Consider the following 137567-nt stretch of genomic DNA (forward strand, 5'->3'; position numbering starts at 1 on the left):
TCTCGTGCATATCTGGTTCATATGTGTGCTTCATATCAGGTACATGTGGTGCTGTTAGAAGATTCATGTGTTGTCAATGTAAAATGTTTGGTATGTAATGTCCCCCTGCTTTCTCACCAACTCAACATTCTGTTTCTGAGTGGTACAATTGAAAAAATAAGCGTCCAATATGTGCACATTGTTCTTTTATTTATATTTTTAATTGCTTGGGTGGGTGTAAGCTAGAGAACAAATGTTGTCACTGGTTTCAGTTGACTGTCAGTAATGAATTTGTGTAAAGTAATGCAGTATTTCTATATGTTTATCCGTCCCTTGGAAACAATATCATAAGTCCTGAATATGGACCATCTTGAAGACACCTTTGATTATATCATTGAATGTATGTGGTGGAAGTCAAATGAGTTTCTAGTGAAGTGTTGGTTGTGAATCTACAGTTGTATCATCAATGTGAAAGTACAGTTATACACCAAGAGACTTGACTCATGTCTTTGCCTGGTTATTCAGTTTCTTGTTGAAATAATAGCACTATCCTTTTCTCTTTCACTGTATCTCTCCTTTTCTGCCTTGCAACTTATCTCCCTTTCTTCTTCCATCTCTCTTTGTCCCCCAATTGTTGAGCCATGCAGAGGGATGCCTGCATTTCTGTGGGCCCTGTCACACGGCTGTGTGAGATGCCTGTCACTATCAGTTGACCCTGTCTCAGTATAGCACCTGCCCCCAACACTCACATAAGAAGATATATCCTAATTTCTTTGCATGAACCAACATTTGTATGTTGGATTTATTTGACTTTCGACAGTTAGTCTCAGTATACCACTGAATTGATTTGACGTTGTACACAACAGCAGTATGGTATTTCTATTTACATACTGCCACAAGGCCTTCAGAAGAAATCTGCAAACGCAAACAAACAAACTATTTATAAGACTTGAAGCCAGCAGTTGGATTTCCCTGTGCATACAGTTTAGGGGGTGTCATGTTGTAAGTCTCTAATCTGGATAGGTTACAATTATATGATTCAAGCATATGTTTTAGTACAGTCTAGATAACTGCTACCGCAACTCTCGTAGCATCAAATTCAGTATTTCTCATTGTGCACTTACCACAGATTCTGGCTTGCTTGACAGGATATTAATATTACCTAAGCTACATCTATATCAATTTTAGGGTGTCAATGCAATGTAATATATTGATATGGTACAAAACACTTTTATTGATTATGCAGTGTGAATTGCTTTAATATAGTCTTGGTAATGACTCACAAAACAGTAGGCTACTGTATTTATGTTTAGTTTTTACCACTCAGTGGGCAAGCATGACTGTTCTACATGACTGGAAAAAATATGTTTGTTAGAAGTGAGTAAGATGGCTGCCTCTTAGAACATTTTGAAGAGTCAGCGCCTCTAAATAAGGAAGTAGGGACTGTCTTTTTCAACTAAGGTTATATGGGACAACAACATATATTCTCAGCTTTTCCTTTTTAATAGATGACCTGCCAACAAAACCTCTTACTCTGAAAGCATTCTATTTCAACACATTCAATCAACGAGATCGTAGTCCCATTTATTAATGGCTTCTCATTTATTAGCTCAAAGACATCGACGGGCGATCAGGCAGTTAAGTGGTACAGAATAATTCCTTCTCTACGTGACATGGACTTGGCTCTGTTTACCAGGCTTCTTTTGCTCCATGCTGTTCATTCAGGATTCTCACCCTGCTAATCGCACATGCACAACTATTAATAGCCCATCCTTTGGATGCTGGTTGGGTGCAGCCCCTGAAAAAAACACACAATTTCCAGCCTTAACCACTAAGATGCTTATGTGTTTAACCCTATACTGCAGGCCATCTCATAGCCCTGCCCCCCTCCCTAGGTCCAGACAAGGCTGTTGGATTAACACGTCCTGGGGGGGGGGGGGGGGGGGGGGGGGGGGGGGGTCTGCCCCTGCTTTGCCACAATTTAAATGTGTAATGTAAATATCCTTGACTATCGAAAATACCAATTATTAGGTATACATGTGTAAATAAAATATCCCCTTGCCAAAAACGCTCTTGTACATTGCTTGCAGGATGAAACTTATCATTTGAGCTGGAGGAACCTTTTGCTTGGTGTTACTCTTAAAATTAATTCCTTTGCCCTGTAGAACCAACGACAACCATGAAAAGTTTAACTTGTTTGTTTCCTTTACCTACAGATCCTTGACAAACCAGAAACCTTTTCATAAGGAGCCAGTGTGGACAGTGTCAAGTATAGGCCTCTACATATTTAATACAAGCTGAACAATCGGAGTGTACAATAGGATTTTAAATGACATGGTATATGTTTATAATTAGGGATGTTTGAATCTGACAAAACAAGAACAAACTGCTTCTAATCATTCCATTGTGAGGATTGTTCATACAATTTCCCCTTTAAGGACACTTTTCATTGACACAGACAAGGAGTGAACTACATTCCATTTGACTGTGGGGAAGTACTATGTTGCTAGTCTTACTTACAACAGCTTCTCTGTACCACACAATAACATGTAATCTCCCCAGACAGGTTTCTGTTGTATGGTGAATGCACTTGCCTGTCTTCTTCTGAGGTCATCGAATGAGTGTTTGTCAAAGGAGGATGTGTCTTGGCTGATGATTGTGCAGAGCATGTACTGTACAGGACTGCAGGTAAACTGTTATAACCAACCAGCCATGGTTTAGAGGGGTTCCTGCCTCGACAGAAAGCTCTGACATCACAAGACTCTCGAATCATTTACAGATCAGTCACAAGGATGAAAAGGGTGAAAATGAAAGTTTAAATCATCCTTGTTCAACTGGGTCCTATGTGCCCTTGCTACATCCTCCCTGTTTCATAACGACCTACAGTGTTTCTGCTACGCAATATGTCTATTATGCGCTAGATTTATTTCATTGGCAGACACTGGTCATTGAGAAGGTATAGGCTGCAGCCTGTGATGCTGGTGTGGAAATGACATCACGGGTGATGGGACTTTACTGTGGAGGGGTGGGGGGAGGGGCGCTTTCCGGTTCTGACTGCCTGCCTGGTTATAGGGAGATGCTGTGGGGCGGATGGATGGATGAAGGGAGGAGGAGGTGGAGGAAAGGGGACTGCACAATCTCTCTGACTCACGCAATCGTCACTCCTATGCTCACTCCCTCTTGCTCTATGGCTCTGAGCTGGGAGCCATGCAGTGGGGATTCTCATCTCCCTCCCCCACCGCCACTACAAAACCTCCCAATCTCTCACACTAACCCTCCACATCACAGCTTATTGTTAACTACCCTCGACTGCATGGTAGTGCCCAGGTGTAAAATGGTGCAGAAATTAATTTAAATTAATTTCAAGAAATTCTGAAATCTGAAAATGTTGTGTGTATATATATTTAAAGCTATATACATTAAATTCACATAAATCCAAATGCAAATTAATAATTTTGAATTATAATAATGAAACACTCATAAAAGGATGCTAATGTAATTAACAATGTAATTGTGAACATTTTTAACTTTACCAATAGTCTTACTTTCCTTATTTTCAGAGATAGAGATAGGTGATCCACACCCTTCTCCTCGTGCCATCATTTCATCCTTATTCTGAAGGAAGAAGAATGCATAGATATCAAAAGGAAGCCTGCAGCGGAGCACACCAAATACACTGTGATAGGGGATGACCTTCAAAAAATAAAAGAAGGGATCCTACGATATACCATTTTTTTATTATCTGTATCGTATTCAGCATAAATACTATTTTCTATTTTCTATTTGCTTTCTGTTTCTATGTGCCGTAGTAAATCGTTTATTTAGTTACTTGAGGCCCTGCCCCCCTACACACGGTCGAGGATGGGTTTTATCCATATGGGTAGTCAGGTGATATTTTCCGCTTCGCCATTTTGTGCTGCTACGCCGGGTATTTATCTGAAGATTCGTGACTAGTCCATTTACACTGCTAGTTAGGTGGTCTCAAACGTGTCTCAGTTTACGGATTAAGAACTAAAGACTGCTGCCTTTGAACCAATTCACGCCAGCCCAAAAAGGGAATCATAGCAATAGTTGTTTTGTACATTTAGTAGTTTTTTTATTGTGTGAGAAAGAATGTCGTCCGAAAGCCCTGAATACTCTCCGTTCTTCGCAGTGATGGGTGCCTCTGCGGCTATGGTTTTCAGCGGTAATTATTCCTCTTAAGAATTTTGACTTTCTACTTATGAATTACATGTCATTAAAAATTGCATTCGAAATACATGGTGTTTTCATCAGGGTAATGAATGTTACCAACCTTGAGGTACCTACCGCTGCTAGGCTAGCTGTGCCAGGTAGCCAGTTCGAACTGTCACTGTCAGTGTCAATGCTGTCCGCAGCAGGAGTAAGCGTGTTATGTAGCACTTGAGTCTAGACAGTTGGCCAGCTACATACTGTGTAACTACATACTACGCAGCTGAAAATATATTTTTTTTTGCACTCAAACTAATGTACCATTATGTTCTCTTTAACTTGCATGATTACGGATAGTGAGTGACTCGAGCTTGCTAGCTAGCTAGCTAGGTAGCAAGCTGTGAGCTCTCCAATCTTAATGTGCGACTAGCTAACGTACAGTCACTAAACGCATACAGTAACCGAAACAGTAGTCTAGCTAGTTTACTACCAAGCTCAATCGAGTCTAATCGACGAGTTGGCGACGTAGATTGACAATTAATACTAGATTACATGCAAAGCACCACTTGAATTAATTAATCAGGCAGCTATGCAATATTATATTATACGAGTCAACGATACGTCTTTCATAATGGCCCATCAAGCGTCGTTGAGTACAATTTAGAAAGCTATTGTACTACATTTAGCAATGTGCGCCACCGAACGCGTCAGCGTAGAGGCTGGTTAATGTGGCCTTGCTTTTCTATCTGGTCATCAACCATCGGTATATTTTGAAATATTTAGCGTTAACTGGTCTGCTCCAGCTAGAAACGCCAGCCGCGCATTGACGATGATCAATAGCACTTCAACCCAGTTGTTCAAGTAATTAAATGACAATTCAGGTGACACAAATGTCTATGTAGACATTATAATTGTAGGAATTTTTCCATAAATGTGTTTTATACAATGTGTTTTGGAGCAATATAAACTCCACTTCCTTGTCTCACCAAGAGAATGACATTTGCACGTGAGATCATATGACAACCACATGATAGGACTTATGATTAGTCACATCCCTTGAACATTCCTAGTCATTACAAGAACTTCACTCACAACGGGACTTGTTACATATCGTTGTTACTTATTTGTACCTTTTTTAAAGGGAAATGTCATACCCTCTCAAGTGAATCTATTTGTGCTTATGAAATCTATTCAATTAAGTCTTTTTTTTTACAATCCTTGAAAGTCAAGGGGAAATGATTTGTCATTCACCCTTTCCTTTGAAAACTTCTCAGGAGAACAATAATCTAGGCCTTTGCTCTTGTAACTATATATTGTGTTTGAGTGTAAATGTTTCAATTGTATGCTATGTGCATGCATTCCCAGTGTTAGCGTTATGAAAAGGGCTAACGGACGCAGATGTATCTGGTAATGGTTGATCAACAATCTGCAAATTGTCACGTTATAAAGGACCTGACCCGTTAGGTGGTATTGAATATGGGCTGCTTATAGCTGGAGGGTCCATGTATAGGGGTGGATACTGTGGCTGTCTTACTGTTGAGGCACAGCAGCAGCCATTGGTCAATGGCTGTATAAACGGTCACATGATGCAGGATGTTGGTTAACTTTCGTGCTCTTATAGATGTGAAGATGTGAGTACTAAGTTAAGACGAGCTTCTAGAGGAACAATATGTCGGGTTTTTCCTATGTGATGAAATTGAGGAATAGGACACATTTGTCAGATGATGGTTGACATTACGGCTGAGACGAAAAGGGATGCGTGGCTGAATTAAAAATGAATTGTGACATTGTGTTTCCCAACCTTGTTAGGCCTTATACATGGAATTAACTGGCTCACAAAGGCGTAAACTAGAGCTTTATTATGATTATTGGGAAGAAAAAAAAAAGAATATATATACATATACAATTTGAAATGCATTTCTGGGATCACGTCATCATTCAAACCAGTAGGACTTTGCACACCTTCCTTGCCTGTGAAGACTCCATCTATAGCATTGGGTGGGGGAAACAAAAAACACTTAACTGCTCTTGTGTTCCCATTATGCCTCAACTACAAAAGCAACCAACCCTAGCACCTGCTCAAAGCCAGCAGATCTCCATCCCACACATAGTTGATTCTGAGCCGTGCTCTAGGTAGTGATGCCGGCGTGCATGCTGCAGAGGCAGTGTGGCGGCCAGGAGGAGAGATCTGTGATGGGAGGAGGAGGGGGGGGGGGCTGTGACAGATGGGGAATTAGCCAGCTGGTAGAGATGCTGGTTGTGTGGTGGCACACAGGGAGGGGGGGGGGGGGTGTGGAGGGGTGTGGACGACCAGGGACGCTGTCGATGATTCAGATCCAGGCATTAAGCATATTACAAGGTTTTCTGCTTCAGACTAGCGGCTGCCATCTTGTGATGTCACTGGAGGCACCCACCCTTGTACTGAAAATGTGGGCCGTAACTATCAGTCCTTAAGGGATATGTACTTATTATCATCATCATAAGTGGACCTAACCTAGCTTTGTTATAAATAAAATAAATGTTACCTACACTTGAGCAAAGCATTCATTGGAACTAGAACAGCCTCAAACAAATAAATCTCACTCTTTAAAGCAACCAGTTGTAACGGTTCTGTTATGCTCTAGCATTCTAATTACGTGTGAATTTTTTTCCCGTCATCTCAAAGCTGGAGTTGTCGTAAAGACTTCAAAGCTATAACCTGTCAAACGCGTGCCACAATATTGCTTAACCTGCCACTCTCTATCATGCCTTTGCCTGCGTACGAATGAAATGCAATGAAAGCACTCCAACATCTATCAATAGCGTATATCACTTGATAACGGCCTATTGCTAAAAATTAATGGTGTCCACTTGTGATAGTTGGTGCCATCGTCTAATCATCAATATGCCCGTCATCGTATTGACAGGCCAGGGTAATGCTGCTTTAGTTGCCATCACTGCCCATGGCTCCAATCCTGTGCTTTGCCTGTGACTCGTACGATCATGGCAATGCTGGCAGATCCTTAATGGGTCTCTGGTTCGGGCAGCAGACTGGGTCAGTCTGGTGCTGGCTGTACTGTACATGATGTAGTCTAGTGTCTGCCAGTCTGCACCTCTCCCAGTAAGCAACATTGTGGTCTGTTCGAGTGTGTTCATGTAACTGACTCTCTCTGAAGAACTGTGACTGGCAGCCCTGAGCTGGGTCGTGGTACACATTTAATATCTGAATAGAGTAACTACTCACCTGTGGTTTAATAGATCAGTGCACTAAAAGCTTGCTGTGGTGCTGTGGAGAAGGACTTCCCTCCAGTGTTACAGATGGTCTCTTATCCCTTCCTATGCAATCACAGAATCTAGGGCTGTTGATGCTGTCGCTTGCGTTGCGGTCGGTTTAAATCCCTCCAGTTCTAGGTTATGTTTTATTGCCGATGCCTGCTGGAAACGAGGGTAGCAGCATCGTTTTTCTTTCATCAAAATGTAAGAGAAATTTTGTCTTGTGAGTGAGATTGATGTGGATTGTATCGGCCAGTTGTAAAGAACTAGGAATGTCGACGGTTAACCATTAATCGGGTAATCAGAGAATTGTATTGACTGCAGTCAGAGGTAAACGTTTTTTATAAAAATGAAGCAAGCTAAACATAGCTCAGGAATGAATTATACTCCGATGACTCCCTGAGAATGGATGACTCCCTGAGAATGGATGACTCCCTGAGAATGGATGCCAGTCTATTGAAAGCAACCTCAAGACAAAATTGACATCCCTAGATGGAACACAAGCAACTTTATGAATCTGACCCTACAACCCTTTTCCTCATAACATCCGATCTGTTTAAAGGCATGCTGGTGAAGATTCCCCCAAGGGAACCTTTTACTGTGACAGAAACATGCAAGCCTGTGTGTTCTCACACCCAGCAAACCACTGTGAGCTGCTGTATGAAACAGATGGACTCGCTGGCTCTGTCACCTTGGTCAACGTCTCTACCGTTTCCACAATAATATCCACTGCCTGTTCTGTCAGGGTAGTGTACTGTCGATGCTTGGTGTCATTCTCGTAGCCTCTACTTACATTTACATTTAGTCATTTAGCAGACGCTCTCACCAGAGCGACTTGCAGTAAGTACAGGGACATCCTCCCCGAGGCAAGTAGGGTGAAGTGCCTTGCCCAAGGACACATCATCATTTTGCACAGCCGAGAATCGAACCAACAACCTTCTGATTGATAGTCCGACTCCCTAACCGCTCAGCCATCTGATCCCCTATTTTTGTCAGTCACGAAGACTTTGTCATGTAGGTTTGAGCATTTTGGCTGCAGGCTGGCTCCCCTAATCCTACATCCTGTGGTGAGTCTCCTGGATGCTGCTCCCCTAAACTTGTCACCGCCAACATCCTGTTTTACGTCACACACACACCAGGCATCCCTTAACATTAATGAATATTCTGGGGGAATAAAAGCTCTTTACCTCAGCGGCAGGGGATTAGGATTACAGCGCACGGCTTGTGTCACGGCAGTGGTCCTCAAAACACACCCACGTATTAATCTTTATCAGAATGAAGATATCGTGAGGGTAAAACCTGTCTGTTGTCTGACCAGCAGGTTAGCCGATCCCCCCCCCCCCCCCCCCCCCCTGGTCTGAACGTTAAGGGCTGGGATCGAGGGTGGAGGCACAGGAGGGTTTCAGGGTGCAGCTGCTGCTTGAAGAGAGGCGAGAGGCCCCTGGTGACACGCTGGAAAGATGTCGACTCTTTCCTCCTAGCTGGAGGTCATTACAAGAATAAAGGGGCTTCAACGTAGTAGCCATTGTTCTGCTTTATGGCTGTGCGTGAATGATTCAGATGACTGCTCTGCCTTTCAGGAAGCATCGTGAAAATGTCCAGTATTTTCCTCACGTTAGATGAAAGAAAATCACTGGATATTCTGTCCCAGAGAGTGTGAAGATGCTGCTTTTTAAGGTTATTTTATATAAGCCGGGCATCTTTATTCAGTGTGACCATCCGAGTCTGCCACTGGGTTGATAAACCAGAGGTTGCAGAAGCACAGTCAAGTGATGCACTGATCCATTTTTATGTCACCTTATTTCAGAAATTCCCCAAGCGAGACCCTTTTTAAGTATCCTGAACAGTTCAGTGGTTCCACTAGGTCATGGAACAGCCTGGCTCTCAGATACGTTTCCTCAGCAAGGTCTTTGATTGGCTGCTTGCTACTGGAGTCTTGAGTTCTCGTACTTTGGAGGACAAAACCACTCTGTCCATAAGACTGTCATGCTGAACAAGTGTAAGTCTGGAGGGGAGGGTGGGGCAGAGGGCGGAGAAGGTTACGTCTTACGGATGGACGGGGTCATGTTGGGTGCCGGTGGATGGCTGCCATGTGCACATTTAAATATTGGCCTGTCACTTCAGTCGTGGCTGTACAGCCATCTGTCACCAAGTTCAGCAGACATCACCTCCAGGCCTGCTGGGGGAAGACCATCCAGGGAGGTCTCTCCTTGGGCTTTGTGCAAAGTGGGGGGGGGGGGGAATCTTCCAGGACAGGAGCCTGTGAGTCGACAGAACAAATGCATATCAAAATAGCTACATGTTCCAGTCAGTTGTTGGGTTAGGAAAAGGGGCAGACTAGGTCACTGGATAGGGCAGGGTATTCCTTCAAAATGGCGGATGTGACATGGATGCTAGTTCTTGTTTGCTTAAGGGTGAAGGTTTTCAGACTGTGAACCATGGTGGTACACAACCCTGATGCTGAAGTTGTCTAGACAACCAGGGAGCTGGTCAGACATGACGACAGTTCCTGCTGGGCAGTGGCAGTACACAGAACTGAGATTGAAGGGTTAGGGTTAGGGTTAGGATCTCAGGAAGATGGAGATGCAACCCCTCTTAATTCGATTTCCTAATGTTACCATAATGAGCAATGCATCACACCTAGATTCTCTAGGAAGACAAGAGACTAGACTGATACCAGGCCACAAATCCTCCACAATCTCAGTACCTGACCTTGTCCAGCGTCCACTGCTTAGAGCAGGGATGAGGAGCGTGGTGGCTGGGCTATAGGCAGTCACCCAGGCAGCAGCAACACAACAGCCTGGGTGCTGCTCCCTGGCCAGTGCTGTCTCAGTGCTGTCAGCTCTTGCTTCAGGCACGGGAGCAAGCGCCACACACACAGTCACACACACACACACAGTCTCACACACACACAGGCTCAGGCGGATACACACACTCGGCTGACGTGGAGGAACTCTAGTCAAACCCGCCTGCCTCTGATTCACAGCCAGCCTGCCCTGCTGCGACAGGCCTGCGCTCTACACAGGGACTGTGTAGTCCTGTCTGAGCCGTTACCAAGGAGAACATTTCATGCATCCAATCATGTTCTACCTTCTTGGGGAAAATATAAGGGGGGTTGTGTGTAACTCCAGTCACCTTTTAAACATTAATTCATTTGAGAGATTCCCATCCCTCCTACTCAATCTTCAGTCTTTAAATGGATCAGTATTTTTAGCAGCACCATTGTGTACAGAATCCGCCGCCATCAGCTCAACATCTCAGAGCCCCCAGTATTGATTTGATTAATCTTTCATGGCTTGGCTGCCTGGGATGTCTCTTCCAGCGCCAGGCCAGCCCCCCCCCCCCCCCCCCCCCCCCCCCCCCCTCTCCTACCAACGTCACGCACCACCCGCTCGGCTGCAGAGTCGGCACTCCGCTGCTCTTTCATCTTGTTAGCTGCGGGTGCTAACGCTGTTAGCTGCGGATGCTAACACTGTAGCGGTATGCCCTTGGTAGCAGCTGAGCAGCAATTGTGCTGGCTAGCTGCTGACCCTCCTCCTGCCTCTGGCTCCCGAGGCCTGCTGCTGCTCCCGTTCTGTGACGTCTCACGCTTCCTGTGTGGAGGGAGTAGTCTGTCAGGGAGGAGGGGCTGGAGGAGGAGGGGATGGAGTGATTTAGAACACTGCAGTTCTGGCACTGTCAGTGCGTCCGGGGTCGGTAACACTTAGTGTGATTAGAAATGAAAGGGTTAATTTAGCCCCGGCCCCTCTCCTCGTGGGAAAGACGAGGTTGCGACGAGAAGACCTGAGCTGTGAAGGCAAAGGAGAAGAGGATTCTCCATGGGCAGCCTGGGAGGCCCCATGACTGGGGCTGTAAGAGTTTATGGGAAGTGGAATGTGACTTATGTCTTTCGTACTTCTGAAATTTCCCAGATGCTGCCATTTTGTTGCCCGGTTATAAGGAACAGGAACTGTGATGTTTTTTGTTGACTTGGCTCTTATCCATTCCTCCATTTTAGTTCCTTCTTGGTTACCCAACCCTGTCCTACACACACTCACATTTTCACATTTCACATTTAGCAGACACTCTTATCCAGAGCGACTTACAGTAAGTACAGGGACATTACCCCCGAGGCAAGTAGGGTGAAGTGCCTTGCCCAAGGACACAACGTCATTTGGCACTGCCTGGAATCGAACTGACGACCTTCAGATTACTAGCCCGATTCCCTAACCGTTCAGCCTTACACTGCCTGCTTGTCTCACGTGTACCACCGTCTATTCTGTCTCTCTATTCTAACCCCTCTCCCCCCCCCCCCCCCCCCCCCCCCCCCAGCCTTGGGAGCGGCCTATGGCACGGCCAAGAGCGGCACAGGCATCGCTGCCATGTCGGTGATGAGGCCAGAGCTCATCATGAAGTCCATCATCCCCGTGGTCATGGCGGGTATCATAGCCATCTACGGCCTGGTAGTAGCGGTGCTGATCGCCAACAACATCTCAAACACGATCACCCTCTACAAGTGAGTCTGGTTACCTTCCCAATACACACTTCAGACTGGTTCTCTCTCCCTTCAGTCACTGCTCACTGTAGAGTGACGCGGAACACTTTCATTTCCTTTGGGCGGTACATCTGTGCATGACTTCACGTAACAATAGACCATTCACAGCGAAAGGTTGCATTTCCTGCTATTCAAATTGTGCTCTTGTTGGATGTTAATTTCTTTGTATTGATTCAAGGCCTGTTTGTCATGTTTCTTCTTCTCCCCCCCCGCCCCGTCTCCCTCCATGTCTCTGCCCCCTGCAGGAGCTTCCTCCACCTGGGTGCTGGTCTGAGCGTGGGGCTGAGCGGGCTGGCAGCAGGCTTTGCCATCGGCATCGTTGGAGACGCGGGAGTAAGGGGCACCGCCCAGCAGCCCCGGCTCTTCGTGGGCATGATCCTCATCTTGATCTTCGCTGAGGTCCTGGGGCTGTACGGCCTCATCGTCGCCCTCATCCTGTCTACGAAATAATCGCCTCTCCGCTCCGATATCTCCTCCTTTATGTTGCTGCTGGAGAGAAAAAATAATAATAAAGCAAAACAGGAAAAACCATAAAAAATTAAGTAAAAAAATTTCTGACACAAAAAAGTGACAAACGTGGAAATATAATTATATATGATTAAAAATGGCTCCGTAAATATGGTCTTATCTCAAATGTGTACAGTCGTCCCGATTTGATAGTCAACTTCTTGTAAATGCGCAATGTAGTGATTTGTCTGTTTTGTGTGTGTGTGCGTGTGTGTGTTAAGAAAACAATTGTATGAAGATTCCTTTCTCTTACCACACTGGTTTCTGGTCAGCCAGGTCGCTTGTTGGCCCCTGGTCGGCCCCTGGTTTGAGAGAGCGGACCAAAGGCCCTATGTTTCTCCTCCTCCTGCATTGAATCTGGGAGTTTACACAATTCTGCTTTGATGTTGAGGATCTATTTGTAAAGGAAAAAAAGATGTGTATGGATTAGCTTTGTTTTTGTTTTTCTGTTTTCCACTGATTTTATTTATAAAGAATTGTTCATGAAACTGTTTAAATGGAGCAAAAATCTTTAATTCCCCATGATATATATATACAGACATAACATACATATTATAAATATCTATATATAGATAGATTTACTGCACTGTGGGTTAATTGTGATAAGTGGTTGGAATTCCTCTGGATGTTATACTTGGTTAAAAAAAATGTAGGATTGCCTTCAGTGTGTGGACGGCGGAGTGGCGGTTTCGTGTGTAACTGTATTTTAATCATTACGCAAACATTCTCGAAACACTTCAATGTTTTCCTGTAGTACAGCTGTTTGATTGCATTAAAATGCGTGTGCCCAGTGTTGGGTCTCACAGGTGTAATTTCCCAAAACTCATCTTCTCTCTCCAACTTTTTCATCCCCCAGTCACGTGTACTCATTCTCACCACATTACTCCCATTAAACGTGCATGGAGTTTAAGTGTTTGGTCGGTCGTGAGGAAAAATATCAAGGTAAATCTTCCAGGGCAGTTTTCAGAACATTTAATCCAGGTCAAAATGAGCTTGTGGTATTTACATGCCAAAATTCTGTTTGCTTTTCTTATGGAACTAAGTCACATGATCGTACAAACATTACCTTGGCTGTAGCAATATCATGGTAACAAAGGCGCAGCTTGGTTGAGTGGCGAATATTCACCACGACTCGCAACACAGCTGAATTGATCTGGAACAAGTTTTCTGAACCACTGTTCTCAGTTGACTCATTTAACAAGCACTAATCTTAAAGCCTGTATGACCACTCGTACTCACAGTAGTCTGCTGTAGTGTTGATGAACGTGTTCCCTATCAATTAAAGGAGATTCTCAATTAGATTTGAGCTACTTTCCTAGACCAAGTTGATTTCTATGTAATGTCTGCTAAAGAGAATAATACATTATATTACTAAACACAAGCAAATCAAAGGTTGGCCACTTACAAAATGTTTATTACACATTGTACTGTACAAATAATTACAGCCCACAGAGGGGAATCATTATACATACCTCAGAAATCTCTTTTTCAATTCAAAAATAATTATTTAAGAGTATTGTATCACAAACAGCAAAGCTTCCTGTATGAGAAAACTCCTTCATTCTTCACACCTTCACACATTGGCCAACACCTTGTCTGCAATCTACATCAATCTCTACAATCTAGACTCTTATCTAGAGTGAGTGGAATAATATATAGCAAGGAGGCCTCATTATGAATATGAGCTTTGAATAATGCCATATTTTTAGATAGCCAGCTGTTGGGAACTACACAGTATAATCGTCAGGTTAAAATATGTCAAACCGAATTGTTTGAAATTGGCTTTGTCTACATTCAGATACATTTAGCTGTCTGTTCATGCGTGGTACAAGTCAGCATTTTAGGTTTGTTAGCAAAAGTGTGTTGAATTCAGAATTACTCAACAAAGAAGTATGAAGAAAAACAACAGCTGGTCGCCTAGAAAATGTCCTGGCAGTTCAACCTGTTCATGTCCAGAACATGCTCAAGCTTTCTGAAGGCTGGACAAGAGGGTCTGTGCTATGCTGTTGATTGCACTGAAGGTGGCACTGTCAGGGAAGGCTTGGATGAAGTCCTTGCCTTCCTCTATACTTCTGCTTAAAAGAGGATCCAGGGGTACAGAACCTGTCATGGCAACACACAGAAATACACTGTTATCAAACCTCATAGTTTTATCTATCTTACACACTCATACACAACGCTAACCCCTTTCCTACATATGACACACAGACACTGACTCATCTTATTGGCCTGCGCCTCACAAAGATCAAGTGTCCATCAGACATGGATACTGTGGTCTAGAGAACAGTAGGTCATGTTGCTGGTGTACAGTTCCTCACAGAATCAAACACACCGACCATCTTCTCCCTAGTCGTTCCAAGACAACCTTGCATCAGCAGACCTAGCTCGTCATGGCAGGGGGCATTTCAACATCAGTCGCTTCATTTGCAACCGATTGGCATTGGGTCATTTTCAAAGCTGATGATTATTGAGTGGTAACAGAAGCAGACTGATCAACCCCACACACACACACACACAAACACTCCAGTGAAATTCAGACCGACCATTTTACCAGCACTGCTCTGACGTAAAATGCCTGCTGAGGGCAGTGTTTGAAGCTGGCAGACAAGATGAATAGACTGCAGTGACATCTAGTGGTTGTATGTGTAAAAACAACCAGCATTCTTAAAGAAACGGGGCTTGATTCTCATTCCTACCTAGATATACTGATTCAGTCAGTTTTGCCAGCTCTTCTCCTCCACCTTTGGAAAAGATGTTGCTGCATTCCTGAAAGTAAGAGCAGAACACCAGATCAGATGTGTTTCATACATGGTCAGATTGTCACACTTATGTGTCAGATATCAGCACAACAAAGCACTCATGAGCTATTTTCACAGTTAAGAGCATGCTCCTTGCAGTAGAATTGGGGGGGAAAAATACCAGAGATCAGGTGAACTGTCTGTATGGGATGTGTGTGTGTGTGTGTGTATTGGTGTGTTTTAATGAGTTTCACTCACTGAACAATGCGGACACACAAATCCACTCATGTTCTCCACTATGCCCAGGATCCGCAGGCCTGTCTTCTTACAGAAGGTGATCTCTCTCCTCACATCCCCCATGGAGACAGCCTGCAGAGGCACCGCGTCACACGTTCACTGGATGGGCCCTGGGCTACACTGCTACAAGGCTAGTCATCTACAGATGACTTTACAGATGTCCATAGATGTGTCAACTCACAAGGCACCAGATAGAGATAGTACATATTTTAAAAAAGATTACATGGCACTACTAGATGTACTAGTGTCCTGTTTGCCGCAGTGAATGATGGGGGGGAGGGGGGGGGGGGTGCTGAAAGCATGTTTTGATAGGGGGGTTCAGATGGCTGAGCGGGTAGGGAATCGGGCTACCGGTAAGAAGGTTGCCGGTACGATTCCCGGCCGTGCAAAATGATGTTGTGTCCCTGGGCAAGGCACTTCACCCTACTTGCCTCGGGGGCATGTCCATGTACTTACTGTAAATCGCTCTGGATAAGAGCGTCTGCTAAATGACTAAATGTAAATATAGACCATCTGATTTCTTTTTGAGCTGATTTAAAACTATGTATTGTTTCTCTATTTCTATCAAAACATGCTATTTCTATTCCACCACAGGTATTAAGCTCCTCCCCTGTCAGACGCCCCCCTGCAGCACCTGAGGTGTGGTGACCAGAATGGCTCCATCCACTTTGTGTTTCTTCAAGTTCTCCAGAACCGCCAGGTGTTCGTCGGACGTCCCAGGGGGCGTGTCCACCAGGAGAATGTCCAATTCACCCCACGCCACATCAGATACAAACTGGCCAATCAGAGCTAGGGGAACATCAAATGATCGGGAAGTGAGACCACATTCACTCATGATATGAGGGGGGGGATATGCCCCAGCCACATCACTTTCACTTTGAATGCAGTTTGAAAAGTGACAATCACAAAGGCTTTTCAATGGTCTCAACTGAAGAAATCTTCCACAATCTTCCCCCCAAAAGGTCTGGACTCCAGACTCCAGGCCCCAGTCAGAAAACAGCCTACCTGTCTTCTTGGGGCCCCTCCAGATCACAGCCTCGTCCGGATCCTCCAATAGGAAGCCTATGGACATGAGCGCAAGGCTCTTCTGGGCATCAGTGTAGACGGGCACCCACCCCGAGTCACACTGGTGCACCTCTGGCCTGCCCACATTCAGCATGCGTGGAATACTGGGCCCACACAGGTCAACGTCTAGGATTCCCACCTGGCACAGGGGAGAGCAGCGACACACTTGTATCAGACCATCACATCTGGAATAAACTAATATACACACACACACAGTAGAGATGAGGCACTCTTGCTGTAGTCTGTTAATACCATGTCCTTTGTTGATGGCACCTGTATCTCACCTTTTTGCCAACGTGTCTTAGAGCCAGTGCCAGTTCTGTGGTAAGGGTACTCTTGCCCACACCCCCTTTACCCGACAGCACTAACACCACATGCTGGACCTGAGACAGGTTACCACCATCTAAGAGACAAAGAGATCCGTTTTGTGGGCTGTATAAACACGTGTGGAGGTATGGATAAGAGGATATGGAGATATGAATATGAAATATAATGTTCGGTTAAATTGTTAAACTTTGGCCCTCTCTTCTACTTTATTGCAGACGACTAAAGAATCAATGAAACATGAAGTAACCACAAAGACTAATGAGTCAAGACAGATTGTCATGACGTGTGCTGACCCCACATGGTAAGAAGAGTATTTATTCAGTGTATTTACAGTTAGTCTCCTTACACAGTCCCACAACGTCCAAGATGACTTAACTGTGCTAAGCTATTACGGGAGTTGCAACTACAGCTTAAGAGTTCAAACCCAAAGCAGCATTTTAAACATTATAGCTATTTAGATACATAGAACTGACCTTACATTTAGGGCTACTACTAGCCGGGACTAGTAGCCCTAATACAAACCGTATTGCCAAAACTGGGAATATAATACAAACCGTTGTTTTGTTCCATGATATTTTATTTTTTGGTCGCTCTCATGCAGTTGAAAAATCACTTCCGCAACACCTCCCATCACATGATCGTTAAATATCCAATAGAAGAGCAAGAATTGTGTTCAACACCCGCCTCTAAATATGAACCAATTGATTGCCAGTGCGTCGGTCAGGCAGTGCGCGTTTATCGCATGGTTTATCGAGGTAAAGATAGGAGTGCGCCACATGTGCCTCGTTAGACATTGGCCTACATCTGTGTACACATATTTACTCATATACATACCATTTTCATTTGAGCCAAGACAACATACTATATATTTTGTTTTACTATCCTTAAAAGAGTGCCTTACTTTGTTTTTGTCTTAGTTACAGTTTGGTTTCTTCCCATGTCTACACTGTCCATTTGGTCTATCTGTGTATGATAGGCTACTTTGTCATACGAACGATTCAACATCGATGGCCACTCCGACATTTTATGAAAACAGACCTAGGCAATAAACATTTCCAATTACTTTCATAAAGACATTGGAGTCAACCTCTCATTTTATCCGATCAGATTATACAGTCTGTCTGTCATACTACAAACTCCTCCCTGTGCTTCCCTTATACCCAATCACCGCTCGCTAAGGGCGTGCAAAAGTATTGTTTACGTCTGGCGTGCGGAAAAATAGGCCATAGCGACGAGCACCTGTCACTGGATACTTAGAAACGAGTGTTGGCATGCAAAATGAGTCACTGCAAGATCGTTCATAAGAAGACGACTATAAGGTAAGCAAAATCCAGAGGTGATCGTTTCACTCTAGATTATGAGTAACTACATACATACCTTGGAGGAAATTCTTTATTTGAGATTGACGCAAATCAAAAATCTTCATGTGAATATAATTATTGCATATGTCTTTTTGTTATAGTACGCCAGCTATATTGTTTTGCAATGTGTTAGTTGTTTAAAAGGTTTATATGTCTTAAATACACATGGGACATGTTTATAAAGTTTTGTATCAAGTTAATCGAAGTTAGTTTTCTTCAAAACGTTCAACACTAACATTTGGTTCTGTTTTATTAAAGTGGGAAAAATAAATGGAGGAATATATAAATGGTCTGGCCATCCTTTACATGGCCACCTACAGATGGAATGCGTCCTTCATGCCTACTAATGGACTTAATAAACCTACATAAGAACTTTGAGATTTAATACAATTATTATTATTTATTATTATTATTATTACATGACCATATGAACTGACAAACAATATTATTTTGGACAGCTAACGCGTAAACTGGTTTTATTTGAACTAAATTGCTTTGATGTGTGTATATTATTCTCAACATACAAAATTAAGCTTTCTGCAGATTTGATTATTTTAAGCTTAATGTGAAGAATCATCCTGCAGATAACGAAAGTAAAGTCAAGCTTTTTAGGGTATACTATACGCATGTAGGAAAGAGAGGGACCTATTTATTTCTGGGCACTGTGTGGCTGGAGCAGGTGAGCAGTATGTAGGCTAAGCTGAGTTAAAGTGAGCACACCATGCTGTATAATCTACATTATTGGCAATTATCTTGTGCACCTGTTTGGTCAGTACTCGCCACCTGTTCTGTTTGGTCTCACTGTTCACAAAGGCATGGGGTCAAGCTTAAGTTGCATTCCACCTCACAACCAGCTCTCGTAACAAGTATATCAGAAGTCTAAAGAAACTTTGCAATGTTATCATTTGAATAAGTCATGGCCACTTTTTCTGTGAGATCCATTTGAGTCACTCCCCAGGTGTGCTGAGTAATTGGTGTTGGAGTTGGCCTGCATTCAAAGTCCTTGTCGTTGAGGAGACGTCATTTCCCTGAGTGGGTCGAGGTTACATGGAGGAATAAAGGAATACTGTTCATCCTCGTTGCCACGGTGAAGTCAGTGGATCAGCTGAAACACTATCAGTGTTTATCTGGTGAACCTCCCAGACCGTGTTGCCAAAGTGGCACACCAGAAGGCGGGCAAAGTTTAAAGGTCAGACATACCTGTGGAAACAGTTTCTGGTGCCAACAGGGAGTGTATGGAGCCAAAGGCAGTGAGACAGAAGTAGACCAGCATGTCGGAGTTCAGTCTAGGTGCCCTGTGATGTACAGCTGGCTACCGAAGTGTTTCCCCAGCTCCTGGAAATCAGTAATGGGTTTTATTGCTTAAGAAAAGGTTGTAAGAAAGGTTTGACTGATATGAGTTGAGAAGCTACTGAAACAGCAGAGTTCAGGCCTGAACTCGCACTGAACTTAGGCATGTCACAATCCTGCGTTAAATTATATACTTGAAATAACCTTTTTCCTTTTTAATTTGTTACTTTTTCATCTGTTTTTCCTTCAAGAAAATTCGCATTGTTTTAGAATACTGTACTTTGTTGCTAGCGCAATCATTTGTGTGTATTACTGAAATATGTGGAGGTTTTTTTTTGGGGGGGGGGGGTCACATGTAATACTTATACTGCAGAGAGATGCTCATACCTCAACACTATTTCTGTCATGTGACTGATCCTACATATCTATATTCCGGTCCCTCAAGAGGACCTTTTCTTCTGTTGGCTGGGAAGTAGGTCATGTAAGAGTGTATAACGTGAGTGAGTGAGGGAGTGACTTAGGGAAAGATAAAAAAGAGACATACATAAAGAGACAGGAATAAGGTTTTTTATTAAACATAAAACAAATTATTAAAGTCAATGAACACTGAACGAAACGTTTTAAGTGAAGACTTTATGAAACCATAATGAACACCTTTCTATATTTCGGTACTGTGTTGAATTTCATTTGCTTTTACATTAACCTATGAATCTATCAGGTTGAATTCAGGAGCTTTTAAAATCTTTCAGGATGCCTAATGCAACATGTGGGATTGAAAAGTCTTCTCATGTGCTGGTGTTCCCTGTCTTTAGAGCGGCCATGTTGAGGAGAAGCCGGAACCTTTGCGCTCGTCACAACACATGGAGCTCCGTGCGACAAGAGGCCGACAGCATGGCCGTGGTCCTGGCCTTCAAGAGCGAGGACTGGAGTACGGGGAGGACACAGGTTAGCGGAGAGAGAGACAGAGACAGAGACAGAGAGAGAGAGAGAGAGAGAGAGAGAGAGAGAGAGAGAGAGAGAGAGAGAGAGAGAGAGAGAGAGAGAGAGAGAGAGAGAGAGAGAGAGAGGAGGGGGGGGGGGGGGGGGGGACAGTGAGAGAGAGAGAGATGGGGAGGGAGGGAGAAAAAGAGAGAGAAAGAAAAAGAGAGAGAAAGAAAAAGAGAGAGAGAGGTCAATTGCTGTGTGAGGTCTGAGGAGAGTCTGGTGGACCTCAACAGTGTTGGGCAGTAAGATGAAACATTAAAAGAGAGAAAACAGGATGAGATCTCAAGACACTGAGGGAATGGTGGAGTTGAGTGGGTTTTGTCATTGGTGATAACTGCAGAGCACTAGTCATCAAAAATCCAAACTGTAACAGAGAGATAAAAGAGGCATCCCCAATACAGCCTCGTGCTCACATCACCAGTAGTTTTCCACTGGGAGTTCAGCCATTTCCAATTGACTGTGGGGTCCCTCAAGGCTGGTATTTTTAACCAAGGACTATTTTTACAAGCTGGTAGAACGCTCTCGCTCACCAATGGGAGTGACCGACCACTCTTTAGGAGGGGAGACACCCAGAGAGTCTTTAAAGAAGTCGGGACAGTGGAAAGTTCTGGAAGCAGCTCCTTTGAATCTTGTGGGAACAGTCAGCTTTGCATTGTAGTGTTATCTAAACCGAGGTTATTTTACTCAAAGACCACAAAGACCAGCATCTAGGGATCTGACTGTTTCCTCACAATAAGCGTTATCTTCTGTGTGGTGCACTTGCCTGTTAGGCAGTTGTCTTTCTCCATGGCAACCTCTTTAACCTGCACTGTGTGTGCCGTGCATGCTACTCAGATCAGCGATTCCGACTCCGAAGTGGACTACCTTGCCCTCTCCCCAACGGTGGAGGATGTGGTTCCAGACACGGTCCCTGTGACAGGGGAGTCCTTCTGCCACTGTGACCCTCAGGAGGAGCCCAGACCTGGGGAGCTCCTGCAGCTCAGTGACTGCCTCTGTGGAGAGGAAGACCAGGGTGAGTGAGGGGGCATATATACGGACTGGGTCTGGACATGTGTGAAAGTGTGTGTAAGTGTGTTTTGTTGAGGTCCAGTACAATTGACATGACATTCCAATCCATATCACACATTTCTGCTACTATAAAAGACCACAGATTATATTATACGTTTTTAAAGAAGAAATACTTAAATCAGAGTCAATGATATATTGTAACAAAGCATTACGTCCTTTTCAGGGATAGTAGGCTACATGGCAGGGCATTACGCCTGAAATTATTTTACGAAAATTCTGAAATGACCTTGGTTGGAGTACCACAGTCCTTTTGGTGCCGAATTATAATTATAATATTCTCCAATTCAAAACATAAATGCGTTATAATGTTCAATGTTCATATAACTAATGTGAACAGAGACACGTTGTAAAATCTTTACAATTTGTCGTGACTCGTGACCTTTATTTTGAAAATCAGTTAAATAGTTTTGGTCCTGGTCTAGTAGAAGTAGACCACACATTATGCGTAAAGTGTGCAACTTTCTCAAACGGCACCTTAAAATTTACGTAATTTACTTTATTGTCCGTTTTGTTAGTTACTCCAGCAAGGCGAACCTACATTAGAAGAGAACCAGGAAGTAAAATGGCTGGTGTGTTAATTTAAACGTACTGTAGCTAATGAATGATTTCTGTCCAGATATCAGTTTACCAGTTATTAAACAAACCATCAGTTTACGTGATGCTTTATTTCAACAGGTTTTGATTGGGTGTGGGACGAGCGCAGTAAATCGAGCTCTGCGTTTCTGAGCTGTGACAACCGCAAAGTGAGCTTCCACTCCGAGTACAGCTGTGGGACTGCAGCTATCAGGGGCACCAAGGAGCTGTCGGACGGACAGCACTTCTGGGAGATAAAGATGACCTCGCCCGTCTATGGTACCGACATGGTAGGCACTTTAAATTAGCACTCCAATCAGGGGCGACTCTAGGTTCCCACTTTTCCGCCTTTGCTAATTATGCCCCAAAACTATGGAACAAATTACCCCAAAAAATTAGGGAAGCAAACACGCTAGACATTTTTAAAAGACAGCTTAAAACCTATCTTTTTACCGAAGCATTTAAGTAATTTTATCTCAGAAGGGTTTTACTACTTTTATCAGTTATATTATTGTTGCTATTTTTATTATAATTTGTATCACTTGTATTATTGTTTTTATTGATTTTATGTAAAGCACCTTGAGCTACAATTGTTGTATGAAATGTGCTATATAAATAAAGTCTTACTTACATACTTACTTTTGGGGGGGCTAGGCCCCTAGATAAAACCTATTCTTTTTCCTGTGACCCAGCAAAATTAGGGGGTTCTGGGGGTATGTTCCCCCAGAATGCATTTTTGAAAATATCCTTTTAAATAGTGTCCTGTAGTGGGTTTTACGAGAACAAAAAAACACTATTTTTTTATTGGGGGGGTTAATAAAACATTTTTTTTTTGGGGGGGGGGGGGGGGGGGGGGGGGGGGGGGGGGGGGGGGGGGGCTCCATCCCTCCAGTGTGACTTTAAGATAGAAGTACATATTTAATGACCTACATTCCATTGCGGATTGTCTTATCTGTTTAGATGGTAGGTATAGGGACGTCGGAGGTGAGCATGGAGAGGTACCGACACAGTTTCTGTAGTATGCTTGGCACAGACGAGGACAGCTGGGGCCTTTCCTACACAGGCGAGTAACGGCCAGAGCCACTCTCACATCATATAAACATCAACGTTGTTAGAAGTAACAGGGGTCCAATAGTATGCAGCCTACATTTGTAAAAAAAAAAACACTTGCTGCTTTGTTTTTGATCTGGGGGCCTGAAACCTCTGTTGGCCTTGTGTGTTGCTATGCAGTTGCTATGCAGTTCTCAGCTCATGTCTGTTGGTACCCTCCCCCACAGGGCTCTTACAGCATAAAGGTGACAAGGTGAACTTCTCCTCACGCTTTGGCCAGGGCTCCATCATCGGCCTACACCTGGACACCTGGCACGGCACTTTGACCTTCTACAAGAATCGACGCCGTATCGGTAAGTGCCACAGAGGAAGGCTGATTTGGGCGGAGAGAAGGTGGTCTGAATGTTATTCTGCGAAATTGCATTACTTTAATCAAGAACCACATTTATTCAAGTTTGGCACAGTGGTGAGAAAAGTTGTGAGCATTCTGAAGTTACATGACATATGTCTGTGTCCCCTCTCCTCCCCTCCCCGGACCTCAGGTGTGGCTGCCACCAGGCTGCAGAACAAGAAGTTCTACCCAATGGTATGTTCCACCGCAGCCAGGAGCAGCATGAAGGTGACCCGGGCCTGTTACACCCACACCTCCCTGCAGTACCTCTGCTGTGCCCGCCTGCGTCAGCAGCTCCCCGACTGCCCGGACACCCTGGGGGTCCTACCCCTGCCCCCAGGCCTGCGTCAACTCCTCCACACCCAGCTGGGCTGGGTCTTCAGCCTCAACAACCAGGCCACCGAAGGCCCCGAGCAGCCTGGGGACTTGCCTGAGGAAACTAGCTCCCCCCCAAGCCCCTGCACCAGCCCTATGCCCACCCTTAGTGCCTGTTCTTCCCCAAGCTCCACCCCCAGCCCTATTCGTCATCCATGTCTTCTCCATCACAGAGCACCAGCCTGCTCCTGCCCACCCACTCCTCCTGAGACAGAGTCTGACAGCTGTTTGTCAGAGCCAGAAGACTACCAGAGCAAAAGATGTCGCTGGACATGACTTGAATCTTCCCAACTCAACATGGGCACTTTACTATGCACCTTTTCCTGCATTGCCATGGCCATCTTTACGATGAAACAGTATGTAGAGGCTTCCTTAATTCCTGAGCTAATATTTTTGAGAGTGTTCTGAAAGGGGTGTCTTTTCACCCAACTGTATTTCTGAGCACTATGTGGATGAATCTGGGGTGGGAAAGAGTCAGGGGGGGGCTTTAGATTCACCCCACTGCTTGGGGGAGCAGAAACCACCAAGATCTGACCTACATCCAACATTCAAATAATCTTCTCCTCAGTAGCTACTGCCTGCAAATGTAGGCTCTGTCAATTGTAGCAATTTTAGAAGAAAGTGCGTTCCTCTTCAAGTTCATAACTTAGTGTTTGTACGGTGCATCTCCAAGGAAACCTGGTTGCCAGATCTGTGCGTGCTGTTTAGCCAACTCATCGTTGTTCATGTAACTCATGCCTTGACGAGAAAATTATTGGTTTATTCATAGGGCCAATAAACAAATTATGTAGCCAGGCAGTTACTTACTTTATGATACACAATGGGAAATTGGGAAAATAATTTGTTTTTCACACTGTTTGGACATTCTTGAAGTATATTTTATACTGTGCATTAGTATAAATGCAGTGGTGGGTGGTGTACCGTACGGGTTTGTTTGTCTTTTTTAAATAATCTGATGCTCGTGTCGTTGATTGTCATACCATGTATACAGCCTTTCTTACTAAAGCAATTCTAAAATAAAAAAAATAAAATAATGTATCTTGCTATATGTACTTATAGTGAAGGTTAACGTGTTTTCATTGAACATTGTAGACAGAAGAACAGGCAAACTATATGTTAACAAACATGACAAACATAAAATTCATTCAGTGTGTGTGCAAACTGCCTGTACAAATGAACATCTAACTAAGCACTGAAGTGCATTTGAGGACTTAGTTCATCTAGAGATGCCTGAGTCAGAGAGGTAATCTCAGTTCAGATTAGTCCTAGTCCATCTGGTCTGCTCTATATCAGTCCCATATGATCCAAACCAGACCCAAGTGGGCGTGTATTAGCCCAAACGAGTCTGTTCAAACGGCTCCATGTCTGTTTCAGTCCAGGACCAGCTGAGGGTTCTGTGCAGTGAGGGAACGGTAGACCCTCGTTGAGATCTCTGGCCCGATTCGTCTCTCTTTCCCCCCGCTTTTCACCAGGATCCCGGCCAGCAGCCCCCTCCTTTCCTCCTCAGTCGCCACACCTTCGTAGGCCTGGGGTGCGAAATACAAAATTACAGCCCAACATCAACAGGAAAACTTAACGTTTTCTAATCAAATAATTTCAAAAGGACAACAAAAACATTCCTGGTTTGAAAGATGGCACACAAACCGGACAAAAACCCTCGACTACATCCTTACTGACTGCATGTTATCCAGCACAACGGTCTTCTTCATGGCTGTCGTATTATCCGGACATGACTCTGTACCTGCAGCAGCAGCCAGGGTGAAGGGTACGCTTCGACCACAGCAGAGGCCAACGCTGGGCTGACCCGGTTCAGCTGCTGAACCTGTCTGCTCCACACCTGGTCCAGCCCGGAGCCGTCTCTTTCCACACGCGCTCCGCTGGCCCATGAGCCGTCCACACAGAACGGCAGCTCGACGCGCTCAGTCAGACGTCTGATGGGACGAGCCAATCAAATCGCAGTTTGAAGCCCAAGTGTGTTTGCCAGGACTCGCACGTTAACTCCCGAATGAACAACCCACAAACATTTTGTTCGATTATTCCTTTTTTTTTGTGTCCTGTTGTGTTATGTGTAAATATGACCAATCTTTTGACTGGGTCTACTAATGTTATGCTTGAAATTATTTGTGTGACGAACACATGTCAGAGAGTTCCTACTTGAAAGGTCGTTTGGACAAGGCCTTGGTGACTGAGCACACATGGTGTGTCACTTCCTGCCAACCGTCTAAGAACGCCACAGAGACGTTCCTGTAGAGCTGCAAGTACACCAGCACCTGTAAGAACAGAGAGAACACCGTTGGTCAAATAGAATATGAAAATATTGTAAAATATGAGAAGTACACTTGCTTTAGCCAAGGTTAGTGAAAAAACAGATACGTGCCATCAATCTGTGTTCGATGTAAAACATTCACACAACACTTATGTAAATGTATTTAAATCAATCAGCTTGCCTCTTCAATATCCAGAATCAGATCCTTCGTCCCCAACCGAGATAGTAGCGTTTGTCTTATTGCATGTCCCCTGGGAAAATAACAGTGAGCATTATGAAAATATATGAAAAATATAGTTAGTGTTCATCATAGTCAAGTCAAGACTTACCAGCTACCTGGAGAGGACCCCAGGACCAAGACAGTGACCACCATCTTGGCGTTACAGTTCAGACACTCAAGCAGAGGCCGGAGAAGAGATTTCATTTCCAACTCCTCCCCATCACTCTGAAGAGTCTGGGATGGCAACACAAGATGGCTACTCAACACCCAATGATGAAGCATATTGAAGACTATCCCTTCCCTCCCTGGGTGGGGTGGCTACCTGTTTTACACAGACCACCATGTCCATGAAGTCACTGAGACTCGACACCAGCAGTGTCTGTTCCTCCTCCACAGGTCCATCAGCTTCATCACACTGGCAACACAGATTCACACACACGAGGGTAAGAGTTTGTGAATACACAACACCTCTGGCAGTGGGATATAAGTACTATGCTATGCTTACATTACCTGGGGAAGATCTCTGGTCCAAGTGATGCTTTGTGGGAGCTTCTGAGACACAATGCTGAACCTCCACTCAAACGCAGACAAGGTCCCCAGCAAGATGTCTGATCCCTCCTCCTGCAAAAAGGCTAGAGGGGAAAACACAGACAGTCCCATCAATACACACGTGCAGTTTGTGTCTTAACGCAGAATACATGTGCAGCTGACCCCCTTGCCTCATTCGAGACACTTCTATCACCTTGGTCGATGAAGACAGTCAGGCACTTCAGACAGTTCTCTGGCCTGTAGCTCTTCAGACGTTCCGCTGCATCGTTCCTCGTTTGCTGTTCCAAACGTTTCTGCTCTTTCTCTTTGGTTTTGGCTACCCGAAGTTGTTCTCTGGCCTTCTTCTTTTCCTCGGCCTTCTCTCTATCAGCCTCCATCTCCTCTCTGCTCCGACGTTTTCTTCCAGGACTTGGGGTGCTTGACCGTGCAGGTGGTAGAGGAGGCGCCAAAGCATTTTGTCTATGTTCACCTTGGGTTGTTGAACTACATTGCTGGCCGTCTTCATTATGATCATTGTCTTTCTGTTTGACGACGGTATAGCTAGATGCTGTTATATTACTGTCATCTTGAAAATATGCAACTAAACACTTGGGTTGTGATTCAATGTCGCTATCATTCTCAGATTCTGATATCTCCCATGTTTTGGCTCTTTTCAAAACACGTGCCATTTCTCTCAAAAACAAAATATGCAAATGGCAAGACTCAATTCACTCCTGAAACGCCTTGCAAGATATTGGCACTGAGCACTGACTGAACTTCGTAATACCTGCATGTTCCCATCCGACGGTGTACAGTGAGGGACAAATACCACTCGGTAACCCTCCCCATTCTTGGAATTACAAATCATTAATTGGTAACTTGTCGGGCATTGACGCAGAAGCTGCACCACCCTTAATAGGCTATAGGTGTTCTCAAATTGGATTAAATAGCTCTACTCTGGTAAAGAATGTGGTAATGTTGCCCTTGCATGCACTCGTTTGAATACATCAACAAAATGTAATCCCAAGGTATTCTAGAGCGTTGCAGAATCAGGCAACGTTTTCAATTTTAATGCAAATTATGTAAAACGCAAATGACTGATTGCTGGCGAAGTACTACACATGTGTAATATAGATCGAATGAAGCTACAACCCATATATTCAACCAGTGCAGGTTTAATCCAACGCCGAGTTGTGCAACCGAGGATATGACGTCGCCGCACGAGGACAGTGGACGTTCTTCTCAACCCACTGTGCTCGACCAGCTATTTACAAAACATGTGTGCTGGCCACACTTCTTCTTTTACATAGTGATTTGGATCCTTATAGTTATGTGTATCCACGTGTACAGCCTGGGTAGGGCTGAATAAGCATCAGCGGTATTGACTCATGTAAACAAAACAACTAAATGAACATTTAACAAGCGGCTTTCGTGCTCTATTCGCCATGGCCCAGCCTGCTGAAAAAGGTAGCTTTGCTTCATATTTTTTGTATTTTATACGCAAACAAGGCATGTTGTCACCAAATTCAGATGCAGTCTGTTCCGTTTAAACTGCAAATTCATAAAAAAAAAAATGCGAGAGCAGGTTAAATGTGTAGCTATCCTACTACTTTTTTCAACGAAAGTTTCACATTTTCTGACTATACTATTGACGTTTTGACTAACCATTAATTAAACATATTTTGTAGTTGACCGTAGTAGAATGAATCACAACTGTCACAATGTGTTAACCATTCCTATGCGCCTTTATTTCCAGCGTACTATCGCTTTGTGGTTTTGTTTTTCAACTGTCTGCTCACGTTCGGGTCGTACTTTTGCTTCGACATCCCCAGTGTACTGCAGGACCAGTTCCAAGGGGTAAGAAACAATGAAATATTAAACCGCCCATTCAGGATATGTATTCATATAATATAAAGATGCACTTGCTTTCCTTCCATGACACGAACATTATTTTCTTATAGTAGACTATAAACCTTAATAACTAGCTATATTATGTTTAACCTCCGTAAACGTTGAGACACTGAGGTCACCTTGCTCGGTAAAGCTTGGGTTTATATTGCGAAAGTAAATGTATTTCCCTCTACCCAGAACTTGACGTGTAGTAATACCACAGTGATCAATGGCACAGTGGACTGTGTGGAAGGACTGGGGATGACCCCTCAGGAGTACAACCTGCTGTATGCTATCTATGCATGGACGTGAGTACCACACAGATGTCCAATAGACACATGAATTGCTTCCATTTGCACTGCTTCCTTCTGTTGTTTTGAATGTTGTTATATTTCAAATTTTTCTGCTGCTTTTAATGTTTCTGTATATACCTCTGTACCGTGTCTTTAAGTGCCCAGAAAGGCGCTTAGGAAATTTCAATTTATTATTATTATAATTATGAAGAGGCCTTTTGAATAGTACACTGAATGTGTAAAGACTTTTGTGGAAATGTGTTTGATTTTAACACAGGAAATACAAATTTCCCGCACATCACAGTCAGTTATACGTTTGTTAGGTGGCATGCTGTACTCTGTGTAGTTCTGTGTATCCTAGCCTTGTTGTTGTAATTTGGACAGGAATGCAGTGGTGGTGATAATGGCAGGGTTCCTGATTGACAAGCTGGGAAACCGCTGTGAGTCCATTTTCCTCCATAGAGATTTATCTACTAATCAAAACCACAAAGAACTTATCTTGCCTTTGTTTGCAGTGTATTGATGTAACCCCCCCCCCCCATCTCTCACACACAAACTATCTATCTACCTATCTCTCTTTCTCTCTCTCTCTCTCTCTCTCTCTCTCTCTCTCTCTCTGTCTCTCTCTCTCTCTGTCTCTCTCTTCATCCCTCTGCAGTTGGGGTCTTCCTGTTCTCCTTCCTGTGTGTGCTGGGCTCCGCCATCTTTGCTCTGGGCTCTCACTTCAAAGGGACAGAATACCTGCTGCCCCTCATGCTCACTGGACGACTGCTTTTCGGCTCAGGGAATGGATCACTCACCAGTAAGACCACATCGCTGTCTCTGCTACACTGCCAGCACTGCGCTGGAAGCTACTAGGAAACGTTGTCTCACAATCCATTGTGATATCAGAGTGTGAATGTGATGGATCGACCGTAGCGTTCATCATAAAAAGCTTGTCCTGTTGTCATGCATTGTCTCTTTTAATTGAGACCTTCATTTGAATGTGACCTCGCCTACTTACGTCTGTCTCTGCGTGCTCTGTGTCAGTTGTCCAGAACCGCATCACAGCCTTCTGGTTCCGGGGGAAGGAGTTGGCCCTGGCCTTCGGTCTGACGCTGGCCTTTTCACGACTGGGGTCCGTTCTTAACTTCTTCCTGACCCAGAAGTTTGAAGCTCAGTATGGCATGCAGTGGACCTTATGGGGAGGTAGGATATCCATAGATTCGGCTCTACAATTAACACATTTTTTTTATATTTCTCCATAGAAAGTGTGTCTTTTTTATTTGCAGTTAACCTGTGTCTGGCAATTAAAGATTGAGATAGGTAGTGTTGATAGGAGATGGGTGCTGTGTCGGTGTGAATTTGATCTGAAAGAGACAGTATTTATATGTTGTGTGATTACGGTTCGAAAGGTTTAATCTTATTCTGTGTGTGTTTGTGTCTAGGTGCTTTCTTGTGTGTCCTGGGTTTCCTTTCGGCCATCACAGTCAGCATCCTGGACAAGGTAGGCATGAAGCAGTTGGGACTGGACGGGGCCATCCAGGAAGAGTCACGCAAAGTGGTGAGTGGCAGACCCTTGCTCAATGGCCTGATTCCAATATGAATACATGTGCACTTCACTGGAGTCTTGTTTCTCTCGGTTTTGAGATGTTACTACGGTGATTGGCAGTTCTGTTGGACTTGTGTGTGTTCTCTGTAGAGGGTGCAGGATGTAAAGCTCCTGTCTCTCCGCTACTGGCTGCTGGTTCTTACCATCATGTTCTTCTACAATGGCATCTTCCCCTTCATCGCTGATGCCAGGTATGGAGACACACTCAGACATTGACAACATTTGTTTGTGTGAACATAGGATGGTGGCTCAACATTCTCACACACAGGTATGTGTGGAGTTAACTTTGAACTTGCTAATAGGCTTTTGTTGTTGTGTGTGTTCATGGAGACATACTCAGACATTGTTCACACAACCAAATGTTGTTTGTTGGCTCAACATTCTCACACACAGATACACGTGTGGAGTTAACTATAAACTTGCTAATAGGCTTCTGTTGTTGTGTATGTCCTCCTGACCTCCACAGTAAGTTCATTCAAGATAAATACAGTGGCTACAGTCAGAAGGAGGCTGCCTACATCGCGGGTGCCGTTTATGACAGCTCCCTAATCCTGTCAGCCAGCGTGGGCATTCTTATCGTAAGTCACCGCTATTCTGTCAAAACACAAGACCAGCTACAAATTCCTCAACCCATGTTTCCAACGCACAGGTTCCTTTGAATACAACTACATTTTATCCGCAAAGATCTAAACGTTGTCAAAGTTGCGTTACGATGCTGTTGTTCCGTTGTGTTGTGCACACAGGACTGCGTGGGCTTGCGTGGGGTCTTTGCTTTGTTGTGTGCTGTCATCACACTGCCTGTGTTCGGACTCCTGGCCTTCACCTTCGTCCCGCCCCTCGTCTCCACCATCTGGCTCGGAGTCACCTACTCCTTCGCTGCCGTGGGTCCATCTACCTACACAACACATCACCTGTGTCCTCTGATATGCACCACTGTACACATTGCGTGCATTTCTTTGTAATGCATTGACTAATTTTATGTATTAATTTTATTAAGTCCTTTCTTCCCCCACTAGGCAAGTATGTGGCCCTCTATTCCCCTGGTGGTCCCTCAGGCAACTCTAGGGACAGCTATGGGGCTTGCCACTTCAGTACAGATGATTGGTATTGGTGTGTCTAATCTTGTAGTCGGGCAGATTTTGGGCACCGAGTCTAGGTAAACATACAGTTAACCTTAGGACCTCTGTTAAAGTAATTTGAAGTTATATTACCTCCTAATGATAATTGTTAGCCTGCGGTATTATTGGTTGTGTGTTGACACTGTTTCCCTGTGTGTTCAGCGATGCTAAGATTCCTTTGTGGCGTTGGCAGAGGATGATGATCTTCATGCTGGCTAACACCATCGCCTGCATCATCACCTCTGTGCTTCTCAACATCGTGGACCACCGCCAGGTCAGAGAACAGAACTGTGTTTCCTTGAATTAAACTGACAGTTTACTATAATGTTCATAACCTAGGGCTGTAGGTCTGCTCCAGTAGTAAATGTCCCTGTCTTGTTTATCAAGGGTGGAACTCTGAATAAGACCACCAAGAGATCTGGGGCCCCAGCCCCACTCACCAGTGGACCCAGCGACCAAGAACCACTGGTACAGGGAGAAGAAGACCCCGACGATAGAGAGGAAGAGTCGGCTCGATCTCCCTCTGTCAACAGCTCCTAATGTTTATGGTAGTTGTCAGGATTTCGCCTCAAATGTTGTAAATGTTCTGAATTATTGTATCTGCCAGGGATATATTATTCCCATCTATGTGCCAGTATACCTTACCCTGTGTTTACGTTTTTTTCAATTTATTTTCTCATGGCATGCTAGTTTCAGATGGCTCCAAACAGGAATTACATGAGAAACACACACCTTAGAAATGTAATCCTTGCCTCAATTTTGTGCCTCTGGGAAGATGAATAATGTTTTCTTAACACTGCTTTCTAATACTGTAGATTATTATTCTTATATCAGACCTAAAAAAAGTTTTCTGAGTCATGCTTCAGCAGCTGTTAGTCAGCTGGTTTTACTTATCAAAGAGTTGGTCATGTTCTCATCTTGCACACTAAATGTCCTTTAATTGAAGTTGACATGATTTTTTAGGTCAACATTTCAGAACAGAAAGCATACCTTTCATTCAGAGTTAGTATCACAGACCTCGAAATTAGGATGGAATTCTAAAACAAACCAATGCAGGTTTTTGGTTCATACCTTTCCTTTAGGATGTGATAACTGGTTGGTTTTAATGCTGTCAAGCCTGTAGGCCTACCCAATTTGGTATTATTAACATTTTGTGAGATATTAACAAATACTTTAGCTTTAGACTAGTCAATGTGAAACAATCACTTTGGTGCCATGTGATGAGATTTCAGACGGTATTTCTATTATGCCGTGACTTACTGTTTTGTATGCCTGCTGCAGAATTAGCGAGATAAAACGCAAGTTACTGCTGTAGGCTAATGATGCTTTGATCTGTCTACAAGAAACTACAAAAAGGGATGTCGTTTTTTATACGTTCAAGCCGAATAAATGTTGATTCTTAAACGTTTGGTTTTATCCTGTATACCTTTGTTTTGAAATGTAATAATTGGTCAGATATTTACATTACGTAATCTTTCTGTTAAGAGAAGACCGGAGCCATTTAAAGACAAGACTCATTCAAACAAAAGTGTTGTTTACTAATGTTTCAATAATGAAGTCTAATAGAGCAAAGACCTCTCTTTCAGTGGCTAATAGAAAGAGCCACGAAATGAAAATAATGGCTTTCATTGGCTAACGTTCAAAGCCGGAAATGCAACTATCGGCCAATCACAATCACGTAGCGGACTTTTCAAACCTACCCCGCCATGTTTGTTTTTTTTGTTGCCTTTTAGTCATAGCTAGCGAGGGACTCTCAGTAAGATCTAAATCAGTCTGACCGTTGTAAATTAGTCGTTTTTTTTTTTAGCATATTCGTTTTTCTGTCATTTTAAAAGGTAGGCTGAGACCAAAACTTAAAAAACGTTTGCGGCGGCTAGACTCTGCTACATCTTGCTCGTCTCATAGAGAGCCTAGCTTGCTAGCCATATTGCCAAACGTTCATGCATCGATTAGGATTAGACATGTTGTTATGTTTTGTAATATTTCGTTTTCTGAATACTAATTACACACACGTTGTTTCATAGGATATGTCGTTGTTACCTAAGTAATTCCGTTGTTGTACTAAGAATATATATTAAATACAAAGAACCAGGAAACCACTTCATCAAGTTGGTGAACGTTAACGTACAGTATCTTCGTCTCGACTTGTGTTCAGCAGGATGGAGTCTCGATTTGCCAGGCTCCGTCAGCGGGATAACAGTGTTGACATGCTAAGGCTAAAGGTGTCCAGGAGACGGTCTCAGACCCAAAAGGAGAACCGCGACCGGGCCCTAAACACCAGGAGGCAGTTGGACAAGCTTCCCGAGCAGGACTGCTCTTCGTTGGAGACGTCTGTCATGGCGAACCAATCCACCGTTAAGGATAAAGCACCGAATGTAAAACAATTGAAAAGTGGGTAGAAAAGTGAAGGCATTGTCTATTGTAGTTTCAGTAACACATTCACCACAGTGGTGTTAGAACAGTCTTGTTTTTTATTTTTTATTCTCCGTCTTAGACTCGGCAGGTGAGGAACGTATGAAGATGCTTGCCCGCTACAAAGAGGCAAAAGAATTACAAAAGGAGAAGGAGAAAAGAGAGAGGGAGAGGAAGGGTGTGTTTAAGGTGGGCCTCTACCACCAGCAGGCCTCCCAGCTCTTCTGCCCTCTGCCCCCGGTTTCAGCAGCCACTAGCAGAACCAAGGTAAGAATGAGCATCGAAATCAAACATACATATATGATACAAATAAAAATAAATACGTATACATATATTTTTCATTTTATTTTGGCTTATTATAGATGTAATCTATGCTCCCCTAGTACTTATGTTATGCTAGGTTGCTTTGCGTTGTCCCAAGAATTTCAGTGCTCAGTCTGACCTTGTGTTGTTCTGTGCGCCTGTCAAATAAAATATGAAACTCTGCCTCACACACAGAAAAACACAGGCCCCACTGCTGCTACAAAGAAAGGTTGGTTTTCTGTCCTGCTCACAGGTCCCGCACCTGTGTAGCACCTGCCTGATTATGGATCAACTCTGGATAGCATCATTTAATCATTATTGTCTTCATAGTAAGACTTGTCTCTGTCGTACATCAGTCTGACCTTTGACCCCTGTCTTCCTGTAGTTGAGCCGGCTGGGAGGTTAACAAGGAGCAGAACAGCAGCTCTCAAACCCCCTCCAGCCCCTCCTGCCAGCAGGACCAGGGTTGCCATAGGTACCTCCGTCAAACACGTGCCCTCCAATCACAACTGCATACCTCACTCACCACAACTCACCGTCACCTCAAAGTCTCTATAATCTCATGTATGCTGTATGTCCACATATTTATCCATTTAATCCGTCTGTCCTCCAGTTGAACCGGTTCCAAGAGTCCCCATTACCAGGTCCTCTACCAGGCCTCAGGCTGAAAAGGAGCCGACTGCAGGTGCTAAGAATCTCTCCACAGTAGCCCCAACCCCTTCTGACAGAATTCTGCAGAACTTTGTTTTGAAAATGTTTGCAAGTAAGACATTCAGCCATTTGTAGTAAACCGTATCACCAAAACATATATCTTTTTTTTTTGTGAAGGTGCCAGAGCCCTCAGGAACAGATCAAACATACAGCTCTCTGCAGTGCCCCCTGCTAGCAGAGGGAGGAACACTCTGAAGGTGAGCCGTAACCACGTGACATATTCCTGACTGTAAATTCATAGGCTACTATTGTGGGTTTTGTTTTGGCCTTCTAGGCAAATAAATGTGATATTACAACAGTTTGATGAGCTTCGTATTTAACACATGTTTCTCCGACCGCCCAGTCTCGTGACGTGCCGGAGGCTGTTTGCCCCCCCAGCCTTAGAGCCAGTGCAGAGGAGGAGATGGAGCAGGACTCAGGAACAAGCGCCCCAGTCCCAAACCCTGCCCCTACCAAGGCCCAAACTCCTCCCCTGTCCTCCTTCGCCCCCCAGGACTTTGTGTTCCAGCCTCCAGTGGGCCTGTCCTCCTTCGCCCCCCAGGACTTTGTGTTCCAGCCTCCAGTGGGCCTGTCCTCCTTCCAGCCCATGCCTCTTACACCCCGCTCTGCTGAAGCCTTCCTGGCCCCCAGGTGGGTGTGTGTGTTGGACTAGCACGGTGGCCGTCTTCATTCACCTCTCACATTCCTCGTGACCTGACTTTTCTTTTCCTCCCTCCCCTCAGTTGCACCTTCTCTTACCCACCGGTTCCCCTCTTCTCTCTTGACAACCTGGATCCAGAGGCTGAGCTGAGCGCTCCTGCTGCCCCCAAGTCGCCTCTGCGCCCCCCGCCTCGTCCCTCTCCCTCCCTGGCCCCCCTGGCTCCAGCCAGCCCCCAGGAGCCCCAGCACAATGTGGCATACTTCAGGTGAGGGAGTGGGGAGGGTTGTCAGTGGGCCACAGAACCATGTGATGGTTCATCCTTTGTTACACAATGCTGGATGCAAGTTCAACTTGACAACTTTAAGTTTACACTGTAAAACTTAAAAACGATTGCACTTTGTGTGTGTGTGTGTTCCAGGTCAGCTATGGTCAGTGAGACAGACCGACTGTTTGGGCAGTGTCAACAGTGGGAACAGAGAGTGGACGACAACTCCATCCCCGAAGAGAGTGAGTCTCTCTCTGTCTCTCTCTTTCACTCTCCTTCTTACATTTACCAACTGGCACATGAAGCCCCTTTCTTCTCTCCCTCTGTGTGTGTGTGTGTGTGACCCTCTCTCCTCCCTCTCTCCAGTGCGGGATGGCATGCGTACGGTCATAGGCCAGGCTCGTCTCCTGATGAAGGAGAGGTTCGGGCAGTTCCGGGGCCTGGTGGATGACTGTGAGCTGAGCCGTGGGGAGAAGATCACCACCTGCACCGACCTGCAGGGCTTCTGGGACATGGTCTACTACCAGGTGGGCTCCTCATCTCTGTCACAGTCTCCTCTCCGGGTCCTGGAGGTGAAGGGAGATGAGCCGAAACTGATGAAATTTCATCTTTTTCTCTGTTCTCTTCCTCCTTCTGTCCTCTCTCCCAGGTGGAGGATGTAAACAGGAAGTTCGGTGCTCTGTCAGAGGCGGAGTCTCGAGGCTGGCTGGAGGAGCACAAGCCCCCGCCCAGACAGAAGAAGATGGTCAAGGTGAGACGAAGGCTAGCCGCTCTTCTAATAAGGAGCACTTATGTCTTCATGCTGCAAGACTTCAACTGCTGAGGTAAATGTCCGTTTCCTCCGCTCTCTCTTGCTCCCCCTCCTTCCCCCCCAATCAGAAGCCGCCTCCATCGGCGCCCTCTAAGCCCAACGCCGGCCCGGGGGCCAACGTGGCGGCCAAGTCTCGCCTGGCTGCCATCAAGGCTGCGATGAAGGCCAGACAGCAGGCCGCCGAGGCTGAGAAGGCAGACCAGGCCGAGGCCATAGGCAGCGCTGAGGACCAGCCGGCCCTGGAGCCTCCGCACCGGCAGGACCAGGCTCCTGAGACGCTGGTGTTCAATGGAGGCTTCTTCCAGGTGGAGAGCCCGGCCAAACTCACTGGTAAGAGATGATGGATGGCGGGAGGAGAATTTAGAGGGATGACTGTGAGGAGGAGGTGCTGGAGAAAGGAAGTTGTTATTCTGGGGCTTTACGCTATTTAAAAGTTCCTATCCAAGCTTGTCAAGAAGGAAGTTTGTTGACGTTTGCTTATTGACTCTGACCAGGTCCCGTGCGCAGGTCGTCACGTCTGATTGGTGCTGTGCTACCCCAGCCCTCCCCCTGCCAGGGCTCCAGCCTATCCACACCCGGCAGGACACGATCCTCCTGCACTGCCTCCCCTCTGGCCCTCCCTCCCCGCTGCACCCCAGCACGCACCCCTGCCTGCCTCAAACTCACCCTATCACACACCACCAGACCCCAGAGCCACACCCCCAGACCCCAGAGCCACACCCCCAGACCCCAGGCCTGCACCCCACAGTCCAGTGTCCATGATCCAGCCAGAGGATCTCTCTGCTTCTCACCTCTCATAGAGGCTCCTCCTTACAAGCAGGACGAGGTTGTTCCTGACCAACCAGAGTGTGGGCAGATGCAAGATCACATTGCTTGCAACCAATCCGAGGTGAATACCGAGGCGTCTGAGCACATCGGCCAACCACAGCTGGCCGTTGATGTTCCACCCCAAATCCTCAGCCAGTCAATGCAGGCCGTAGAGCCCCAGGAATTAGACGGCCTTGCTGTGTCAGAGGAGGTCAGCCCTGTCCCGTCCACCCCTGCACGCCAGGGAAGAGCAGCATCACCAGAGGCCTGTGATAGCAGCGTGCCCCTCATCACCAGCCTGTACCCCAGTCTGCCCCTCTCTCCCCCCAACCTCCCCCTCTCTCCCCCCAGCCACAGAGCCGACTCACCCCCCTCCTCCCCAACCAACAGCCCCGCTCTGAGCTTCAGCCTCTCCCCCTGCTCACTTCACACCCCAGCCAGGGTGGAGTCCAGCCTCCTCCCCCTCTCCTCCCCCAGCCCAATGTCCTCCTCCCCCCCTGCCATCCAGATCTCCTCTCCAGCCCTACTCAGCAGTCCTGGTGCCTGTGGCAGGTAGGGGACAGTACTTATTTCCAGATCAATCTCTCCATCTCATAGAACCACAACACCAAACGCCTAAAAATGATTTGAGTTTTGGAGAAGAGCTTTGACTGAACAGTTTGTTCTCTCCTTTCTTCCTCCCAGTCCCCTGCACAACGACTCCATCTCTGAGGTAGGTCTTTGACTAAGTCTAGTCTGTTCCAGTTGCGAGTACAGCACCACACTTGGTCTATAAAGATTCACTGGTCTAAAAGATGAACATTCGCATGCGTTTCTGACCGGTGGTCACTGCAGGATTGTGAATGAGGCCCCAAATCCATGGTATACACGACACAACACATCATTATGACAGCTTATTCAGTTATTTTTTGCAGCAGGGTGTTCCACAGTTGGACTTTGAGCGCTACCTCCAACCAGCTCCCAGGCCCAGCCTCTCACCCCAGGCAGCACCTGGCTCAGAGATGTCCTCTCCCACCGTGGACGTTGAGATGGACAGTCCAGGGGCACAGCCCGGAGATCACTCTCAGGATGGACTCACCCCCATAGGTGTGTGTGTGTGTGTGAGGCAGAGCTGGGCTTATTGTACTTATAAATTATGTGCCAGGCACAGTAGTGTGTTAAACCCACAACTATCTATGCAATAGGACTTTGGTGATGGTGAAACTAGGCATAATAGTTTCTTTTCATTGGGTGGTTTAGCTGGTTTGACGTGTTCACAGTGGTGTCTATATCTCTCTCACTCCAATCACAGCCTTCCCTCGCATCGCACAAACCTTCACTCCTCGGACACCACAGGTTAATTTCCCTGCTTTTCTTTTTCACCTCAACCCAGTGGTTCCCAACCCTGGTCCTCGGGACCCCCTGTCCTGCATGTTTTAGATATTTCCCTGCTCCAACACACCTGATTCAAATGAATGGTCGTTAACAGGCTTCCGCAGAGCTGGATAACGACCCATTCATTTGAATCAGGTGTGTTGGAGCAGGGAAATATCTAAAACATGCAGGACAGGGGGTCCCGAGGACCAGGGTTGGGAACCACTGCCTTAACCCTTTTGTCGAATGTAGCTGGAACAATGTGTTTTTATGTTTCAACTTGCTCCTAGCATTTGTCTTACCTGATTGCCTTGTCCACCCCCTCACCTGTCTGCCCCACCCCCTCACCTGTCTGCCCCACCCCCTCACCTGTCTGCCCCTCCCCCTCACCTGTCTGCCCCACCCCCTCACCTGTCTGCCCCTCCCCCTCACCTGTCTACCCCACCCCCTCACCTGTCTGCCCCTCCCCCTCACCTGTCTGCCCCTCCCCCTCACCTGTCTGCCCCTCCCCCTCACCTGTCTGCCCCTCCCCCTCACCTGTCTGCCCCTCCCCCTCACCTGTCTGCCCCTCCCCCTTCCAGGCAGCGGAGCACCTGTTGTTCTTCAGCCCCGCCCCCAGGGAGAGGCTCCGCCAGTCCGTTTGTCCCAGTGACCTCATGGTCTTCACTCCTCCCAGTGACAGATGAGAGCTCCATGTGCTTTTGGTTCCACAGCCTGTTGGCTACATAGGCCTTTGGTACAGGAAGGAAGTGGCCCTGTCAAATCACTGATGTAATTATTTTCTATCTAGTTTAGTCATCTCGCTATTTTAAATTTTTTACGTATTCTTCTGGTTACATAGTTTTTTTTTTTCTTGTCTTGCATTCTTATGTCTTTTTCAACATTTTAGATGTTACTTGTTGTGCTGATAATCAGAAGATAACCGTTTTTCAGCTCTTCTTTGAGACCTGTTTTGTGGATTTTCTTCATTTTCACCAGTGGGAAAGTACTTTGGAAATAATGCTGGTTTTATGTATCCCTTTTAAAGAAATTAGAGTTTTTACTGAGCTTGATGAAGGCCAGAAGTACAGAGTGTTATGGTTCAATAGTTCTGTAAATAAAGTTTTCAAACAAAGATCTCCTTTGACATTTATAATTATTCAATTCACTTTATTTCACTTTAAAGATTTTGTTTTGTTTATAGCTTCTGACAACAACACTGATCCAGCTATCATAAAGCAGAGTTCCTTGTTAACATGCATGTTGAGCTACAAAATGTGTAACTGTCTAGAGCCAGTGGATAACCAGTACTTCCATAGGAGAGCAGTCCCAGCCCTCCCTGTGCACAATGCAGCACCAGGATCCAGCTGGGGGTCTATTTCTTCTTCTTCTTTGCCCCGGCGACGGCGGGAGACTGTTTCATGACCGCTACGGAAGTAGCGGAGGCCACAGGGGTGACTGCAGGCGAGGGGTTCGGCTCGTCGTCCACACCGTCTCTCTCTGCCTCCTCATCTTCTTCCTCCTCCCGCCGTCTCTCCTCCTCCTCAGCCTCCCACACCTCCCTCAGCCTGGGGCAGTAGAGGTACACTTGTGACTTGTCATGCTACAACAGGTTTTCTTGCCCTCAATCGGTCACACATTCCAGCATCCCTAGAAAGGTCTTTAGCCTGCCAGGGCATGTGCTTACCGGGCCCGCTCCTTAGCCTTGGCCAGGTTGATGCGAGCGCAGGCAGCCTGCTGTAGCCGGTGCTCATGCACCTCCCTGTTCAGCAGCAGGCTGCGGTCGTACGCCGGGTAGAACACCTGGCTGAAGAACTGGTGGGTTCTCTGGACCCAGGCTTCCAGCTCCCCCGGGCCCTCGCTCCCGGCAACCACCCCTGCTGCCCCCCTGTCCTCACTTGGCTCTGGAGGGATGACATCACCGTCAGACATGTGAGTGAAATAACTCTGAGATACTAAGATCATGGATGTGTCTGTGGAGACAGGCAGACGACCTGTGCTGTTGGGATGAGGAGGGCGGGAGGATAGGTTGGTCTCTATACCCGACCCAGGGCTGACCCCTGCAGCACCACTAGAACCCTCGTCTCTCCTCTCAGTGACTGACGAAAGAGTTGCAGAGCCACCGGCTAGCTCTGCAAACACACACACAACCAACCACAGTATGAGGTTGGGAAACGTTCCACCACAATGTTGGTTACATCCTGAGACCTGTGAAGCCCCCTTACAGGATGTGAGGCCATGCGAGAGGCAGGAGATATGGTCCAGATATGTAGAAAGGCTGTAGCGAGGGGTAGAGAACAAACCTCCTGTCTCAGATCTGAGCTTGCCTTCAGGCCTGGGACTGTGTCTGGGCTCCAGACCCTCAGGAGTGGACGTCTGCAGGACCTCCTTGGACTTCTCCACCTTCAGGAAGAAACAAACAGCCTCTAGCAGCAGAACAAACACTAGGCTGGCTTCTGGGAGGGAGCTGTGCCCTCGCTGTGTGACCCACCTCGGTTGACTTGGGGCTGGATGGGGAGGTGTTGGGGTTGGAATTATTCACAAGAGCTCCAGTCTGGATGGAACAGCAAATGTATTGACAAAGAATGTTGTTTTTCTGTAGCACTGTAGACCTTGCTACATCACTTATCCCACTTCAAGAGTGGAGTCACCCTAGTATACAAGCACATCAGAGGGGAATGGTAGGGGGTGCAAGAGGCTGACCGTGGTTGAGGGCCTCTTTGGGGCATACAGGGGACTCTCTCTGGGGTCCTCCACTGGGGTGCCCCTCGAGGCGTTGGGTGGGGGGCCCGCCTCGGTCCCCCCCTCTGTCACACAGTCTTCACCCAGGTGACCTTTGACCTCGGCACAGCCCAAGAGCACCTCAAAGAACTCCAGGAACGTCATCTACGGTAGAGAGGATTCAGCATGAGTTCAAGAGAAGTAACATAATCACAATAGTGAATCAGCAGTGGAACCATCTGCTTGGAGGTTGGAAGTGAGCCAGGCTGGACAGAATGACGATGAGTCAGATGGTTGAGCGGTAAGGGAATCCAGCTATTACTCAGAAGATTGCCGGTTCGTGCCAAAAACAAGGTTGTGTCCTAGAGCAAGGCACTTCACCATACTTGTCCCTGTACTTACTGTAAGTCGATCTGGATAAGAGTTTATGCTAAATGTAAATTTCTAAAACTGGTTGTTCCCATCCTTGATTGTGATTGGCTATATCGCGTTCCATGCCGTTGTAAAATCCAGCATAACCTCACAGGTTGTCCTCATAACATCTTTTAACACTCCATATTACTGCGCATCGAATATTTCAAATGGAAAAAGACGGCAAAGATGTCCATCTGGCTGTTGCGTGGCAACGATTTATGTAGGAACTATACTTTGTAGTAGCGGAAGAATGACGGTTTATTATTAAACTATTTTGTTTCTAATTGTTTTTATTGATGAAACCATATAACATATTTGTAGTAACAGTTTTAGAAAAGCAATAAGCCCCGCAAGTCCGTGGTTTACGCTGATTTTAGAACAGGTAAGGGGGTCCCCTTACCTGTTCTAAAATCAGCGTAAACCACGGCCTCTTGGGGCTTATTGCTTAAGTAACTTACTGCCCCTACATGTTTGGTTATCCCCAGTATTGCCTGATGGTTTGAATGGGGGCATTGATGCTGGAAATGTTAGTAGATTGTGAATTATCTACCTAGGTAGAGAATGACTGTGTGACTGACCTCCAGATCCAGGTTATAGTGTTCCTGGTGGAACACAACAGGAGTGTCTGTGGATATGACCTCCAGCAGTCTCCTGGTGGTCATCTGTGCATCAAACAGAGCTAGTTCCTAGTGGAAGCATGAAGACAAGATGGTTACTACTTTATTTGCAGAGATGGGAAGTTACAAAGTACAAATACTTTGTTATTGTACTTAAGTAGATTTTTCAGGTGTCAGTACTTTACTTTTTTTTTTTTATCGAAAACAGTTTTGAAAAAAGTCCTCTCTTTTAAACATGAGTATCTGTACTTCTACTTGAGTGAAGGATATGTGTACTTTTGCCATGTCTGTTTATTTGTATCACACACATACTCCTATTGTATGTCTCTGATATGACTTCCTACTCAGTTTGTTTCTTCCTATGTTGTCATAATCTCTGTCTGCAGTGTGATGGTTGAAACTATGAGACTACATTTGTTTTCTTTGTTCATGTATATGCTCATACAAGACAGTATCCTAACACTCATTTGGCATCTCCATCCTGAACGTGTCTGTCCTAACAAACCAGTGGAAGCCAGCCAGTACCTTGAACATCAATATGAAGTCTCTGGTCGTCATGGTGGAGTCTGCTGTGGCTCTGGGCTTGCAGAAGGCCTGGTAGATCTCCCAGCATCTCTGGATGTAGTTTGCAGCTACCACCGCTCGCACAGGGTGGCTGAACAAGAGGCCTGAGAGAGAGGGGAGGGGTCATGTTTGGCTGAGTGTGTGTGGGTGTAGATGTGTGTGTGTGTGTGTATACCTTTCACAGTCTTTGCGTTGGGGATGATGTCCTCATTCATCAGTTTGGAGAAGCAGGACACCAACACAGGAGTGTTCCCAGAGGTCCTGGGACAGAGAGACAGACTTATCATACTCTGAGGGTACCCTGAACATCTATGAATTTCCTGGAACGTGTACTTGAAATTTTAAATAGTTCACAACTCATTTGTGAAATGGTTCTAGCAACAAACAAACAAAAACGAGGCCAGGCTTACTCCAAGTCCCTGTGGTAGGTGTGGTAGGCGAGAACAACCACACTGCTGAGGAACTTCCTGAGGAGCATGGTGGAGAAGGGCAAGTGGACCTCCTCTGCAGAAACATCCTCTGGAACACAAGATCACAACACAGAAAGAGCTGAGGGATCCTTTGTCTTCAAAACTCCTCATGGGAATAACTGCACAGGAGGAATGGTAAACAGTGGACCTGTAACAGTAACCTTATTATCATCAGGCCTCACCTCCAGCAATGTGATTACCAGCCACGCTGTTCCCAAGCAGTGACCTTATCTAAACAATCTAGCCCTAACCCTCTCATTAGCAGGCCTCACCTCCAGCAATGTAACAGTTAACCCGAGCCAGAGTTGTAGATGACCTATGATTAGCCCTGCTAGTATTGATTATCAGACCTAACAGTAGAGTACGTGTAACATCAGGTTCAACCCTATTCTCAGTAGGCCTCACCCCCAGCGATGTAGCGGTCCCCCTGTGCCAGGGTGATGGCGCCCGGGTGCACGCTGCAGTCCTTCAGCAGGCGCCACAGCTGCAGGCGGGACAGCAGGAAGGTGTTGTCAGGGGAGGGGGCGTGGCCTAAGCTGCTGTAGAAGGTGTAGATAGAGCGCAGCTCCGTGATGTGTCGCAGCACCGCAAACTCCACCTGGTGGAGAGGAGGGGGAAACACGGAGGAGGAAGAAGTCGACATGCAGGTGGACGCAGGTTATTTGTTTACTTAAGATCTGACGGGGTAAGGTTTCCTTTGACCATGCGACTGGACATACCTGTTTGAGCTCCATGCCTCTGCGGCTTTCCGGAAACTTTTCCAGTAGGGTGGTGATGTCCAGAGCCATGTCTTGCCCCAGCACAGTAGAGGCACTATCCCCACCATCTAGCTCTAGATACCTCCTAGGGGAGGTCCCTCCAACACAAGCAACACACAGCTTACAGTATGCATTGTACAGCACATTAACGTGACAAAAATGGTACAGTTTAGCAAACCTAGTTAAACTAAAGGTTTAGTACAACTACGCTAAGTAAGTTGCGTCTTACCATCCTCTGGCAGGGGTGTGTGTGTTCTAATTGCCCTCAAGTCTGGGGTCTTGCAGCCATCTAGGCGAAACGCAGGGAACTCCTCCATGTGATCATCCACAAACTCCCCCTCAAATACCCGGCCGTTCTTAAATATGAACTTTCCCTGTGCAACACAGAAGAACCTATCTGATCTATGGACGATGTATTCAACAAAGGTCACGTATAACTTTGTACCTGTGACTTTAAGTGCATTTGATTTCAGTCACACCTGTCCATGCTTTTTGTTGCCCTTCCACTGGCCCTGGTAAAGAGCCCCGCTGGCGTAGTAAAAGCTGCCCTCTCCCTGACGCAGACCCTGAACAAACTGCCCCCGGTACTCGTTCCTCAGAGGGTACTGGGAGCCATGCACACGCTTCAGGAACCAGGTGTGCGTCCCTTGGCCATGCTGAGACACAAGCAGGAGAGCACGTGAGATAACTGACACCAACACATACAATACAACTAGGTAACCAGCTAACGAAAGTGTGGCTGCACATGTAAGATGCATTCTAGTATCATTTCCAACTGAGTCTGAAGGGAAGTTTGAGCTGGTGACCCAGATTAAAATGAATTTCCCAACTTATTTTTTTAACACTTAAACATAACCAAGTTCCAAAATCAACAGTGTCAACCCCACGTCCCTACAGTGATGTGCTATACTGACAGCACAGTGGTATACTGGTGCATCCTACCTGGATACCATTCTCCCAGGTACCACTGTAGCGCTGGCCTAGCTGCAGCCAGTCCATTCTGCCTCCTCCATGTCTGAGGTTGTTTCTCCACTGCCCCTCATATGTGTTTCCTGACAGGTAGCTGCCAAGAGAACACACACACACACCTGCATCATCTACTCGTGCCTGGTGGGAAATGGAGAATACTTGGAAACATCACATGAACTGCAAAGAACTGCAAAGTGTAGGCTTGCTAGTGTGTAAATATGTTTTGATTTTGACATTTGAAAGCTGAAGTCTATCTCACCATCTCAGCCCCCAGCCCTCTCTGCTGTTACTGACCCAGTCTCCTTTATACCAGGAAGAGGACTCCTGGTTATAATATATGGTGCCCTGGTACACAGATACACAGTCAATGGCATGCCACACAACTACCAATATAAACCTAGATACAAGAATGTTTTATTCTCAATTGCAGTGTACAGATAGTTACTTTTCCATGTCTGTTGCCATGGTGCCATTGACCTCTGTAGACCACTGAGGCACTGGCACAGCTGTAGGTACCCACACCATGGCGGATGCCATTGAAGACTTCCCCCTCGTAAGAGCTGCTGTCCAGCCAGGTATAGAGACCATGACCCTGGGGCACATTGGACACAAACTCCCCCTGTGAGAGTATGATGAAGAGCTCAGAATTATATCTTTATGGTAAAGGGGGGAAAAGTGATTCAAGCCTACCTCATATTTTACTCCATCTACCCATGTGTAGGTTCCTCTGCCGTGCATAAGACCCTCTGAAAAACTGCCCTGGGATATGAGAATTTGTTTAATTTGATAATGGATTCTGTTCAGGGTTTTCATGGAGGAACATGAACGAAAACGTCACAGTCAGGTTTGCTGGCTGCAGCAGGCTACCTTGTAAACGTGTCCTCCGTGAAAGTATGCGACCCCTTCACCGTGGAACTGATCTCTATCCTTCTCCCCCTCGTACCTGTGAATGTTTTTTTTTTTTTTTTAGCTTACACGTTTTTATTAATCGATTAGAAATGTCTATAGGATAGACCGACGACTCACCTTTGAATTATGAGGTTGTGAAGAATTTGCACTTCATGAAATTCATAGTCACTTTTCTCCAGATGTTTGTCCGTGAGCGGTGGCGGGGATGAGAATGACGCTGTCATTAGATCGGTGTCTGACTCCTGTTCGGATTCATGGTCAAGAATCTGCGGCTCCCATTCATCACTAGTGGTAAAGCTATTTACCAACAGTTTACTGTGAGATATATCCGGCGTGTTCTTTTCAACTTTCTTCTTTTTGTCCCCTTTTGCCATTTTTTCACCACTTACAGTTACAGGCGACCCTTTTCCGTAAACATCTTCTCTATAGCAACAAAAAAGTCGGTTGCTAGGGACACACTCCTGGCATGGGGTCGACGTTGGGTCCAAAACCCCGTTATATTTAGGTTATTATTTGGTTAAACCAAAGTCAAGTACGCATACAAACATCGCGTAAATATTTTGTATTCACTCTTTGGTTTTCTACATGGCTAATCTTGACTACCCTGAAGCGTATCTCTCATAAATATAGTCTTATGTTTGTTTTAGCCACATTTTGCCACACTAATCCACTAATCTGAACATGTACGAAGCACGCCCTCATTTGGCCAATAAATGGATCTAGGCTACAATGAGCTACTCTTTAAAAAAGAGGATGGAAAAGAGCACAATTTTATTTGTGGAAACCAGTGCTTGGAAGAATTTGTAAAAACCTTATCGGTGTAAAACACACTGCAAAATGGCTGACATGGCTTTGTGCAACCACAAGAATGCTTCCCCTGAGAAACGGTCAAGGGGAATTCTTTGAAGACAAGGTGATATATGTGTTTTGGTCTCCAACATGATTGTTCAAAAGGTTCCTGGCTCTGTCAAGGAAACCCCAGACTACCCTAGACAACTACAGGCCTGCATACATGAACACTGAGCCTGTATTCACCTCACAAAACCTTCAAGACAGTCGTACTTCCAGTCTTTCAGGATTTACAGTGTTTTCTCTTTACAATCTCATTGATTTTTTTTAATACTTGAAATTGCTCATAGTAAGCATGAAACAGTGATACCAGGACATCACTCTAGTTGGAAAAAGGGAATTATAAAACCTTGTGGATCCTCAACCCTGAGATATGCAAATGGTGCTTCTCAATACAATTCAATCTATTCCATTAATCTGTTGATTAGTGATGGGGGATAGGTATATTTTAAGAGATTCTAGGTTAGAGTGCATGACTTTGACTTATTGAAGTTTTAAGGTTCATAGGATGGCTGATCCTAAAATCGCCTTAGTTATTCTGCACACACCATAGACTTGTTGGACGCTGGTTCAAGAGTAAGGTTTTTCCAAAACGATTGATTATCGTGATTGATATACACATTAATGATGAAGCTGAGTGTTAAGACATGCCTCTTGGGTGCGTCACAGTGTGTGTCGTTATTTTATTTGACTGCCTAGGACTAGGTAAACAAATAACCACACGAGGGCGCTCAATTGCATGTGATTTAACAGATAGTGTTAGACCAGACACTTTACAATGAGTATTGAAAGTGAACTTGAAAGCAATAGGTCTCCTCTTTAGTCATTGGGACGTTTATTCCATAATGTTACGTGCACATAATTTCTGTTTAGTTGCTAGTGGAAAACGTTTGACTGCCTGCCCACCTATCATGATCCAAATTGGCAGCGGTTTCTGATGGTTGTTATTGGATGCATATTATTGCAGTTTCATCAGGAGGCGTGCGCCTTTTTCTCATTGGTTGAAAAAGCTGGCAGTCATTCGCTCTGTCGTTTTGTGTACCTCCTCCTCTCAACTGACTGGCTCCCCGTGGCTTTTCGCTAAATATCAGCCTAAGAACGTTTCCAGCAGCTTGCGTACTATGTTGCCACAGACGTAGCACTCTAAAGGCATGACCAAGGACTGTTTTGCGAAGTTAGGTCAGTGTAATCGCAGAGTTTCACCCTGAAGAGAAGAACAAGCGTCAATCGGACGGACTTAGCTGCAATGCAATCCGTAAAACCACTTGGACTTGGTTGAAATATAGGTGAAACTGCAACTCTTAAGATTGTGCCATGGAGCCTCACAGGACCCACGGAAAGCAAGAGACCGGCCGAATTGTCACCTGTATTTGATTTTTCGGATGCCAAAATGTTCGTCGAGGACTAACCAAGGAACGCGAGTAAATTGTGTGGATTCTCATCGACATTACCTACTTCGATGTAAACCAGCCTGTGATCCCAAAGTTATTGCAATAGCTCCACCAGCTGAGCCGTGGGAGGTACCTCGCGAGCAGCAAGATGATTACGATCATTGATATTACTTAATTCCTTTGCCCGTTACTTGTAGGCATTAGTCGATTATAACGAGATTTGGTGTGTTTAGCTGATAGCCAAGAAGACGATCCGTTTTGAATGCCGTTACTGGAAGACTTTCACCAAGCCTCTCAGGAATAGTGGGGTGGTCTTTTGAAAGTTTTCTGGGCATTTTTTCTCCCCAAGACCTCCCATATCGGGCTTTTGAATGTGTTTTATGTCGGCATGTTTGACTAGTGGATAGAGCAGTGTTCCACAGCTGTTGAAAGCGACCCAGAAATCGCACAAATTGGATTGCGCAGTTTGAAAAGGGAACTCTGGTCATTTACCTTTCTGTTGGCACCTGTGTCCGTCAACCATGTCCTCAAAAGACAATCCCTGTCGGAAATTCCAAGCCAATATTTTCAACAAAAGTAAATGTCAGAACTGTTTTAAACCGAGAGAATCTCATTTATTGAACGACGAGGATTTAAACCAGGTAATTAGATACTGCCGATTGTGGTTGCATAAACCAAACTAACATCTAATTCTTTCATAAACTTTCTTTCATTCCGCCCTATCACTCCGCTGACTAAAATCCCCGACGTGTGTAGGTTTATTGAGCTTGACATCATCAAATACCAACGGGCAGGTTTAAAGGTTTGGTTGATTTGGTGTAATTAGCTATATGGCCCACGCGTATACCAACAGTTATCTCACCTCAGTCATTACTCTTGAATGTGTCAATATGTCAGTGTCACACCTGGGTCAAAGGTGCTATTGTCCAGGTTTACTATCTCAGCATTTTGTATTTGTGTAGACAGGCTTAGCAATGGATGAACCTAATTGGTACAGGTGAGAATCATCCTTGGAGTGACTGCACAGACACATTGAATCATGTAAGCTAAAGTCCTTTTAAAAGCATAGTAATCACAGCTTTTACTCCCCAAAGGACTATTAGAAGCATCATGGCTGCCAGGTGAACCTTGACCATGCATCCCTTTACAGTCCTGTCCATCTAGCACAGGGGACGTTAGGCATGAAATGTACATCAGGTTAGACTGAACTAGGCTGACTTTAACTATCGTTACTAAGACGGCTTTACTAAGTTGTTTAAAGGCAGGGGGTCCTTTGGTCACATTCAAGAACTCTGCCGTCCTTTCACTCTCCCCCTCCCCGCTCTCTCTCCCTCTCTCTCTCTCTCTCTCCCTCTCTCTCTCTCTTTCTCTCCCTTTTACACAAGCTCACACTTAAAGAAGGGAAGAGAAATGGACAAAATAGTTTTTTTTGGCTTGATGTCTCGAGGTGTTGGTGGTTTTCCAGAGCAGGTGATCTATAAAAAAAAGAAGGGTATTACAAAGCATTAGACATCATATGATGATTGCCCTCCCTGGATAAAAATAACATTGAGGTTTAGCCTGTTGTCATTCTCTGCAGAATGTTTGATGTATGTGTTATCATGTCAGAGTTAATAGGCTGGATTCCCAGCAGGAGCTTGGCTGTCAGACGCAGGGCTAGTTAGCCCAGCTGCAGCAGACAGAATACTTCTGCTCAGTATGTCTCATTCCAAACATATTTTCAGTGGAAGCTTTTGTCATTCCCTCAGTATTTTCCCTCCCCCTCGCCACCGCTGACCCTCAGTGCAGTATTACATCGTCATTAGGATGGAGAGGGAATGGGACAGTTGTGAAATGAGCACTACAGTATTAGTCTCTCTCTGTCTCTCTCTCTTTCTCTGCCTTTTGTCTCTCTTTCTTTTTCTCTCTGTCTCTTTTCTTCTATCCCTCACAAACACACACGCATGCACTCACAACTGACTGCATTTAACCATTGAAGGGTAAAAGCTGACCTAGATCCGCCTTGCCGGTTCTGTCCCTGGAGAATGTGCCACTGTGCCCCCCGTCTGGCCATGTGAGGAGAGATGAGCCCTTTCTGTTCCCGGCCTTGCCCTGTCTCTCTCTCTGTCTCGTTCTCCTCCACCCCCCCCTCCCCCCTCCCCACGCTTTAACCCTCCACTCTCTCTCATCAGGGAATGGAAATGACATTCCTCCAGATCCATCTGACCCCCACCCCAACTGCTCTCTCCTCGGTGGTGGTGTCATATAAGTAGAGGCTTAAGCTGAACTGTCAGATGGAATCCTGCTCTCCATGAACCCCCTGCTGTGTTCCAAGATGGTTACCAGGGCCCCAGTATCAATATTTAAGCATATCAGCACTCAGACGTGTGTGTGTGTGTGTGTGTGTGTGTAGGAAAGGTTAGCGATGCTGTGCTAGGGTTGGTCACGTCACTGGTGCTTCAGACCCTCACTAGACGCGTCAAAGTGTTGCTGGCCATCGCTATGATCATGCCTTCATGCAAATCCAGGCAACATACTGTCCTGCAAAGACATGGTGATCAGAGAGAAAGTAGGCTTAACGTGGATTACAAGTGAACTTCGACAGAATGAGCTTTTGACTTGAGAGTGCATGAGAGGAATATGTTGACAACTTGACTGCACAAGGAAGCTGTCCGTGTTTATGGTTTTCCACAAGCAGAAAGATGTGGACATGGAATTATAGCTGAGTACTTTACATAAGCCAATTTGTTTGTTTAGGTATTTAGGTGTAAGCGCTAGCCAGACAAAACAGCCAAAGTATCCAACTCATGCAGTTATTATCCCACGCTCATACCAATCCCTTCAGATCAAGTTGTAGCTCATAGAGCTCAGGTTTGTGGTGTTACATAAAGCAGCCAGAACACATGTCCTAGTACAGAACAGGAGTTATTAAACCAAAACCAAGTACAATTTTCACAGCAAAGCTTGAGTGATGGCGGAAAAGCTTGGCTCCTGCTCTGTTCTCCTCTCCTCTCGCTCCCTGCACCCTTTGACCCCCCCCCACTTAGGGGATCAGAGGGAAAACAATCACGTGTGTAAGGTTTTCATTTTTCCCCAGGCAGTACAGGTTAGCATCGGGCTCTGGAATGCAGCCAGGCAGTGTAGGACTGACTACAGCATACACAGCTATCTAACATAGACAAGCACGACCCAGCTAGCTTTTTAACATTTTATTCACAGCATCAAACACAGGACTATTCTATTAATAGAAAAAGGCAGTTTTGTTCATATAATATTATATCACTCGGTGTGGACCTCAATAGTTAATGTATATGCTCTCTGATCCAGAGTGCAAACATTATCCCTTTTATTGATCCTGTATCTAATGTACACGTTTGACAACCACAGTGTTGTGGGTTTATGTCAGCCATCTGTAATTGCTTTTGTCCCTCCCCCATCAGGCTAAACCTATATATGGAGGCTGGTTGCTGCTTGCCCCAGAGGGGACAAACTTCGACAATCCCTTGCACAGATCTCGGGTAAGTGATCTCACCTCTGCTCTGGGTTATGAAACACACACACGCACCCACTAACCAGTTTTTACTGTGGAGAACAGTTAATTCAAGATTTTATCTTGAAATGAATTGGTCTGATAATCTGCCAACAAAAACCCTAACCAATGTGGTATTTAAAGAAGAGAATATCAGTGTGCAGATTGATTCCTTCCCTTTCAAAGGTCAGTATGAATGAGCATTAGCTTTGTAGATTGAAACACTGCAACAGATTTTAAATCAGAATATTTTTGCTGGACTACAATCTTAGTACCGGTAGGTTCTTAAATCAAGTCAACATACATGCTCCGGCTGGATCAGGTGAACTAGAGGTTCTGGATGTGTTGTGCACCCTTTCACTTAATTCTACTCAGTAAACGTTTCTTTTCTGTGTATAGTGGCACATTATAGGCCCCTTCCAATCCCAGCTCCACCCGGTCCTGATGGATCTGGGACACTACTGTCCATGGCCGCTTCCTGTGGGAGGCTGGTTTGCTTTAGAATAAGCCCCCCCCCCCCAGCTCACTTTCTCAGGAGCTAATGAGGATAATATTGACTCTATCTCTTGGTGGACGGTCTCATGGGGAGGTTACAGTGAGGAAGGGGAGGGGGTGCTCCCACAGTAGAACCACTTCCTCCCCTCGGCCCTGATATGAAATGATACGACCGAGGGAGGGAGCGTCAAGAAAGAGACGGAGGGAGGATGTTGAAGAGGAGTGGGAAAATTCTGGGTTCTCACAACCCCCCCTGATGGCTTCCATATGGGCACATGGCATCTCTGCAGCCTCCGGCCGCCTTTGCTGTCAACACCCCCCCAAATGCACTATTTCTGTCAGTGCTGGGCTCACATGCACTTTTGTTCTGTGGGGTAAATAAACACTGGGCTGACTGCTGGTGTTGAGTTGGGGTTTCAAGCTGTTCTGCCAATAGAAAGGGTTGTTGAACTATGGTACTGTGATTTAATTGGAGCTCCAAGAGGATTTTAACATCCCTAAGAGCCAATCAGAGAAGCGTATATGTAAAACATAAAACATATATCCGATGGATGGGGCCTGAGGCCTTGCGGTGAGATCCTTCTTAATGCTAGTCCCCCACTCCCGCTGTTGGTGTTGAGTGTAATAGCTCTTTAGAGTCTGCTCCCTCTTTCACCCTCCCAACCTGTAACATCTTATATCAGTGGACCCTTGTGAGCTCTATATCAAACTCTTAATGGCCCTGCTGAATAACCAGGCCCATATGAGCGTCCTTCAGCTCAGGGCGCAGGACGCCTAACGCCGTCCCCGTTCTGGGCCCCTGATGCCTCGTAGATCACAAAGCACTTTCTCATCTTTTATTGATGGGTCTCAGCAGAACCCGGAGGTTGGTAACACGACACCAGGATGGACCCGTGCATTAGGGGGAGGAGGGGTCGTTGATAGGACTTATGAAAGGGTTTGAGCTGAGAGATTCCGAATATCTTATTCTCTGAAACGGGGTAGACTTTTACCTCATCCGAAGTGAGTTCCATTGCTTTGTTTACCATCCATCCATCCATCCAACCATCCACTAGGATGGATGCTTTGTTTATGTTGTTTAAAAATGGGAGGAGAAGGAATTGAGAGAATTGCAAGAGCCTAGCAATCTATGTACTGGAGGTTTTGGATGTTTTGGCTGTGGACTGATGTGCTTGTCATCCAGGATTGGCTCACTGTCCTGTGTTCCATGGAGGACTCAGCAGAATATTTGCTCCTCTCTCATCTCCCATCTAGTTTGTTTGCACAAGGCAACCTCCCACGGGTAGCGCACGCCGTCCTGAAACAGTTTCACTGTTTCTGGGGCTCCCACCGCTTTTGCCTGGGAGGGGGGTGGGGGGGTGGATGATCTTCCTGGAAGTCTCATCAGGTCAGAGGGTTATCACAACGCTAGTAATGGATGTTTAATATTTTGTGAAGTGACGCATGGGAGGTGAGGACATAGTCCAGCAAATCTCAAAGTCTAGTATCTGGCACATGCTGAAACTGAGCCAGGCCAGCATATTGGATGCTGCATGGCCCCAAGGGTTAAACTGCTGCAGTGTGCGTGTTAGTGTGAGAGTAGGATCTAGGCCGCTGAGTCACAAGCCCATCTGCAACATCAGCCTCGGGAGAAGGGTGCCGTTACTGTAAGCAGTTGTAAACCCTGTCAGTTGTACAGTGTCTCGTTACCAACCATTATGCTCCAAGCCTAGGGTCTGTTGTGAAACTCAAACTGTTGTCTACAGGACAGTTACAATCATAGTAAGCTTTGCCATGTTTTGTTTTTGTTGTGGTACATTATGAACAAAGCAAATGTTACTAAATCCACCTTCTCTTTATGTCTCTGTCTTTTAACAGAAATGGCAGAGACGGTTCTTCATCCTGTACGAGCATGGGTTACTGCGCTATGCCCTGGATGAGATGGTGAGTAAAAACTTCCTTATTGTGTTGCTTGCTTAGCTCTGGGATAGTTTGGCTAGCGATAAACACTCATGAGTGCTTGTCACCATCTGCAGTTTGGCAATGAGCTCCAATTTGAATTACTACAACTCTAAGCTGACTTTACGATTGTTTTGTCCATTGTTTACGAGACTCCCTTGCCGTGAAGGTTTTATAACTGGAGCTGTTTGCCCAGAGCTCATCAAAGGAAAAGAATGGCTCGTAACTTACAACAAAACAATAGAAATGTTGTGTACATGTTTATAATGTGAGTCAAGGTGGACATGCCTATCGTGTTTGGTGTGTAAGTGGAGTGTCAATCTGTCACTCTTGAGGCATACCTGCAGAATGTGTCACTGAGCCATCCTGTCACCACACCGTCAACAAGACCAGTCACCCCAGCCAGCCAGCCCTGCTAGCTAGCTAGCATCGCGCGAACATGCTAAGCGCTAAGCTAACTGGCCGGGCGTGAGGTGCTAAAAAAGGAATTAAGTGACACAGCGTCAGTGAGATTGTGAGAAGTCGAGTGTAGTAGGCTACAATACACCAGGACGTCACGTGTGTTTTTGTTTAAACTGTTAACACGTCTTGTGTAGGTTTCCCCTCACCAACTACTTATCAGTGCAAAAAACTTTCTGAACTAGGCCAAGTGAGATATACTCTTGGAACCACTTATTGTGTTTTTGAATACACTATACAGTACTGCATCAGTTGTACACAGCCGTCTCATCGCTAGCACTTTACATTCAAACGAGATGCAGAGTGTAGGCAGGTTGTATTGATTGGTCTATATTTGTATAATCCAGAAGCTTGGAAAGCGAGGCTGTTTGAACCAGCAATGTTTTCTCTGTGCCAGAGGTGCAAGAGCACTGGATGAAAGAACACTCTCTCTCTGTGCACCCTTTGCTGTTGAGATACTGAGTACCTTTTATATAACAGTGGGATGAGGGCTATTCAGTTCAATGCGTGTGTGTGTTGGCGTTATGTGGGTGGATAACTTGTTCCACAGCTCCAAAGGATCGTCGAGAATTCATTTCCTTCTACAGGAACCTGTCCCTTACATGTGAATACCTAATGTTGGCGTCCGTCCTTCGATGTATGAAATTAACGTCAACATCTCTCATCTCTCTCAAAAAAAAAAGACTAAACATCTCTTCTGTCACAAGACCCAATGTCAGGCTACATGTTGCTGATTAATCTGTCTCCTTAACACTGTCAAAGGATTCAAACGTGGCATAGTGATGACCTAACTGTCATTGGAAAGTACAGTACAGAGGGAGAGGTGTCACAGACTGTGGAGACGGACGAGATGTATACAGAGGAAGGCGAAACGGGGAGGACGTTTTCTCTTTCCTGTTTCCTGTCCTCGGTCAGTGTCACTCATCATCTTTTCATCTTTTTCCTGAAAGGAGGATCAAAGGGAGTGGGGTCAGCTGTTCTAGATGTAGACCTCAAGTGGTGAATAATGTTTTTGAAGCCTTGTTTTTCTATAGGGTTCAGCTGTGAAAACAATGCAAAGTGGCAGGGCTATCTATAATCAGTCCCTGGTCATACAGAACACAATTTGAAGAGTGGAGTCTCTTGGCTACGTTTGGTCAGTCATGTTTCATGTTTACCTGATACTGCTGCACTAGGTTCATAGTTTATGGAGTGCAGGCTACTGTAAACGAATGCCCTGTGAGTTTGTGACAGAGAGAATGGGTGTAATGTGGGTCATTTCTCAGTTGACACACCAGATCCTCTCCATGATATCCTGTATATATTCTATTATAAGCACACCGGACAAAATGATAACACAAATTTCTTCCCATTGAAACCAGGTAGTTTAGCAACACATTACACTGCCACAAAACATAAATACTCAGTGTAACTATGACAACCAATGGGCCGATAGCCTATTATGTAATGGTATCCTAGCTTTAAACCTATAGTTAACATATGCCAGCCCAAATCTCTACAAGGATGTCTCTCTGGAGCAGTAGAGAAAAAAAAGCATGACGTCTCCTAAGACCCAGGGGCTCAATCCCACATCAGAGCCCCAGCCAGAGAGCATGGGGTTGGGGTTAAGAGATGAGAAGGTGCCCCTGTGTGCTTTCTCCAAACCTAGTTTTATGGGACCCTGTGCCCCGGGACTAACCAGACCCAGATGGGCTGTGGTCTACACCCGCAGGATGTGGGATCACCCGGGGGGGAAATGGGTTAGCTGGGGCCTGGGAGAGATCACACACGCTCCGTGCTCTTGGGGAAAGGAGGGGGTTGTGTATGTGTCGGGGTTTACTCAAGAGTGGGGTAGGCCCACAACCACTATTTATAACAATGGGATCGGTAGTTTGGAGAGAAGGTTATCTGTATGATGTGGGGGGAGAATTTAAAGATGTTGGGGTGCTTGGGATGAAATGGGGGAGACATTTGTGGATGGAGAGGGGTAGAGAAAGAGAGGGTGAGCAGAGAGAGAAGAGAATGGATGCTGTGGATGTATAGATGGATGGAGGGAGAAATGAGAGAATGGGATAAACTTGTTGGCCTACATAGAATATGTTCTGCCATGCAAAGAAAATACAGCAGAACAACAGGGTGCTTGGCTGTGTTGGTTCTTCAGGAGGCCTCAAAACAAGGCCAATGTTGCACAACCATTTGAACGTACTGTTAAAGAAAGGGACATACTTAAGGATTATATCCTGATGACCCGGGGTTATTAAAAAAAATAAGGATTATATCCCAAATTATAGTAAAATGGTGGTAGAAGTACCACCAGATACTTGCTAAGCTAGTTGATTGCATAGTTTTACAGCTAACTGGCTGACGGAGTCAATTCAGGCTGGAGTTACCTAGGCAACACCTTTTTGTTTCTTTGTTCAGCAGAGAGCTCATAGTGAATGTTTGACCATGTAGGATTCCAGTTTTTTTTTTTCTCTTTTTTCAGGAATTCTCACAGTCTAACCCTCCAACAGTTGTGTTTAAGGGGTCTATTCAACCCACACTGATAAAGAACCTTCTGGTTGTGAGAGAACACTGTGTAGGGCTGTAGGCTATAATCACGAGTTTTAACTGTCCTTTAGTTGATCAAATGTTCATTTGACTAAATATTGAAGACTTGTATACACAATCCGGTTACTTCTTCTGCTCAATGCCTGTTTTTGTAATGGTCAACATCATATTTTATGTTCATATGAATTAGTGTAGGAAGTTAGGAAACGCCAACGGCAGCTTTCTGACAAGGAAGACAGAGAGGAGTCTGAGAGGGTGTTGGTGCTGAGCTCCAGACGTTTCTGACGTGTGTGTGGTTAGATTAGCCCTCAGGTCAGAGAGTGCTTGACTGCAGGGCCTGTGTCAAGAACAGGTGTTGTGTAGGGTGAGGAGTGTCTGCAGGGTGGAGACTTGCGGCGTCTTGTGGGGTCGTCAGTGATGACTCGGCTGTTTCCAGACAGGAAAGAGGAGGGTTCGTTGGCTCCGTGGAACAGAGGCTTGTCAGGAACGCTACTGCAAACATCCTTTTGTTTCGGTTCACATTTATTTTAAACAAAGAGAGCATAAAACAATTTCTGCACACAGATATGCTCATACAGGCTCTCACACACAGTCGGTACATGTCCGGTATATACACACACACACATACACACAAGCGCAATATACTTTATCGCACAGCGTAGAAAGCAGGTGTGTGGGTGTACAGTGGACCTTTTCCAGCCCATGCTGAGACTTCCATAGCGTCATCAGTCTCAACACCCACTCTCTAATAACCCCACAAGCTAACCTCTGAAATTGATGTGTTAACACCTAGCTCCTACTGCCCCCCTGCGTGACCTAATGGATGAAGGCAGCGCGCCCTTAACACCCACTACAAGTGACCCGTGTCATGTGACATGGGTGAAAATAGCCCCGTTCGCTATGCATCTGCACATAGGTCATTGTGAATTTTTTTGGCGTCAATGATTTGTTTCGACTCAGGACAGCTTTGAATATTGTGATATTTTAGTTTGTGTTTCTTTTTATTGAGAATGTTGGTGTAATAACCATCGGAAAAGTCTGGACACTCACTGAGTTACACCGTGAGGCTTTTGGAACCCGTCATTGTTCTGTTTATGTGAAAGGGGATCAAATGTCTGACCAAATACACAAACATACTAAGAAACTAAGCAACAAATACAGGTCATTTGTAAACAATAAATGTTAATCACCTGAGTTTCTTTCTAGTATTAACCTACTTTGATGGCAGTCAAATGAAGCAGGCTGCACTCTTGAATTTGACCCTGTTCTTGACTTGATGTTTGTTCCAGAGAGTCACACTGTTAGACCTGCAGAACCCGCGGCCTGCAGAACCCGCGGCCTGCAGAACCCGCGGCCTGCAGAACCCGCGGCCTGCAGACATCAGCCACACGTCAGGGGAGATTGCAACAACAACAAAAAACAAGGGCTATTTTTAAACCGTGACAAAAATCCTTTAGTCGTTTCTTCACCACCTCTTGTGGTCACGTGGACATGGGGAGGGATTGTACACTGGTGCTGCTGTTCCCAGCCAGTCAGCTGTGGAACAAACTGAAAGTTGACTCCCCCTCAATTAAAACTAAAGTAACAGGACCACTAACGACTGTAGCATGTCAGCCATGGTGGAGGGAAGGGGGCTGGGGATGGGGGGGGGGGGGGGGGGGAGAGAGATCTGGATAAGATGGATGGGAGTGTGTCGCTTGGGGTGGGGGTTGTGGGAGGGGCAGAGTTGGAGGTAGTTTACACCTCCCATGATAGCCTTTCTATGTGGATTTCTGCCGTTTGTTTGGAGAGCCCTGGTGAGGGATGGGCGGGGCTTGTTTTGGTGTGGGCTGGATTGGCTGTGAGAGAGACCTTTTTTAACCCCTGGCTCCAGTAGGAACTCATCTACTGGAATGTAAACAGCCGTGGATTACAGTGGGGTCACTGTTCCCGTAGCACAAAGCCGCAAAAACCATGGGAATACCCATTCATTTCACAGGGCCTCTAATCTCAGGTCCACACTGCCCAGTGGGTAACGTCCACACAACCTAACTGCAAAGCTTCGCTGATACCCCCCAACCTGCAGCACTTTTCATTTTGGGTTGTGGTCCATAGCTGAGAGGCCTGCACTGCCAACTTTATACTTTCCAAAGCTGAACCAAACTTGAATAACAATTTGCTGTAGTTGCAGTGCTAGCGGAAGTTCCTCATGTGGACCTTGTCAGTTTCACACACTGGTAGTCTGCATTCTGTAGAACCATTTATCACTCTGCTAGCCTCCCCTAGCTTTGTCCTATCTCTCCCCTCTGTTTTGATTTCTGCTCTCTAGTCTCTGCTGACTGAAGCTAGAGGGGTCATCCCGGATATAGCTGTGATAACCATCTTTTCAGCCCATGGTTCACTGTTTGGACACTTTCATCAGAGTCCTGCCCAGCCCAGTCCTGGCTCTGCTATGGAAACCCAGAGCTATGGTCTCGTGTTTAGCCTTTGGTACTGCAGATGACACTGGTAACTCGAATATGGCCCTACTGTACTTTATCCATGAGTTCATCTTAAAGGCCACAGCAGCAAGGGGGGGGGGGGGGGTAAACTGTACATGGATCTATTCAAATGCTGTTAAGGACCCTGTACTTAATCTTGATCAAACTGCATAGTTATTGGTGTTAAATGACAAGAGAAGTAAGTTATGAAAGGAGATCGGAGCCTTCTTGAATTGTGGGTTTCTGCTTTTGGAAAGAGAATGGACAAGTTAATTGAAGCTCTTAAGAGCGTTCAACTACCCTCTCTCCTTCCACTCCTCTCCTCATCCCTCTCTCCACTTAGTGAGGGAGAGACTTGTGGGCCGATGCTTAATGAGTCTAAAAATAACGTTTTGCTAATTGTGACCCATCAAACATCATTGTTCCCCAGCGTACACACTCTAACTCGAAGACTTGGCATGCGAGTGGAAATCGCCCGATTCAGTCAACCCCTTCCTCCTAGCAGCTCTCGATCGCCGTTGTTGTCGAAACGAATTGGCGTGGACCATACATGTCGGTCTAGCTCATGTGCACGAGCATTGTGCATGTAGCTTACAGAGAAGGCGGGGGTGGCTGTTGTCTTACGAGGGGCCCCGTGTGAACACTGCCCTCCTCCGACCGCCTTCCCTGGGAGAAACCCCAGATCTAACACCACTAGATTGGAGCCAGCTGTGGAGAGCATGGTTTCCTGCTTTAATCCAGCCGTGCTATTATCACCAGTCAGGGAACGAGGCAGGATGTGCATGGAGTGTCTTCAGCAGGCCCTGGTCGAGGTGTCCCCTCCCATTAGAGAGTGCTGCAGGCAGCCTACAGCTCGGGAGTTTCAGCTCGGTAGCTACGACTTGCCCCGTTTCGTGCCATGGATCGTGGGTTGCGTTGTCGGTATTGAGGGTTTAAATGAACAGCTGTTTCCCGGGGTCCTTCTTACTGCTGCCTCGTGTTGAGAAGTCCTCAACAGGTTCCTTTTAGAAATGTTTTCATTCCCACACTTGATTTCCAAGCGTTCACAGTGGACAGAGAGAGAGAGAGACTGAGGGAGGACTGGGATAAACGAAAGCCCACATTCTCAGTCTCTGTCTCTCTCCCTCCGTTTGAGCTTTCTCAGTACTCTCGCTCTTTCCCTCCACCCTCTCACTCTCATCCTCCTTTCTCTTCTGACTTTCACATTCTCCCTCTTTTCCCCCCAGCCTCCTGCCTGCCAAGCTTCTGTCGGTCTGTGTCTCGCATGCTTGCTCTCGCTTACGACTATAAATCATTTGTGTCTAAGAGAGCAACAGTGTTGTTTAATGTGTGTGTCTCTTCTCTCTGTGTCTCATTCTTCTGAACCTCTCCTTCTCTGTAAAGCTGAACACTCACCGTCTGTCTGAATGACTGCATGTCTGACTGTCTACTTGTCTGTCTGCCTACCCGGCTGGCTGACTGACTGCTCACTCGGCTTGCTCCAAACACTAGACTGGGACACCAACAAAAGGTTTCATATAAAGCCTCAGGGTGAAGGGTTTACCCGACTGAGAAAAGCGCTCATAAAAAAAACTAACACTGAGGAAGGGAGGGGGGGGGGGGGGGGATTTGAAGTCATTTTACCGCAGAACTTTGTGCAACAGCTACATTCACTGACGTGTGTCTAAAAGTCTCTGTCTGTCTGTGGTCAGGCCCAAAGGCTAGTTTTCTTTTGCTTCTTGTTTTGCACGTCTCAAGTCCTAGGCAGATTGATCAAGTTCCAGCTAGCATGTTTACCAATTTAATAAATCTCAGTGGTTGGATTGCTCTCATCGCCCTATTGAGACGTCCTCATTGGCTGGATTGCTCTCATCGCCCTATTGAGACGTCCTCATTGGTTGGATTGCTCTCATCGCCCTATTGAGACGTCCTCATTGGTTGGATTGCTCTCATCGCCCTATTGAGACGTCCTCATTGGCTGGATTGCTCTCATCGCCCTATTGAGACGTCCTCATTGGTTGGATTGCTCTCATCGCCCTATTGAGACGTCCTCATTGGTTGGATTGCTCTCATCGCCCTATTGAGACGTCCTCATTGGCTGAATTCCACTTCTTGCCGGGTCCATGCTGGGGGCTTGATCCCCTGCTGCAGCTGACAGTCTGTCAGTGCTGCAACAGATGCAGGTGTCATCTGACCTCTTGACCTTTCACCTCCAGCTTTCACGACGAGCCAGACAAGCCACCTGCTAGGGTCAGGCAAGCTCTAGGCATAGAGATGATTTTGTTTTGCCAACACCGATCTCGAAGCAAAGATATAATTAGAATTATGTTGAATCAAAGTTCCAATATGTCTTGATGACCTCACAGGACATTTATGTATTTTCTTCTTTGGGCTTGTTTGAATTAACCCTCAGGCAAATGGTTGACTGCGTAGGGTTATGCTTACAGCAAGACATTCCCTGGCGACAGAACTTGCATGGCATGTTTAAGCCTCTAACTCCGTGGCAGCAAAGAGTAGCCTGTTTTATCAGATGAAGATCACGGAATGCTGTGTATCTCAAAACAGATGTTGTACCCAAACGTCCAACGTTTTTATTGATACTCCTTTGCCCAATTTAATGCACAACGATTACTCATAAAGGCACAGGAACCCATGCAGTCTGCCGGTTGGCTGCTGTTCTCATTGTTGTGGGTTGAGCTCCTCTCTTTAATTACCCTCTCTCTGGCTTCCTCAGGACATTGCCCAAAATTCCCACTGCCGACAGCCATGGCTTGGACTCACTCCAGACCCACCACCTAATCAGCTTACCAGGGTGCTCTCTCTCCTCTTGCTGTCTCTCTATCTCTCTCTATCTCTCTCCCTCCCTCTCGCTCCCTCCCTCCTTCTCTTTCTCTCGCCCCCTAGCCTTTTGTTTTTCTTATTTAATGACCCCCTCTGTACAGCATTCTCTCAGGGGAGAAGCAACGGGAGAACGGCAGGCTAATTGCTAACTAGCACCTAGCTTTGAGCTGAGGGGTCTGTGGTGGAATGTTTCACCCCAGACCTGGGCAGTCACGCTGAATATCTTGTGGAACGCCTGCGGTCCATTAGCCGCTGTTACACACTGTCGGACGATTTGAATAGCTGGACATTTGCCTAGAGCTTTATTATCAAAGAGTCATCTGAACCTGGGTGGCACCTCTTATGTAACGGCTTGACTGAGGGAAGACTAGGCTGAAGAAACTAGGCCTGCCTGGCTGAATGACACCACTCTGTTCTGTGCTAGAATAGTTAGTGCGCTACTTTTATCATGCTAACTAGTAATGGTGCTACATGAATTGTTTGCATACGCTTTATAGTAGTAGTACTTTATTAATCCCTGAGGGGAAATTGAGCTATAGTCCACCCCAGTATAAGGCAAAAGATTTTCCTGGAAAATGATGTTGGGAGGTGGAGAACTGGAGAAGTGCCCAGTTTCTGTTGGGGAATAACCTGTGGTTGTGACACAGACACAGTATGGGTCCTGGTCGGCCCGCTCCTCCAAGTGCTGTGTCAGAGGACACTGCAGACAGCCAAACACCCAGTCCTCAGCTTCCATCTGAGGACTGGGACTCTGTAGCAGGTTTGGTGGGGGTGCGTTCAAAAGACCAGGGTCCTAGAACTGTTTCCCTCACACGAATACGGAACTGTCGATTACAAATTTGTTTGTATGGTTGTTAGTTTTGTGTTGTTTTTGGAGAATCCACATTTTCATTAGAGCGAGGAGGAACCAGTGGTTTGATGAGATAAATAGGAGCCGTACAACAATGCCGTCCAATCCACCGGAGCAGGAAGTGCACTTGTGTCTGCATCATCTTGTTGTTCTTGGAAAGGGTTGCCCATGGATACGTGGAGTATTCTAATGGGTGGTTGTAGTCATGGTTGATGAGGGGGTGTGCGTGTTGGGGGGGGGAGGGGGGTGAAGTGTCACAAGCATGTGTTTACTGACTCAATATTCCACAAAGACAATCCAGGCCTTTTAGATAAGCCATCCCTTCCTGTCACCATGGAAACTGGGTCAATGGAGCTGACCTGGGTGGCCAATGAAATCAAACAACAAAAAACATTGTCAATCCGCCCTCTGTTTCTACCTCTTTAGCTCTAGTAGCTCACATGCTACAAAAAATCAAACGAGAACTTCTGGGCTTTAAGCTGTTTTTACAGATGACATGAGAGAAGGCAGCGATGTGAGCTGTAATTTGCTGGTATGAATGAATTAGCAGTAAGTGTGCAGTGGGCAGCAGCGTGCGAGAGAGGAGACGGGAGCAGACGGTCACAGCAGAAGTCTCGAGGAGAGGGGGCGGGCAGAGGGAAGGAGACCAGGGGAGGACATTTTCGGGATGTTTCTAGTTATAGGTTCTGTGAGGATATGTGTGAATTGTGACAACTTGAGCGTGACAGAAAGGTGGTTAAGAGCGGACGGGTTTGGGAGGCTGTGAGGTGAGGGGGCCGGAGGAGAAGGCTGACGGGAGGAAGGAGAGATGGAGGACGTGTTTGGGAGGCTGGGAGGTTAGGGGGCCGGAGGAGAAGGCTGACGGGAGGAAGGAGAGATGGAGGACGTGTTTGGAAGGCTGGGAGGTGAGGGGGCCGGAGGAGAAGGCTGACGGGAGGAAGGAGAGATGGAGGACGTGTTTGGAAGGCTGGGAGGTGAGGGGGCCGGAGGAGAAGGCTGACGGGAGGAAGGAGAGATGGAGGACGTGTTTGGAAGGCTGGGAGGTGAGGGGGCCGGAGGAGAAGGCTGACGGGAGGAAGGAGAGATGGAGGACGTGTTTGGAAGGCTGGGAGGTGAGGGGGCCGGAGGAGAAGGCTGACGGGAGGAAGGAGAGATGGAGGACGTGTTTGGAAGGCTGGGAGGTGAGGGGGCCGGAGGAGAAGGCTGACGGGAGGAAGGAGAGATGGAGGACGTGTTTGGAAGGCTGGGAGGTGGAGAAGGCTGACGGGAGGAAGGAGAGGGAGGACGTGTTTGGAAGGCTGGGAGGTGAGGGGGCCGGAGGAGAAGGCTGACGGGAGGAAGGAGAGATGGAGGACGTGTTTGGAAGGCTGGGAGGTGAGGGGGCCGGAGGAGAAGGCTGACGGGAGGAAGGAGAGATGGAGGACGTGTTTGGAAGGCTGGGAGGTGAGGGGGCCGGAGGAGAAGGCTGACGGGAGGAAGGAGAGATGGAGGACGTGTTTGGAAGGCTGGGAGGTGAGGGGGCCGGAGGAGAAGGCTGACGGGAGGAAGGAGAGATGGAGGACGTGTTTGGAAGGCTGGGAGGTGAGGGGGCCGGAGGAGAAGGCTGACGGGAGGAAGGAGAGATGGAGGACGTGTTTGGAAGGCTGGGAGGTGAGGGGGCCGGAGGAGAAGGCTGACGGGAGGAAGGAGAGATGGAGGACGTGTTTGGAAGGCTGGGAGGTGAGGGGGCCGGAGGAGAAGGCTGACGGGAGGAAGGAGAGATGGAGGACGTGTTTGGAAGGCTGGGAGGTGAGGGGGCCGGAGGAGAAGGCTGACGGGAGGAAGGAGAGATGGAGGACGTGTTTGGAAGGCTGGGAGGTGAGGGGGCCGGAGGAGAAGGCTGACGGGAGGAAGGAGAGATGGAGGACGTGTTTGGAAGGCTGGGAGGTGAGGGGGCCGGAGGAGAAGGCTGACGGGAGGAAGGAGAGATGGAGGACGTGTTTGGAAGGCTGGGAGGTGAGGGGGCCGGAGGAGAAGGCTGACGGGAGGAAGGAGAGATGGAGGACGTGTTTGGAAGGCTGGGAGGTGAGGGGGCCGGAGGAGAAGGCTGACGGGAGGAAGGAGAGATGGAGGACGTGTTTGGAAGGCTGGGAGGTGAGGGGGCCGGAGGAGAAGGCTGACGGGAGGAAGGAGAGATGGAGGACGTGTTTGGAAGGCTGGGAGGTGAGGGGGCCGGAGGAGAAGGCTGACGGGAGGAAGGAGAGATGGAGGACGTGTTTGGAAGGCTGGGAGGTGAGGGGGCCGGAGGAGAAGGCTGACGGGAGGAAGGAGAGATGGAGGACGTGTTTGGAAGGCTGGGAGGTGAGGGGGCCGGAGGAGAAGGCTGACGGGAGGAAGGAGAGATGGAGGACGTGTTTGGAAGGCTGGGAGGTGAGGGGGCCGGAGGAGAAGGCTGACGGGAGGAAGGAGAGATGGAGGACGGTGTGAATCATCGCTCCCGGAATGGTTCTGGAACATGAAGATATGTGCGCACGCACACACACGCACATAGTGCAGCTACTGTGCAGATCAGGAGAGTCTGGCCAAGCACCTGCTCCATTGCCACACCACAGATGGAAGTCTGACTCACGTACGCTCACACACACTTCCTGCAAAAAGACACAAATAAAGTTCCCGTTTAGCTTCATAACAGTGATCCGTCTTCTCACAGTGCTAGTTCCATAACACACATCACATGACGTAGTTCCATCTCTCCACATCCGTTCGAGTAGCCCCCCTTCATCCTCCAACTCACCCTCCTCATCCTCCTCCTCTCCTTTCTGGGCTTTGGCTGCTGCAGGGCTGCAGAACCTAGCATCACACCACCCACTCCTCTCTCCGCGGACAGAGAGGCGAAGAGGAGGGAACGACAGATCTCCTCTGCTCTTCCCCACGGGAACTGAGGAGGAATTTGTGTTGCTGTCCTCCATCAGTACAGAGGGATACCATCCGTTGGACGAGCACGTGTGACGTCTTGAACCATCTGAACCACATTCCAGTGGAGTGAGATGTGCGTCTGTGGAAGGGCCCAGATGGGGATGCTTGTCCTGAGAGCAGCCTGTGGTGTCTGCCATATGGCCAGGAGGGATTTAGACAGTCGAGGATCCCACTGTTTGAGGGTTTCAGCAGGGAGGGGAGAGGGGGGGGGGTAGGTTAGGGGTGAGTAGGTAGGTTAGGGGTGAGTAGGTAGGTTAGGGGTGAGTAGGTAGGTTAGGGGTGAGTAGGTAGGTTAGGGGTGAGTAGGTAGATTAGGGGTGAGTTGGTAGGTTAGGGGTGAGTGAAGAAACAGGAGGGAGGTGAGGGTGAGGGGTTGGGATGAGTGCAAGGATGAGAAGTAGTATTTCTGAGTTTGGGCGTAGATGACAGGATTAGGTAGTGTTGACGATCAAGCCGTCATCTCCCGACACCTGGCATGAGTGTGTGTGTGTTGTTGGATTACTGGAATGAGGATGTAGGTCTAGATGAGATGACTGGATCGGCTTGGCAGCCAGGAGCTGGTTTTCCCTTGAGGTTGTTTGTTGCCGTGCTCATGGCCGTCGGCACGGGGTATTTGCTCATGTTGTTCCAAGTCTCCAAGGAAAAATCCATCGCACAATTGGCGTTATCAGTCAGAACCGAAGCAAGTTGGAGCCCAGACAGGCCTGTCTATATCCATGAGTCAGGCTTGCTCCTCAGACAAGAGGTCCACATTCATTGTTCTCTCTCATGATCGCCCCTGTTGTTTCCCCTCTCTTGGATGGTCTAGCTCGAGTGACTCGGAGGAAGCATGGGGAAGCACTCAACATTTGTCCACTTTTGGATTTTCTGCCCCCCTGTTCTTCTCTACAGGTCACTGACCCAGTGCTGGTGGGGGGGGGGTGGGGGGGGGTGGGGGTGGTTAGGTCGGCTAATGTATAAGATAAGGTGGATGTGGTGATTACAGTACAAGTGAGTGGATATGGTTATCTGATTGGAAGTGATGACCATCGGGGGACTCCTTTTGTAATTCACCAGCGCCTGTGACCTCACCGCTGTGCCGCAGCACGGAGCCCCGGGGCCTTGTGGAGGCTGTGACCATCAGTAACACTGGGATGGGACGTAGCGCTCTGTCACGGCGCTCCGGGCTCTAACCCTCACCCCGTCACTCCGAGCTCTAACCCTCACCCCCTCACCCCGTCACTCTGAGCTATAACCCTCACCCCGTCACTCTGAGCTCTAACCCTCACCCCCTCACCCTGTCACTCTGAGCTCTAACCCTCACCCTGTCACCCTGTCACTCTGAGCTCTAACCCTCACCCCCTCACCCCGTCACTCTGAGCTCTAACCCTCACCCCGTCACCCCCTCACCCTGTCACTCTGAGCTCTAACCCTCACCCTGTCACTCTGAGCTCTAACCCTCACCCTGTCACCCCCTCACCCTGTCACTCTGAGCTCTAACCCTCACCCTGTCACTCTGAGCGCTAACCCTCACCCCCTCACCCCGTCACTCTGAGCTCTAACCCTCACCCCCTCACCCTGTCACTCTGAGCTCTAACCCTCACCCTGTCACTCTGAGCTCTAACCCTCACCCTGTCACCCCGTCACTGTGCTTCCTCCTGCCTCCAGAAAGAGGCCGGTCAGCTCCAAGCCCTCGTACTCGAAGGAAGATCTGAGTTATCTTAGCAGTGGAGGAATAAAGCCACGCATAGGCACACACACACATGCACACACAGGCATGGGGACACAGACACACAGGCACGGGGACAGACACACACACACACACACAGGGAGCAAGCTGCCAAAAGGAGGAAAATATTTCTCTCCGGATGTCATTAGGGGGAAAGAATGGGATGTTTCACTTGTGCTGTCATGTGGCCAGGGGTGAAGTTCTGAGACCTCGGGGCCTGTCTGTGTGGCTCCAGTCTCATTCTCATGTCTTAATCAGAGAGGCCACTAATGATGAACACTGCTGCCAGACAGGGCAACATCTGGACAGAGATAATTAGGAGAGGGAGAGGATGGACAGAATGAAGAGATGGAATTGGGTGAGTGGAGAGAAAAAGGAGGGGGGGGGGGGAGACCCAAAATTGAAGCGTGAGAGTTGAGTGTTTGTTTGGTGTGGCTGCCAGATCGCTGTCATCGGGGTCATGGATCATAGACTGCCCGGGCTGGTGTATGGATTGCTAGTTAGCGTGGCTAGTGCTGTTAGCGTGGCTAGTGCTGTTAGCGTGGCTAGTGCTGTTAGCGTGGCTAGAGCTGTTAGCGTGGCTAGTGCTGTTAGTGTGGCTAGTGCTGTTAGCGTGAGGGAGTGCTTAGGTGGAATGACTGCTTTATGAGTTGAAAAGGGGAGTGCCTGTACACTGGCATCTGATGATGGGTACAAAGAGCAACACAGTGAGTGCTGACTGAAGAGTCAAAGATGATGTTGGCACACCTGCAACCATGAGCCATGTTATCATAACATCTCAAAACATGTTGTTGTTGTTGTTTTTGGGGGGGGGAATTCCCCTCCGTCTTTGTCTCTCTTTCCCTCTTGCTCTCTCTCTTTGTCCGCCTCATAGTTTTGCTCTCTTACCAAGACAAACACACATTATTCTTGTATCCCCATTTGAGCTCAGTCTTGAGTGGAGCCGGCAGCACGGTTCGAGACAAACGACACAGTTTACCCTCCCTTCATCATTTCCACGCATCCGTCACAAAAGAAGGGTTGTTTATCTTTCTCTTCTCTGCTCGATGTCTCTGAAATCTTGGTCACTTCCTCGTGGAGAGGGAAGGTGGAGAGAGGGGAGAGGAGAGGGGGCAGTCGTTGACAATCCCACATTGTGTGAGTGCTATAGCACTGCTCCACAAAGAGCTCATTGTGGAGTGTGATGGCCCAGGGAAAGGCGACCGGGACTGGGTTGGGGGACTTGGCGGGGTGGGGGGGGTTGTGGAGGGGATCGGGGGCTGGGAGCTGGAGGCCGCTTGGCTGGGGACTGGCGGAGCTCAGCTGACGCTGTCGGGGGGTGGGGGGGCGTGGGGGGGGGGGTACACGTGTGACAGTCCTGTGCTGGTTGGGTTACATTCCCCACACCTTCTCCCCCCCCCCCCCCCCCCCCACACACACACACACACACACACACCAAGCATGTTAACTCTCCACAAAAATCCAGCAATCCATAATCTCTCAGTACACAGTAATGTTTTTATGAAAATTAATTTTGGTGTAGGTGAAGAGCATGCAGGGCTGGGTTGAAAGCCGAGGGGTTTAGGCAGCTTGGACAACTGTCCACGGTATTAGCAATTTGTTCGGCCTGTCTGTCCTCTTCTGACCCTAGCCCAAGGACACGTGAGCCTGACGTTTGTTTATTTACCTGAACAGATGGTCCTCTGCCCCTGAGTCAGAGTTCAAATCACTTTGTACTTTCCTACGCCCTTTCTCTGTCTCTCCGTCCGTCCCTCCCTCCCTCCCTCCCATGTCTGACAGTGACAGGGCTCTCATGTCAAGCTGACACCGTTCCCTCTCGGCTCCGGGCCCCTCTCTCCCAGCTGTCTGTCTGTCAAGCGCGGCTGCTCGCCCGCAGCCCCTCCACCTCCCAGTCAAGGGCCCGGCTGCCCTCTGCAGACTGGTCAACCCAGAGGCCCCAGAATCCAATCAGAACGCCATTGTGTTGAATGAAGGACAGAGACGCAAAAAATCAACTCTTTTGGAGAGTTGCCGAATTTACTGGAATGTTCAGAGCTAGATAATGTCAGATTATAAATGTGTTGAACTGTAGGTCTTTGAAACTGATCAACATTCTCACAGTTTTTGCTTTGAACGTTACTTCTCCAATCGTCTCTTTACCTTCCGTTTTTTAAACTGCTGAAGGTAGATTACATGTCTGCTCGTGACCCAGGATAGAGTTTATGTAGAGAACTTTCCTCCCGTAAATAATTTTATGAATCGGAGGCACCTGTCGTCTTTGTAAGGTCAATCGAGGCCTCCCGACCACTTTTTTGGGGCGGGAAAACCATAAAATGTCAATCACTCTCTTCGCCGTCCACATCAAAGGCCCCTCATGAGTCTAAATGGCTCTGTGATTGGCAGGCTATGGTTAGTATGCTCGCATGGTGGCTCTGAAGTCAGATTTATGTCGTCATCCGCTAACTTGACCCTGTTGCCTTTTAATTTGGTCTCCCACTTTTGTCTCTTAATATATTCAGAATCGGTGACGACTGTAATTTATCACTCGTGGGTCCTTGTCAAAGCCCTCTGGACATCTGTGGTGGTTTGCTGCCTCTAATTCTGCCCGTTTTCTGGTTGGAGGTCGGTAGGACCCCGAGAGGTGCCCGTGTAGAAGCCTGCTAGGTTTTTCTTGCTGGTTTCTGTAGGACTGTTCAGTATACGACACAAGCAGAGGTCTGGTTGTATCTTAGGTTTGACTCTCCTCTGACTCGCCAAGGAAGGTCAGTGTAAAGCAGAGATTGGTTTCTCTTAGAGGTGTGGTGTGTGTGTGTACGTTTATGTACAGAAAGCCTGTACATTCATACGCACAATGGCGTTTTGTCCTAGCAAGTCCACATTCAAGTGTCCTGATACACTGACACTGTTATGCGTGTTCGACAGAGAGCGAGTCCTTGTTTGACGTGGTGTCAAACGCAGCGCAACTTTGTGACAGGTGGAACAAGGTGTCCTCCCTCTCAGCGTCAGGTCATGTTCACTGTGTGCTGCAAATGAACTGTGTCCACACACACTCTCTCACACACACACACACACACACGTGTGTACACTCACAAACCTCCATGAACCTACACAAACCAGTATGTGATTCCCTGCTCAGTCCAGTGGAAACAGACCAGTATTAACCTGACAGCTCATACGCTGTGTTTGGAATAGGGCGTCCACGAAGCCACGCGGCAGATAGCCCAACTCTGTCATCTCGACCCAACCGTTTCCCAGAGTGGACAGTCAAACGGCTGAGTCTCGCCCACACACACACACACACACACACACACACACACACACACACAAACTCTGAACCTGTGAACTCTCCATGTTTACACAAGAACGGGCAGAGCTGTTCCCCAAGTTCCGAGGCGTCCCCTCCGGGAACATGAGTCACTTTAGCCGAGGCGCTGTAAACATGTGGTCGTGGGTGTTGTTGTGAAGTGCGCTGGTGTGTGTTTACCTGCGTGGACAGAGTTGCGTCCCTGGCGAGGGTGTTAACATCAGCGTGTAGCCTCGCACTTGGCTGCTTGTTGTTGTTAGTGTCTGTGTGACCGTACCCAAATGGCAGATGTCCGCAATCGCTTCGGAATATTTATGACCGTAAAGAACTCTGACGTTCTAAGGTGACACACAATGGTAATAAACAACCACAACTCTGTGACCATAAATACTTATCTCTCTCTCTCTCTCCTGCTCATATATCCAGACCTGTGTCTGTCTGGTCTCTCTGTCTATCCAACGTTGTGAGGGACTGACCCCTGTGGACAGGCCTGTCTCTGACCTTGTCCCCTCTCCACGTCTGTCCCCTCCAGCCCAGCACGTTACCCCAGGGCACCATCAACATGAACCACTGCTCCGACGTGGTGGACGGGGAGTCGCGCACGGGCCAGAAGAACTCTCTCTGCATCCTGACCCCGGAGAGGGAACACTTCATCCGGGCGGAGTGTCGCGAGATCATCAACGGGTAACGGTCACCCCCTCATCTTCTCCCCGTCTGTCTGTCCTGCCTCCTCATTCTCTTCCCTCGTATCTCGTTTGCTTCTTTCCTTCCTCTTCTCCCTCCTGGTTTCCTTTCGACCTGACTGAATCCCAGGGAGGGCTTTGTTTGCTGTCGTCACCGCTCTGCCCCCTGCTGGTTGTTTTTGAGCAGCACAGACCCAAATCTCTCTCTCCCCTAATCCGCTGTGCAATGACTGTGCACATTCCTCTGCCGCTCTCCTCCCTGTGTGCCCCCCCATCCCCCTTTTCTTGTTGCCCCCCCCCCCCCCCCCCCCCCCCCCCCCCCCCCCCCCCCCCCCCCCCTCAGCCAGCACTCGTGACAGGCTCCACTTCCCCTGTGTGCTGGCTCATCAGCGTACTGACACTAGCTCCTTCCTCTTACCCGGCAGGTTCCACATTCTGTCTTCTGCCCTCAGAACACTTTGCTTTGGGGTTTGTTTATTCAGTTCACTCACCTATTTCCAGTGACCTCACAATGAGTACAGTGCACAAGCCACATTTTTGCCGACCTGCCTCACTGTTACACTCACTCGCTCTTTCTCTCTTCTCCTCTGGAGCTCATCCTAGCTTTGCTAACAGCAGCTATCTTCCCCCACACACACACACACACACACTCCCACACACGCCACACACACACACACACACACAGTCCTCTCATTCTGGACCTATGCCAATTTGTGAGCATATTGGCCCAGACAGTGTTATTGCCATCTGACAAGGTTGGGCCAATGACAAACACTCAGATTAAGAGGATCTCTCATGTTTCTCTCTGTGTCTGTCTCTCATAGTGTAGAATAAGCCACACTCTCTCTCAGCGTGCCGAAATAGTAATCACTCACTCATTTCCCAATCTCAAACTACCGCAAAGAGAGATTATAAGAATAACATCAGAATGAATAACAGATTACACGGTAGCAACATTTTGTACTAGAGGGAACTGTACATACACACCGATTTGTGTGAATGTGCTAAAAAAAACACTTTAGTGGGAGGATTTAGTGCACAATATGTTTATTTTACAACTTGTGCATATGGTAAAAGTCCCCCAAAATGACCTTTTATCTTCAAAGCTCATCTCTGTCCTGGCTGTACAGTGTTGCCAGATCTTCCTGTACTCCAAAGTTCCGAGGGCAGTGAATTGGAACACTGGTACGCTTAGACAAGATTACACAAGATTGTATTTCTGTCGGATCTTTGTTGATTTCTTTTTTTTCTTTTTTTTTCTTTATCCATTTGCTCCGGCATGCTGAAGGGAAGCTTCCAATCGAGGTGTTAAATGTCACAGTACAGAAGGGCTGAATAGGCTTTCACGCTCTTCACAAGGCGGGCGGACAATGAAGGGGGAATATTTGATAGCTTTCAAGTGCTCTGCTCCACAGTGATGGCAGTTAGCTCCTCAATTAGACAAAAACACAGAACTGTACCTTCACCGTTTGTTTTCCATGCCATGGTGTTTAGCTACTGCCGGCTTGTTTTGTTAAGTCTTTGATCAGAACTGACATGTTAAATGTAGGTTCATGTCCATCCTTGGTTTACCTGTATACTTTCTGTGGTAAGAAAGGCTTTCTTTAAGAGACTGTGAATCTGATACTGTAGATAGCGTTTGTGTTGTTAGCTTGTTGGTGTTGGTGATGCTAATCTTGTGAATTTGGACCCAGACCTAAACCAGAGGAGGCTGTCCACTCCCTCACTTTGGGTTGGACCTCAGCACATCCTACTCCTGCCCACCTGAGTGTGAACCCCAGGGCATAGCAGCCCCTTGTGACCTTATGACCTTTGTCTCCTCAGGTGGCAGGAGGCTCTGACGGTCTATCCTCGGACCAACAAGCAGAACCAGAAGAAGAAACGCAAGGTGGAACCCCCCACCCCACAGGTAACCTCACCTCCAGCCTCACCTCCAGCCTCACCTCCAGCCTCACCTCCAGCCTCACCTCCAGCCTCACGTAGCTCTCAGTGAACCCTCATACCTCCAGAGGGGAAAAAATATGACTTTATTCCTATCTGCTTCCCACCATGTGGCAGAATGAGCAATGACACACAACCCAGGCCGAGTATTAGCAAGCCCACATTCAGAATGAGACACTTACCTCGAGGGGTAGCATGTCATCATCTTTTCGGAGGGTTCAAAGAGGCGCCGACATGAGAACACACAGGATGCCCAGCAGGACGGGAGATGTGGGCTACGTTGGTACATGCCTCCGCTACAGGGGTGTTCTGAGGTAGGCAGGTCTAGCTTCAGCAGTAAAAGTGTGTCCAACCAAAAGGTTACAGCTCAACAACAAAGGTTTTGAATGACTTGGATGAAGTCATAGTAGGTCATATCCCATGCCCCTAATCAAGACCACCCACTTGGGGGTGGAGATTTTTGCTTCATCTCTTTCTTCCTGATTTTGTTTTCTGGGGCTCAGCCAGGTTTGTGGTTCGGGGAGCCAGACTGGGGCTCATTGTCTGGGGCCTCTAATGGCAGCAACACAGTGACCCTGCTTTGGGTTTGGCAAAAACAGCCTCATTTGTGGAAGAAAGAACCGCAACCCTGGGATGACCCCCCTCCTTGGTGCCAGCCTACCCAGGGTCAGGCTTAGAATGAGTCTGTGGAGGCTCCTTCTAAAAGCCTGCTGAGTTGACTAGTGTCGCGAGGGATTGACGAATTTACTAACTTATTGAAATTCTGATGGAGCTACATGTAAATGACGCGACAAAGACCATACTGTCTTTCATAACCAGTCCTTCAGCCAATGAGTTCATATTCACCAGTAAGCTTAGACTTCTCTCTCTAGATTCACTTCCATGAATGTACTTTGAGTGTAAAAAATGACCTTTAGTGGTGATTTTCTCACAAGACAAACGTCTACAAATTGGACATTCCCTCGCGTCCTTCCAAAGCACACCACTTGGGAGGACAGACCCGTTTCCCGCCTGAAACCCCTCCAAACGCTCAGTCCCAAGTTTTACAGGACACACATGCCTGCTGGGTAAACACACACGCTCGGAGAAACACCTGTTTGTCTTGTGGGAAGTGCCCTCCAAGACAAACAGCACCTGTAGCGTGGGGAGGGAGGAGGGCCGTGTCTCACAGGGACTCCTGGCTCCACGTGTGTCCGCTCAGCCACAGTGGCGCCTGCAGATAAGATGCTACGGCGTCTGATGTAGAACCCGTTTGTGGCTGCAGGTTTTTTTACCTGGCTGGCTTGTGGTAGAGCTGGGTGAATATCCCTATGCCCTGTTGCTAGGCTTGGAAATACAGGAAGGAAGTGGAGTTCATATGACTTTTTACATTTAGTCATTTAGCAGACGCTCTTATCCAGAGTGACTTACAGTAAGTACAGGGACATTCCCCCTGAGGCAAGTAGGGTGAAGTGCCTTGCCCGAGGACACAACGTCATTTGGCACGGCCGGGAATCGGCAACCTTCTGATTAATAGCCCGATTCAAGTGTAAACCTTTTCCTCAGCTGTGCCAGCTCATTATCATTTGGGTCTGATCAACTGTCAGTGCCACGTAACTGCAGTAGTAGGTTATTGGTGAGTCAAACACAAACCCCTCCCTTCCACTGAACAGGCTGTGTGTGATTGGCAGGCTGGAATATCTCCAAGTCGACGGTTTTCCACCGGGGACATGAACGGACATGCTGTGAGTTCAGTTCAGCCTAACTTGATGTGCTTCAATCTACAATAGCTGCACAATCCCAATCTCTAAATTGCTAATCCCAATTACTATATGGGATTACTGTTTCAGTTTATTGTGCAAATCTCTTCACCAGGAGTGATTGCTGCTTTGGTGGCATATACCAAATTTTGTTTGTGTGTGTGTGTGTGCGTGCGCAAGTAAACAAGGGACTGGTGAAATCTGAATGCTGGCTTGTTTCTTAATCTTAATCCTCGCTGTCTATCCACTTGGTTCTGTGCTATTCAACTTCGTCTTTTCTGAGGGGATTTTGTTGTTGTTGGTGAGGCCTACTAATCTCTGCATACAAAATAATTGATGAAACACATGAGTCTCTCTGGAGTCTTGTCAGTTTTCACTTACGAAGCAACAATAGTCTTTGCAGAGCCTGTCTCTGTGCTAAGCCTTGATTGAACATGTAAAAGGAAGCCATTGGATTCAACTCAAGAACATGTCATTAACCTTCACTATTACACATTAACTGCTTCCACAAATACTTGGTGAGACCAGATGTAACCGTAAGTACAGTACTGTGGTCCTACTTGTAATGAATGAGCAGTTGCAGCTTCCTGGTGTGGGGTTGGCAGGTGTGACACTGGCAGGTATGAAGAGGCCCATGTCGTCTCATCTCAGTCCCACCTCAATGTGCTCCGTGTCTGTTCTTTGTTCTCTTACAAGACAGGTGGTATTGCCATAAAGGAGCTCTTTGTTCTTTGTTGAGCTATGTCTCAAGCTCTTTTTCTCTCTCTCCCCTCCCCCCTATCTCTCTCTCTCTCCCTCCCTCCCTCTCTCTCTCCCCCTCTCCCTCCCTTTACATCTCCCTCCAGCCTTCTCTCTTTCTGGAGTCTTGTCAGTTTTCACTTACGAAGCAACAATAGTCTTTGCAGAGCCTGTCTCTGTGCTAAGCCTTGATTGAACATGTAAAAGGAAGCCATTGGATTCAACTCAAGAACATGTCATGGCGAAGGCGACAAACTCAATAAAGTGTACCAGAACTAGAAGAAAAGGTTGACAAACCTTTTCATGAAATAACTCTTTTTCGCCATCGTCTCCCCCGTCACTTGTTGTTCTACCTCCTACTCAACTTCTCTACGTTTTTATAACGATCTCTTTTCCCCTCTCTCCTCTCCCATACCCTCATTACACCCCACCATCGACCTTTGACTCCCCCACCCGACCCCACCAGGAGCCCGGCCCAGCCAAGATGGCGGTGACCAGCAGCAGCGGAAGCATGGGGATGGGAGGAGGGGGCAGCATCTCCTGCCCGCCCAGCAGCATCGCCAGCGCCGAGCGGGTCCAGCCCAGCCGGGCCAGCCTGTGGCAGGAGGAGGCCCGCTGGGCCCGCTCCAGCATCCCCTGCAGCCGTAGCGCGTCCTGCCTCAGCCAGCTGGGTCAGAGCCTGCCGGCCGCCAGCCCTGTGGACACCCGTGATGGTGGGCAGAGGGCCGGTCGGGGCTTGATGTTGTTAGGTTTTGGTTTACAGGGACGTTATTGATTTAAGGCTGCTGTGAATGTGCCTCTTGTCAGGGTAGTTAGTTGTTGTCCCAGACACAGGGTGGTACACACACACACACACACACACACACTCGCATGTTTGTCTGCAAAGGAGGAGGGAAGCTGTCAAACATGAGAATGCAGATGAAACCCGATCCCTAACGATGGCTTTCGTTTTCAGACAGCAGCACCTTGAGCAGCGGTCGAAAGGTACGAGTGGAGAGCGGCTACTTCTCCTTGGAGAAAACCAAGACGGAGCCGCCCCCCCTGCACCTGCCCCTGTCCTCCTCCTCCACCACCCTCCTCTCCACCACCACCACAGCCTCAGGGGCCCCACAGCACAGGTACAGCCCCTCGGACTCCGACTCGCACCTCTCCTCCTACCCCTCCCCAGAGTCCCTCCTCCCCCCGTCCTCCCTCGGCGCCCCCCTCCTCTCTCCCTCCTCCTCCGGCGCCCTCCTGTCGCCTTGCTACTCCACCATCAGCTCCTCCCAGAGCTCGTTGGACTCAGAGCCCAGCAGCAGCGCCCCCAGCTGGGATGGACGTGGCGGCGGGGGCGGGGGCAGCGCTGGCTCGGCCGTTGGAGGAAGGGCGGGCCGAGCGGGCAGGGAGTACGTGGCGCTGTCGGACGTGCCTCGGGCGAGGAGGCTGAGCCACCGCGAGGCGTTCCGCTCCGACAAGAAGCGCCAGGAGCTGAGGGCTCGCACACGCAGCCCCGGACGAGAGGAGGTGGCTCGGATATTTGGGGAGGAACGCAGGTGAGGGAGCAATGAAGATGTGCCACACACACACACACACACAGTAAATACTGTACATGCACAGAACAGGGATTTAGATTATTTACCGATAACCGACGCTCCTTAACGACCATGAACTTGCCAACAAGATTAAAAATAAAGGACAGGTGTCTGTGACCCATAATTTATTTTTTATTTTTTAAAAGGCCTAAGAGATAGATTCATAGATAATACAAGCATAAAGAATAAAAACGGAAACAAAACAGCATCTGCTCTCCCATAAACATACATATTATTCTGGTCCCTTAAAGGAGAATAAAGGAACACGTATCTAAAATGTTAGTTATGTACAGTTAATGTGGAAGATTCCCAAAGTGAAGTTACTGGAGATGGCATGCAAAGGCCTCTGTATTGTTTACAAGCACTGTGGTCAACATGCATGTTATCTAGCCCCCTCTTGTGGTCCCTCTTTCCTTGCATATTGTACCTTCTGTTTGGCCTCCTTCAATAACTCTGCTCTTTCTTGAGGTCACTAAAGGTGATTTTATTTTGTTTGCAAGTATTAAAAAGGGCAATTGTATTGCATGGGTATTTCTCCAGACACTTACTGGTCTCATTTTAACTCGCTCTCTCCTGCTCTGGCTACTTTGCTATTTGTTTTTTTGTTTTTTTTCATCTCTTCCAGGAGCTTCTGACAGTCAGCCCTCCCAACCCCTCTGCCCTCCACTCCCCGCCCTGCCCTGTTCTGCTGCTCCGCCCTGCTGGTTACCACTGCTGACACCTGCTTTCTTTCATTTCACCTCAACACTGCCTGGGAACGCACACACACACACACACACACACACACTCACAGTCCAGGTCCATACTAAGGTTCAGCTAACGCTGCTGGTGCCATCGGTGCTGTTCCTCCTAGAATATGTCCCCAACCCTCTCCTGGTCACCTGCCTGCCTTTTCCCAAATTTCTGAGGGACACACAAAACACTATTCATAATGATCTTTTTTGATTTGTTTTTATTTCAGTACCTACGTAAGGTGTTATGTGCCAAAATGTACTCACCCTCTTGGGCCTCTTGTTTACAATGTCATATTGTACTCACATGAGACTCTTCTGTAAGAGAGAGCTTTGAATTATATACATGCAATTTTGGTTGTTTAGTTTGGCATGAAGTCGCTTCCAAAGTGCTGCTCTGATCTTAATTTCAAGCTTAATGATTCTGACAAGCTGATATACCGATTATTTGGCTCCCACTCATCTTGAATGATTCTAAATTGTGGTTCATATCTTGCTCACAACATGACATCATCAATTAATCAGACTGATTATTGGCCATTTGTTTCTCACTGACATGAAGTGAGTGACATCATCACGGACTTACCTTTTCCAAGAAGAGATGGGAATGCACAGTATCTCATAAGAAATGCCCAATAATGTTAGCGTGTGAGAGAGGGAGGCTCTAATGTGTGTTTTTGTGGCGGCCAGTCGCTCGCAGGTGATTGGCCGGTTCGAGTCGGTGGATGGCGAGGAGCAGATGGACACCAGCACTTCCACGGAGCCCTCCTCCCGCAGCGTGTCCGTCCAGCGGCAGGGCCGCAGCGAGAAGCGCCCCCTGTCCTGCAAGCAGGTACTGCATCTTCACCACACCAACACAAGCCTTCCTAAAGTAAAGCTGAGAATGTCTGGACGTTCTGGAACCTAGACATACTCTGAACAACCTGACTGGTTTGAACTGTGCTCCAGGTGTGTTGTGTGTATTCCATGTCAGCTGTGGTGTTCAGAAGGGGTTTCAGGTGCTGTGCATCACCTGTGTTTTCAGGATATGTCATTGGACGCTGCTTATCAACGCTCAGTTCCGGATGTGTCTAGCTCCTCCCTCTTGAACTTCCGCAGAGCCAAGTCGCTCGACCGCAGAGTGACCGAGTCTTCCATGGCGGTCAGTACACGTACCATATACTTCGGTTGGGATTGTTAGTAGAAATAATTACGAGATTTGTAAAATTTTACAGTCTTTTTTTTTTTTATACAAATGGAAATCACCTCCTGAAAGTTTCCAGATATTACAATTACGCCAAAGTAAGAGGATTTTTTAATAGTATGTTAAAATCTAGTTGTTTGACCCTGTGAGATCCTCTGGTCATCAGGAGACAGAGGCTGAAGGTTTACGAGCAGGGCTGTTGGTTTCCATGGAGATTTATAGGTCTGCACTCTTAGTTTCTTGCTGAGAATTTCGGGGCCGGGTAAGAGGGCTGGGAAACCATTGTAGGGCGAGATCTGTGCTGCGTTGTGGGTAAAGAACCTCTGCTAGCCTACATTATAGTTGGTTGTTATATTTTTTTACACAGTTTTGTAAATGGCTTAAACTATCCAAAATGCCATCATACAATTAGATCATGAGTGGTTCCTAAATCAATGGTTCATACTTCAATGTACTGAATCAATCGGCCATCTCTACAAGGAATCAAAGTGGTTCAAATATGAGTCGGTTATGAGCGTCGTAACTCTGCTGTTCAGCGCTGAGGGGGAGGGGGGGGGTCCTCCTTATGAGTGACAAGGCTGACACTCGTTTCAGCCTCCCAGCGCCAGGCAGGCTGGTCTGGGGTCGGCCCATGGCTGTTGTTGGGGCGTCTTCCTGTCAGCGCGTGCTAGGTCAGGGGGGGCTGCAGCTGCCAGAATCCTGCAGCCCCCCGTCCGTCCGTCACCCCTTTCTATATAAATAGCTGGTGTGGAGCGCGTTAAAGCTGCAGACCTGTGTACGCTGCTTCCTGAGAAGTTGACTGAGTGGAGGTGTGAGAGTGTGTGTGATGACTCTGTGCCAGGCTGCCCCACACCTGATCAAGCTCAACAGAAATAAGGTACCGTCAGAGCTGTGCTAGGGTTGTGTGAAAGGAACGCTGTCATGTGGGCTTCACTGAATAGGCTTGCAAGGGGGGCAAGCGTGGGGTGAATGGCTGAGTTCAGTGGGGGTTTGGTGGGAGATATGCACCACCTCTTGGTGCTCTGAATGGACATTCAGTGTTTTTGGCACAGAAAAACAAATAAGGAAAAATAACTTGAGGAAATGCAAATGCTCGTGATTTAGACATTTGTACTGAAACGGTAAAGTAGTTTGAAACGGTAAAGTACTGAAATATTAAACGACATTCATGTGGATTTTTGTAATTTATTATTTCAAAATTAGTCAATTCTAAAAAAGAAATTGCACACGTGATTACAAACTTGATACTGCATTTGTTCTCAGCCACAGTTTTCTCATAACATCACGTGCCAAATACTCCAATTCCATATACAAAAATGAAAACATGTATTTCTATTTTTGTATATGGAATTGGAGTATTTGGCAGTCAGCTGTAAAGTGATTTAGTAGTGTTGAACTGTTGAGTGCATTAAGAGTCCATCCCAGCTAGCTAGTCAGCCAGTATATGAACCTAAAGTTTGTGCAGTGAGCCAACCATCATGAAGCTGCTGCAAGTTGTTGTTCTTCTTCACCATTGATCTTGACTTTCTGTGGTGACTTTCCCTTACAGCCTGATCTGCTGAACTTCAAGAAAGGATGGATGACCAAGCTATATGAAGATGGCATGGTAATATCTTTCACAAAGACTTTTGTGTCACATCAGTGACCCCATACCAAGCTATCCTGGTGGGTGAGACTGACTCAAACTGACTTGATTATCATCTTCTCCTCCAGTGGAAGAAACACTGGTTTGTTCTGACTGACCAGAGCCTGAGATACTACAGAGATTCTGTAGCCGAGGAGGTATGACCAAAACATTCAAAAGTCACAGTTTCCTAAATGTAACTAATCCACCAGATGTCACAGTTCGTTTTTTGACTTCCTTTTGACCTCTCCCAGGCTGCTGACCTGGACGGCGAGATCGACCTGTCCACCTGCTACGACGTCACCGAGTTTCCTGTCCAGAGAAACTACGGCTTCCAGATCCTTGTGAGTGTCGAGCAGTGCATGCTCACGACTTTCACATTTAGTCATTTAGCAGTCATTTAACATTCCCCCGAGGCAAGTAGCGTGAAGTGCCTTGCCCAAGGACACATTGTCATATTGGAATCGAACCGGCAACCTTCTGATAACTAGCCCGATTCCCTAACCGTTCAGCCATCCGACCCCCATCTGACTCTCTGCTGCGGTTGAGATTGCTGGGTAACAAAAGAGAGAAAAAAGCAGCTGTTCTGCGGTGCTGCGTTCTATAAACAGCCGTAAAGCACCGTGTTTCACCGGCGTAGATATCACCGTCACAGTCTGGTAGTTCCTCTGTCCTCAAACAATTTTTTGTCCCATCGTGAGGGATGTCACTTGACCTGTCATCGCCCATGATGGAGTGACATCATGCGCTCTATATCGGCCATAGTCTCCCACCCCACCCTTCCATTCTCCCCACCCTTATGCCCTCAATCCTTCATGCCGCCTCAAACATGCTGACCTAACCTCCCTCACTCGGACCGCTTGACGTGCTGTCTGCACCAGTGTTTTGGAAAAACACTTTTTTTGGGGGGGGGGGGGGGTGGGGGGGGGATGGGTGGGACAGAGCTTTGAGGCTTTTGATGTAATCCTTAATGGCGCTGAGTCTAGACTGCTAGATGACCTTGCGTTGATGCCTTGAGGTGAGGATGCTTGTCTCCAACGCTGCAATCCCCTCACTATGGGTACGACAAGCCATCCACTGACGGGGGGGCCAAATAGGAACTTGATCCATGCCATGGAACTCCCACAGCCATGGAACTCCCACAGCCATGGAACTCCCACAGCCATGGAACTCCCACAGCCATGGAACTCCCACAGCCATGGAACTCCCACAGCCATGGAACTCCCACAGCCATGGAACTCCCACAGCCATGAATACCGCCGCCCCCCCATGTAAATCAAGCGCTCATGTCAATGGGAGATTTATGAGGGTACTTTGAGAAGCACCAATTTGATCCCGACTTGTTGACTCAGTGCTGTTACCTGGAGAAGCTGGCCTGTAAGGTTGGGCTTACATTGGCTCCGAGAATTGGCACTTCTCCCCTCCGACTTCCCTGATGGGTTTACTGGTTGGCAATAGAGGAGTGGAGAGGGCATGGTTCCCTCCAGCTGAGAACGACATGGCTTTAGTGATCTGAAATGAATAATAACGGCAGTATTTATAACTATTCTCCTCGCTGTGGGCTGACCGGATGGAGCCCAAGAACAGGGCAGATGGGAGAACCAACACCTCAGAATGTTGTGTCTGTCAGGTGATGGTTGGGGGGGGGGGGGGTGGGGTGGTTTTGGAGGGGTGTTATAGTACATCTAAACACATGATGATTGTGCTCAGCCAGTTGGATTGATTATACTGGGAATGTTACTGAGAGAGTCTTGGAGATGAGGGAAGTGTGGTTTGGCAGGCCGAGGGTAGGCTGGCAACTCCTTTCAGGGATCCTTGTAGATGTCCATTTCAAATACAAACACGCACACATTGTGATTGTGGTTGGTCGTTCATGTTGTTTACATTGCATTGTTAATGAATGTTGCGTCCCTGTTGGGGGCTGGTCATACTAACTCTCTGCCCCTTTCCTTCTTTTCCAGAGCAAGGAGGGGGCATGCACCCTATCGGCCATGACCTCCGGAATCCGCCGGAACTGGATTCAGGCCATCATGAAGAATGTGCGGCCCACCATCGCCCCTGACGTCACCCGGTGAGTAAGGAACCGCTCACTGCTGCTCCCCTGTCAGCGACAACAATTTCAGAACTTAAAAAAAATAAATCTGGCTAACCTCTTTCCCTCCTCCTCACTCTCTCTCCTCTCTCCCTCCCACCCTCTCTGGTATTTCCATCCTGCTTCTAGGAAAAACATCTCTCTGAAACTATCCGTTCTGAAACCCAGGTTGGACAGCTTGTGTGTTGCCCCCCCCCCCTCTCTGTGTGATGTAATGGTCCAGTAATGCCTGACCTGCGTGCTTGTCGTCCCACCCTGTGTCATGTGATTGTTGAGTAATGTCTCTCAGTTGTGTTGCGGAGGCTGCAGCCTCCACACCCCAACAGACCCGCCAGTTAAGCCGGTACCATGCAGTTGAACAGAGCCATAAGTAGCATGAGCAGGGTTCTATATGTACTGTAGCGACAGACATATTCATAACTTTGTTTGTTTTTGGATGCCTTACCCCCCCTCCCTCCCTCCCTCCCGCCCACACTAGTGTTTCCTCTTCATGGGACATGTCAGGTGCCTCGCCGCCCAGCAGATACAGTTTTAGCGCAGTCGTCTGCCTCTGAGGCGGCCTACTCCTGAGGGAATGCGGGATATTTTCGGCGTTCCTGCTTAGACACCTCGCGGACACCTCTTCCTTATTCTGGGGGGCTGTGTCCCTCCGACTGCCCCCCCCCCCCCCCCCCCCGTCCTCCCATTCCACAAGACGATGGAAATAGACCATTTCGTCAGCTCACTTTATTTAGGTGTGTCCCGCTCGCCAACAGTGGAGGTGGATGCCGAGCAGCTTGGGGATTACTGCGGACATATTCCTCACGTCTACTGTACAAACCTGAGGAAGCCACTGTCCCCTTCCCAGGGAGATGGATGGTGGCAGCAGTGCGCCGTGTCTCAGATGACAGGCCTCCAGGGGAAAGGCCGAAGCCGACAGGAAACGAGACGTGTTGTGTTTGCAGTTCGTCTACAGTGTTTTTAAAGCTGATGTTCTGGCTGTTTTGGTTGAGCTTTTGTGAACTCCTCAAGATGAGCGGTGCCACAAATGCGTGTCCATGTGTTGTCGCCTGTCAAGCTTTCATGTTGTGCAGTAGTGTGAATTTTGATGCAGAGTGCATGGAATTATTGTCTCTGTGACACCACAGCGACAATGTCCCTAGGAACACTGATTCGAGACCAAACTTATGTAAGAGTCCATAGCGGCAGATCTGTTAAAATGTATCCAGTGCTTTTTGGTCGGAATTCATCATGCCCACCCAGTCTTATTGGCATACAAGGCCCATAAAAAAATGCTCTAATGAGAATGTGGTGTAACTGAGTCGTATGTGCTTGTATGCTTTGGTTAGATAACTGAGGTCCTCCCTCTTGTCATCCCTCTCAGCTCCCTACCAGAAGAGAAGGCCAAAGCGCGGGTGGTGTTGGAGCCTTGTCTCCAGCCCTCCCTGGGCCCCAGCCCCAGCTCCGAGGCTGCCCGGGTGGAGGTGCACACCCAGAGGCTTGCGGATGGCGTCCCCGCGTCGGAGCCACGCAAGAGTCGGATCCGAGAGCGACGGCGGGAAGGACGCTCCAAAACGTACGACTGGTCCGAGTTCCGACCGGGACAGACGGGGGGCGAGACGAAGATGGAGCGGGCGGACACGGCCCACCTCGGCCCCGCCTCTTCCTCCTCCTCCAATTCCTCCTCTTCCTCCTCCACCTCTTCACTAGCTTCCTCCCCAGTCTCCACCACCTCCTCCGCCCCGACGTCCTCCTCCGTCTCCGCCCCTCCTCCGCCCTCCCAGGTTTCTTCGTCCACGCCGGCCGAGGGGGTGGACCTGGAGCGGGTGCGCCGGCGCGACGAGAGGAGGCGCTGTCTCCAGCACTCCCCCAACACGGTCACCGTAACCATGACCACCACGCTCAACGCCGCCGTGGGCTTGGAGCCGAAGACGCCCGAGGACCAGGGCAAGATGGAGGTGGACCGACCGGCCGCCCTGCAGCCAGACCCCAGCGGGGAAAGGGCGGGCCGGCCCCCTGACGTTCAGGTGGAGATCGAGCAGCGATGGCACCAGGTGGAAACAACGCCGCTTCGGGAGGAGAAGCAGGTGCCCATCGCCACCACGGCGGGCAGCTCCCCCGACTCTCCCGGACTGCCCCCGCAAGACCTAACCGCTATGCTTGACAAAGAGGTTGGCCTCCATTCACTTGTCTTCGCTGGTTAAAAACTTTGATACAAATCAATTGCGTCTGAAGTGTATGTAACAATATTCGTATGCATCTCTGGTCATGCTTGTGTGTTGGTGTGCGTGTGTGTATTTGTGCAGCTGGACCAAACACAGAAGGAGTTGGCCAAGCTGCAGGAGCAGAACAGTGTTCTCCAGGAGCAGTTACAGGACTCCAGGGGGAGAGAGCTGAACGCCAGGGATGGCTATGTGCTGCAGGTACCACCATCCAGCCATGAAGGCTGCTGCATTATCTTGAATGTAGATCAATTACAATTGTGTGTTTACTGTTATCAAAGATTGAAAGGATAAAGGTTCGTAGCACTTGAAATGTTAAACCTTAAAGGCAGTCTGCTGGTGTATGGTAGATGAGATTGTGTGTGTGTGACTGCTACAACCTGTGTGAAATTCTACTAACAGGTGTTGGGTCTTTGTCTTTGAAATGATTATGCATGGTTGTGTGATTCTCAGCATGAATATTTTCTGTTTTTACGGAGTTTCACATCTCCTGAAAAATGATTAGGTTTGGATTGATATGAAGGTAAGACACTAGAGGCCTTGCGCTGTGCTTTTCACTTTCGATGTCCCTTTCATCCTGTAATTTTGAAGCCTGGTTTGTGCATGACGTTGGGCAGTTAGGAGCATGGTTTCAGAGATTTTCTAATTTATCTTTGACTCACATTGAAATGGGTTTGTATATATCCAGTCGTGTTCTCAGGAACGCTGACTTGGCACATTGGTCAGTTTTCACATCACAATACAAATCTTTTTTCACTTGGTATTTATTTTGATTTTGTTGTGGGCACTGAGGCACCTGAGGTCATTCACTGCCAGCTTCACCATTAGTTCACCACACATTCACTCAGTTGCATTTTTTTTTATTCTTCATTATTTCACTTACCTTCCCAGTCACCCCTTGAAAAAGCACAGTGGAAAGCTAGGAAAAAAAGCTAAAGAAAATTGAAAAGACTTTAAACAATGTCAAGTCTACTTTGAGATGGGAATGAAGTTCCCGGGTTTTCCCCCCCACTAGCCTCAGAGATGTGGTTCTCCGTATCTTTTGGGGTAAGTGAAAGACTGTCACTAATCAAATTGTCTCATCGATCTTTTCAACTTCTCAAAGAGTGCCACAACACCCTCCTCCTCTCCACAACGGGCACCATGGCAACACTTGCACAAGCTCAATCAAGACTTGCAGATTGAGCTGGAAGCCCAGAAGCGCAAGCAGAACCTGGTGCAGCAGCAGGCTCAAACTCTGAGGAGAAGCTACACTGAAGCCCAGGATGCCATTGGACACCACGAGGGCGACATCCAGACCCTTCAGGCTAAGCTTAGCTCCGCCATGGCTGAGATCCTGTCCAGCGAGCAGGCCGTGGCTCGCATGCGCAACGAGCTCAAGCTGGAGCAGGAACGCTCCCGGGAGCAGGAGGAGGACTGGGGGCGCAGCGAGGCCACCCTCCGGGCCCAGCTGAGGGACAGTGAAGACAGGCTCCGCGAGGTGGAGGCCAGCCTCCTGGAGAGAAGCCAGGCTCTCCGGCACCTGGAGCGCCAGCAGGCCCTGCAGCGGGACCACCTGAAGGAGGTGCAGAGGCTCCAGGAGAGGCTGCAGGAGGTGACGGCGCGCCTCAGCGCGACAGAGGAGGGCCAAGCGCTGAAGGAGGACCGCCTGCGCAAGGAACAGCGTTCCCTCCAGGAGCACCACGAAAGAGAGAGGCAGGTCCTCGTGCGGAGGCTGGCCGAGGTCGAGACCGGGAGGCAGGGATTGGAGGAGAAGCTGCTGGAGGCCGAGCAGCAGGTGGGAGCCTTGCTGAGGGGAAGACGCGCCTCCGGAGGGGTAGAGGGGCGGCAGGAGGTGCTGCGGCTGAAGGAGGAACTGGCCCAGAGGACAGACATGGCGGAGACTCTGAGGGAGAGTGTCCGCAGGTTGGAGGAAGAGAAGGACCAGCTCACCTGCCGCTGCCAGGAGCTGCTCAACCAGATCTCCGAGGCCGACCGCGAGGTGACCAAGCTCCAGAGCCGGCTGGAGACTGAGGAGTCGGACTACTACACGCTGGAGCACTCCTACGAGAGGGTGTCCGAGGAGTTCCAGAAGATCAGCCGCGTTCTGAGAGAGAACGAGGAGGAGATCCGGCAGACAAAGGAAATGTACGAAAGGCTGGTGGAGCGCAAAGAGGAGGACCTGAAGGAAGCCCTCGTGAAGATGGCCGCCTTGGGCAGCAGCTTGGAGGAGACGGAACAGAAGCTGTACGCCAGGGAGAAGCTCCTCTCTCAGGTGGGTCAAGGCTGTCGAACTGAGCCCTGCAGTGCTGAAAAAGACCTGCAGGCCAAGCTTGTGGTGGCGGAGGATCGCATCGCAGAGCTGGAGCAGCACCTCAGCGCCCTGCAGCTGGGCTACGCTAACCTTCGGATAGAACGGCAAAGGGACGAGGTGGTTGCCTATGCTCGGGAAACGACCAAGGAGAGCAACGCCACCTCTGCCTCCTCTTCGCTAACAAACACCGAGTCCCTCCAAACCTTCGGGACCGGGTCCGACCTGAAGACCTTTTCGGACTGCGAGGAGTCTCAAGCCAAGCGGCCGAGGATACGATTCTCCAGTATTTCGTGCCAAAAATACATTGCCTCCGAGGGTCTGGACATGAATCAGCCAGACAACCCCACCTCTGAAATCTGCCAAGATGCCAGCCATGAGATCGACGCAGGTTTCCCTCCTTCCGAGGAGACCGCCAATTCCAGTGTTACATTCCAGTTTTGTAGTGACCCAGAGAAGTTCATCTCAATCATACACGCCCTAGAGAGCAAGCTGCTGGCTACTGAGGCCAAGTTGAGGGACCTCACCCAGAAGCTTGAGCGACAGCAGGCCTCTCCACCAGCTGAGCTGCCAGAGGAACAAGACATGGGAGCAGAGCTCCAGGACATCAACACGAGGTTCCAGCATGACGAGGCATCACATGGTTCCTCTTCCATTTCTGCGTCAGGGTCTCAGATATGCGTTGCTAACAGTGAGTACGTCAAGGCCCTAGCCTGTGTGGAAACAAGCCGGGAGAAAGTCAATGTCATTCTCAGTCTTCATAGCCAAGGAAGGACAGACTCACAGCTCAATGCCCTGTTGGACATAGAGAATGAGTTGGTCAATGCAACGTTTTATATTAGACAGGGGGAAAAGACATTGGAAGCACGTTCATCGGAGATCCCACACATTCAAACCCAAGAGACCCTTCAGTGTAGCAGCAAAGACTTGGATGAGGAAACCATGCATCTCTTTGCCAAAACTCTGTCTTTTGAGGCGATGGTTTTGAACAAGATGGCTTTAATGATAGGGAATCCAAAGTCGGACCTCTTGCAAGGTCTCAACGAGATATGTCAGGAGACTGAGAACATCAGAAGAAGCGATGGGGATTGCTTGGCAATTGTGTATGCAGATGTCTTGACCAGGAAGTTGATGTTGGAGAGTGCCTTCTGGACAGAGGTGGATCAAATGGAACCTCACTGTCAGCGGATTCCAGGTGATGGCACAGATGTGGTCAGGACAACGGAGGAAAGCAGTTCTGTTGACGTAAACGATACTGTCATCTTTAACACCTGCTTGAAAGCTGAACTAGTGTACTCTGTTCAGAACCTGAAGCACTTTTATGAGGATAAGTTCAAAATGCTCAAAAGGGAATTAGCCCAGGCTCACAATAACCTGCAGCAAAGGGAACTTACACTAAAAGAGATAATCAAAGCTTCTAATAATCCTGATTTGGAAAATGTAATTCATGAAGTTAGCTGTGGGTGGAACGTTGGTCAAGAGCAGGTTTTATCTGATAGTAGTCCTTCTGAACTTGCTCCCTACATGAAGCAGATTGAAATGGAAGAGGCCAAAGACATGGCGGAGGATCTTGTAGATAGGCATTTAGCTGGAGAGGCGCCATCTTGTAGTGTCGACTCTATCGAGTCTCTGCAAGTCGGCCAAGAGAACCTCGTTGCAGAACTAAGGAGACAGGCAGCCATCCTCCACAGATTTTCTGAACTGATGGAGAGTGGAGGCCACAATTCTGGCATAGCCAATGTTATTCGAAAGCACACAGGGCACCGAACTACTCCCAACTTGGCCAGTAGCTCCCTGTGCATGCGTGATGCCCTCATCCAGGCCCAGGTTGCCTATGTGGCCTGCAGACTTCAAGCTGACCACCAGCGGGACTTGGTCCGTTGTCGACAAGCAGACCAAAACATGGACGCCCTGGTCCAAGAGCACGCCCGCAGCGTGAATGCCATCCGTGAGGGCTACGAGGCGTCCCTGCAGGAGCAGCACCAAGGCTTCACCCGCACCGTGTCCACGCTCCAGGAGGAGAACCAGAGCCTGCGGGGAGAGGTCACCCAACGCATGGACCAGCTCTCCCAGCAGCGGGAGCAACTTGGCCTCCTGGAGGAACGCTTCCAGAGGGAGACGGAGGAGCTGAGGCAGAGGCACCGTCTGGAGCTCAGCCAGGCAGGGCAAGGCCTGGCTTCCACCCAGCTGGCCCTGATGGAGACAACCGCTGACAGCCAGCGGAAGCTGGAGGTCCTGCTTGTTGACATGGACACCATGGAAGAGCGGCACGAGGGGCACGTGAGGAGACTGGAGGAGCAGTACCAGGGCAAGATCAGAGAGCTGCAGCAGGTACACGACGAAGAGATCCAGAAACTCCATGCCTACTACATGGAGACGATCCGTTGCATGCAAGAACGAGAAGGTGGTTCGACTCAGAACCGAGAAGGCGCTCGGACTGGAAGCGCTGCCCCGCCCGCTGAGCAAACGTGGCCAATGGAGGAAGAGGAGGAGGGTAAAGGGGAGGGGGGTCAGACCAGGAAGGAGCTGGACCCCATGATGGTCCTGAAGGACAGAATCCAGGAGCTGGAGACCCAGATGAATACCATGAGGGACGAGCTAGAGCACAAACACCTGGAAGGAGACGTGGCCAGCCTGAGGGAAAAATACCAGAGAGACTTTGAGAGTCTTAAGGTTTTTGAAAATTATTTCTTATTAGTGTAAATTTGTAGTCATGTGGTATCGAGTTTAGTAGTAGAGCGATTGTGACTATTTAGTTGCTGTGGTCATTGAATCAAATCTAATTCTATCAACTACATCTTTCCAATTAATTGCCTGAAGAATAAGAAAAAACGATTTCATGTAGGTCCAGTGATGACCAAAATCAGCAAAAAAGTCAGCAAAATCTGATAAAAAGTCAGCAAAATCAGATAAAAAGTCAGCAAAATCAGATAAAATGACCATTTCAACTTTGTAATCACTTTTTATTTATGCTAGTGAACTACATCAATCACACCTGTGCACTGTGCCAGACATTTGTAATACGTACATACACAATGTTTAAATGCTCAGCAGAACTCAACACTAGTACAGAATATATACTCCCCCAAAATATACATTCAGTAGTGGCCTTTTTAGAGACTCTTCTCTATGCTGATAACACTAACTAACCAAGCATGGCTTTTTATCACTGTGCTTGCATGGCTTACTGCTTCAGATTTCTGAAATCCATAGTGCACCTTATGCATAGTAGAATTCACAGCACAATAATGGCACTGAAGCTTTCACCGTTAAATGATTATACCGTGAAACTGTACAGTAGAGACCTGCTTTCTATTCTTGGTCCGAAGACGACGTGTTAACCCTTTCCACCCCAGGCCACGTGTGAGCGAGGCTTTGCTGCCATGGAAGAGACCCACCATAAAGTCATCGAGGACCTTCAGCGGCAGCACCAGAGGGAGGTGTCCAAGCTCCTGGAGGACAAAGAGAGGCTGCTGGCTGAGGAAACTGCTGCCACTATTGCTGGTAAACAGATATTTACATTTAGTCATTTAGCAGACGCTCTTATCCAGAGCGACTTGCAGTGAGTAGTTTGACATTCCCCCGAGGCAAGTAGGGTGAAGTGCCTTGCCCAAGGACACAATGTCATTCTGCTCGACCGGGAATCAAACCGGCAACCTTCTGATTAATAGCCTGATTCCCTAACCGCTCAGCTCTGACTCCCTAACCGTCGTCCCTAGGGAGTCATGGCTGAGCGGTATATCATCTGTAATTTCACTAAGAGTTGTGATTCTTCTGGCTGTTTCTGTTGTCGTTTCAAACACTGTAAATATCATACATGTTTAGAATTTGAGGATTAAATATTTTTTTTTATATTATATTACAACCATAATTATTAATTCAAATGTTTATACAGTATATCCACTAGGTAGCATTTGCTGGTGTGGCTCTAACTGCAGATGTTTCCCCTAGCTATTGAAGCTATGAAGAATGCACATAAAGAGGACATGGAGAAGAACCAGAGGTCCCAGCTGTGTGGACTGAACTCTGACATTGACGAGCTACGCTTACAATACGAGTACGTCCTCATTCCAACTGAGAAATATCCCGTCCTCGTTCAAGGTGGATGTGTTATTCAAATATCTGTAGAACTCGTCTTAATTGGGCTTAATTCTCCTTCTCCTTCTTCCACCCCAGGGAGGAGTTGCAGTCCATCCACAGGGAGCTGGAGGTGCTGTCGGAGCAGTACTCCCAGAAGTGCCTGGAGAACGCCCACCTGGCCCAGGCGCTGGAGGCAGAGAGGCAGGCCCTCCGCCAGTGTCAGAGAGAGAACCAGGAGCTCAACGGACACAACCAGGTGGCTACACGCACACAATCTCTTTCTTTCTCTCTCTCTCTCTCTCTCTCTCTCTCTCTCTCTCTCTCTGTCTCTCTTTCTCTCTGTCTCTCTCTCTTTCACTCTCTCTCTCCCTTTCACCCCAGCTGAACTTTGAACCCTGTGTTCTCCACAGGAGCTGAACAACCGTCTGACAGTAGAGATCACACGCATGCGCTCTTGCTTCACTGGGGAAATGGCCCTTTCGCCCCTCAGCAAGGGAAAGGACCTCTATGAGTTGGAGGTACACAGTAACACTCATGCATACACTACACACACACACACACACACACACACACACACACTGATCACACTGCTTGTTCATAACTACAATCCATTTTATTTTCAGGTGTTGCTACGAATCAAGGAGTCGGAAATCCAGTATCTTAAACAGGAAATTCATTCGCTAAAAGATGAACTTCAGTCTGCTTTACGAGTATGGAAAAGGACTTTGAAAATATACATTGTACTTAAACAACACTACTGTATTTACCATATTCTTCAACTTGACTCACAATCAGCTTTATCCTTGACCAGGACAAGAAATATGCCACAGACAAGTACAAGGACATCTACACTGAGCTAAGCATTGTGAAGGCCAAGGCTGACTGTGACATCACCAAGCTGAAGGAGAAACTATTGGCTGCCACAGAAGCCCTAGGGGATCAGAATGTTGATGGAGGTGTTGCCCCTGGATACGGTTGGTTGAATTCTCTGAAAATATTTTGTACATCTTGTCATGTTTTTGGAGACATAATCCTGCTAAATTCATGCATATCCATTAATTGATGCATTATTGTTTGTCCATGCAGATATCATGAAATCAAAAAGTAATCCAGATTTTCTGAAGGAGAGATCAACTCTCTCACGGCAGATCCGAGGAGTAAGGTCAAAGGTGAGAGACTGTTGCTGAGGAAAACACCAGATGTCCATTCAGTGTTCATATCAATGTTCAATTGTAAGTCTCGCTCATTACGACCTATCGAGTGTGTGTGTGCGTGCGTGCATAAATTGTATGTGTGTGTGTAAGTGAATCACAAAATGTTTGTACAGTAAGTGTGCCCTTTGTCTCTTGCCCTGTCAGTCTGTGACTGAGCAGATGTCGTGGGATAGCTGACAGCCCTTCCCTGTGATGTAGGTATATCGTGACTTAGTGAGCATGTCTAAAGCCTCCCTGCATGACCCCCCACCTGTAGCCCTCATCTCCTTTATTTCACCACAAGGCAGCTTATCTCATGAGGGCTACCTTTACAGTGGAAGTGTGTGTGTGTGTGTGTGTTGAAGTTCTCTGAATGTGAACGTTTTCTATGTTTGGAGGAGTAAATGTTCCGTTCTGCTTCAGATGAAAAACAAGGAGTCCTTATTCAGTTTAATTTCACCAGTTAGCTAAAATGTTAGTTAGTTAAATGATGTAGGCGCAGAGTGGACATTATTGACTCACAATTACGAAACATGCATAAACAAAATGCTGTCTCCAGTTCCATTGTAGTGATGATTCAAGGTCAAACAGCGATTTTATTTTAAAACAAATTGTTACCAACTCCCTAAGAGCAATGAGAATGTATTTATTTTCCCTGCTGTGTACAAGGATGTCCATGGATTAACGCTGAGCATGTGCTTGCTAACGGAACTTGCATTAGGGTACTATACGTCACATGGCAAGGATTTTAGGATGAAGGGTGTCTGCTGACGTGGAATAACCTTGTCTGTGAACGTGTCTGTTCTCAATTTCTCAGTGTCTGTCACGTTGTGTCGTTCTGTTTTGTCTGGTTGTTGTGATGGAGCTGCATGAATACAGTGTGTGTTTTGTGTTGTGTTTGTTTAGCTTCCTTACTAAAACAGCTTGGGTGGTTTTCAACAAGTGCACTTTTGTTTTATCTACTGTGTGTCTGACTTCACATGGAGTGGATGACATGACAGAGAGCAGTGTTTCCTAGGGTCAACTTGGCCATAGGAAAATGCTGTTTGTGGTGCTACCTTTATTAACAAATTGTATTAACTTAACAGGAATTAGATTTCTTTCAAATGAGTCTGAGGTTGTGAAAGTTGCATTTGTTAACACATTTGATTCTTTTCTTCCCTTTTTTCAGAGTCTAAAAGAGGGACTAACGGTTCAGGAACGCATGAAGTTATTTGAGGCTAAAGATTCTAGAAAGATTTGAAACATTATTGTTATGAAGTTTCCTTCCCACAATCACACAGAACACCCATCACACAGTAAACAGACGCCCTCTGTGACCACGGCGACCGATTCACTGACCGCAGCCATGTGCTCTGACTTGTTAGCCTCTTCATGTATTTTTTTGTTTTTGAACTTTTATTCTCTTTTATTGCTTGTTTACATGGTTTAATATATCCTGTGTAAATATTTCTGGCTACAGGTGTTATTATCAAGAATGGTCTTTAAAATGGTGGGAAACGTACACAGCGAATGATCTGTGTTGCTGTTCTGGGAACATTTATTCCTCATGACCTGACGTTTTGCCTTATCAGTCCCTTAATCCACTGAAATGCCAAAACAAATGGGTGTATACAGTATGAATAATATCTTTTTACCAATACAAATTCATTGAATATCTGCTGTAGTTGTTACACACACACACAATTTTTATTTCTATTTAGATTTTTTATTATTATGAGTGTCTGAGAGATGGGCAGCGGTGCCAGTTGACTTTACTACTGGATGATGTGGAAGAGTGATTTGCCATAATCATGGGGGCAACTGCTGTACTGTAATGAACTATGGTGTGTTTGACATGGAAACAGAAAATGTGATGATGTGCTTAGCGTGATGATGTATGAGAGAATTTTATAACTTTATTATATGCGTGTTTGTGTGTGGTGGTAAGGGGAGTGGGGGGAGGGGGGTTGCACTTATCACTTGATTACTTGAGAAAACCGAGCATTGTTTTTTTGCCCAATTGGTGTACTGGTGTAGTGGCTTTTAGCCAACAGTACCGAGCAACCAAACTTCTGTCAAACGGTATCTAAAACATACTTACTCGCTACTGATACCAATTTTTTTTCTTTCTTCTCGAATGCATCAAGGAATTGAGATTGTCAACCATTAGCTGTTTTGGATTTCGTTTGAAATTTTCTTCACCAAATAGTTGACACGTGTAGGATTTTGCATGATTGTGGTCATTTGAAATAGTGAATGATAAGTTCCTCTCCTTTTCATTCTTTTGTGTTGTATTTGAACAGATCCCACACTTATAAGCTTGCTTTGTCCTCTTGTGGTTTGGAATCTAAGATTCTTTATCCTCGTGATGATGGCTTTCCCTAAAGCACTTGGTCTAATACTCTGACCTCACATATTTTGTTGTCTTTGTGCCTCAACTGAGTGAAGAAAACACACATCCACATGAACCTGTGCAGCTATGGAAACACTGTATAGTATTCAAAGCACGCCATGTAAATATTTGCCACAGGAAAGTTTTGTGCTGTTTTAATCTGTACCTTGCTTACTAGCTCAATATGAAAAATATAAATATATATATTAATATTTTTTATTTTCGTTTGAATGTACAATGTCAAATAAACGAATTATTTCTGAACCTTAGTGAAGGTCTGTTTCTTGTTGACGTGAAGACTTTATAACTAATTTAGAGGCATTGACTGATAGACTCACATAAAATAACTAGAACGTAATGCAAATACATTTCATACGTTTCATTGTGGTGGTATTAGCTTTTCATGGATAACAATTTAATCCGAATATGCACATTTAATATGTTCTGTTGGCAAGTCATGTTGCAACTTATTATTGTAGTAATATTTTTGGACAAAAAGCTAGGGTATGTTTTTATTTTTATTACAGCTCGAAAAGACTCGTTAAAGTGTCCACAAATGTTATGAGGGCGGACAATCCAAGTTCATGCACAATATGAAATAACTATAATACAACAAACAATACGCCACCTACCCTCTCTCGTTTCTCTGATATCTTTATTTTGGTCCGGTAGAACTTTTTTCATGATCTCGTAGGAACTATTTGACATTGTGTTTCCGGGGGACGATAAACTGACAGTACAAACCGGAACTTGCTGTCAGTCTGTAAACAGATGATGGTAATCTGATTCTCTTACACCTTGAAATCATCTCAATTTAACTCTGGAGGAAGCAGTTGCATTGCTGGAACTTTATTTAGTTGTAATGATAATTTCATTTTCCTGGGCGGTGTATTTTCTATTTGTTTCTAAACCTGTACTTGGCAGAAGTTAGCTACCAGCGAGCTAGCTTGCAAGCTTTGCTGCTTTCAAAGCATACAACTCCCTGCCATCCTTGTTCTAAATTATTAGTGTAATGGTGAGTATTCCTTGCTGGTGTAGTAATATAGTTCTAGATAGTTTTCACGCCAGATAATTGATATCTAGACCAAACTGTCAAGCCAATCTCTAATGCGTCTACAGATGTCCATATGTTATCTGCAACTGTGAGTTGAGTAAGAAGCAGCAAGTTCAACATGGATTTCTCCAAATTCCTCGACGATGATTTTGACGTGAAGGACTGGGTGAACGGAGCATTCAATGTGGTCCAGAAGGATTCGCCTGGGAAGGCGGACGCGCACGCGGCTACACTTGTTATGAAACTGCAGCTGTTCATCCAAGAAGTTAATAATGCCATAGAGGGTAAGTTGCATCTCTACTCTGAAAACCGTACATATTTCAAGCAAATTCCCTAATGTGGTCCCTAATGTGTCCCTCGAAAACAAGTCGATCCACAAGCCTTATATTTACGTAATTTTAGAATAATATAAAAAAGAGAAATCACGACGGTTTTGATTTATTTATCTTGATTTTCATGATTCAGAGAGTAGTAACCAGGCCCTCCAGAACATGCCCAGAGTCCTGCGCGATGTGGAAGCGTTGAAGCAAGAGGCCTCGTTCCTCAAGGAGCAAATGGTCCTGGTCAAGGAGGACATCAGGAAGTTTGAACAGGACACTGTCCAGTCCATGCAGGTATGGCATACGCCCTTAGTATATAGAAAGAAAGCAAATCTAGCGGCCATACAAAAGTGCACACATTAGAATTGTGAGAACATTTCCAACACTACATATTGACGGTAGAACGATGACATAAATCCAAAGACAAGAAACAACAGCACAGTTATTAACTGCGGTTAAAGTCTAAAGAGCCATGGCATTCATTCTCACCATCTGAGTGTTTTAATTGCTGCACTTTGTGACAACGTATTGTAGGTTCTAGTGGAGCTGGACCAGGTCAAGTCTCGCATGCATCTGGCTGCAGATGCATTGCAGGAAGCTGACAAATGGAGCACGCTCAGTGCAGATATCGAGGAGACCTTCAAGACACAGGTATTAACAAACAGCCACCAGCACCTTCAACGCCCCTGTCCAGTAACCCAGAACGGGATTCTCTGCATGATGCTTAAGTGTACTTAGAAAGGCTCATGAAATTGCTGTACAAAGTAGTACAACCTAAAAGTTTACTACAATTATAACAAAATCCAAAGAGTCCTATTTCTCTTCTGGATCTATGGATCCCCAGTTATGGCTGTAAGGTCTGCCATTGTCTGTCCTCGCATTCGCTTCTCTTGTAACCTAAATCTCCGGCGACGCCCCCAATCCCTGCAGGACTTTGCAGTGATCTCCTCCAAGCTCACCAGTATGCAGAACAGTCTGGCCATGCTGGTGGACACACCAGACTACTCTGAAAAGTGTGTCCACCTGGAAGCCCTGAAGAACAGGCTGGAGGCCCTAGCTAGCCCCCAGATCGTAGCCACCTTCAACTCCATGTCCATGGGTAAGGTCATTTTTTTGCCGTTTTGTTTCTTTGGATACGTTTGACGATACATTCTAAACATATAAAACACTAGAGAGCACAGTCTCAGTAGTGGTTTCAGTTGTCCCTCGAGTTGGTACCGCGTGTCAGATGGTTGAGCGGTTACGGAATCGGGCTATCCATCAGAAAATTGCCAAATTACGTTGTGTCCTTAGGCAAGGCACTTCACCCTACTTGCCTCGGGGGAATGTCCTTGTAGTTACTGTAAGTCACTCTGGATAAGAGCGTCTGCTAAATGACTAAATGTAAATGTGTCTGTCTCTCTCTTTCTCTCTGCTGTCATTTGATTCTGCAGACCAAGCCAAGCTGTTTGTGAAAGTCTTCACAGAGATAGATCGAATGCCCCAGCTCCTTGCCTACTACTACAAGTGCCACAAGGTAAGATATCCCCTCTCCTGTGGCTCAGCCAGTCATACGGCTGGATCAGATGTCCGCTTGCATCGACTTGTTTAGTCGTTACAGTGTAATCATTACTCCTTGCTGACACGTATATTTTTCAGTCTATCGATACACGTTATGGCCAATGCGCGCGCGTGTGTGCGTGTGTTTCAGGGACAGCTGCTGAATGTATGGCAGGACCTCTCTCAGAGTGAGCTGAGTCTGAACCAGCAGCTGGCTGAGTTCTATGACACCCTCCTCTCCACCTGGCACTCCCAGCTGCAGTGGAGCAGCCAGGTACCTGATCCTAACCTACACACACACACACACACACACTGAGCAATTACAAGTACACACTCCCTCACACCACTATTGTACAGACACCCACACACACAATTACATAAACACACACTATCACACACGCACACCTACAAACAATTACACACTCACACATACAATAGCACATCCACACAGTTACACACACACACTCAGTACACACACACAGAGAGACACACAGACAGGCCCTGTCTCTGTGACACATCACCACACACACACACCCGTAGTAACAGCAGGGTGCACGGCGTCCCTCCCCAGGTGTTTAGGAACCCGTACGAGGTGGTGACGGTGCTGCTGATCCAGACCCTGGGGGCCATGGTGCCCGCCGTGCCCGTGAGCCTGAGCTCGGTCCTGGAGCACACCCCTCCGGAGCAGCGGCTGGACTGCCTGCTGGAGCTGCACCACACCGCCACCGCCTTCGGGAGGAGCCTGGAGACCGCCATGCTGCCTCACCTGGGTTCGATTCACACCCTGTGCACTTCTTCACAACACCTTGTGTTCATACGCTACTCACCTTGAGTGGGTCAGGTGGCTGAGCGGTTAGGGAATCGGGCTAGTAATCAGAAGGTTGCCGGTTCGATTCTGGCCGTGCAAATTGACGTTGTGTCCTTGGGCAAGGCACTTTACCCTACTTGCCTCGGGGGGAATGTCCCTGTACTTACTGTAAGTCACTCTGGATAAGAGCGTCTGCTAAATGACTACATGTAAATGTAACTTCACACCATACTCACATAGTCATATTGTTTTCTTAATACATTTCCCACCACATCACAACACGTTAACTTCTTAACTTATGATTATTTAATTTAAACCATTTATATATTAATACCATACTGACATCCTCTTAAATTCTGATGAATGAATCTTAAGATGACATCATCCAGTAATAATGTGCTTGTTGTGTGTAGGTGAGAACAACCAGCTGAAGGTGAATGAGCTGGTCTGTGCTCTGTACGACCCATACAAGCCCTACCAGCTCCAGTACGGACACCTGGAGGAGTCTCACCTCCTCATCCAGATCAGCGCTGTGCCTCTGGTGAGCCACACTCACACACACATACGCTCTCTCACCCTCTCTAACACACACACACATTTCACCATCTTTCTTTCCAACACACACATCCCAGCCACCCCTTTTCATGATTGTTCAGATCAACGAATAAGATGGGATAAGATGAACATGTAACCGTGGCTCCCCCCCACCCCCATATCTCTCCACGCAGGAGCGAGGTGAGGTCATAGACTGTGTGGAGGAGCTGAGTCACTCTGTGGGGAAGCTGTTTGGTCTGGCCAGTGCTGCTGTGGACCGCTGCGTCAAACTGACCGACGGCCTTGCCGTCTGTGGCCTCCTGAAGGCCCTCAAAGCTCTCTTCACCAAGTACGTAAACACACACACACACACGCCACAAACATTCAGTTTCTGATCCCCGAGATCTTTATCCACCAAACAACCACATCCAGTTATTCTCATGGTTTGACGATGCTTATGACAGGTTGCCTAGCGACTGAAGTTGTTCTGAGAGATGTTGTTGTTGTGTACGTCTGCAGGTACGTGTCAGACTTCTCCACGACTCTGCAGTCTGTCAGGAGGAAGTGCAGGCTGGAAGACACGCCCAGCTCAGCGGCCTTCCAGGAGGACTGGACCACCTTCCAGAACTCCGTCAGGTGGATGTGATGTCTACACGAATGCCTAGGAGAACTCAACAATGATCAATTGTCAATTTCGGCAAATAAATGTTTCCATTCTAGCAAAATATCAGTGTGTATACATGTATATTGCAATATTATTTAGTGTCGAAAAGTCATTTGACACACAGGCTGTTTTACTCATGCTTCTTGGCTATCGCGTTTGCAGGATCATTGCCACTTGTGGGGAGTTACTGAGACAGTGTGGAGCCTTTGAACAGCAGCTGTCAAACAAGTGAGAGACACGTTCTGTCAGAGTGGGGTGTACAACACAGTCCTGGTAGCCTCACTACTCATTAGTACTAAAGTGTATGTGACAAGACATAGTGCTGTGTCGCACATCTGTCTATATATATCATTGAGACACCTAAGTAAATATCCTCCCCTCCCTCCCTTCACCCCCTGCAGGATCCTGGGCACGGCGGGTAAGTACCTGTCAGAGTCGTACAGCCCGCGTAGCCTGGCGGGCATCCAGGAGGCGAGCTCCACCGAGAGGAAGAGCTCCACCCGGAACCCCTGGCAGGAGTACAACTACCTCCAGAGGAGCAACATGGTGGAGTATAACAGCCTGATGGAGGTTCTCTACTCCCTCAAGGTAAGGGGTCAGGAGACAAGGTGGAGGTGGGGTGAGAGTCACGGACGGTGACTGGAGCTCCGCGTGTGATCGATCCCTCTGTTGGTTTACAGGAGAAGGGCACGGGGAACTCCAGTCTGCTGGCGGAGCCGCGCACGGCTCTGACCAGACTCAACCAACAGGCCAACCAACTGGCGTTCGACTCGGTCTTCCTGCAGATCAAACACCAGCTCTGCCTCGTCTCCACAATGGAGGTGAGGGTCAGTTTGTGGAGGAGTGTGTTTTTGTGTGTGTGTGTTGAGTGTGGGTCTTTCGTGAGACAGTGTGTTGAGTGGGTGTTTTTAAGAGACTGTGTGTTTTGAGTGGGTGTTTTGAAAGAAAAGCGTATGTGTTGAGTGTGGGCGTATTTCAGACTGTGTGAGTCTTCCCCTCCTCTCTCTGTGCCTCCAGAGTCGAGAAGCAGGAGGCTTTGGTGAAAGCTACTCCGAGGATCTCCCCACCTTCAGCTTGTCCCCTCAAGAATACATCACCAATGTAACACTCACTACAGGCACACAGTACTGCAGACCAAGCTTGAAAAGGAGTGTGATAGAAATGACAATCAAATTAAACAAATAAATAATCAATAACTAACCATCATATATGTTTGTGATTAAAAACATATTGAGCAAACTTATGTGGGGATTAGTATCAGTGTGAAGTTAAAGGTCAGTGTTGTGTCGATAGTCATAGTTGACACTGACACTGTGAGCAGAGTGAACATGGTGGACACCAGACAGGGGAGGTGTAACTGTGTGTCTGCTCTCCAGATTGGACAGTACATCATGTCTCTGCCTCTCCACCTGGAGCCCTTTGTGACGCAAGAGGACCCTGCGCTGGAACTGGCCTTACACGCAGGAAAACTGCCCTTCCCTCCCGAGCAAGGTGACGGGCTCACTTCCACTCTCTGTCCTCTGTGTCTGTCTCTCTCTCTCTCTGTCTCTCTCTCTCCATACTCCACCCCCCCGTCACTCTGGCTTAAGTTTCCTGCGTGCGTGGTCGTTTGACGTGTTTGTTGTGTCTCTCAGGTGATGACCTTCCGGAGTTGGACAACACGGCCGACTACTGGCTGGGTTCCATCGCCAGGGCGACCATGCAGACATACTGCGACGCCATCCTGCTCATTCCAGAGCTCACCGCCCACTCCACCAAGCAGCTGGCCACTGACATTGGTACTGTTTCCCCACACTACCCTACCTCACCGCCACTGTCCTTCTGAGGCAGGCTGGACATGTTTGTAGTTCTCTTATGACTTTGGACTCATTGGTTCTACTCTCCCGGAATCCTGCGTTCTGTTTCTAATGTTGAAAGCAGTATCCAGAATCCCCATGCTAACAACATTTTAAACTGTATAAACAATCACAGAGCATGTTGATCACAAAGCCAATTTTGGGCCTTTAGTTTGATATAAAAAAAATAGGAAAACAACTTCAGTATGATAAAACAATCATTTCAACTGAAGATCAAAAACACGCTATGAACCGAACCGCCTCCCTGCCTCCCACAGACTACCTGAGCAACGTGATGGACGCGCTGGGTCTCCAGCCCTCTCGCACCCTGCAGCAGATCGTCTCCCTGCTGAGGGCCAAACCTGAGGACTACAGGCAGACAGCCAAGCTCCTGCCGCGCAGACTGGCCTCCACCATCGCCGCCCTCAGGGGCTTGGACAACTAGCCAGGGGGGAGGGAGCGCCGTTGCTACTTGGGAAGGGTTTATCAGGTAGGGAGCCCAAGCCAGACCTGGCAAATCTAGCTTCCCAGATGATGTGTCATCAATAACTAGTGTGGTACGTCATGAAATACATGAGTTAGTCTCAGGCATTGTTGATCAGAAATCTGTGTCTGTTATTTGTAAATGGAAGTTAACCGGTTTTAAGCTCAATTGTAAACTTTGATTCTCTCTCCTTTTCTAGAAGCAGCAGACAGACAGCTGGAATCTCATGTGGAGATGACACCATGCAACAGCTCTGCAACCTCTTATTATTCAAATATAGACTAGATGCTTCAGCACCATAACATGATGTTACCAATAGCTACCAGTAGCTACCATGTTGTCTTTGTATGATTTTCTATGGTTTATTTACACTTGCATCAAGACAAATCAAGGTCCGAAGATGTCTTTTGTTTATATTTATTTACTGGAATCTGTCCCAATTTAATAACTGTCTGTCCTCTTTGTTCTAAACTTTGATAATTAAGTCAATTAAAAATCCTGTCTAATCATTCGAGCATGGTGTTCCCACAGTTATTTAATTGTGTCTAAACAAATGCTCTATTGTGTACATGTAAAGCTGTAAAAGCGTGATGGGTTGTGTTGGAGAAGCGTTCAATAACTTAATATATTATGCAACACACGGTCGAAAAGTATTGTCAATATTCACCCTTCCCATTAACATGCTAAAACAATTGTAGTCTGAGACATAAGTAGCCTATTAGAATACGATTAGTCCTATTACATTAATGCGTACGGGATTACGTGTTGCGAAAGTATCGGTCGGCAACAATTGACTGTAGCCTACTGTTAGTCATTCATTAATATGAGCAATAGCGATGGTGAATTCGCCAGCATCACATGCTGCTGTACCTGCTCTTCCAACATGGACCAGTGTTTGGCCGTGACGTCAGCCGTCACCGCCCTGCCTGCCTGCAGTATCAGTGACTACAGATGATGGAGACAGGGAGAAGCGGCCTTGCGATGAATCTCAACGAGGAGGAAAACAAGTCATAATAGGATGAGACACCACTCCCAACTTCACGAACGGAGCACCGAAACATGTACATTTCACTGCTCTTATACAACGGATAGTTCTACCCCGAATGGAGGGACTAGTGGACGTCGCTTCCCTTCGGGCTTTCTGGGGGCTGCACATTTGGGCAGAGCTTCTACAAGCGCGTCTACGATAGAGGCGATTTAGGGAGGACATCAACGGATCTCATCATCAGCCAGACATGAGTTTTGTTTACTATTGAGGGTGAACATATTGTCTGAAGACGTGAAATTAACAATGTACGGGTGGAGCTGCGGTTTGTTTAATAAAACATGAAGGGCACCGCTTCGTACACTGTGGTCCCAATTTATGGGGTGATTTATCGCTTTGGATGCTTGAGCATCATGACCCACTGACGTTTCCGAAGAGAGCGCATTGTTTCGGATCTCAGAGGTGACAACAGAATGCCATTCCAATGAGGTGATATCTTAATATGAATTAAGATATCATGAATATCTTAGATAATTATGAATATTTGCTGGTGAGGGACAAACCTTGCTGTTTTGGTGTCAAGTGGCATGGCATTGACTCTTCACAGAGCGTGTTTATGCAACCGACGTGTTAGGCATGTTTGCTGTATAATTGTATTGTATGTGCTGTAGCATACATAACCTATTAATAATTGCGATTATTACTGAAGCTTTCATTTTTCTGCACATTAGGACCATCCATACACTGCTGGTTGGCTGATGAAGCAATTGACAAGATATTAGGCTATATTTTCTGGAATCTAGGCCACATATTGGGAAAACCAGCACGATTTCAACCATGTCGAAAGCTGCCACAAAAGAGAAGAAATCCTTCAGCAAGAAGCTTTTCCGGAGGGGCTCGGTGCGCTCCGTGGGGAGCTTTATGAACCGAGTTCTCCGGACTCTTTCCACTTTGTCCCACTTCGGTAACGAGGAGCATGCAGCCGACGATGAGAAGGACGACGCAACTTTCATCCAGACCACAACAGGGGGTTCGGTCCCCTCTGACGATAGCGACTGCGGCGGATTTCTCTTCGGGGACAAGGTCCCCGGAGTTGCAGGACTCAAGAACCATGGCAACACTTGCTTCATGAACGCTATTTTACAATGCTTGAGCAATACCGAGCTCTTTGCCGAATATCTAGCCTTAGAACAGTTTCGCGGAGAGGAAGTTAACGACAAAGCAAAGTCGAATGGTTTGTTGTTGCAAAAGAAGCCACCGCAGGATACAGGTGAAGTCACTGAACAACTTTCGGGCCTGGTGAGAGCGCTGTGGACCTTTGAGTACACCCCACAACATAGTCGGGAATTCAAGGTAGGCTATGCTATATCAAGGGGCTAGCCTATTGTAAATCTTTTCCATTTATAGTGTTCTCTATTATGTAACTGAAATTGGATTAGGAATTTAATCACGCGAATTATACAACTCATCAAAGGATGCACGCTTGCACGTATAATACGAGGAATACTTTTAACTTACACGGTAGCCTCAGTAGGCCTACACCTGTTAGGTGACAGTTACAATTTATCTTTGGATGCTAGTGTGTAGTTATTTTGCATGTCTGTGCGCAGACAAGAAGGCTGCGTTTGAGAAAATAGTATTTGCCAAGTAAATGGAGTGTCAGCCTGCAAATGACATCTTTAACCTTTTTTCTTTGTTCAGCAACAATCCAAATGCAAGTCTATGAAACGAGCACCCCTCCAATCGGTGAAGTTGCAAAATACACAAGCTACCAATATAAAATATTGGTTAACAAGGCAGTCCCCTTTTACACACATGTAGTATGTAGGGAAAAACAAAACAAAAACAAATTAAACAGGTAACACACTATAGACAGTAACAAATAGCAGGTAGGGCCTACCATGTGCAATACCAAATATTACATTCACTCTGAAGACAGTGCATGCTTTCCTAAGCACAGACTCATATTAGGTAGCCAGTCATAACCACACTCTTGGCAATGTAATATATTCATGTCAGATGTCACTTTCAATAATCTCATCACATTATTTTGTCAAATCAGTTGGTAAGGCAGTCAGATGTGGTTAAGATATCAGATATGGCAGCTGTACATCTGTAGTCTTTCCTTCCCTGTACATTAATTAAATTAAACATTTGTGTAGGTCTTATTAAGCCTATATTTACTTGTAGGAAGGTTTTTTGTTTATTTTGTGATAAGGATTCACAGGCCATTGCCACTGTAAGGAAATCCAGAGGGAGATTAACTTGTGTGAATCAACTAACCAACAACACAATGTGTTTGAACTAGGCTTAAATAAAGCCTACACACACTGCTGTCCATTGGCTAACTAAGCAGTTTGTTTGTGCTTGAGTGTATGTGTGCTTGTTTGCGTATTGACATGCGGTCCCATGTGGTATAAGGTGTGGCACAGGATGCTACTGACTTGTTTACCCCAGTTAGTCAACTCAGATTTTCTTGTTTCCCTTGATAAAATGAAATGACATCTGACGTCTGTCACTCAAAGTCACAAAACATTCAGATTTGGACTTCTCTTTCATGGTACAAGAACAGTTTAATTTTTTTTTTTTTAATGGAAACTATGTGTCATGTTTTAGGGCTTTGAAGTAAATATCGGGGGTGAATTGAATTGAACAAGACAACCCACACACACACACGCACGCACACTCCTCTCATTCCTGACATCGTTTCTATTTCCAGCCATTTATTCTTCCTTGGTTGCCAGCCAGAGGTACACGCTGTTTTATTGGATATAGATTACCACTCTACAGTAAGGAGCCTTGGATATATTATAAGCTCCTTTATGGAATGAAACACCACATGGAGTCACTCCTCCATATTAATCTTGTCTGATATGATAACTTACATACTATCAGAAAATGTGCCCATGAAGTTCTTTTTTAACCCACACTCAAATCCATTGGCGTATATGTAGGTGCACAATGGATGGTTTGGACGTAATCAGCCATATTCGATTGAATACAGAACTGTAGAGAAGCTAGGCTTACTGTCCTCCACATCAATCTGGCTCGAACTTCAGATCCTTCTTTACTGATTAACGAGTCAAAGGCAAGGCAAATAATACAGACGTTAAGGAATAAAACAGCAAGCATCCCCTAAAAGGACTCAATACTCAACTCAAATGCACTTTATCTTTGCTTTGTTCCGTTTACGGTTTTCTTTGTACTTTTTTTTTCAAATGGAGTAAACAATCCTCGCCAGGCTTAATCCATTTCCTGGATTTCCTACGAAGTCCGCATGCTTACGAGATCTTGAGTGGAGTGCTTGCTTTTTCATTGCATCAAGCTGGACTGCCTTGCTAATGGCCTGAGAAGGATGAGGCTGGTCCTTGGGGGCCGGCTGTGAGACTCAGGGCTGTCTCCTGGTTGCATGGTTGACCTTGTGTGACATTCGATAGGCCGTGACTAGAGGTTGTCTGGCAGGAAAGGCTCTGAGTAGTACAATGTGTTGTTATTTGGATGCAGATGACTCTTGCTAAAGTTAGAAGGTACATTATGTTCATGGAAACTGGAACCGGAGGTCTCTCACATGACTGGGTACAAGTCTCACAGTCTCACAGTGGAAAAATAATGTCAATAAAACGGTCAACGCTCAGTATTTTGTTGCCATAGAAAAAGGCTTTTTCAGATTTTTCCACCAACAGCAAATATGAATAACATACTGGAAAGTGATGTTAACATAATTCTACTGTTTAATGTAGAGCTTATTTAGAATACATTTATGTACCAAAATAGGACAAAATGAATTTTTTGGGGGTAATATAAAATATTTAAACAGCACACACAAAATGTCATATTCCCCCCCCACCAAAAAAAACACAAACGTAAAAATCAATAATCTTGTCCAACTTATTAAACCCACATCAGTCACACCCCTCACGGTCCCATACTGCGTCGGTTGTCTTTCAGAACGTGGTGTCGAAGAGCGCCCTGCAGTTCCGTGGCAACGCCCAGCACGACGCCCAGGAGTTCCTGCTGTGGCTGCTGGATCGCGTTCACGAGGACCTCAACAACATCGTCCACCCCTGCAGCAGGCCGCCCAGGAAGGTACGCATCGTCAGAGACGAGCCTTTAGCCTTCACTGCCCCAGCACAGGGACCACAGTGGGATCATGTGGCCGTATAGATGTAGCGGCAGTTGATCTACAGTTGATCTACAGTTGATCTACAGTTGATCTACAGTTGATCTACAAATCTACAGTTGCAACTGTAGATTTGCTCTGGGTTTATAATCAGCGCCTTTCTCCAGAGTGTAAGTGTCTAATAACACTGCGAGTAGTGCTTGTTAGATCAGGGATGTTTGATTTTTGTTCATCCATCTTAGCCCCAGTCAAATCTGTGATTCAACTTAACCCTCAAAACCTGGGATGGGACTGAAACTGAATCTCCAGTGGTCCCCAGGGCCCAGAACTGATCTATACTTCCTGTGCCGTCAGATGTCTTACAGTAACGTCTGGACTATGTCCCATGAACGCTTTGTTAACCGTGTGGCTGTGTATTGTCTGGGCATGTATGACAGCTGTTGTCTGGTCCATGTCTGTCCAGCCTACAATAGAAGATGAGGCTGTCCCTGAAGGATCTCCAATGCCAGCACCCGGGTCCTTCGTCCAGGAGCTGTTCCAGGCTCAATACAGGTGAAACTCCCCCTAAAACACCCCCTGTGATTGATGTATAAATATTGATGCAGAAAGACATATGCCATGACTGGATTGCGAAATGGACTGTAAATCATTACAGCTTTGACATCTGGTGTGGAATGTTGGAATGTCGGAATGTCACCAGGGAATCTTCACAGCGTTCTTTCCTGTTTTCTGTCGCAGGTCTTCTCTGACGTGCCCACACTGCCAGAAACAGAGCAACACCTTTGACCCCTTCCTCTGTATCTCACTGCCCATCCCGGTACCACACACTCGGTAAGACAACACTTCATCTCAGTCTCCGGTCGGACAGTATCCCAACGTACATTCATAGGTATCGCTCCACCGTGAGTTTTGTAATATATCTGGTTTCTTCGATTTTGACCTCGACTGTCTCAATACTGTGAGAGGCTGGAGAGGAGACCGTGATATGTCACGTAGCGGCTAGCTAAAACAGCCCAGCAGGTGCTGGTTTTCGGGTTTCGAGAGCCACTGTGAGACAGTAGTTACGTAAGAGTGATTTTTCTTCTCAATTCTCGTCCGTGTTCAAGGCCGCTGTATGTGACGGTGGTTTATCAGGGAAAGTGCTCCCACTGCATGAGGGTGGGAGTCGCTGTGCCTCTGTCCAGCACCGTGTCCAGACTGAGGAAAGCTGTGGCCCAGGAGACCAAAATTCCTACTGAACAGGTACCGTACCATCACACATAGGTTCACATTCAAATACCGTGCCATGGGTACCTGCAAATGTTTTACAAAAATATATATAATTTTTTTTCTTTGTGTCAAAATGTTCCAACCAAATAGACACTGAAAAGCTTCGCCCGATTCATAACTGTCAACTGGTTTCAGCACTGTCAGGTTTTGTCTTCTGGTGCTTCGTTGAAGGTTTCTGTCACAGAGAAATCTATTGTCTGAATGTTAAACAATCCTCCGCTTGTGTTTGATGTGTGCGCCAGTGTCCTGGTAGCAACCTCCAGCCTTGTGATGTTCACTGGCTGTTTTTTATGCTTCGTATGATCCACTCTCCTCTGCACTTGAGTTCTAAGTGTATTAACTTGTAAGTCTTACCTATATTGTGTATGTGAGACAATAATATTCAGGGTATGTTTTGAATATGATAGACCCACATCAGAGGTCCTGATTTATTAACGAGCTTCGGATCTCAGATTGCTTCAACCTTTGTTTATCATTCCGGTTCTGTCTGCAGATTGTCCTTACTGAAATGTACTTTGACGGCTTTCATCGCTCGTTCTGCGACGATGAGGACGACCTTGAGATCATTCAGGAGAGCGACTCCATCTTTGCCTTTGAAACACCTGAGCTGTTCAGACCTGAGCAGATCCGATCACTAAGGGGTATGGCTTCTATCTGCTCCCCCTTCCTTCACTTTAGCTCCTTGACATACTAATCCATCAGAAATTAGATTTTGGCAGCTCAAAACCCCCCCAAACAGTATTAATCTTGATGTGATTAACCAAATTCTCCCCAAGATGATTTTGTGAGTCAGACAGCGTGAACTCTATTGTATCCATTGTGTCCTGCTGTATAATGTATCGTAACAAATACAACTCTGTTGTATTCAACGTATCTTAATGTCTTGTTGTTGTTTTTTTGCTAGGTGTTGTAGGAAGTCCACATGTGAACCAGAACAACCTGAAGTATGGCACCGACAACAACAGGATGTCCTCACAAATCCAGGAGGCTGTGACGCCGCCCCAGAGTCCTAATAAGAACAGTGGGCAGGCTGACAAGATCGTTCTCCTGGTGTGCAACAGGGCCTGTGCCGGACAGCAAGGCCGCAGGTACACAAACCATCTTGCACATTCCGCACACAAACCAGGGGGGTCAGATGGCTGAGTGGTTAGGGAGTCGCCGGGCTATTAATCAGAAGGTTGTTGGTTCAATTCCCGGTCGTGCCAAATGACGTTGTGTCCTTGGGCAAGGCACTTCACCCTACTTGCCTCGGGGGGAATGTCCCTGTAAGTCGATCTGGATAAGAGCGTCTGCTGAATGAATAAATGTCAACCAAAAGTGGAGCATAACATTGAACAAGCCACCTTCTTGTGGGTCTCCTTTTTTAATGAAAGGTATTAAAGTATCACGCAAGGAAGCATCGCAAAGGAAAAATTCTAATTTGTTTTTTAAATGCATGGCTTTTCCCAGGTTTGGAAATCCGTTTGTGCTGTACTTGGAGCGCACAGTGACCTGGGATGTTCTCCAGAAGGAGATTCTGGAGAAGATGAGACATCTTTTGCGTCCGGGAGTGCATATTCAGGTAACACATTTGAGAGACTTTTAATTTAATTAAAAGTTTTAGTTTTATCTAATTTTAGTATTATAAATTGCATTATGTTTGAATTGCACACAATTCAAACATAATGCAACAGATTCACAATGCCCCCTTGGAGATGAATGAAGGATCTATGGCATCGTCTATCATCTATCTAAACATATTTGATGGGAATTCAAATATTTTCAGAGATTTCACGAATGGTAAAGACACTTAAGTGTCAGGCTCTCTGCTGAATCAGTAACTCACTAGTATCTCACTGTCCTTTACAGGTTGGCCCATTCAGTCTGCGTGTCGTGGGTGTGGTTGGAATCACCTATCTGTTGCCCCAAGAAGAGCAGCCGTTGTGTCACCCCTCAGTGGAGAGGTAATACCATCTGCCACCACTAGAGAGCAGTGGTGCCTCACCCCTTACATCTAATATCCCTGTGTAAATGATAGATGGGATGACTTATTCTGACTGTGCTTAACCTTTTACGATGGTTGTTCAGATCTTAGTGGGCTTTGGGTCATATTGAGGTTTTCATTGCACAGGCAAGCTCCGGGATTTTCTCTTTGATTTCCTGTTGATCCGATCTTTTTTCGGCAGAGCATACAAGTCTTGTGGACCTGGAGGCCCGCCTCATGTGAAGATCGTGGTGGAATGGGACAAGGAGACTAAAGACTAGTGAGTGAAAGATGGCCGACGCTAGCAAACGCTGCATGTCATTAGACGGACACGGTGTCCTGTACTGACATCTGAAGCCCACTCAAATGTTCAGAGGGGTGACAGTTGGTGCAAACCCTTTCCAGCTTTCAAAAGCCTCTTCCGGGTCCAGTTTGAGTTGCTTTGAAGCTGACGGTTTGACCTCCGCGTGACCTTGGGAACGTGTGTTTTGTGCGTGTGCAGCCTGTTCAAACGCACCGAGGAGGAGTACATCCCGGACTCTGAGAGTGTGCGTCAGATGAAGGAGCAGCACCTGCTGCCACAGACCTGCTCCATCGCACAGTGTTTCCAGCTCTACACCAAAGAGGAACAGGTGTGTGTGTGTCTTTGACTACATAATATGTGTTTGTGTGTGTTTGTGCATGTGTATGTCAGTTTTGCGAGTACTGCTCGTGTCTGTGTGGCTCTGTGCTGATGTCAGTTCAAGCGTGTGGTGTGGCTGTGGTAAACAGCCGACAGAGCGGCCTCCAGACTCTCTCTGTGTGTTAGCTGCCTCCAGACTCTCTCTGTGTGTTAGCTGCCTCCAGACTCTCTCTGTGTGTTAGCTGCCTCCAGACTCTCTCTGTGTTAGCTGCCTCCAGACTCTCTCTCTGTGTTAGCTGCCTCCAGACTCCAACTGTGTGTTAGGTGCCTCCAGACTCTCTCTGTGTGTTAGCTGCCTCCAGACTCTCTCTGTGTGTTAGCTGCCTCCAGACTCTCTCTGTGTGTTAGCTGCCTCCAGACTCTCTCTGTGTGTTAGCTGCCTCCAGACTCTCTCTGTGTGTTAGCTGCCTCCAGACTCTCTCTGTGTTAGCTGCCTCCAGACTCCAACTGTGTGTTAGCTGCCTCCAGACTCTCTCTGTGTGTTAGCTGCCTCCAGACTCTCTCTGTGTGTTAGCTGCCTCCATACTCTCTCTGTGTGTTAGCTGCCTCCAGACTCTCTCTGTGTGTTAGCTGCCTCCAGACTCTCTCTGTGTGTTAGCTGCCTCCAGACTCTCTCTGTGTGTTAGCTGTCTCCAGACTCTCTCTGTGTGTTAGCTGCCTCCAGACTCCAACTGTGTGTTAGCTGCCTCCAGACTCTCTCTGTGTTAACTGCCTCCAGACTCTCTCTGTGTGTTAGCTGCCTCCAGACTCTCTCTGTGTGTTAGCTGCCTCCAGACTCTCTCTGTGTGTTAGCTGCCTCCAGACTCTCTCTGTGTGTTAGCTGCCTCCAGACTCTCTCTGTGTGTTAGCTGCCTCCATACTCTCTCTGTGTGTTAGCTGCCTCCAGACTCTCTCTCTCTGTGTTAGCTGCCTCCAGACTCTCTCTGTGTTAGCTACCTCCAGACTCCAACTGTATGTTAGGTGCCTCCAGACTCTCTCTCTGTGTGTTAGGTGCCTCCAGACTCTCTCTCTGTGTGTTAGCTGCCTCCAGACTCTCTCTGTGTGTTAGCTGCCTCCAGACTCTCTCTGTGTGTTAGCTGCCTCCAGACTCTCTCTGTGTGTTAGCTGTCTCCAGACTCTCTGTGTGTTAGCTGCCTCCAGACTCTCTCTGTGTGTTAGCTGCCTCCAGACTCTCTCTCAGTGTGTTAGCTGCCTCCAGACTCTCTCTGTGTTAGCTGCCTCCAGACTCTCTCTGTGTCTCTGTGTGTTAGCTGGCTCCGGACGACGCCTGGCGGTGTCCACACTGCAAGCAGCTGCAGCAAGGCAGCATCAAGCTGAGCCTCTGGACCCTGCCAGACATTCTCATCCTCCACCTCAAACGCTTCAGACAGGTACACACACACACGCACAGGGCCACATACACGCACACACACACTCCAGGGCCACAATCCAGAATCCAAAAAACCAAGGTAACCCCTCTCATCTCATTGGGCGTCCCTCCACGATGACCATCATCTCTGCGGTCATGGTAACCAACATGGCCGACGCGTTGGGTGTGTGTCCTTCAGGATGGAGACAGGAGGATGAAGATGCAGAACATGGTGCGTTTCCCCCTGTTGGGCATGGACATGGCGCCCCACATGGTGAAGAGGAGCCAAAGCAGCTGGAGCCTGCCCTCACACTGGTCGCCGTGGAGACGGCCTTATGGGATGGGCCGTGACCCCGAGGATTACCTGTATGACCTGTACGCCGTGTGTAACCACCACGGGACCATGCAGGGAGGACATTACACAGGTAGCCCACTGCACACGCGCTTTCACCAACGTCACACACACACTCCACCACAACGTTGACCGTTTCCTGTTTGATATTTTGCTTGACCACACCATTACAAGCCTTCAAATAATGTTTTATTTTAATTATCCCTCAGCTTACTGTAAGAATTCCATTGATGGCCAGTGGTACTGCTTCGACGACAGCGATGTGCAAGCCATCGCAGATGACGAAGTTTGCAAGCAGACTGCCTACATCCTGTTTTATCAGAGGCGAGCCACAATTCCATCCTGGTCTGCGAACAGTTCTGTGGCAGGTAGTTTTAAGTGTTCGGCCGTACTGCAAAATGAATACCACACTCTCTGATGATGTTGAGGAACAGAGATAAAGCAACAACAACAAAACAGAGAGAGAGAGACTCTCTCTCTCTCTCTCTCTCTCTCTCTCTCTCTCTCTCTCTCTCAAGAATGCCTGCACCCACAGCCTCCACAGTAAACGCACTGCTGTAAATATCCCAGAACGAGCCACTTGACAGAGCCTGCGTCTGTGTGTGTGTGTGGCCCGGCAGGTTCCACCAGCTCGTCTCTGTGTGAGCACTGGATCAGCCGGCTGATGGGGAGCCGGCCGCCCAGCCAGGCCTCATCCGGATCGTCAAGACGCACGTCCTTAGCTTCCCTCTCCGAGTCGGCCGAGTTTGCGGGCGAGCGCAGCGAAGACGATGGTGAGTGATGCAGGCGTTCTTATTTAGTCATTTAGCAGACGCTCTTAGCCAGAGCGACTTACAGTAAGTACAGGGACATTCCCCCCCGAGACAAGTAGGGTGAAGTGTCTTGCCCAAGGACACAACGTCATTTGGCAAGGCGGGGAATCGAACCGGCAACCTTCTGATTAATAGCCCGACTCCCTAACCGCTCAGCCATCTGACCCATTTGCAAGCGTGTTATGATCAGGTGACCCAAATCGGATGCTGGCGGGATGACGGCATACTCTTACTGTTTGGCGTTGTTATCATTAGAGCAGAATTGTGATTGTCCTCAGCCCCAGTGTCAGCTCTTTTAGTTGTGTCTCTCTCTCCACCCCCCCCCCCCCTCCCCTTCTGACAAGGAGGCCTCTCTCTCTCCACTCGCCCGGCGATGCGGAGCGTTCCCCGGCAGACCTTCTCGTCGCGCTCGTCCATGGCCAGCCCCCTGGCCCTGAGCGAGAACGGCACCAAGCCCTCTTGGTCGCTGTCGTCCAAGCTCCACCTGCGCTCCAACTCCCCCTCCCGCTTCTCCCTGGAGTCTCACTCGTCCTCGCCCACCCTGGAGAGGATAGGCGAGGCGGCTGATGACAAGACCTCCTGCTACAGTGGCTCGGGCAAGCTGGACAGGCCTCCTGGAGGTAAGACCCTAGTGGCTTTGGAAGGTACTGCGGGTGCTAAGAGGCTCCAGGAGCAGTCCCAACCCAGGGCAGCGGGCCAGGCCGAGCCCAGGTCCGCCAGCCAGGCCATGGACAACAATAACGTGACCACAGCCCCAGAGCAGGCCAGTCCAGGGCATGGCGCCATCTCCAAGGAGACCAAGCAGCGAGGCACTGGAGGAGGAGGAGGAGACAGCGGGGGGGCGAAGAGGAGCACGGGGAAGTCTGCTCAGGAGGCTGAGAGGAGCCCCAAGAAGCACAGTTCTCCCACGCCTGACCGGTCGCCCTCAAGGTCGCACACCAAGAGCACGACCGCCGCCGCCTACTCCTCTAAGGACAAAAGCGACGCTCCCGCCAAAACCAGCAAGACCGCGTCTTCCAAAACAGCCACGCCGGCAAAGAAGGGGACGGGCCACGCCCAGGAGACGCTGCAGCCTGACTCGGCACAGCAGAAGAAGAGAGGCAGTTCGCCGGGCTCCCGGAGCGCCCCCCCGCCGAGGAAGACGTCCCCCAGAGGGGTAGCAGAGAAGAGCTCAGCGCCCGGCAGGGTGAGAGCAGCTGAACGCAGCACCAGCCGGGAGGCCTCGCGGCCCGGCGCAGCGCCAGAGAAAGGGGTGGGCCATGGCGGGCCCTCCTCGAGGGCGAGCGGAGGAGCGGCGCGGGGCGGGGACGCAGGCCGGGGGACGGAGGGTAGGCCTGGGGGGCGGAGCTCCAGCAGCAGCTCGTCCATAACCAGCCTTCGATCGCCGAGCGTGGGCGTTCCGTCCGCCAACGCGGCTCCGCCCCCACAGAGGGCCCCCCGGAGGAACAGCAAGACGGAGGACAAAGGCTTGTCCTTCTTCAAAAGGCAGAAAGAGACACGCAGATCGACGGAGGGGAAGACCTCCAGCGCCGCCAAGGCAGGGGGAGGAGAGGCCAGGGGAAGCCCAGAGGAAGGGGACCTGGCCGGGGACGGGGAAGGGGACAGGGCCGGCAGGAGGTCCCAGCAGGGGGCGTCAGAGGCCCAGAAGAACACGGCCTCGGTGAAAGACAAGGAGTCCTCTAAGACGTCTACCCCAGCCAAGCGCTCGCTTCTGTCCTCCGCCAAGTCCAAGTCTTCGGGAGCTGACGCGTCCACACAGGCCAACGGGAAAGACCCTCACAAAAAGACCATGCCTTCTAGAAAGATCCCCATCAACTCTACGCGGACCACCCACAAGTCCAAGTGAAACGTCCGGTGCGGACCCCAGTGACTCGACAGTGCAGCTAGAATGTTTCTCGACCAACTTCACTGATCTCCTTGGGGGAGATGGACCAATCGAAGCATCGCCGGCTCATAAATCGTCTATGATTGGCCGCTGCCACAAATGACATGTTCGTCACTGTTCACTTTATTAAATGATTCTATAGGAATGGATTTAAACAAAGCACTTTGTATGGATTGCATTGTTTTTGAAGAATTGTATTAATCATATGGATTATTATATAGTATTATATAAATGTATGAACTGCACATGTAATGTCATTTTTACCTGGCCCCGTAGCATATTGTCATCGTTCATCTCGGGCAGATGTGGAAGTGAGTACTTACGTAGTAGCGAGCAAGATTCTGAAACAGTTCAAAGTAAGAGAAAAACCCGTATGACGTAATGACTGCTCATACAGTGCTATGGATCAAATATGGACTGCTCAGTCACCAGACTACAGACATGATATACCTTTGCACCTGAGAAAGACGACTGGTAAGCTGGAAACTTTTCCAAACGATTTCACAACCTACAGTTTGCATAAACAGCAGAGAGCCACATCTGAACAGCAAACTACAGTGCCTCAGATAATCACTCTTTAATATTTTTGTGAAACCAAGAAACCCCCATTTCTTTGTAAGGTATTTTATGAACTCTTGACGTAGGTACATTTGTATTAAGATTTTAACAGTAATTAACCACTGAGAATCATTTTCAGTTGCTCAAAGTAGTAGAAAACTTGCAAAGCCAATTGAACAGCTCTAAGATATAATAGTTGTAAGTCCAGTCAACACTATGTCCGTTCATAATGTTGACAACAATACCGATATATCCGCTCATGGTGGTAGTGATTGTTTAGCCATATTTAAGCAGCCTCTATTTATCCCAGATTAGACCTTCTGACCTGCCGTAGTCTAACGGGGACTCAAAAACAGCTACAGTAGCAAGACTTAAGCAGTGACATGGAGGCCCTCTAATGGCCCCTCAGCCCCCCCCTCCTCCTCCCCCCACCGCTGCCCCCGGGGTCTGGAGGCCGTCACTGCGGGTGCACAGCGGGGCCTTAAGGGGGGGACCTCCACCACACCGACTGCCATCTTGAAACATTCCGTAAAAGACAAACACAGGGTTGATGTAGAAAGCTACACAAACACACCGCTCACTTCTCTGTGCATATATTTAACAAGATATATATATAGATATATATATAAAGACTATTTAACGGAATGTCTTTATAGAGTTCAGACAGGCTCCTCCCCTTTTGTCTTTCTCACATCACAGCTTGTGCACATTTTTGTCTTATGCTACCGAGCAGATGGGAGTCAAATTCTGATTCTGATTCTTCTGAATGCACTGAAGTACACTGAGAACAGAGAACCGCCATTACGAAATGTATGTCAGCAATTCTTTGCATGATATATTGCTAATGCATGCACTGAACTATGCAAGCAACTCTTGCTAATGTCCACACTGAGTATGTTAAACAGCTACTTTTCAGTGTGTATATATTTCTAACTATATTTCTGTATATTTTTCCAAATGCCAACCCCAGAGAGCATGTTTAGGCATACTTCAATGCTTTGTTTGCACATTTTCTTCAAATATACATTTTTGTATGAATGATAGGTACTGCTCATTCACCCTCTCTAAGTAAATCAACTCACATGCTAATAATTCTTTCTGTATTGTGTTGATTTGTGTCACGTTTTGATTCCAAACCATTTGTACAAAGATAATGGTTTTTAAAAGGCAGGACTGATGTCCTGTCCTGGAGGTGTACTAGCACAGTAGGAGATCCTGTGGGGTCCAGTCCTGTGGGGTCCAGTCCTGCCTCCGCTTGGCTAACGTCACATTAAAACAGAAGCCAACCCGCGCGTCTGAATGCGACATTAAAAAAACACTCAACAAATTAATAGACTACAGAAATGAATGTGAAAGCTTACTCTGTTCAGCTTCTCGTCCTGCTTCGCTCTGGTATGTACAGTTTTAACACTGTGTTACTAGATGTTCCTACTGTCAGATGGTTAATGTAAACCAACCATGTGACAGTTGGTGTTTTCCTTTAACCTGCTCAGTGACTGCATTGGTCAGTATTAATCAGTGACATGGTAGAGGATTCTAACAGTATCATCAGTTGGCTCTAAACTGCCAGATTGCCTTTCTGTCAATCATGTTATAAACTGAAACACATTTCTCATAAGATCATTATGTTCTAAAGGATAATCTCTCCTTAAATCCTGTTTGTCTATATTGATAGCATTAGTAGTGAACCACAGCGGAGTCATGGTGTTGTCTGTCACATCCCAGAGCTTAACAGTGAGACAGTTGAGGAATGTATATGTTTTCATGGATACAAGGTAGAGTGAGCAGAGATGTCAGGCAGCAACGAGTTCCTGTGTAAAAGATTATGTTCCAGATATTAAAATCAAACACGTTGATGCTGTATTAGTGCAATAGTGAGGACTTATGAAAGAATATGTATAACAAAATATATATATACTTATGGATATTGAAATGTGTTTTGCACCTGTAATACGCATATTACACCGGCACACTGTGCACAACAAACAGGGTATTTGACTTTGCATCAGTGTCTGGTCATGTGTACTACTGTATGGAAGAGTTTGAGAGATGAGAAAGTACACTAGATGGGGTAGTTGGGCAGATTTACCTCATGAATGGCTGCCGAAATGACAGTAGATTAATGCCACCTCAACACTACAGTATATATCTTTGTTCAGTGGGGGATGTTGGTGGTGAGAAAAAAGGGAGATATCTCCACATTGAACTGAATAGTTCTATGTCTGGTTCAAACAATCTTTGAAATCAATACATCTTTATGTTTTGGGTCGAAAAGGTACTGAAAGAGGGTAAGATTAATCGTTTTTGTACATGAGAATGTCAATGCTCTTAAGTTATGTTTATTTTTTACGCTGTGATATTTTAATGAATGGAATGCACTTTTAATGGTCCTTTTTTACTTTTGAAATAATTCATTACTTTGGAAACAGGGGCAATGTTTGTATACATGCCAATGGCTTAGCAATGCAAGAATAGAATATCATATACAAAATAAAAAAATATTGTTGATTTATATTGCTTTGATTCAATTGTGTTCCGGGTTCTTTCCTCCTTTTTTCATTCAGTTCCAAATCTATCCACTTGGTGGCGCTCAATGCGTTTCCATTGCAAAAACGTATTGTTGATGACTTGGGCAAATAAAGTCTCCACAAAACCAAACTTGTTCCAAATCTGTTCCCGGTGAGGTGTCTTGTGTGCAGAAAGTCATGCCTTTATCAAGACATATCGGTCCATCAGATCTAATATTATCATCCAATGATGTGTCAGGTGGCATATTAAGGGCCATCTTTTATTTATGACAGATTGAATTATGGTTATATTAGTTTTGCTGTAGGCTGAGGGATATTAAGACGTAACAAAATAAACTCTGGGTTTTTTTCCCCTATAAATTCGTTTAACGCCGTCATCGGTTTTAGAAATTGTGTTTATGTCTTCTGTTTTCATTTTTCAGAGGCCCTAAAAGACAACTGAATTTCCCTTCACAAAGTAAGCCTCTGATTGGGCCTCTGATAACTCTGTACTCTTCACCATGTCAGGGTGCAGTAGCCCATCGTGGAAAATAAGATATCCTGCTACGTATACTTTTCTGTATCATGACATTTATACAGGCAAGCTGTTACCTGTTTAACGGCCAACCAGGGGCATGGTAAAAGGAGTGAGAGAAAAATTGAGCGGGAATCCAGTAAAGTCTGTATGAGTCTGGCTTGGAGACCCATTGTGCTGCCCTGTAGAATGTCTTCTGTTCACAGAGGCCATATTTCCTGGTAACACCTATGATTGTCGAGTCACGGAGTGTTGAGGTTGTGATCAGAAGGTCCAGTTGTTCTGGCACTGAGATAATCTCCTGTCTGTTGTGTTGTAGATCCAATGAGCAATACCTGAGAGGAAGAATCGGTGACTTGTTTAAAAATCCCTATTTAACACGTGAACCTGAAAATGATGTCTTGTCTTCCTAGGATTATACGTTCAGTGTGTTGATTATAGTCTAGAGCAGATCTTTTTCTGGGTTGCTGAGCCCTGCAATATGTAGACAGCCAATCTTCTCTTATTGATCATCTCATGGAGTCTCCTGGGGGCATCTCTATTCCTTGATGCCTAGCCTGAAAGACTCCATTTTAAGATTCTCTCTGTGGACGCTGAATGTTATTAGTGAGGCGAAGACAGAGAGGTGGAGCCTACCACTTTATACCAGCTAGATTGATGATGTGAGTTTTTGAAATCCGAAGGAAAGTTATTTTTGTGGTTGTCTTTTGGAGATTGTTAAGTCTCCTCTCCCCAATTGCTCCACCTACAGTACATCCAGAGAGTTAGTAAGAAGGCTAATGCTCCCTCCCTCCCTCCCTCCCTCCCTCCCTCCCTCCCTCCCTCCCTCCCTCCCTCCCTCCCTCCCTCCCTCCCTCCCTCCCTCCCTCCCTCCCTCCCTCCCTTCCTTCCTTGCTATCTCTCCTGCATTCTTCCCTCCCTCCCTTGATTTATGCTTCCCCCTGTCATGTTGCTCTTTCTCCATCCCTCTGTCTACACTTCCTCTGTCTACACTTCCTCTGTCTACACTTCCTCTGTCTACACTTCCTCTGTCTACACTTCCTCTGTCTACACTTCCTCTGTCTACACTTCCTCTGTCTACACTTCCTCCTGTCTGCTGTGGTAGAGCTGATCATCACCATCTTCCCCGTTCTTCCTGAGCAGAGACCATGGCAACTCCCAATGGCGAGTACATTTCTGCAGCAAATGAAAAACAAAGTCAATAATTTACTTGGATGTGGAAAGAGTATGTCAATTATTTCTCTTCTCTTGAGTCCGACTGTGCTACTTTAATTCCTTTTTAATTGGAGATTAAAAATCCAACATGTCGGAGTGCATCTTGATACAGAAGCTCTTTAGGTGATGTAATATGTATGATGATGCGATGCCAAATGGCCCCAGCGCAGCAACATTACATAACCCGAGGCAGAGAGCTGGGATAAGAAAATATATTCTGTATTAGAAAGCTTTAGATGCATTTTCAGGACCATGGACAGATCCTTTCAGTAAAGGCTCCAACTGTACAGTAGAAAACTTTCAATTTAAGTTTCCACAAAGTTTTATTGTATAATTCAATGTATTTACCTATCAGTTGATGAAGGCTATAGGAAAATGACATTCCCGGCATTGTTGAGGTGCTCAACTCAATCACGTGTTCGTCAATGCAGTTTTTCCGGTTAGTTTGGACTCTCTCAGGCTCATTGACACACTCAGTTGATCATCATGATGACAGTAATGTCTAAAGGAAATCATGAAGTGTACCAAGAACCAGTGCCACCACACATCAAAGCCACCTGAATAATGCAGACAACCTCTCAGCTTAGCGTTTCTGAAGGAAGCACACAATACTACAATGCTATGGGACTATGTAACATTCCTGCTAGAGGTCCTCAGTCTAATCCAACATGCATCCTCAATGACCGTCCAACTCCATAAGCTGTTTGTGATGTGAGTGATGGAGAGCTTGATGATGCTTCCTCCAGCTGGTTGGCAGACACATAGACGCACATTGCAGGACTGCTGCATCAGCCAACGTGGTTTCTGGCACCAACATATCTGGACCAACTTCACAGGAATAATGAGGAGAACTGGAGAGACGTCAGTCAAATTCATGTGATGTTGCTGGTTTGTTCTCTACCTGACAAAAAAAATCTATTATTCTTGTTGTTGTTCCAGAAATCCTTGGATTTACAAGTAATTTATTTCTTACGCCGTAAGAATCTTGTGCTTTTTCCTTTAAGGTTGCTTGCTACGTATATTTATTAAAGTTTTATTTTTGTGATAGTAAAATGAAAGTCTTGCTAATGAAAAACCATGGGTTCTTGAGGGAAGAGTGGGGTAGCTGTGATGTTGTGGTATGGGCATGGAGGCAAAATACTTGGACATTTCACAAACAACTGCTACTCAAACCCATGCTCATTCGTTAAAATACAAACACACCGACACAGTGAGACACACACACAGACAAACGCACGTTGGTTCAGGATGTTTGTGTTTAACACTTAGTGTGAGTGGATGTTTGGGACTTGAGCCTAGGGTGTGTATCTATGTCCTTTTCAACCAAAAATCTGGAAGATAAATTGGTGTTTGGAGGAACATAAAAGGTAATGTATTCATTATAGCTGTGATGAGCGCAAGTGTCTACATCATCTGACATCCAATCTAATTCTAGCTTTCCTCAGAGGGGGATAATCACGTATGTGTGTAGGCATACATGCTTATGTGTGTGTGTGATAATATCATGCACTTTCCTGAAGGGAGAGATCCCTTCATCAAAGATGTCTAATTTGATATCAAAGGTTTAAACATATTTCTTTTAGGCTTCCCTTCAAATCATTCTTGTGTAGTAAATGGTATATTTCGTACTATGAAACAGAATGGTTTTTTTTGGGTCTCTCAAATCTATGCCAACTCTTGTTTTTCCTAAATTATCCATCCATTCAACCAATCAAAGTCAGTCAATATCGCGAACATGAATCTTTTTTTCATTGTCCAGAGATGACCGTAATTGGATCAATTCCTGTCTGAACTGTCAAACTTTTAAATCCATTTTTTAAATACAAAAAGGTTCTGAACCTTGAAATGGTACTGTAAAACAACAGAGACATAATTAATTTTGGTTAACTCTGGTTAAACTTATTTGAACTCGGAATATATGTTCCACCCACTGTAAATTATTTGCTTAAAAGTTTGTTTCTGCTTAGTGTAAGATTCAGACATATTATGGTAAACTCAATCATCTTTAAATCAATAAAACGCATATCACTTAATCCACAAATCTCGCGCACTGCCCTCTGTCCAGAGTTCAAATCTAAAACTCTAGAAAGTCCTTGTGCTGGGAGCCACTTCAAAATTCCTGTACATCAGTTATTTGTGTAGGTATGCAGACACACAGCCTGGAAAATGTTTCTACATCAGGATGTGTTTTCATCAGCGTCAGCCTGAACAGGGAGGTTCATCTCTCGGTGTGCTCAGGGTAGGGCTTGTTATTCTCCTGGAGAAGATGTGAGGCACGCTGCCTAATTAGAACACAACTCCTGGAGAGAGGACCTCCGAGGCCTGCCCGTCTCTGGCTTTTAATCAGTCCTCTACCTACGGTCTCTACTCCTCACAAACAGGGGGAGAAAACAGGCTTTCACCAATCTGACAAATTAATACAACAACAAGGCAATGGCTATGAACAGCTGTTTCTAATTTGGAGGTTGTGTGCTGAACTTCAGAGAACAGAGGCACGTCAGGGATGTCTTCTATTGTCTGGTATTTCTCAGATTGTCTTCTCTTCGGAAGACTTGAGAAAAGGTTGCAAGTCACCAGCCGATCTGTAGTGTAGATTTGAGGACTGAAATAGATGCGCCGTACTGTATGTTTGCTGGCAGGCTAAAAGTAATCCAGAGATGGCAAATGTGCACACATCCTTCACTCAGGTAAAAGTCCAGATACTCATGTTTAAAAAGACTGGTAAATGTTGAAGTACTAACTACATTTTTTTTACTCAAGTTGAAGTAAAGAAGTATGGGCTCTAACATATACTTAAGTAAAAAGTAACCATTACTACTACCAGTTTTAGTGTCACGCTGGTGACTGGACCTTATGTAATATTAATACATTAGATAATATAATACAATAATATCTAGTACAGAGCAGAGCAGCGTAACATGTATGTGAAATGACCTATTGTTGGGTTTCATTATTTTAATGATGATAGCAATCAATTGATCTCAGACTGAGGTATCACTGGAGGAATCCACAGGGGGGCATATTCATCTTTTTTTATTTTTCATCCTCATGTCGAGTTAAAATAGCAGCCGGTCCTTCTTTACTTCCTATATGCTGAAATCCATTTCACTGTGATCCCCCCTCGCTCTCTGTTTCTGTCTCTCATGTTTCTCTCTCTCTCTCTCTCTCTCTGTCTCTCTCCCTTACTCTCTTCTTCCCCCCCTCTCCCCCCCCCCCCCTCTCTCTCTCTCTCTCTCTCTCTGTCTCTCTGTCTCTCTGTCTCTCACACACACACACACACACACACATACACACTCACTTACAGACACAATCTCTACAGGGCTTTTCAAGGTTGTTTTATGGTGACGGGCAGATAGTAGGAGAATGTATCTCTTGTGTCATTAGGTTCTGGGGACGGTGCCACTCCTGTCAGCGCTTCATGTTAGTACGGTTCTACAGCCACAAGCAAGGTTACCATTGGGACATCCTGTCACCCCTGCAGCAGGAAACCATGTAGCTGAGCCTGGAACACCATGTCTACTTCCTCTGGTAGAGCAGCATTGCACCTGCTATTGGTGTCACGCTCATACCAAAGAACAATCAAGTCCTAGGGAATCTCAAATGGAGTTTACTTAAGAGTGCTGGAGGAGGTTAATACACTGTCTTACTTTATTTAATCAACTATACAATACTGCATGATTATAATTGGTAGGAGTGTAGAACATAATGTGATTACAGTAATAAGTACTGAACTGAAAAAGCATGAAACTAAAGGACTTTCTCCACCTTCACAGGCCAGCTTGAGGATATATATTCTCTTTGAAAGAAAACCATGCTAGTTCCCATAGACTCACTCAGTACATACTTCTCCATAATATATGTGCTATGATGACTTGCTAGCTAAAATGAAATTGAAGAGATAAGTGTGCCAAACCATGAGAGATGTCAATGTACTGTTGACATAAAACAATAAATTGCACTTAAATATATTAGTTTAAGGTTTAAGTTTTTTTTACTTTAGCTTTCATCACAACAGAGTAGGATTTTGTTTTGGAATTGTTAGGGCTATTGGAGGGACATTTTGTTTTCAGACAAAGCCAAGAGGGTCAGCACTACGAATTTGAGAAAAACGTACTGTAGAAACACAAAACCTCAGTCATTCAATTAAACCTAGAAGTAGATTAACAGTTACTGCACAAAAATGTATTGACTATCCTTGCTAATATTGGGGTTGTTGACGAATAAAAGCTGTTAGTGTTTTTTGGATTGTTGATAGGTTTCTTTATCACAATTCCTTGGCTTCCCCACAATTTCCTTACTGAGAGAAAACATACATACTGTACTTTCTGTTCCATAAATTCAGAGAAACAGAAAAAGAGAGAAAAGACAGACGAGAGAGGAGAGAAGAGAAATTGTGGGGAGAGAAAAGGGCCTTGACCTGCAGGCAATCTCAGGAGAGGCTTCCTCTGCCACAGGTCTAATCAGACAGTGGCTGATGTGTGTTCTGGGGATCGCTTCGCTCCAGCCCCAAGGCCTAATTAGGACCCATGTGTACCACACTGAGAGCTGCCTCTAACCGTGCCTGTTGGATAGGAGCTCACCTGTGTGTCCTCAACAGCCCCTAGAAATGATCTTCAGAGGGTGGAGCATGACAGGAAGAGCAGTGGAGGTGCCCCCCCCCCCCCTGCCTCCGCCAAACCAGGAGGTCCTCTAGGTTTAATGAATGTTCGGAAAGACAGGGAGACAGAGAGAAAGGAAAAAAAATGAGACAGTTGGACAGATAGAGAGAGATGAGAGATATCGTCAGAGATAGTGGGAGAGAGAGAGAACATGTGGTTTTAGCACCACATAATGAATTCTGTGTCGGCAATGTATATTTCAAAGCTGGAGTTCTGTACAGTCACAAGTAGGTCTGCATGGAAAAAGTTCTTGCGGGGAATTTTAATGAGAAGACCCTTTATTTGCAGTTTGACTGTTAAATAACAGTGTCAAAGCCCAGAGGTACAGTGAGTGGATGACACAGGAGAAGTGGTGGCCTATATTTCACTGGACAGAAATCCTGTTCTAAATTCCTCCTCTTCTTAATGACAAAGGAAGAACACCTAGGTCTATGAGAATTCCATCGTTTCAGTTTCTTACAGTTTTTAACCAGAATCTGTCTATAAAATTAGATCATGAGCATGGTAGATTTTTTTCTTATCAGTACTTTACTTCACTACATATTTTTTACCTTCACTCCTTACATACATTACATCTGTACTTTCTACTTCTGTACTTTCGTACTTTTCAAACCAGGCTTGTTACTTTAGTTTTAATCTGTATTTGCTGGCATGATCAATATTGGACTTTGTCTTGATATTTCACTGGTACTACATTAATTGAATGAGGTTTTATCACTCAGAAGAAATGTGTGAATGTGCACTCTACTCTGCATGCTCTCTCCTCAGACTCACCAACCATGTCATGGGCTGTGCCTCCTCAGACTAGCTTTCCATGGAAAAATACAGACAGTTATGACGAGCCGTTTTGTCACTGCAGTTCGTTTACTGAGTGAGCCCCAGGCACAGCCTTAGAAAACCCACTTGGTACATTCCTACCGAAATCCAAACTTTTTCAATGCAATCATGTCACTAGTCGGCAAAGAATCTATCTGACAACCTGCCACAACTAGGCGTTCTCTCCTCAGTCTTTGAGAAAGGGCTGGAATTCTGCACCCCATGGATCTATTCCGTCTCCAATCAAAACATCTAAGTGGCTTGCCAGAATCCTTGTCCATCGTTGAGCAGTAACTGATAAGGATGGAGGATGTGATACGATACCATTTTCATTATCACCATGCAGAGAAGTTATCCATACAAATGCAATCTTTATTTTCTTCTGTGGGGAGACCCAGACTGTGGTTTTCTCCCAACACTGATGGTCGACTGAGCTAGATAGATGATAGAAAGCGTTCAATAAGATTACACAAGAACTCAAATTTATATATCTTGGCTATATCTTTAGGGAGACAAAAACTACAGGGAGGTTAGAGAAGTCTGACAACATCTATATCCAGCCATTTAAAGTAAAGCCATTAAGTAAAGATGAAATGTATCAAAAGTACCTTGACTGCAGGTGGCTTTTAGTGCATTTATCTAATCTTCCTTCATCTTATGGACGGTGAGTTTTTAGTGGGTGGGTTTACCACTCCAGACAGGAATGGGATCATGTGAACTGTTGTATGTTTATTAACCAAGACAATAGATTCCTGGCATCATGAAGGTAAACAACAGTTCAGTATTACACTTTTTCTGTTACAGATTGTTATCATTTATAAACATGTGTGAACTGTACCTGGTTAATGACAAAACTAGGTCATGGCAATTCACAATTCGATTGAAAGGTCTTATTCAGTCATAAGTGCTGCACCATGTGCAGAATATATTGCTGTTTGACAGTTTTCCTGTTGCAGAATGCTGGTGCTCACATATACTGTAGCCAGTAACAGAATGAAGATAATTGGAGCAGCTAATACTATGTCTTTGTATTTGAAAAGAAAGAGTGACATTACAGGCTAATTAGTTTTTAAAGCAAAGTGTGTCACAGACCAACTCTTATTCCTTTTTGCAAACTACAAACTTGTGTGAAATAAATCCAGTCCAGATTTTCCCATAACTAACCCTCATGCACATCCAAGAATCCGATGAAAAAGTGCTTGCATTCCTGGAAGACACCTGGTCTCTCCTTCTGCATCCTCTATCAAAAACATCTCTAGTCCCACTTAAAATCGTGACCCACCATTTCATAAAATTTGTCGTTGTGGGGCCTATAGAACTCTCTTAGCTGCTCTATGGCGTCCCGGTCTATCTGAACGTGAGTCCTGCCCTTGGACTTGCCCAGGCAGCGAGGCGAGCTGCTGCTCTCAGGCTTCTTGAGGCAGGGGAAACCTTTGGTCCTGTTGAAGTAGAAGTGCTTGTCTGTGACGATGCGCTTCAGCCCCAGGAAGTCCTGCACACGGGCCAGCTCCCTGGCCGGGTCTGCGATCAGCCGCTCCCCGTTCACAAAGTGGATCTGAGCCAGGGGGAAGTAGCGCAGCCAGTTCTCCAAGTGCAGAGCGTACAGGCCGATCCGGATGGCGTTCCAGGAGGTGTCCACCAGGCCCAGGCTCTGGTTCCGGAAGGCGAGTTCCTGGAAGCTAGGAAGGTCAGGCGTTTTGGACAAAGTCTGGGTGTAGTCGGATATCGCTCGGGTGACGGGGTCACGCACCACGACGATCAGCTTGGTGTCCCGGGCCATGGAAGAGATCCGGTGGGGCGTCTCCCTGGTAACGAAGTAGCTAGGCGTCTTCTCCATGGTGATCTGGCTGTCCAGCGTTCGTGGCATTAAGCCCCTGGATAGAGGAGGGAATACAGACACAGACAAGGAAGTAACATGAATGTGACCCGCACTAGCACTATGCAGATTCTACCCTAAAGTTGAAAAGTAAAATATAGCACTATCATTACTTGTGGAAAAATACAGGTAGTTGAACTTGACGTTTAGCTATCAGTAATGTAAGAATGTGCAAACGGAATCAAGCATACAGAGTGTAATTGCCAATTAAATATGTTCTAAAGATATAAGATGATGATGATTTGGTTCCATTCTTAGTTTGTATACATTCTCCTTGAGGAAAACATAGATGTGGTGACAGTTTCCAGGTTCCCAATAATAATGACATCAAAAGGCAGTGGGGGCACAGCAGGCTGCATCTCAGGAGAATTGGCCACGATGCCTCTTTCATGTTTCACTGGACAAATCCCAAGTTTAAGAGTAATAAATCACGAACAGAATGGAGATCCGGTGGAGGACAGTGGCTCTGGGTCATTTCTGGGCCAAATAAGTAGGCCACCATAGTTTTAGGAACAGAAAGATGATGTTTTCTAGCATTTTACAGCTGACTACTAGAAAATAACAGCATGGGAATGTAATAAACTGTTTTAGTAGTTTTTATGTATTATATGTTTTTAAGTGACTGACTTGGGTATTGCTCCGTTTGGAAAAGACCATGGCTAAATGGCTAAACCATTTATTGGCCCAATGCACGTTAATTTGAACAAACATCTTGCTAATAAGGGATACGGAGTATGGTTTCAATGTTCCAGAAAGTGTCGTTTTTGCAGGTTTATACTGTTACCTGTACCAGTCCAAGCCACGGTCATAATTTCTGTCGAAAAAATGTGTCTCGGTTCCGACTGCCCGCACATCTGGGTGAATTCTTATGAATTCCAAGACAGCCCTCGTGCCGCCCTTCTTTACGCCGACTATGATGGCTTTGGGGAGTTTTTTATTCCCAAACTTCACCGTACCCAAATTGTTCAATGAATTGTCAACTGTGTTATTCCGGAATGTGTTGCGAATATGTCCTTGGCCGTGTGATATATCATTCCGTATCGCATCCGATGACAAAGTGCATGTTCGAATAAGTTTTTTGCCACCATCTCTCCTGACGCGAAGACAGTTCTGCTTTGGATCACTTGCCTTTAACATGACCATTTCAGATGAGAAGAGAAGACAGTATAATAAATATGACAGGGAAAGAGAGAGAGAGAACAAGCAAATACACGTCCGTGTGAGTTTAGATGAATACGGCACAACTCTGTAAAATAAGCATTTCTCCATGGGAGTAGATGGTTCATTTTTTTAGTTGATTTATTACTTGGCAACTGCGTTTTCGTTTGATATCTTCATTAATCTTGAGCAATTAAACGTTCGTTTTTCATGCCACAGTTTGGGTAACAGTAGAATATAATCCAAACTGTAGCAAACAGCATTCGGTGTGTCCGCAATATAAGGTATTCCACTCGATTCCTCCCCGAAAAAAGCTCGTTGTTTTTAATATGCTTTGCTACTTTCCATTAAAACAAGACCTGAAATAATTTTAACATGAGACAAAAGTACTGTCATCCATATTGGTATCAAATCAACATATCAACAATGTAATGCTAAAACTTGCAACACAAAAAAGAGCAGCTTGAACCTATTCCTGCTCGTTGTGCACGAGCTGGCTAGAGCGGACGCACTGTCGCTGGATCTCCTCGAGACTGCTTGTCAAATGAAAGAGCATGGAGAAAAATTCAGAAGTGCTCCTGACGTCAGTTACTATAGGCACTTTTTTATTTTATTGCTACGCACAGTGTTAAGCAAACGATAACCATATTAAGACTGATTAAACTACACATTTTCAGGTAACGCAGAAGACACAAATGTAGTTTATGTTGGTGCGTTTGGCCAAATTATTGATACAATTAAGCAGAAACAGTGTGAAACACATGTTGGTGTGTGGATGCTGAACAATTAAGTGCTACTTCGGTTACACTGAGGCTGAGAACGTTGGGTGTGTCTACAGGTCATGGAGGGGGGTTGGGGGGGCAAAAAGGGGTACAGATCCACGACCTGCGACCCACACCAACAGTAGGTTGTCCGCTGGGTGGAGAATGGATCATGGAAACAAATGCTGACACGGAAAGGAAACGTTGAGCGTGTTGAGCGCTTAACCCTGACATACAGGGAGGCAGAAATCCAGGTCTCAGACTGCGCTCCCTTGAGTGTCCGCACCTAATGTCATGGCGCTCTGATTAAAGAATGATTTATTGGGCTGGTCGGACAGCCCCTCAACAATCCGTTTCCTGAATGAATTTTCCCCCATAGAGGAGGGCGGGTATTGGGCTAAATCAAACCTGCGGGAACGACTGGACTGTGTCCAGGTTATAGAGAGAAATATGATTAAACGTTATAATCGCAGTAGCTGTTGTGACACCTGTAGGCCTACAGATTAATGAAGAACACAGTCAACCGCAAAACCTGATCGGACAAAATGTTTATCATGAAATCACATTTGGCCTGCTTAAAGTCGTTGTCTGTCCTTGGCTATACAATGGGAGATAAGTACTTACACTCTCATGACAGACCTCTCTGGACAAAATAAATGATGTTGAGGAACAGAGATAAAGCAACAACAACCAAACAGACAGACAGCTTTGCCATCATGACTCTCTCTCTCTCTCTCTCTCTCTCTTTCTCTCTCTCTCTCTCTCTCTCTCTCTCTCCTCTCTCTCTCTCTCTCTCTCTCTCTCTCTCTCTCTCTCTCTCCTCTCTCTCTCTCTCTCTCTCTCTGTCTCTCTCTCTCTCTCTCTCTTTCTATGCTCAAGAACCGTGCTACCATCTAGTGGTTGAATTCCTCCAGATTCACCCTTACACACATTGACCCAACACTGCAAAGAGTTGTGACGTAAGAGGTGTTGTTTAAGAAGTGAAAATGAAAGTAAGGCGCTAATCTATTGCTGGTAAATTGTGGAGAGAACACAAAAACGCTAAGGTAAGGATTATGCATCAAAAAGTCGCTTTTTCAAATATGCCAAACCAACGACGAGTGAGTAATATACATTTTTGTAAGGATTATTGTAAGGTGGTCTCATGAATGTAATAGTAACAATCAATGTATTACGGTGAAAAAAGGCTAATAAAAGCGATGGTTGGTCATGAACTGACCAGTCCAGATCTGACCAACAGATTTACATTACTGTACAATTTTGTAACAGATAGACTGGCATATGAACCTCTAAAAGCAAAGGCATTACCAGTGATACAGTCGTGTGTAAACCAGCTTCACAAACAATATCATCGATGAAGAAAATTTATTAGTAGGCTACGCCTACCAATTTTCTAAGTTGTTCAAATGTATTTTATTATAGTTTAGTATCCAGGGGAAAAAAAAAACATTTTAATATCCTATCCATCTAAGAGATATTTCAAAACCAGCCTCATGCTGCACGAGGGCTTAATTTTTAGATGAATCAACGATAGAAACCCCTCTGGGCACCTGTACTTTGGAATGAGCGCAGGCTCGTGAAACAGCAGCGCCACTTATCAGCACTCTACAGCTACGGAGAGCCGGAGGAACTCTGCTCCCGTGTCATTCTGAACCCTTTTACTAGAACATGAAACTGAAAGCGTGGTTCAGTTATTCTTGTGACGACACACATTTGTTGAGGCATTTTGTTGACGTAGCATAAATATGCATGTATGTCAGATGTGATATGCTATATGATAGGACATGGGCGTATCTAGCCTACAAAAGTTTCATTAGCCCCCCCAACATTTTTTAATAAAAAATGTTATTATTTTTTTCTTTCATATTTTAAATCTAAATGTGTTAATTTATATTTATAAAACCCACCAGAGGACACTTTCAAAGGATATTAAAAAAAAATTATTGGACCCCCAGACCCCCCTAGTGTTGCTGGGTCACAGGAAAAATAATAGATTTTATCTAGGCTTAGCCCCCCCAAAAGTGGAAACCCAGATACGCCCCTGTGACAGGATCTATTTGGTTTGTTTAGGTTCTTATGAACAGTAGGTATGTGGTATGAGGATGGTTGTAGCTATGTGTACATTTACAAGTATAATTTCTAAGAGTAAGGACAGTTAAGTTTCTGAGAATAAGAAATTGGCTCTTTGATAAAAGTAGCCCCATATTAATATTCTGGAAAAATCCCAAACCCACAACTTTCAACCATAATGGGCAGGCTGTGTCACTGTAATAGTTTACAAGGTGATGTGGTAATAATGTATTTTTTACTCACACAGTGAAAAAATTGCTAGTTGGCGGCCAACAATTGGTAAGTTGAACATTTGCAGTACAACACCTGTACAAACTTAGGAACTTAGTTTTGCACGCACTTATAAGGTTATTACGTAACTACAAATGTATTATTATTACTCCTTTGAATACAATGAAACTTTTATTTTTACAGGGAAGCCAAACATGAAGAGATGCTATGCTTTAACAACAGGCAACACTTTTGGTTGTCATATGGACTTAATGCAACAACTAACTGAAGAAGGTTTAACTGAAGTAAAGTCCCAGGAGGAGTGTGATGTCATCATAGCTTTCTGTCCCATTATCAGTCGTGTTGGGGCCGACATTCAAGATGCCTTAAGTATAATCCCTAAAGGTAACTCATTATATCATTCTAAACATTATCAATATTGTCCCTTTACATCCATAGGATCACCCGATTTAGACAATTAAGATCAGGTTGTTGAGATAATTTAGTTTAGCCAGCAAAAGAGAAATACTAAACATTCTTATTACTATGTTTTATCTTTCTTCCATCTCTTGTCTGCAGGTAAATCTGTCATCCTGGTGGTGCTGCACCACACCTTCAACACAGACTACACTATACCTGACATCAGCAGACATGTGACCAGAAGTGATGTCATCCTCACAGTGCACTGTCTGTTCCACGACAGTCAGGGAGGACTACTGCAATGTTTTCACAACAAAGCAGCTGTCAAAAAATTGATCAAGGAGGTAAATATAAATAAAAGTTTGAATGATGAAAACTTTACCCTTTACAGTTTATTTTATTTATTCAGTTTGAATCAATATTGTTTGACAACTGGTAGTGAGGTAGATACATCTCCAAAGCACTTATCAATAACTGAAATGTGTTCTCTTGCAGCTGATACCATCGAATTCAGGTAAACTAATTAATAATTATTTGCTTGCTAATAATGAATTGGTGCCAAATATCACATTATTTTATTTTTCTAGTCTGGAAATGTGGGCTATGGCTAGGATGGTTAGGTATTAGGCTTGTGTGGTTAGGGTCAGGGTAATTCCATCAGAATGCAACAGAAAGTGACAACAACATATTTTGTATTAAAATGAATGCAACAAATAGTATTTTTCCTGTGATTTTAGGTTCTGTGAAAAGAAAATTTCCAGGTGAGTTATTTGATTAATGTCATTTTGCTTTAACTTGCTATGTGTGAAAGGTTCTGAATCACACAAGTTGAGTATTAAGCGTTTCCTTTGTATATTATGTTGTTGTAACTTTTTACTGTAGTTTGATTTTTTAAACCTGCAAATCAACATGCAGGATGTCACAGTTCTTTGTCCATTATTTTTTAAGACATGCCTTTGCTTCGGAAATGTAATCCAAAAGGTGATTATTGCATATTTGACAACATTCTTGCTTTATTTCATGTACATTTCAGTACTATACATTGTTTTAGGTTGAACAGTCATGTAATGTACTGTATGTCTGTCTTTATGCATGTATGTATGTAGGTAGGTAGGTACTGTAGGTGTTGTACGTATAAAGTATATGGGTAGGTTGTGGATGGAAGGATAGATGAATGTGATAAACTATTGACCACATGGGATCCTTTGGTAATGAGGACAGCGGAACACACTATCCCTTGAGAACAAGACTACTAAATGTTGCCACCATGAGAGAGAACAATTTGTTCTCTATTAAAATAAATACAATAAATTATATCATATCTGTAATGTTTGGTGTCGTAGCAAAAACACAATTTAATGGTGAGTTATAGTTATTATAAATCTTCCACACTGGAAACAACAAGAGTAGCACAAGACAGAAACACTCAACAAGAAGAAACACACAAACAACAACACAGAGACAGCCTGAAGAAACCAGAAACTTAGAGACGGGGAGGCGTGTGTGTGCGTGTGTGTGTGTGTGTGTGTGGGGGGGGGGGGGTGGGGGGTGGAAATGAATACACAGATAGTATTTTAAAATACTCAAAATAGACATAGGCATACTTTTTTGATGTTAATTCATGTTTACTCTCTTGTCAGGCTAAGAGCTAATTTATTGTTTTGTGTATGTACATGGATGACTGGAGGAATGTGATTGAACTATTGACTTGATCAGTTCAACAGTAGCCTAATTCATAAATGTCTCTCCAGGGGAGAAGTATACCAGTGAATCCAACCAGATGAAGGGAGACCCCACTCTGAGGAGCATACATGAACAACTTTCCAAGATCAAATCCTTAATAGAAAATGCCATACAAGGCCATACAATAAAGTATTTCTTTAATTCAGATCGAAAACAACTACTGGAAAATTGTAAGAGAGAGGTCGATGCTCTAATAACAGACTTGGAGGATCATAGCCTAATAAAGAACTCGGAGCTAGAAGAAATGAGGCAAAAAATAGAAAAGTGGGACCAATAACTGAAGGGCCCCCAGGATGAACTTTGTAAGGAAAGACGAAACAAAACATTAACGTGTCTATGTGGACTTCAACAACCTGCCATAATGACGGACATCGTCTCCTTCAGATCATGAGCAATGTCGTCTGGTAGCATGTAGGTGAAATATTGCTTGTTAATCTTATTCGACCGATTATCATACCTGATTAAATATTGTTGAGAATGGCAGGATTCATGTTTAGTCATTTTCCGTGTTTCCTAGGCTAACGCAGAGCCCGTCTACCTATATTAGACATTCTCCGGTGATTGGCTAAAATTGGAAGAGACGATCTGATAGGCTGCTGAGGATATCTTTTAGAAAAAATGCATTTGTGGATCAAAGCGCGTCAGGAAAGTTCCAAAAATCCACACGAACGAATGCAAGGATTCACACCAACGAGTGCAGGGATTTGTAACTTGTGTTTGTCAGGTTGCAAACGAATGTAATAGGGTCATTTATTTGTGAATCGCGTTACAATTGTGAATCACGAAATAAATTTGTGAATCGTGTTACGTTTGTTTGAATCGTGTTACGTTTGTTTGTTTGAATCGTGTTATGTTTGTATGAATCGTGTTACGTTTGTTTGGATCGTGTTAAATTTGTTTGAATCGTGTTGCGTTTGTTTGTTTGAATTATGAAACTAATCTAACTCCATACACCTGCCCCTAATGACCAGTCGCCACTGCACAGTTTACCTCTGTCATTTCAGCACAATACCTGAAGGAATTTATATTTGTTTCGACCAACTAATTAGTTTAATCCTGCCGGACCATTCAAATATGGGTCGAAAAAGACCCATAGAACCCGCCTTAATAACTTTGCCATCCAATCACCGATTTTATTTCTGAAAACTGCCAGATACTCATGACAACTTAAGCTCAAAGCACATATCATTGGTTAAGGGGTTAGTGGGAGGGGGAAATAAATCCATCGTCTGCAACGGCAGCCATTGATTTCTGAGGCGGAGCCAGAGCGGAGACCATGGGAGATTGCCTACAGTGTTAGATATACAGCTTCGAATTGAAATCGGAGACGATATTATGAGTTAAGACAAGTTCCTTAATATGTGTTGTCAATATTGTCTATTAAAAGTCTCAACTTTTTACTTACGAAGAATTTGTTTGTGGGAGTGACGCGAGTGTTTTCAGGAAAGAATGACGTGTCCGGCTTGGCCGTTTGTGACAGGCAGCAATGACGGTAGTAGCACTGTTTAGCTTCGATTTGAGCAGATTTCTAAAAAACTTCGAAAAACAACATTAACTAGGTAGATTATGTATACTCTAAGCTAAATGTACATGCCTTGTTTGGCCAATTCGGTCGATTGTGGAAGAAACTCGAACGTTTTTTACTTATCGAGAGGAGTATCCAGCCATAGCGCTAGCTGCTTTTAGCTGCTTTTGGGACAGGATAATTCCGGTTTCCCCCATGTCTCCACTAGTCACAAGAATGGTCATAACTTTTAATCAAAATAAGGTATTTCTAATCTGTCTTCTGTTCTACATTGCCCACAGACTTGTGGATATTCCACCTACTCAAAGTTTTTCTCTATCTTGTAATTAAAGTGGTGACAAATTCAGTTGTCTGATGAGGTATGGTGAATGGAGAAGTTTTTGTTAAAAATATCTACCTGAAACCACTTTGATAAAATATGATTTGCCTTAAGTAATCATATATTCATTGACATGATAAAAATCCCCTAGTTCTCCTCTTCAAGATGGTATAAACAGTTAAGGTGTATGATTTTATATGAAAATCCATAAAATATGAATATTAATATGCATATCATATTTCAACAGCATATGGAATGTTCGGAATTTTGTATTAGGCAGTAAAGGGT

General features: G+C 46.4%; 13 protein-coding genes across 25 annotated transcripts in view; 9 read left to right on the forward strand and 4 right to left on the reverse strand.

Annotated features, from left to right (window-relative positions):
* Window positions 1-487, forward strand: part of tbc1d24 (TBC1 domain family, member 24) — a 10984-nt gene extending 10497 nt beyond the window's left edge. The window contains exon 7 of the mRNA XM_047032866.1: window positions 1-487. This exon is cut by the window's left edge and continues 881 nt beyond it. The gene's annotated coding sequence lies outside the window, so the exon portion shown is untranslated.
* A 3390-nt stretch (window positions 488-3877) lies between these two features.
* atp6v0cb (ATPase H+ transporting V0 subunit cb) lies at window positions 3878-13748 on the forward strand. Its single transcript, XM_047032151.1, has 3 exons — window positions 3878-4165; window positions 11713-11896; window positions 12181-13748. The coding sequence occupies exons 1-3, from the start codon at window positions 4093-4095 to the stop codon at window positions 12383-12385; spliced, it is 462 nt and encodes a 153-aa protein (XP_046888107.1). The 5' UTR covers window positions 3878-4092; the 3' UTR covers window positions 12386-13748.
* A 65-nt stretch (window positions 13749-13813) lies between these two features.
* On the reverse strand, window positions 13814-17505 carry nubp2 (nucleotide binding protein 2 (MinD homolog, E. coli)). Its single transcript, XM_047032150.1, has 7 exons — window positions 17424-17505; window positions 16827-16945; window positions 16483-16681; window positions 16112-16266; window positions 15439-15549; window positions 15139-15208; window positions 13814-14545 (listed from the first exon to the last, which is right to left on the reverse strand). The coding sequence occupies exons 1-7, from the start codon at window positions 17437-17439 to the stop codon at window positions 14406-14408; spliced, it is 810 nt and encodes a 269-aa protein (XP_046888106.1). The 5' UTR covers window positions 17440-17505; the 3' UTR covers window positions 13814-14405.
* Window positions 17506-18100: 595 nt separating this feature from the next.
* On the forward strand, window positions 18101-25019 carry spsb3b (splA/ryanodine receptor domain and SOCS box containing 3b). 3 transcript variants are annotated; one of them, XM_047032449.1, is made up of 8 exons: window positions 18116-18188; window positions 19189-19419; window positions 20333-20465; window positions 21339-21516; window positions 22248-22435; window positions 23106-23208; window positions 23423-23548; window positions 23738-25019. In XM_047032449.1, exons 3-8 carry the CDS (start codon window positions 20340-20342, stop codon window positions 24235-24237), a joined length of 1221 nt encoding a protein of 406 aa, XP_046888405.1. In that variant the 5' UTR covers window positions 18116-18188; window positions 19189-19419; window positions 20333-20339; the 3' UTR covers window positions 24238-25019. The 3 variants fall into 3 exon arrangements, with proteins under 3 accessions (XP_046888403.1, XP_046888405.1, XP_046888404.1); XM_047032447.1 differs by lacking the exon at window positions 19189-19419 and having other exon boundaries at window positions 18101-18188; XM_047032448.1 differs by lacking the exon at window positions 18116-18188 and having other exon boundaries at window positions 18659-19419.
* Window positions 24968-28071, reverse strand: LOC124475666 (probable crossover junction endonuclease EME2). The gene is made up of 8 exons (XM_047032446.1): window positions 27190-28071; window positions 26958-27079; window positions 26770-26862; window positions 26557-26681; window positions 26409-26478; window positions 26116-26231; window positions 25703-25892; window positions 24968-25487 (listed from the first exon to the last, which is right to left on the reverse strand). Exons 1-8 carry the CDS (start codon window positions 27662-27664, stop codon window positions 25332-25334), a joined length of 1347 nt encoding a protein of 448 aa, XP_046888402.1. The 5' UTR covers window positions 27665-28071; the 3' UTR covers window positions 24968-25331.
* A 146-nt stretch (window positions 28072-28217) lies between these two features.
* mfsd1l (major facilitator superfamily domain containing 1-like) lies at window positions 28218-33271 on the forward strand. Its single transcript, XM_047032445.1, has 13 exons — window positions 28218-28442; window positions 28732-28832; window positions 29064-29173; window positions 29543-29598; window positions 29817-29960; window positions 30188-30346; window positions 30586-30701; window positions 30840-30940; window positions 31216-31327; window positions 31493-31630; window positions 31766-31905; window positions 32030-32141; window positions 32255-33271. Exons 1-13 carry the CDS (start codon window positions 28421-28423, stop codon window positions 32405-32407), a joined length of 1464 nt encoding a protein of 487 aa, XP_046888401.1. The 5' UTR covers window positions 28218-28420; the 3' UTR covers window positions 32408-33271.
* A 298-nt stretch (window positions 33272-33569) lies between these two features.
* Window positions 33570-40279, forward strand: dlgap5 (discs, large (Drosophila) homolog-associated protein 5). Of its 4 annotated transcripts, none has more exons than XM_047032198.1 (18): window positions 33570-33702; window positions 34023-34258; window positions 34362-34546; window positions 34778-34811; window positions 34968-35057; window positions 35196-35267; window positions 35411-35490; window positions 35637-35923; window positions 36016-36198; window positions 36352-36440; window positions 36565-36725; window positions 36848-36949; window positions 37078-37339; window positions 37504-38368; window positions 38501-38528; window positions 38731-38902; window positions 39108-39151; window positions 39751-40279. In XM_047032198.1, exons 2-18 carry the CDS (start codon window positions 34027-34029, stop codon window positions 39853-39855), a joined length of 2991 nt encoding a protein of 996 aa, XP_046888154.1. In that variant the 5' UTR covers window positions 33570-33702; window positions 34023-34026; the 3' UTR covers window positions 39856-40279. The 4 variants fall into 4 exon arrangements, with proteins under 4 accessions (XP_046888154.1, XP_046888156.1, XP_046888155.1 ...); XM_047032200.1 differs by having other exon boundaries at window positions 38734-38902; XM_047032199.1 differs by having other exon boundaries at window positions 34026-34258.
* Window positions 40280-40372: 93 nt separating this feature from the next.
* On the reverse strand, window positions 40373-46966 carry rsph10b (radial spoke head 10 homolog B). The gene is made up of 20 exons (XM_047032689.1): window positions 46688-46966; window positions 46529-46604; window positions 46352-46420; window positions 46107-46280; window positions 45921-46006; window positions 45635-45755; window positions 45172-45348; window positions 44922-45066; window positions 44654-44790; window positions 44340-44532; window positions 43875-43983; window positions 43640-43725; window positions 43426-43568; window positions 42862-42969; window positions 41852-42034; window positions 41640-41702; window positions 41452-41551; window positions 41143-41280; window positions 40836-41052; window positions 40373-40716 (listed from the first exon to the last, which is right to left on the reverse strand). Exons 1-20 carry the CDS (start codon window positions 46942-46944, stop codon window positions 40524-40526), a joined length of 2775 nt encoding a protein of 924 aa, XP_046888645.1. The 5' UTR covers window positions 46945-46966; the 3' UTR covers window positions 40373-40523.
* Window positions 46967-48466: 1500 nt separating this feature from the next.
* Window positions 48467-96527, forward strand: si:ch73-103b11.2. Of its 8 annotated transcripts, XM_047032814.1 has the most exons (27): window positions 48467-49451; window positions 52230-52307; window positions 54671-54736; window positions 72347-72498; window positions 74322-74406; window positions 76109-76162; window positions 77382-77628; window positions 77871-78447; window positions 79908-80049; window positions 80242-80358; window positions 81950-82006; window positions 82114-82182; window positions 82279-82368; window positions 83986-84095; window positions 84246-84284; window positions 85480-86266; window positions 86402-86518; window positions 87423-91280; window positions 91964-92111; window positions 92559-92664; window positions 92784-92943; window positions 93098-93205; window positions 93311-93397; window positions 93499-93661; window positions 93774-93856; window positions 94046-94095; window positions 95052-96527. In XM_047032814.1, exons 1-26 carry the CDS (start codon window positions 49332-49334, stop codon window positions 94076-94078), a joined length of 7653 nt encoding a protein of 2550 aa, XP_046888770.1. In that variant the 5' UTR covers window positions 48467-49331; the 3' UTR covers window positions 94079-94095; window positions 95052-96527. The 8 variants fall into 8 exon arrangements, with proteins under 8 accessions (XP_046888770.1, XP_046888772.1, XP_046888768.1 ...); XM_047032816.1 differs by lacking the exon at window positions 94046-94095 and having other exon boundaries at window positions 93774-93919; XM_047032812.1 differs by lacking the exon at window positions 94046-94095.
* A 449-nt stretch (window positions 96528-96976) lies between these two features.
* On the forward strand, window positions 96977-104004 carry cog7 (component of oligomeric golgi complex 7). The gene is made up of 19 exons (XM_047032820.1): window positions 96977-97269; window positions 97374-97592; window positions 97774-97922; window positions 98163-98279; window positions 98559-98727; window positions 99062-99144; window positions 99319-99441; window positions 99739-99937; window positions 100389-100516; window positions 100704-100858; window positions 101029-101145; window positions 101336-101401; window positions 101575-101761; window positions 101854-101994; window positions 102191-102274; window positions 102550-102664; window positions 102808-102951; window positions 103287-103498; window positions 103692-104004. Exons 2-18 carry the CDS (start codon window positions 97427-97429, stop codon window positions 103451-103453), a joined length of 2310 nt encoding a protein of 769 aa, XP_046888776.1. The 5' UTR covers window positions 96977-97269; window positions 97374-97426; the 3' UTR covers window positions 103454-103498; window positions 103692-104004.
* Window positions 104005-104594: 590 nt separating this feature from the next.
* On the forward strand, window positions 104595-117049 carry LOC124475713 (ubiquitin carboxyl-terminal hydrolase 31-like). Its single transcript, XM_047032507.1, has 16 exons — window positions 104595-105830; window positions 108426-108563; window positions 109061-109149; window positions 109336-109428; window positions 109704-109839; window positions 110360-110507; window positions 110780-110954; window positions 111316-111427; window positions 111715-111809; window positions 112032-112109; window positions 112332-112461; window positions 113762-113881; window positions 114059-114284; window positions 114421-114579; window positions 114832-114984; window positions 115371-117049. Exons 1-16 carry the CDS (start codon window positions 105315-105317, stop codon window positions 116867-116869), a joined length of 3867 nt encoding a protein of 1288 aa, XP_046888463.1. The 5' UTR covers window positions 104595-105314; the 3' UTR covers window positions 116870-117049.
* Window positions 117050-128211: 11162 nt separating this feature from the next.
* Window positions 128212-130342, reverse strand: LOC124475847 (heparan sulfate glucosamine 3-O-sulfotransferase 2-like). Its single transcript, XM_047032690.1, has 2 exons — window positions 129858-130342; window positions 128212-129071 (listed from the first exon to the last, which is right to left on the reverse strand). Exons 1-2 carry the CDS (start codon window positions 130340-130342, stop codon window positions 128453-128455), a joined length of 1104 nt encoding a protein of 367 aa, XP_046888646.1. The 3' UTR covers window positions 128212-128452.
* Window positions 130343-131959: 1617 nt separating this feature from the next.
* The window catches only part of LOC124475848 (coiled-coil domain-containing protein 18-like), a 14090-nt gene continuing 8482 nt past the window's right edge, over window positions 131960-137567 (forward strand). Inside the window, exons 1-8 of the mRNA XM_047032691.1 lie at window positions 131960-132038; window positions 133310-133341; window positions 133477-133677; window positions 133852-134036; window positions 134188-134206; window positions 134430-134453; window positions 134641-134673; window positions 135444-135710. Coding sequence (XP_046888647.1) covers window positions 133488-133677; window positions 133852-134036; window positions 134188-134206; window positions 134430-134453; window positions 134641-134673; window positions 135444-135710 — 718 coding nt within the window. The 5' untranslated portion in view covers window positions 131960-132038; window positions 133310-133341; window positions 133477-133487. The remainder of the gene's footprint in view (window positions 132039-133309; window positions 133342-133476; window positions 133678-133851; window positions 134037-134187; window positions 134207-134429; window positions 134454-134640; window positions 134674-135443; window positions 135711-137567) is intronic.

Source organism: Hypomesus transpacificus, chromosome 13 (assembly GCF_021917145.1).
Source record: "Hypomesus transpacificus isolate Combined female chromosome 13, fHypTra1, whole genome shotgun sequence".
Lineage (NCBI taxonomy): Eukaryota > Metazoa > Chordata > Actinopteri > Osmeriformes > Osmeridae > Hypomesus > Hypomesus transpacificus.

Bases quoted from the DNA above. Each gene is read 5' to 3' on its own strand.
- mfsd1l (XM_047032445.1), top strand. From the start codon at position 28,421: ATGGCCCAGCCTGCTGAAAAAG. The intron at 28,443-28,731 runs GTAGCTTTGCTT...CTTTATTTCCAG, and splicing joins GGCCCAGCCTGCTGAAAAAG to CGTACTATCGCTTTGTGGTT. The intron at 31,328-31,492 runs GTAAGTCACCGC...TTGTGCACACAG, and splicing joins CCAGCGTGGGCATTCTTATC to GACTGCGTGGGCTTGCGTGG.
- cog7 (XM_047032820.1), top strand. From the start codon at position 97,427: ATGGATTTCTCCAAATTCCTCGACGATGATTTTGACGTGAAGGACTGG. The intron at 97,923-98,162 runs GTATGGCATACG...AACGTATTGTAG, and splicing joins ACACTGTCCAGTCCATGCAG to GTTCTAGTGGAGCTGGACCA. The intron at 101,402-101,574 runs GTGAGAGACACG...CACCCCCTGCAG, and splicing joins GAACAGCAGCTGTCAAACAA to GATCCTGGGCACGGCGGGTA.
- spsb3b (XM_047032447.1), top strand. From the start codon at position 18,148: ATGAGTCACTGCAAGATCGTTCATAAGAAGACGACTATAAG. The intron at 18,189-20,332 runs GTAAGCAAAATC...CCCTGTCTTTAG, and splicing joins CATAAGAAGACGACTATAAG to AGCGGCCATGTTGAGGAGAA. The intron at 22,436-23,105 runs GTAGGCACTTTA...TTATCTGTTTAG, and splicing joins CCGTCTATGGTACCGACATG to ATGGTAGGTATAGGGACGTC.
- LOC124475713 (XM_047032507.1), top strand. From the start codon at position 105,315: ATGTCGAAAGCTGCCACAAAAGAGAAGAAATCCTTCAGCAAGAAGCTT. The intron at 110,955-111,315 runs GTACACAAACCA...GGCTTTTCCCAG, and splicing joins GCCGGACAGCAAGGCCGCAG to GTTTGGAAATCCGTTTGTGC. The intron at 111,810-112,031 runs GTAATACCATCT...TTTTTTCGGCAG, and splicing joins TGTCACCCCTCAGTGGAGAG to AGCATACAAGTCTTGTGGAC.
- dlgap5 (XM_047032198.1), top strand. From the start codon at position 34,027: ATGGAGTCTCGATTTGCCAGGCTCCGTCAGCGGGATAACAGTGTTGAC. The intron at 35,491-35,636 runs GTGAGCCGTAAC...CCGACCGCCCAG, and splicing joins GAGGGAGGAACACTCTGAAG to TCTCGTGACGTGCCGGAGGC. The intron at 38,903-39,107 runs GTGTGTGTGTGT...CTCCAATCACAG, and splicing joins GGATGGACTCACCCCCATAG to CCTTCCCTCGCATCGCACAA.
- atp6v0cb (XM_047032151.1), top strand. From the start codon at position 4,093: ATGTCGTCCGAAAGCCCTGAATACTCTCCGTTCTTCGCAGTGATGGGT. The intron at 4,166-11,712 runs GTAATTATTCCT...CCCCCCCCCCAG, and splicing joins TGCGGCTATGGTTTTCAGCG to CCTTGGGAGCGGCCTATGGC. The intron at 11,897-12,180 runs GTGAGTCTGGTT...TGCCCCCTGCAG, and splicing joins AACACGATCACCCTCTACAA to GAGCTTCCTCCACCTGGGTG.
- LOC124475666 (XM_047032446.1), bottom strand. From the start codon at position 27,664: ATGGCACGTGTTTTGAAAAGAGCCAAAACATGGGAGATATCAGAATCT. The intron at 27,080-27,189 runs GTGATAGAAGTG...TTTCCCCTCTAG, and splicing joins GACTGTCTTCATCGACCAAG to CCTTTTTGCAGGAGGAGGGA. The intron at 26,232-26,408 runs GCAAGCTGATTG...CTGTTCTTACAG, and splicing joins TGATTCTGGATATTGAAGAG to GTGCTGGTGTACTTGCAGCT.
- LOC124475847 (XM_047032690.1), bottom strand. From the start codon at position 130,342: ATGGAGAAATGCTTATTTTACAGAGTTGTGCCGTATTCATCTAAACTC. The intron at 129,072-129,857 runs GTAACAGTATAA...TCCTCTATCCAG, and splicing joins CGTGGCTTGGACTGGTACAG to GGGCTTAATGCCACGAACGC.
- rsph10b (XM_047032689.1), bottom strand. From the start codon at position 46,944: ATGGCAAAAGGGGACAAAAAGAAGAAAGTTGAAAAGAACACGCCGGAT. The intron at 43,726-43,874 runs GTAAGCCTGGCC...TCTCTGTCCCAG, and splicing joins ACCTACCACAGGGACTTGGA to GACCTCTGGGAACACTCCTG. The intron at 42,970-43,425 runs GTACTGGCTGGC...TGCTTCCACTAG, and splicing joins ACTTCATATTGATGTTCAAG to GAACTAGCTCTGTTTGATGC.
- si:ch73-103b11.2 (XM_047032812.1), top strand. From the start codon at position 49,332: ATGTCCTCAAAAGACAATCCCTGTCGGAAATTCCAAGCCAATATTTTC. The intron at 77,629-77,870 runs GTGGGCAGAGGG...TTTCGTTTTCAG, and splicing joins CCCTGTGGACACCCGTGATG to ACAGCAGCACCTTGAGCAGC. The intron at 91,281-91,963 runs GTTTTTGAAAAT...TTTCCACCCCAG, and splicing joins GAGACTTTGAGAGTCTTAAG to GCCACGTGTGAGCGAGGCTT.
- nubp2 (XM_047032150.1), bottom strand. The intron at 15,550-16,111 runs GTGCTGCAGGGG...GTGCCTCTGCAG, and splicing joins TTCTGGTCACCACACCTCAG to GCTGTCTCCATGGGGGATGT. The intron at 14,546-15,138 runs GTAGGAATGAGA...TTGCCATGACAG, and splicing joins GACTGAATCAGTATATCTAG to GTTCTGTACCCCTGGATCCT.